This window comes from Botrytis fragariae (assembly GCF_013461495.1).
Source record: "Botrytis fragariae strain BVB16 chromosome Unknown tig00000260, whole genome shotgun sequence".
NCBI lineage: Eukaryota > Fungi > Ascomycota > Leotiomycetes > Helotiales > Sclerotiniaceae > Botrytis > Botrytis fragariae.
The window spans coordinates 463390-604029 of NW_023501005.1; the positions used below are offsets into that span (position 1 = coordinate 463390).

A 140640-nucleotide genomic window follows, 5' to 3' on the forward strand; every position below is an offset into this window, starting at 1 on the left:
CTGAGGTGTTCCTGTCTTGAGCGGGAGCGATTCATCACATGGCACAGAGATCGCATATCACCACACAATTGGACACGACAGTGCCGCTGTAGTGAAACATTTATTGCTGTGAAGAAGTAGAATTCTTGAGATGGTTAATATTTGATAGGCATGGATTGATGTTGATACCTCTCGAGTAAATTTGAAGAGAAGCTCGAGACCTCACGATGGGGTTGATGAAACGAAACCTCAACAGACGGCAGTTTATTACACTTCTTCTCGGCCCTACAAATGTAAATCAATCCATGTCATACCTAATAAGTCTAAACCGTTGAGGGAAAACAACAATCCCGGCCCGAACCGACAACTTACTTTCAACGCAAGCAATAATAGAAAACCTTCTCACCCTCAGGGTTCACGGATCGTGCGTCTTTTTCCTCTAGCTTGTTAAATCATCAACGAACCAAGAGCCAATAGCAAGGGGAGTTTCTGAACCTTGTCTTGATTTTGCACTCGAGACAGTCCAGATCGATTACTTTGCAGGCAATCTGGAATCACTCAATAGCATTCCGCTTCGAAGCACCTGAGGTCGTATGCAATAAGATATGTAATTGAGAGAAAAGAATCCTGACTTTCCATTCAAATGGTGGGAAGCAAATGAAGTTGTGTGTTTGGTAAACCTAGGTCTAGGTGCATTTGGCTGAAAGGAGGAAATCTGACTTCTTGGACTCCAAACTACGCATTATCACTGTTCAAAGGGGGCGGAAATGAAACAAAACTCACGTGGTCAGAAGGGAGCTGTGTTCCGGATCCGTGCAGCAAGCATCTTCCTTCATGCAGATTCTCTATGTGCGTGACTGGATATCAGCGCGGCACCTTTCTGTACACAGACTTAGCGGCATGTGAGAAGGCGAATCAATGTTTGATATGTCAATATGCCTGTCCGTAATATTCTATAGAATACGAGATTCCCATTCGTAATTCGCGAGGCCTTGAAAGTTATGGCGGAAAATTAATCCATGAAGCGTAGCGGTGATTCCCTTGGTTGTTCTCGGTCTTCGGCTTGCTATTTTTTTTTTTTTTTGGCTTCTTACCTGCTCACTGATACGCTATGCAACCCAAGTCCCTGCGGGGAAGAGATGGGACCGGCATGGCCCTGTAAGCCATCCAAATGTTATCGAAATGTATCTCCCTAAATATGCTTCCGACTCTCGAAATGAACACTGGAGATATCCAGGGTTTGATAGGAATGAGTGTGTGAGATGTATGTTCAGTGAGTTTGACATCAAAGATGACAACAGACGCCATGGGGATTCTCCGTCAATGGTCTGGAGTGAGACCTTTGCACTATTGTCGAAGAAGGAGTTGTGAAGTCCATGCATGTTGAATGCGGAAGATGATTGCCGGCACATTGCATTTGACATTAGTATTAGGACTTACTGGGCTGTAGCTCGGTCCAGGGCACACGATGTTTACGAGACCGTCAGCATCTACTCTATCAAACAAAGTAATCTCGTCTTCCTACGTGATCCTCACTAAGATGGATCGAGTTAGAAAGAGGTGCGAGCAGATGAATGAAAAGGTTCATCCATATACCGGCGTCATCTTGGATTCCAGCTTAGAAACGTCAAAAATGTCAAACATGGCGCAGTCTAGGGAAGCAGCTGATGTGCCTACTAGGTACCTACGAATGAAAGCCGCAGTTGTCCGTCAGTAGTTAACCATTTGACTCGGTCAGCTCGAAGTGGAGAGGACGATAATAGAAAGAGATGCCTAGATACGTTTTGATACCTAGATAATCTATCGAAATTTATCCACATGTATCTTGATCTCCCTCCCTAAAGCACACTAACGACAAGCCACTACCGTCTGATGAAGGGCTCCTATTGACTAGGGGCCTTTATCTTTCTGATATCAACGATAATTTCAAGGGGCTGAGACATTGAAGTCCGAAAAGCTTCAATAGTACCATGTCACCATGAGAGACGGCCCTTTTTACCTTCTGGGGGAATTTGGGATGAATTAATTTGGTAGAAAAGTAGGCTGATTGGATGGATATTGGATGGATATTGACGTATTGACGTAATTATCGGTAGTCGATTACGCCGTCGCCATACCTTTTTTGAGTCCTGATGAGAGGTTGAGAAGTTGAGAAGGGTGCGAAAAGAAAGTGTGCTGTTGCTTGCTGTTGCTTGCTGTTGCTTGCTGTTGCTTGCTATTGCTTGCTGTACTTTACTTTGGAACCTTGAACCTTGCACCTTGCACCTTGCACCTTGCAGCTCTAACCTTGGGGTAAATCCGCAAAATACTTACTTCGGTCTAGAAAACTAGTGGACTTCCCCTCGTACGCTAATTGATTAAAAATTGCCGTAGTCAAAAAATAAATCGCGCAAGATTTTTTCTAAATTTGGTAGCAGGCAACGACAAACCTAGACATTGACTTTACCGGAACTTCAACTTACTCTTCCAACCCAGGTAGCTACAGCAAGTCTGATTGTGCATTTTCTATTCAAAGGGTCCAAAATGCTTCCCTGCAGCCTCCAAAATAACTTTGACGCTGAACCTGCTAATGTTGTAGTGTCACAACAGGTTGAAAACCCCCCACTTACAGTCTTCTCGGAAACGCTTGCAAAAACAAGAACAAGAACAAGAACAAGAACAAGAACAAGAACAAGAACAAGAACAAGAACAAGAACAAGAACAAGAACAAGAACAAGAACAAGAACAAGAACAAAAACAAAAACAAATACAAAAACAAAAACAAAAAAATATCTCAGGGACTTCAATTGGTTGTATGATGCACCTTTCCTCCCTTGAATGGCCAATAGAGGTATTTCGATCCTTTATGATGGCACATTTCGAGGATCATAGCTCGTAACAGGCTCTGCCAAAATTGTATCTCCTATTGTCCAATCATGATTCTCGCTTCAGCATGCACATCAGACCTCAGCCATCTTAGCTAACTTGGTCAATACCTTGCTTGTTGATTTTCATTCAACTTTCGGCTTGGGATGGACGAACTAAATCTTTCCCCGCCCGCCACTGATGATTTGCAGAAGAAGGAAATCGTGTGAGGCTCTCAGAGACGCTTCGGGCACCCTAAGCCGGCGGTACCTGATGGATGTGATAGCTCAGATTTGGTAAATCATCCACAGACTTGCTCCACCAAATCTAGATAGACTTCCAGCAACTAGATATTTGTGTTCCTGCATCGAAGGACCCCAAGTTCAAGTGTTAGTTTGTCAACGCGAAAGAAGGTCGTTACGGCTGGTTGCTTGACCACGAACTTTAGTTATTTTTTTCATTGGCTCTATTCTAGCTTCCTACACTTCGCCCTAAACTCTCGACAATGATCTTGAGCTAGATCCTACATCTTGTGCTGCTTGTCAGTAAAGCTTAAAGGAAGCTAATACACTCGACTTCTTCCTATCAAAGTCTTAGTTGATCCCCTCTCCCCCCCCCAAAAAACACTATCACTTGGCCTTTGATCTTGCGCAACGTTCTGTTCACCCGGAAGCTTTATTGATTCAAACTTTGTACGAGTATCTTTCGGTACCTCCGGCTTTTGGTAACGTTAAATCCAGTTCCAGGAGATTGGAACTTGTTATAGCCAAAAAAAAATCACGTCAACCTGCTCGAAAGAGAAAGAACTGATATGTACTAGAAGAGATAGACGTATTGACTACTCCACGTGCTAATGGTCAGCAAACATTTTGAGACTTTCCAACCAAACTCGACGGCGTTAGTATCAACATTCGGGTATCATATATCTCAACATCTCTCCTCCTTGAAAATAACCTGCCGCCTGCAATATACCTATCATACCTATCATACCCATCATACATATCAATATCATTAATCTGGAAGATCCTGCTCCTTCAACATCATCTTGCATCAATATAAAATTACGTTACCACAGAACGTTTCAAGTCAACATCAGGGATACAGATTATCATCCATCTATTCATACATCCATTCTCCGCATATCAAATTTGTTCAGGCGGAAAGTCCAAGGGGCCATCAGTTGCCAATCAAGCTTGCACTACTGAGTTCAGCACACTGGCACTCTTCATACAAACATCCAAACTTCAACGAATTGAAATTTCGCTCATCCCGTCAGTACATGAATCTTTCCTCGTTTTTGTTCTCATTGCTTTATCACCATCATTCCATCGACCATTAACCGGCGCATTGGATCAGCCGTGCATTTAAGACCCTAGTCACGCTTTACCCTTTTGGTGGAGGAGCATAATATCTCTTCTTCACCCACAAATTATATTCACCATCCCGAAACCGTCCTTCTTGCATCGTGTCGAGCTTGTTATCCTTGTTCATTCGATCGGAAGTCTGTCTGAGAAATGCTTTGTAGGCTAACTGCATCGTAGCCAACAGTTTTCGTACGTTAGTTCTCAAGAAATTTCTGCAATTTTCCGCAATCTCATTGTTTCAATTGAACTCGATCGCATTAATCCCCGAAGCAAACATTGAATCAAAATAAGAGGATATCCAGAGGGAAGAGTGAAATATTTTCATCTCACATTACAACGTTCTCAATTTGCTCTTTGATCTTCTATAAAGGTACACACAATACCATACTTCGTTGAGACATTCGAAACCACCATACACGCGCACACATACCCACTATCCCAGACTTATCCTCGCCTGCATACTTTCCAGTACACCCACTACAACCCACCGTACTGTGCTTATCTCAGTCAAGCAGCGACAATCTGGAACGCTTTCATAATCGGCATACTCTTGCCTACACACGGGTAGTTCTCACTACACGCACGGCCTGCTCAACGACCGCTATTACTCTATTTTTCCATCCTTGGCCCCCAAAATAAGAGGATCAGCAGGCATGAGATTTTAAGGGATCTCTATTCTATTTTCATACCCATACAGCCAGCCTATCAAGGACGCATTAAATCATCACTATCATTGTCGGAAGCTGGTTCCAGTTCCCACGAGACGCCAACTACCACCCCCGAAAACTCAGATTGCGACCATAACAGTCAAGCTCGGAGCTACTCTACCGTTGCGCTTCCGCGACCAAGTCGAACCCCTAAAACGGCAAAATAAACAGCCTTGCCGAAGACAGCAAGCAATTCAGCAAACAAACCAGCGATAAGGAGTAGTGCAGTACATTTCAGCACAGCAACGAGCAACGACTGGGCTAAAAGAGAGATTTCTCAAAACACATTGGAAGGAGCCCATCAATAGAGAGAGAGAAAAAAAAGAATTCGATTAAGAGCAGCTCTCTCGATTGTGAGACTGCCGAATTCTTTAAGTCTTCTTCACACCACCTTTTTATTTTCTGGAATTCACTCCATCATTGCACGCCGCTTTCAAACGTCCCCCCTGTGCGTAAGGATTCGAAACAATAAGCCGGGTACGGGTAAGATTTAAGCAAGAAAATCAACATCTCCCTACCGAACGTTGAGAAGTACGGACGGTACTGCGAGGATATTCCTGGCAATTTCGTGCATATTACCGCTCCATTACAGCCGTCGCATTAATCATACCCTCGATACTCTATTTAGCAGATTCGACCCTGTTCAATTGCGATTCTTGAATATCTCCTACAGCCCTTTCAGCGTAACTCTCGCCGAGTGCTTTACTCTTGGTGGGTATCTGACGCCTTTTCAGGAGACAACCTAGGATATTCTTGGAACTCAAAGGGAGAAGATTAGCGGCGCAAAAAAGCCACTCTCACCAATTTTGGATCCTCTATCATAGGTCTTTTTATCTTTTAATTCTGGTTTCGACAAGGCTACTTGGGACCCCATTAAAATCGACCCATAACCAATCCCAACCCCAGGACTCATCTTCCAATCTACAGGGACTTTTCAGGCCTGTTCGAACAGTGCGTTTGCATCAGTACCTATACAGAAATCAGGCGACTAATAAGGAAAGGCAATTCTGCGTTCACATTCTTGGATTGTAATTTCGCGAAAGCACGCACGATAGCTTCTATCAGCGAGTAGCAAGCAAGAAGCAGCAAGCAGCAAGCAGTAAAGAACGGCGGCCTTTCAGAAACCAGGAAAAAGACCAAGACAAGGGAAGGAAAGGCAGAGAAGTAAGAAAAAGAAAGAATAGGAGGCAGAAGAAAAAAAGATTTGTTCCTTGAATTATTGTGCATTTCTCCTTGGGAGGCTTTTTTTTTTTTTCATTTTCCATTTTTCATTTTTTTTCTTCATTTGGCTCAAGATTGTGTTTTATCGCCTTTACCCTCTATCGCCTACCGTACCACCCTTTTCCCTCTGGCCTGACTTAGCACAATTCCGTGCACACACACTTACATCAAATTACTACCTATATCATCCATCTTCCGCTAAAATAAAAGCCTCCTTCAACAACTCCTTCGTTCAACCCAACTTCCGGGACGGACGACGGTGACCAATCCGTTGTTGCTGGTGTTTGTCTTTTCGTGTCTTACATTAGACGACTCATCGTCATAAGAAAATTATACCATCACCATCACCATCACCATCACCATCACCCTCACATCCACAATCACAGCTCTCTTCCGTCGAGTATTCTTGATTCGTTTTCATCACCATCAACGATTGGTACCGCTTCTACGTCTTATTCTCTTCTATCCGGCTTGACGTCGAATTTTCAGTTCAAGGGTCCATCAAGATAACATTATCGTGGAAAGCCGGTAGATTTGGACGGGGCGAGGCTGCAAATGAACGATAGTAAGTAAGCCAGCCATCAATCTTTTTTATCTGTGATCGACGCCTCTCCTCTCTCTTTCATTTCTTCAACCAAATTGTGCTTCTCTTCAGCTTTCAGCTTCGCCTTTTTTGCGGAATATTCTCTATCCACAGAAAACAATTGATTTTTGGTTGCATTCAGAAACATTTCCCACGTCTCTTTTTTTTATATCTTCACGGAAAAATTGATTGAAAAGAAAAAAAGTGTCGAAGTCAAAGAGAATAATTTTCGATACTTTCTCGTTCTATGCTGGAGTTGTCGTGGATGATTCTCGCGAAATGGTTGGTGTAGTAATTCTCCATTCCTCCAATGCGGTCTTCATATCAAATATCAATCATATCATGCCTATCATATCACCACCACACTTCAACATCTACACTGCACACCTTACACCTTACACTCTAAGACTCACATTTTACATTTTACATCTTACATCTTACATCTCACACCTCACACCTGATAAAGCACAAACCACAGAGCAATACAGTGTAATGCCGGGCCCTTACAGTGAACTGGTCAAACGGAACGTTTCATGGAAGAAGTTCCCGAGTGCGACGTTCAAAATCAAATCATCAACACAACCCTCCATCCTACAATATTCTACCATTCATCCTCTCAATCAAAAAATTGAGATTCAAAAAGAGGCGCACAAAGTAGCCTAACCCCAAAAACGTTATACATCCCACTCCCTATCATATCATTCAATCTGCATTTTGCCAGAATCCCCCTCCCTCTTCCACTCCCCCCCCATTCCAAAAGCTTCATTAATCACGCCTTTACAACATAATTCACTCTCTATCCAATTGGCACAGTCTTTGCAATCTTCCTTTTCGTTCTTATTTCTGGTTCGCCTCGTTTATGTTTTCTTATCCATAAAGATTTCAATAACCTATCTCAATCTTATTACCTTGAATATTTCGGGAATTTTATATCATCCCGATACTAACCATCTTACCCAATAGTCCTTACACCTCAAAAATTAACACTCGATCACTTCATGTGCTCTCAATCTGGTAATATCCAAGACCTAACTGCCTATTCAGGGCATTCGTCTTCGTGTATTGTCGGATCCGAACCAGAGCCTGACAGCTCTTCAAGACAGGAATTTGTTCACCCTCCGTCGTTACCCTCTGATATGGGGATGCGATACATGACAATTCCAGCGACAGATGATGTACGGTAAGTTTACCCCCAAATTTCGTTGGTCATTTCTTTTCTCCCGATGTACCCCCTCGTCAACCTTGCATTTAGGCACATACACCATTCCTTGGGTTGTCTCTCATTATCGTTAATTTCAAATTTATGCATGTATCTACCGCTTGTGCGATCTGCACTAAGGCTGGTAATGTAATGAACATGCCACGACTCACACTCCATCATTGTTCTTATCCAGTTGTCACACAACTTAAGCCTCAGATCAAGCCAAACCGCCTGCACTTCCGCAATGGCTCGCATCACGCGAGTAGTCCCCGCTATTCTGTACCACTGACGGCTGTGCTGGCTGTCATACATATGCAGTCCAACTGGGCATCATTACCGCCATGAAGTAATTTTAATCCATAGGCCGTGTCTCCTCAGAACCTTATCTTCTTTTGTCTTACACTTGTTTAGACCCGTGGCTGATATGATAGCTCAGTTACACTTCCGATTCCGGTACCTCTCATAGCCCTGTGTTCTCGATAGAACCCACGATACCAAACTCAATTCCGTCCAATATCCCATTCCCCCCATACGCGCATGCCTATCAGTCAACACTGAACGGTCCCACGTACTCAGGTGGGAGCAACTCGTACTTTTCTCCGAGCTCATCTCTATTTTCTATGCCCGATCTTAAACCCCGCTTGAACTCTATGTACGTACCTTCCACCCCCTTTTAAGTACTTCGATACACCACCATTTCTGTGCACAGATAATAATGATCTATCCGCACAGTCACTCCTCCCCTGGAATGGCACCACCCTCACGCTCACCAGCCTTACCACATCCACAATCGCCAATAAGCACACGAGATTTATACGCAAGTGCAACACCACATTTACGAAGAACGGACGGAATTTCAAGATCTCCGTCAACCTCTGGAACTGTAAGAGGCGTACCGTTGTCACCATCTAACAGCGGATTCGCAAGTCCGCCGAATATGGAGGGTTCCCAGCTTGGAGGGCCACTTACCCCTCCTCTAAATCCGACAGAAGTTATCCTCACTTTGCAGGCGGCTGACGGACAGATCATCACTCCAGAAATCTTTGGCAAAATTGATAAAGGATTTTTTATGGCAGAAAACGATTGGACCTGCTATAGAAGAAACTATTTTTCGCTGAGTTGCTCATTTACACTTCAACCTATCGTTCCGGGAGCAAATGTATATCTTTTGTTGGCTGGTGGAATGAGGCCGCAGGTACAGCAGTTTGCGATGTCCATAGCTGCAGTGGTAGATTCGCGCGATGGAAAATCAATAGAGTTGGTCCAGCACACTCCCAAACGAGACAAAGGACCACAAGATAAGCCGCCAAGAATCGCGGTGGCCCCAAGACCGCACACAACACACAACATGTACGGCGGCGACAACGGTATTGGTGGTGGACCGCGCGGAATGTACGATGGATCCTTCGGTCAGTCACCAAGCTCACCACCAAATGAAGCAACTTTCGAGCGCATCCAATTCAAGAATGCGACCGCGAATAACGGAAAACGGAGAGCTGCTCAACAATACTATCACCTACTTGTAGAACTTTTCGCAGATTTGGGTACTAACCACAATCATTCGGAACGCTGGGTAAAAATTGCTGTTCGTATGTCCGCACCGATGGTGGTGCGTGGTCGCTCACCCGGACATTACCAGAGCGAAAGACGCGGTAGTAATGCAAGTTCTGGACCTGGAGGCGCTGGTGGTGCTGGTGGTGGTTCATATACACCATCCGGATCATCTCGCACCCCGGGCGATGTTACCATGTCTGGAACTTCCTCCATGCTACCTGGGTCTAACAATTACGGTTCCTACGATGGTCGGTCCCATCATTATCGCACTGGACCTCTTCAAATTCCTATGGAACCAACACTTTCTGCTGAAGAAGCCAAAAGCATTGAGGATGCTCCTTGCTATATGTACTACCCGACTCCAATTTGGGAGAGCGCAGAGCCACGGAATCAATTGCCTAGTCTTCCAGAATATGTGCCAGGAAAAATCAAGCAAGAATACAATACTGGTGGCTACTCTTTACCGAGTATCAGTGGTGCACAAGATTCTTTGGGTAGACATTGTGGAAGGTGGGAAGGAGTTCCAGAATCAAAGGGATATTTTCCAACAATGGCACTGGCACAGGAACTCAATATCAGCTAGCCATTTCACATGGGGGGCTAATCGCAATTTAACACGCGATATAAAACGTGTGCTACACTAGGATGCAGCACTTGTGAGCCCCGTCTTATCTTTCTCCCTTCTCCGCTCTAGTTCACTTTTAATTGTTTGCGCATCGCATCTCATGGTTGCACATTTCTTCAATTGTCAGCTGGAGTATAATGGATTGGCTCATCGCTTGGTTGCTTGATATATCTGCAGAAAACACCCTGATTATGGAATTGATTGGCGCAAGGAATAAGAAAGGATTGAAGGCTAAAGGGTCACGTTAGCATATTAATTTCACTTGGGGAATATTACAAAATCGAATGGGATCGGGTTCGTATCATCTCGGTATGACACACATACAGTATGGATCAACATGGATCAGATGAATGGATGGAAAAAGCTTGCATCTAGGTTTGGTCTAGGATGGAACGGGAAAAAAATACATTGAATTTCGGTGACGGAGTTGGATTTGGTTTCGGTTATTTCCTTTTGTGCGGATTTCGGGCATGTTAATGATGGATGAATTGAATTGATGGACAAATGGGCAACAAGGGAACTGGATTGGGATGGATGGGTACATGATCTCGCCAATCGCGGATCCTGGTGTTTCTTACATGTGTCGTTGATGGATTTCTCATCGTATTTCTTGTTATTTCCTTTTTTGTTATTGGGTTTCATGTGAAGCTACTTGAGAAGGCTTATTGCCTAATCAAATCTTTCGCATCAGGCTCAGATACAATAGTTCCTCTTTGCTTGCATCTGATTATTTCTTCTACCTTGACTGCGTGTTAGTTGATGTTGTTGCGTGGATGGGCCTGCTGTTGATGAATGAATTTGAGTTGTGGGCTGTTGAGTGAGCGTTTCGTACTTTGAGTTGTGTCTGTTGTTGTTTTTGAGTGTGGAGATTGATATTGTTGAGAAGAGAAACGAGGAATGAGAGGTCGAGGGAGTATGGCAAATGACCAAGGGTACCAACGGCTTGTGGGGATGATGACTGCCAGTGAGCGGATAGAAAAAACCAGGAGAACCATAGCGAGAGATTGGGGGTGGTGAACGGAAAATTGTGTGTGGGAAGCTGAAGAGTTGATATTTTTGTTGAATTCTCGTTTTGCCATGCCAGTCAGTTAGTCGATTAGTCAGTCAATGCAGGAGGCTTTTGTTGATACATACATATATATATTTCATGGTGATGACAATCATGATGGTGAAGTCGTGAAACTGTGAAACAATACGATGCGATTGAGATACCGGTAGCTCTTGCATTTCCATGAATAACAAACCATCGTGTGTATTGCTAGATGGAAAAGCTAGGTAGGATGCAACATGTATACGTTGACTAAGCTAGTTTTCTATTGAAGCCCTCCGACAGCCTCCGTTCCTCACCTCTCCTTTCTTTCCTTCTCATGAAGAACCAAGGGACCAGGAGCTGGGATCTGGCATGGCCGGCAACATCGTCTCAATTACATATTACAGGTCGTAGTATAAGCCATACAAGTAGTCTGAGGTAGCATCTACATCTTAGTCCTGGTATTATTTGCATCATTCCGCGGTCATCTTTGATCTTATGTTTTTTTTTTTTTTTGCTTTTGGGGGTTTCATCGTCGCTCTTTCTGTATAGTTCCTTGACAGTGAGCAAGTAGAAAGGCGACGAGGATAAGTCGTCGAAATGCATAAGAGGATCTAGATTGAGGGAGAGGGGAAATGTAGGAGCTGTCTAACGCAGTCTTGATTTTATCTATTGCAGATATCCATTGATCTTATATGGAAGATTCTATCTTGCTTGCTCAAATGTGGGTCTGTCGTTAGGAGTTTTGTTGACACTATTGTAGGAGAATGAGTCTTGTTATTGATCATATGGTAATCTACAAGCAAGTTATACGAGGACTATCAATGTATGATTGGATTTCATCGATTTTGCTACCTATAGCAACTGCGCCCTATATCGCGACAATAACCGTGCAAATCCCATCCTAATACTCGCAAAGAGAAGCAGTCGCAGCTGGATACCTACGTCCTTGCACTGGAAAGCTAGCAAGAATCTCATTGATCTTATCAAGATCTAAATCCGTCAATTCAACTTCCGTAGTATTCTCCTTAACCCTCGACTCAGATCTAGCTCCAAATACTGGGACGATAGGAGGATAGCCCGGCTTTTTGCTCTGTGACTTGATCCAACACAAAGCTAACTGTGCGGGTGTACAGCCCTTACCCAAAGCCAACTTTCCCAATTCTTCCACCAGTTCTAAGTTCTTGTGAAAGTTCTCTGGCTGAAAACGGGGAAAGTGTCGATGAGGATCACTCTCCGGCAAATCATCCAAACTCTTGAACTGACCGGTCAGCATACCTGCTCCAAGTGGCGTATGAGCAACCATAACTATTCCCAATTCTCCACAGGCTTCTGCCACGCCGTTCTCGAATACATCCGTAGCCCATAAGCTAATCTCTGCTTCGAGCATGCCGATTTTTGCCACTGCACTAGCTCGACGAATGGAATTGGCTGAGACTTCACTCAATTGAATTCCACCAATCAACCCCTTCGCGACGCACTCATCCAAAGCCTTAACAGTATCCTCAATCGGCGTAATCTTATCCTGTCTCGCCATGCCAAACAGATCAATATGCTTGCGACCTCCTAAAATCTTATTCGCATTCTCAACATACTTATAGACCGCCTCCGGCGAACTATCCATCGTAAATGTCTTCCTGTCCGCAAAACCACTCTTGATACAGAGAACAACTTTCTCAGCATCTTCAGGATATGCTGCGAAGTAGCGCGCGAGGAGATGCAGCGAGTTATTTTCGGCAGAGCCGTAAAAATCGGCGCCATTCCAAACATTTACTCCGGCTGCGAGAGCGGCTTTTAGGACGGGGAACGAAACGCTGTCGGGTGTGTGCGCGCCGCGCCAGGTCATACCTGTGGGGAGTAGTGAGCGTTCGATGACTGGAAAAGGTTGGGATGGTGTGCGATGGTGAGGGTGAGACTTACGCATGAGACCTAGGCCGTTTTGGGATATTTCTTTTCCTGCGAGAATAGGCATTTTTGTCTAGGAGGTAGAATTTAGGTTGTTGTTGGTAAGAGAGAGAGAGAGAGAGAGAGAGAGAGAGAGAGAGAGAGAGAGTACACAGAGCTCTGGTACAAGAGAGGAAAAGTTATATATAGGGAAAACGATGTAGTAGTAAAAAAGGCTTTCGAAGAAAAAAGTTCAAAGTTGATACTGAACAAATAGGAACTCTCGGAGTTAATAGTGAACTACCGGACGTGCAGTTGGAAGAGGAAGGTACGAGTGGCATGTGACAATGATGGTGATGGTGACACAGATCGCATATCGCGGTGTCTCTAATGTCTTGAATCGGACTTTGAAACCAAACTTTCGAGAATGACTTGCCGTAGTTCTCGAAGTTTTCATTTTTTTCGTCATTGTGAAATTGTTTTGCGCGTTAGGGGTTGGGTCATGCACGCGAATCAAGGTTCGGATTAGTGATAACTTGCATATAGAATTCACATGTCTTGGATACTATCTAGCTAATATCGATTCATCATTTAATTTCAAGACTCGGACATATTTTGTTACGACTGTGGTAGAAAATGGTATCATATTATGAACATCCATCCAAGGTTTTGACCATTGTGAAATGATTCCACAAGCCAAATATGTCACGAAACTTCCCGTGGTATGATATGTCTGAATTCTAGTGTTCCCCGAGAGGAATGTTGAACTCTTACTGTCTCATTACCCTTCACATTCGCTCACTACATAGGAAAAGATTGTGCTCGGATTTTGTCATCCAGTCAAACACCGATATCTCCGGTCTCATAGGTGAAGAAGCGAAGGTTTGAGTAACGGTCGCTCTCATGATGTGGCTTGGTATGAAAAATTGCTTGATTTGAAGTGGGGTTTCAGACATGTTTAAGTATCGACGAATGAAAAGTCAGTCTCTGGTACAAACATCATCTGGGTGAGTTCAGGAATACGGCCAATCGGAAGAGACATTACGAAAAGGGGGTTTGGTTTCAGTAGGCGAGACTATGTCGTATTGTCATTCAGGAATACTAACTACACGGCTCAAGATTTCTGGCTATCTTTAATGGCAGTGAGTCTCACATTTGAGGAATCTACACGGAATTACTTAACGGATATGATGTAAGAAAATACTTAAACATCAAGCAACAAAAGAGAGCCTGATTAGCTGTAATTAAATTGTTTAGATTGATCACTATCGTCTTAATCTCACCTAATATATACAAAGAATGAAAAGCATTTGACAGTGCTTTAAAAAAACGGCAATAGCAATATCAAAACATACAATGACAGATTGATTACTTCTCACTTCACAACTGTATCTCAAGAAATCAGCTCACTGTTCGTGCTACACTACCGTAGGTACTACTTCCTCCTATGTTCTCAGCTGTAAAACCAGAAAAACACTTCTTCCCTATGAGGCAAAGAGTATGTATTTAATAGAAACAAAGAAGAGGGAGTGCAATTGAGTATATAGAGGAAAAATGGCTGATTTATACTGATTAAATTCACGCCCGAATCGGTACGGACCGGACAAACTTTTTCAATTCGGGATCATTTTCGAATTTGTAGTCTCTTAGGACTCAAGAAAATCAAGCATAACTTGCATCTTTGCATGAGCTCAGTACAAACGATGATGATATTTACTATAAATACGCCTTGATATCCTCTCTAGCCTTCTACTACCAACGCCTTGATGGTTGATAGAATGGCTACGAGGGCTATGAACTCTGGAATATATTCTGCTGGGTAAGGCAGAGAGAATTGGAACTTGTCTTTCTACAAGGCTTCTTGCAACTTTTCACGGCTCCATGATTTCACTCTTAACATCTGTTGCTGTCCAAGACACGAAGGTAGAGACAATAAGCGGGTGAAGATGACGGTGAAAGTGGTGAAGTGATAACAAGGAAAGGGATGAGGGAATAGCAATAAAATTGAAAGATTATACAGCAATAGATACACTGATCCATAATTAAATTTCCATGAAAGATACTCAATATTCGTCCCCTTTCAAACACACCACCAACAACACCGATCATTGCTTTGCCGCAGTAAAATCTACCAACCAAAAAATGGTCTCTTCTGGAAATACTCAAACTCCAGGTCCCATATCCCACATTTGTTTCAAACTTGGGAGTGGCGAGTGGAGAACGTTAGGGGTGGTTGAACGAAGTATATATAGGAAAATGGGCTTTTCCGTGCTAGCCCAATCAAAGTGTGCAAACAGGAAAAAGTTGTCCAAAATTGGCTCTAATTCTAGGATCTGACTGGAAAAGTCACCATCCATCCTTCCTTTCTTCCTCTGTACACATCAATTCCGTTTTCATCAAAGACTTAGGGGTGATTGGAGCAAGCCTCGCTCGTTCTTACGTAGATGCCAACGTGACTTTGGTGGTTGTATTGTTTTGTTACAACTGGAACTTTGAGATCAAGTATACTTTACTCGGTGAATGCAATTTGAAGAGGAGCACATGAATTTCTAAGTATTGATGATAAAAGGCTGTTTGTGGGTGACGCAAATTCGTGGTGACAGTGAAATCTTACAATTGTAGTTTCAAGAATTGTGCCAACGACAACACATGAAACGTGATTTCGACAGTGAGAGAGTGAAAAAATCACTAGACGATCATACTTGTCTGCGTGAGTTTGGCCCTTCGGTTAACTCCACGGCATTTGGTAGAGTCTGCGAAGTGAGAGGAGCAAAAGATGTTTATACTATCCCTCGAGCTTGGGAAAGCACCGAGCCGTCTCTCGTACTCCTTTTCCTACTTTACTTTATCCGAAGTGGCAGATAGCAGTCAATTATACCACCAAGCGGTCTTTGGGGCTATCATCGCTTAATAGAAGCAGTAGCCTCAGAACCGAAATTAGCATCCTTCCATTCTTTCGTCATCGTTTCAACTCAATACTGTCAATTGTATCGTTGTTATAATCTTTAATTCATCATTGCCATTAATTCCATAGTATCATAGTACGCAAAACGATTCGACGACGGCGGGCATCACTTCAACAGGTATCTCAAGAGCACACACAGTCTGTTTGTCTTGCAGAAATTTGTAAAGATAATCCCGCATATGTACCTAACCCCCAACCAAATGCAACACACCATCCCGATCTAAACAATACCGCAATAGCTTATGAGAGAATTAATGAGAGTATTAAAGGAGAAAAAGAAGGTTTAAATAGTAAAAAGGCCTGGTACGTACGAGCCCGATCTACAGCTCGAAGTCAGGCAAACAAGACAAACTCATCCAGATCAGATCTAGCGCATTTCATATTGCTCATCGCACCCATGGCTGAGCAAATAGGTCAAACTTGTTTGAACCTAGTTTAATGTAGTATGTCTCCGTTCAGAGAAACGAACATACTCTATCTCTGTGAATGAGAGCCACAAGAAGAATTAGAAAGTCTATGTTCAACCCCACTGAGAATATCATGAAAGCGTAAAAATCACATTGATATCTTTTCAACAGCCTATACAATTACTACCCGAGTGGATCACGGCCTCAAAACTGCACCATACTCGATTAGGACGAGCTTGTCCTGTTTGTGTAGAATTCAAACCCTCGATTGAGCTCACACGGACAACACCATTTTTCTATTTAAATGTTCCTCTGTCTTATCGACTTCTCCTCTTTCTTTTCCTTCAAACCGCACAAGCCGTGTTCTCGCCGCTCTGTACAGGCAGTTTCTTTCTTGGCTGTTTTCTCTGTGCATTTTTTACCTCGTGAGAAGGGTGTCGTGTGTTTGAGCCGTAAGCCTGTAGACTGACGACTCCTCGATAGATTAGATGCGACAGTCAGCAACGTTTTTTCTAGTGAAAGTAAAATGCTCGTTGCCATTAAGTCTGTTTTTTTTGTCATTGATTCGGTTATGCAAATAGCTTTGAGCAACATTGCCTCGGCAAAACTAGAATAATCACTTTCGTTTAAGCTACATTTTTGTTTTAGTGGTTCAACTAAACTTTCTTTCCGTGTTTCTGCTAGAATCTACTCTCATTCCAGAGCACCATGACGCCGCGCAACAAGTAGTTCCGTATGAGAAGCCAATCGTTCAACTTTCCACACCTCCTGAAAGAGAAGACCTGAGTGCTTATTTCTGAAAGGATAGGAGAGAAAGAGTTGGAGAAGGAGAAGGGTTTCAAATAGGAAAGCCGGCTGGTCTGTGCTAGCCCAATACGTTTGAGCAAACAGGACAAATAGGACAACCAGAACAAACAAGTTCCAATTAGGTAGTAGCTTTTCCCTCGAGCCTTGATCCACTTTACTGCCGATTTAATGGGAACATTGACGTCTCCAAGATGTTCCAGATAGGAGCAGACATTCAAACTCGCCTGGAACTATTTCTACCAAATACATTCTACATTTAAGTCTAATCGAATGACTATTTCCAGATTTGATATCAAGAACCCAGATCAGCAATAGAAACTAGACCTCGAACCTATACAAACTTATACATCACCACCCCACTCCACTATCCCCTTCTCTCTCTCCAGCCCTCTCCCCACCATATCAACATTCCCACTGGTATATAGCTCAATCCCAAAAGACTAGCGAATATGAGCCACGCCCAGAAGTAGCCGATACTTTCCGCTAGAGGTAAAGCAAAATAACCCACTACGAATGACAGTCCTCTCGAAAGATTGAAAAGTATCCCCGTCTCCGGAGTCTGCGGCTTATAACAATCGGAGATGTAAGAGTAGAGCGTTGTGGAGCATATTTGAAGACCGAAAGAACCTATACGCAGCAGAGATGATTTGTCAGTTTCCAGAATTGTGATGATGCAGAATAAAGTAGGAATGCTGTTAGAGACCTACCTATCCCAAGCCCAACCAAAGGTCCCACAAACCCCGTTTTCCCCAAAAGTCCCCCGAATATCAAAAGTCCAGCGGGCATGAAAATTGCAGATAGAGGCGAGAGATATAAACGATACTCCGGTTTTCTCACACCGTCATATCTTTGGGCCATATGGTACATGATGGCATCTGAAGCACGACCAGCACAGAGCTCGCCTATCATGCTTCCGATCGTGAGGGAGATACCTAGAGAGACACCTATAGGTCCGCTTTTGAGATGGTAAAATTTGGTATAGATGGTGGCTAGAGAAATGGCAGGGAGAACATTGATAAATGTCCAGGCTAATGTGTAGTACCAGAATGTAAACAATACTGATGGGTAACTCAGCATGCGGAATGCGTACGAAAAGTCCCGCATGTGTAGTGTTCTCGTGGTGTTTTTGTTCCCCTTGAAATTGAATAACATCTCGAAGTACGTTCGCTCGTGTTTTTTCGTGGTAAGAGCCACGGTATCGCGACAAAATAGAGTTTCTGGGAAGAAGAAAATAGCAAAAAGAAGAGCTGAACCGGTGATAATGACACCAACCCAATAATCCCATTGCCAACCACCTGCTTGGCCTATGTAGCCACCAATAACTGCGGCTATATGAGCACCATTTGTCACAAAAACGGAATATATACCCGTTTTCTCTCCCCGCTCGTGGAGGAAAAACACATCGTTGACAACGGCTGTACCTACGGACATCATTCCACCCATTCCGACGCCACATATTGCACGTGTTCCGACTAGTGTAGCGAAGTTTGGCGAACAGGCAGAGCCAATCCCGCCGATAACAGTCGTTGACATTGAAAGGAGAGCAATTGGTCGACGGCCATAAACATTAGTACAAGGGTTCCAGATGAAAGGCTGTGGAATGTTGGTCAGATATTTGTTCGTATGAAGAATATATGACCTGCTTACAGAGAGGCCACCAATGATTATACATGTGGTTGTGCTATACGCAGCGGTGTTGGAGCTAACACCCATAGCTTTGCTTAAAAGAACTAAGCTAGGATTAATCGCTGCGGCGTTGAATGGACCTAAGAATGCCATGAAGCTAACTTGAATTAACACTGTCCATTTCAGCCAGACAGGCCAATTCTGGAAAGTGTTAGCCGCGGGTTATTCCCGACCAGAATCTAATGTTCCGGACTGCAGTTTGATACTCGTAAACTTTCAAGACCTTAATAAAACTAGAAACGCAGTGTCTGAGAGCTGAATATATGGCGAACATGATACTATCCCGATGAGAAATTGAAAGCTCCTGATTATCAAACTGCACTACAGACTATTGGAAATACCATTGGTGACAGAAAGATTGTAAAAACTAACCAAAGGATCATCTTTGAAACGACTAGGCTGAGGGACAAGTGGTAGACCATGATGATCTAATATGGTAGCTGAAGCTTGCGAAATGGTGCTATCAATCTCAAGATTCGCTGATGTTGTCTTTTCGCTACTCCCTTTAGGACTCATTGTGTGATTTTTGCTATCACCATGAAACCCTTGATCATCTGACATCGTGATTAATGGCATTTAACGTTTCTACTATTGAAACAATATTTAAGAATGAAGCGAGGATTGGTGGTACATAAATACTTCAAGTCGACGGCTTTCGGAGCTCGAAGTGCCGCATGGTCCCGTCAATACGGTTCGCTCGCCCGAACCCCTCCCTATCGGATGTCCGGATTGTTTGCCAACCAACATTGGCAATGACTTGTAGCCCAATTGAAAAGAAATTGCATTCTGTGATTTACTTCTATATTCAATATATCGATGAAAGGTATCAAAAGTTCATGAGCCGTGAAAAGTATCGGAATCACTTGATACTATGATTTTACAACCAATCGACCCATTTCCACAAATTTATAAGCGCTTGAATATCGCAAAACTGCAAATCCAGACGGCAGCCGGCACTCAGGTCTATTGAATTTCACAGCGCCAAGAGTTGATCAGCGTCAATTTACCATCTTTTTCCAAAATCAGGATCAACTTTGGTGACATTCGCATTTTACCATTTAAATTGAACTTGTATGACAATTTGACAAGCGAGGTCCACCAAGCTGGCTATTGAAGAATTTTCTCTGGGCGGAATATGCAATCAACCACGACGTGCAGATTAAGTTATGGAGCTTATATCATTATTGGCATGGTGTAACTGTTTGTTGCTGTATGCTAGTGATTCGATGACAGAGATATAATTTGATTGGTATGACTTGTGACGAAGCGTCTTATGCTAGTAATTATCCGGATAAACGAGGTCTAAGCTCTACCAATAATGTTATCACATTGACCTCCAGCCGCAATACTGTCAAAGTACTGCAGAAATATGGTCCAAGGTCTTGTAGGCATCATAACCAAATAGTTCATCCAAGAATTCCTGCCGGGACCGTATATTCATATGTCCTTGCCAAATACCAGGATGGGTCAATAGATATTCATCCCTAAGTTTTTGCGTATCTCCATCAGGCATTTGTGTAAAGTATCGTGATTCGATTGAGGCTTTAGCAACCTTCGCAGTCCGCTTTCGTCGAAGATTACAGTACATCGATAATACTTCTGGAAGAGAATCCTTAGTAGGAAACTTCTCCAGAAGCGCGCCAAGTATAGCTGCATCCTCGATACCCATGGCTGCTCCTTGTGCGAGATAAGGCGTCATAGCATGGGCTGCGTCTCCAATCAGACAAAGTTTTCCTGAGTTATGGACCCAGTTATCTAGTTCTTCATGAGTATACAGCTGTCGCGCGTATGCGTTAGCAAGTCTTTCATAAATAAGGACAGTAATCCTACCCTCCATTCTAAGGCGGTATCCACATGATCAAGGATCATTCCAATTCTGTTAATGCGTCAGCCGTTGTTATATCCCCCTGTAACGTCGCAATTACCTTGTATCCCAATCTTTGAATCTGTCTCGAAGCTCTGCGCTGCTTTGGATCCGCTGGTTTGTTCCATCCGGCATATTTGCGTCACATCTGAAATTGTCACCAAAATTGTCAAGCTAAGCACCAAAAGGGATATACTGACGTGAAGACAAGATTCAATAGTTTTTCCTCCTTTCCCTCCAGCAGATATGATAAAATGGTCGCATTGGGACCAAGCCAGTGGTTGTTTCGAGGAACGGAGATAATTTCCTCCAACTCGGGAATGCCTTCAAGCTTTTTGGCTGGCAGTACTACACGATACGCCATTTGACCAGTTGGAATGGGTGCTCCAGCTCTGCCTAGAATGACTTCGCGGGCCATTGAATGTAGACCTGCATTTTGACTGTCAGACTTGAAATATTATTAGAGCCAGTGGTTAACTTAGTCACCATCAGATGCGACGATCAAGTCTGCAGAGTAAATTTTGCCATCTTGTGTCGAAAGCGCGGGCAAGGAAGGATCAATATTGACCACACGACTGTTCAATCGAATTTTGCAACCAAGATTCGTCGCAGCGTCAAGTAATCCACGATGGAGATCCGCACGATGAACATGCCTATTTTCTATCAGTCTATTTGTACAATCAAGTGAGTTTAACTAACCAGTATGGAGACATATAATCATTTTCCGCAGGCTCTTTCAACGGACATTCAACAAGAATCTGACCATCTTTCCAGCGCATCATCCTCAAATCCACTGGATTTGTACAATACTTCTCAATGTATGAATCGATTCCCAACTTACGAAGGATCTTTGAAGAATTTGGTGTGACCTGAATACCTACAAATCGTGAACAGATGCACATCAAATCGATGTGCTGAATTGCAATGAGTGCACCCGCGTCACTTACCAGCTCCAACGTAAGAGATCCGCTCAGAACTTTCTAGTATCTCCACAGTATGACCTCCTTTTGCAAGTGCTATAGATATGGTGAGGCCAGCAAGCCCACAGCCAATAATTAAGATGTGCTATCCCTGTCAGATTCTAGTTCCTAAAATGATACGCGGAAGATCAAATACCATGTTGAAGCCAAGTTACTTTGTACTTGATTGTTCAATAGCCATCAAACAGATGGAAATAATGACGAGAGTTGAGATGACAGTGAAGATTTCAATTGAGAATGATGTCTCTACCTTTTTATTTCTTCATGAAAAACAAGTGGCGGACACGTAGATTGTAGGGTGGTCAAGACGGATGGATACTTCCGTTTCCCTTCCCGGAAGGTAAAGTTTTGTCATGATCGCAACTACCTAACGGCTTTGTGACTAGTCTAATAATTACACACAATAGCATTGAATATAGATAATATATTGCTGCATGATTAGAACATCGAAAAAGTATACACTGGTCAGGCCTAGCCGGATGTAATGAAATTCGAGGCTGAAAGCGCCAAGCCAATTGCAATCGACTCAAACATAAAAGTGCAACAACGGCGAGTATAACATGATACAAAGAAGCTCGATATATTGAAACAAGATGACACAACTGAGAAGGTATAGGATAACTTTTGCTAATGTAGTAATGTCCATTTCTCAAAGTCCTGGTTCTCATGCAAAGCATGCAAGTAATACCACCAACCTTTAACCATCCAATTCCTTTCTAGCAGTTCCCAAATGCTTCACATGCATATATGCATGCATAGCCGCCCTTCAACATAAAAAGCGTTTAACAGCCCAGGTTTCCAATAAATCCTTTACAAGGAGCCGTGTAATGAGTCTACGATAGACCCGGTCTATTTACAGCACACATCACAGCATACAGCTCACCGTTTAATCGTGTCATCATCAAAACAATATCTTGGCATAATGCTCAATCTTGTCTCTTTTCCTTTGCTTCCTCCAATTTCTTTTTCCCTTCTGCATGCTTCGCCATCTTTTCACTCATATACCGCCAAGTTCGACGGAATCCAGCTGTGAAGGGTCCCTTCAAACTCTGACTCGTACTAGGCCACCCAATCGTGTTCTTGATCACACTTCGGACTTCAGACCTTAAATCTTCTGGAGGTTCTCGAGCAATCCTTCTTTCAAATCCACCTCCTTCTCTCCTATTAATCCTGGTCCCATCTTCATCACGCGAAGCCTCAATCATTTGATCAAATTCCAGTCGAGGTATTTGGTATTTCTTCTGATATTGGAAGTAGAGCTTCGATCGGAATGATTTTGGCAGACGTCTCACCATGTTTCCCCGTCGAATTGGATCCATATCTTGAGTTAACCGTATATTTGTTGATGGATCAGATGCCCATTCTGGATCAGAGCACTTAGAATCGTCAAAGCCGACATTAGGAAGGTTGTCAATGAGGGGCGCATAGAGACGGCGGAAGTGAGGAAGGTTATTCCCAACAATATTGGCGACTTTTGACGGATCCTCTGTCGGTAAAACCATCCTTGGATCGCCCAAGTAACTGATGTTTGCAATGGTGCCATACAGTTCCTGTTCGGTAAATTCAGGAGGTAAAAGTAACAATGCTGTTCGCAATGCAGAGATTAAATTAACCTGATTCGCAAGACGGACTCTTGCGTCGTCCCGGAGAATTTTAACAGGCTTCTGTAACCTCCCTGCAAGATACAGTGTTGACCACTCGGAAAGATCTGTACACAATGTATCCAGATTAACGACACCATATTTAATAAGAGTGCCATTGACCGTAACGTATGGATTGAAATAGACACCAGCTCCCCATTTTTCTTGCACAGCAGTAACAGCCCCAGATCCGAGGGAGCCGAGCGCCGAGTAATGATCTCGATGTTGATTTAAGTTCAGGGAATGCCAATGTTGACTGTAGGATACACCAAATATAAAGTCAATCATCTTAGGGGTGCCTCCTTGTTGTTCAATAATTGCTGGGGGTGGTTTTGAATGGATGGATGTAATGCTTGAAGGTTTCGCTTTCGTATGTTTCGATTGAGGGAAGACGCCGGATCCATACGCAAATGCATACCTAATGGGGGCTTTGAATTGCCATAAAATCTGCCTCAAAGCTTCTTTGAACTCATCATTAATAACCATGTGCTGATTGACCCCAAAATTAGAATGAGGTAGTTCTGAGAACTTCTCGATATTGTAGTTCGGATTCTCTTCCCAATCTGCCGGGGCTGGAATATCGCTGGCCAAACTTGACGATGGAGAAGAGGAAGGCGAGGAAGATCTGGCAGATTCTGGACCAGTGGAGTCCTCATGTGCGGATTTTGTTTGCGAGTCTGTAGTTTCTTTGGAAGCAATGGCAGGGCTGTGCGTCGTAGAGAAAGTATGATGAATCAATTGATATGGACATCTTGCCTGAGCGTATGATACTGAGGAGCCTACTCTGGTTGGTCTGAGAGCTGATCTCAGAGCCTGCCAAAGAGCTGTTAGCTACAGAGCATAGAACAATAGGAAGGGATTTGTGCCAGTACAGGGAGCTTTCGGGTTGCCATGGTGTTAGGTTTTTAAGGAGATGTGCTCCCATGTGAAGTACTTTTGTTTGTTGTTGGAAGAATTATTCTGAAGCAGCAAGTCGCTGCGAAAGTGTCACCGGCTGTATTTCGCCATGTGAATACGTTGTTGAATCTCCATCTCCATGGGAAAGTATGGAGCTATCAAGGGCAAGGAAACCCACCTTTTCTTTCTCGAAGTTAATCTTAGTCAGCAAGCAGTTGGTGCCCCGTGTTGAGTCTTTTGTTGGCGTTGATGTTTCTTCTTAGTAGCGGGAGGGGCCAGACCGAGCCAAGCCAGAGCCAGCCAGGTACAGATCAATTGGACAAGTCTTGGTCCAAGAAAGTTAAAAAACAGACTTGTGAGAGTTTTGAGAAGAGAGTGCTCCGTATGTACCTAGTACCTGGTAATATATATGCACGCACATGCACCGTACAAAGGATTCAAGTAGAGCTTCGGAGGCTGTGACATGAATACATACCTAGGTAGGTATATATCTAGATGACTTATTATTGCCGGTCAAGAGTCCTATCCAGCATCGCATCTAGATGCTACATAGGAAGAAGGGAGAAGGTCACATGATTCAACTGACGACCTAGGGACGGAATAGATTGGAGTAAGTAATCAATGTTCATGTTCCTATTCCAGCCAATTTTATCATTGAAAGAGCATCCTTTGAGACAACATACAATGAATGGTAAATCGTCAAATACCTACCTACCTACCTACCTAGTACATGTACATACACACACCTATCTACTCGTGGTGCTAGCTTATGTTCTAACCATCTCTCAAAATTCACTTACAACACTCCTCACCCCGCCAACCATTTCCCCATATTTTCTGTTTTCTCCGGTACCTTGATTATGTAATACATATTATCTCCTCTCCATTCTCAGCCTTGCATCACAGATTCATGTTTGCGACAACTATCGACGTAACGCCAAAACATAAACCCGCAGGTAGCGGTACGTATCAGAGATGAGGGCGCATACTCCTCAAGGTTTGGGAGATTCTCAAAGGAGGAGATCCTCGACTAGCGGCGGTAATAGAATGAGTATGGGTAGTGCTATTCCTCGTGCGCAATCTAGGGTAAGGAAATGATCTTTTTGTCTTGCAATGTTACTTGTACACAATTGCATTATCTCACGGGAATACAATTCATTAGATGTCTATCGCACGACCATCGAATACTCAACCCAGTTTCGACTTTTTGACAGGCGCGGAGTCTACCCATAGACCGCCATCGCGAACAGATCGATTTCGCCAATCAACCAGAACCATTCTCGATGAATCTAGAAGAGAGCCAACTCACTCCGAGACGGATCAAGAGGTGGAGAAAAGAAGAAAAGAATTGGATGAATTAAAGGCCGAGGTGAAGACGCTGAAATACACAATTGATAATCACAAGCAAGAAGAAGAGCTTGCGAAGTTGAGGCATGAAAATGAACTCCGGGATGCGACACGTAAAGCTGAAGAGGATTTCAAGCACAAGCAAATTGCAGAAGGAGAAAGGAACCAGGCAGTGAGGCAATATGAAGCTTTGGTTAAAGAGATGAGTGAACTTCGCGACAATTCAAGTAACGAGAAGATAGCACTGGAGAAAAGAGTGCGTGAGATGGAGGAAAGCAAGCGTCTCCTGGAAGAAGAAATTGAGGATGTGAAAACTGAGAGCGAGGAGGGGAGTCGTATATTGGAAAGGAGAATCTCGGAGCTTGAAACGAGAAATCAGACCTTACAACGCAGCGTCCAAGATTTACAGGAGGATTCCGATCGAAGGGAAGCCTTGTTACAGGATGTTCAGCAACAATTGGCCGAAAAGGATACATCATATGGAGCACTTGAGGCTGAAGTCCTACGACTTAAGGCACAGACGGGAGATACCGATACACTGGAGGTGATCAAGAGAGAATTGAGCGAGCAAGTTACACACATTCGAAACCTGGAAGCAATGAATCGAGAACAATCGGCCGAACTAAAGCATTACAAGAGACTACATAAGAGTGTGGAGGTTGTTGAAGAAGAGAAACGAACTTTACAGAGAAAAGTTGAGGCTATGGATGATCTACAGAATGAGCTTGGAGAAGCAAGACTTCAAAGACAAAGACTTGAGGATGAGCGTTTAGCATGGACCGCATACCTTCAGAACCAAAGCAATGTTGAAGGTCATATTGAGTTTAATTCCCCGGAAGATCTAGCAAGAGCACTTGTTGAAGAAAGAATGCAAACTGCTACTTTAGTGGAGCGACTTGGTGCTATGGAGTCGGAGGTTCTTGACCGGGACAACATTATTGACGGGTTACAAAATGATAAGAGGTCTATGAGCGAAGAGATGGAGAAAGTCAAGGCGGCTGCAGGAAGCAGTACCAGCGGTGGAGATGCTAAGGTTCGTTTACGATTAGAGAGACAACGCGCTTTGGCCATCAAGGAAGTTGAATATTTGCGAGCGCAGCTTAAGACTTTCGATGCTGAAGATGAAGCTTTCGGAGCTGGCGATAATGTCGATGATGCTAAAATTAAACGCATTGAAGAGCTCGAGAGTATTGTAGATGAATATCGTCAAGAGGTGCAATCTCTCCAAAATGACCTTACGACCGCCGAATCAGCTCAACCCAACACAGCAACAACTCTTGCGGGTACCAAACATCCACGAGAAGAAAACGACGAAAATGAACGCATTGGAGTTCTCACTAGGAAGAACCGTAAACTTCAGGATACTATCACAAGCCTTCAAACATCACAAAAACTCCTCCAGAAAGAACTCTCTGTCACACAAGAACGTCTTACAGTCGCAACCACTCACTCACAGACTCGTATTCTATCCCTCCGTTCCAATCCTACCTCTGACTTTGAGGCAATCAAACTTTCCACCATCACCGCCCTCCGTGCCGAAAATGCAGATCTCCTCGCTCAACTGACCACCAATCTTCCTCCTGATGCCTCAGTTCCTCTATCTACACTTCAAACTCAACAAGACCTAGTTGCAGAATCTCAAGCCGCACTCAAGGATGAACGAACTCGAAATGATCGTCTTAAGAAAGTCTGGGGTCTGAAATCTCAAGAATTTCGCGACGGTGTATCTTCTCTCTTGGGCTGGGACGCTGTATTCATGCCCAATGGTAAAATGCGCGTAACATCTTTCTATTACCCTTCTGTTGGTGAAGAAGAGAACAGTATCGTGTTTGATGGCGAAAGAGGAACAATGAAGGTTAGCGGCGGACCGGAAAGCAAATTTGCTGGAAGGATAATGGAAAACATCAAATTCTGGGTCAACGAAAGAGGTAGCATTCCATGTTTCTTGGCGGCGTTAACCTTGGAGTTTTATGAGGAGAAAAAGGGAGATGGAACTGTAATGGTTGGCTGAGGATATTTGCTTTGTTATGTGTGTAAATTATGGAATGGACATGCATCTAAGGGAATAGGAGTTTATGGGATACATACGACATGTATGAGGTAGAAAGTATACCAAATGACACATTAATCTTGCCTAATCATTTTTCTCAAATCAATCGTGACGTTGGATTTTCTCAACCGCATCTAGATGTGGGGCTAAGCAATGGGCAAGGTATCAATACAGTTGAGGAATTGTCTTTGATATATTCGCTATGACATTTCCAATCGTTCGAAACTTACTTCCGCTGCTTCTGTGCCATCTTAATTACTCGCAGCTTACACCATCCCCTCTCAAGTCCATTCTTGGCTTCAAAAACTCAAAGCAAAGATATCAAAATATCAAGTATATATACAATAGAACTAGAATGTCGCCTCTTTTCCACCAAATTCCCTTCCATCATCCTTTCTTTCTTTCCCTCCTTTTGAATCCCTCCTCCATGTGTCATCCCAACCTAAGAATGCCCATCAATAATCAAACATTATCCTTCCCTTGACAAGTAGATGGATGAGATAGTCACCCATCAATCTCACTAATCTACTCGCCACATTCTCTCTCCTTTCCTTTCCTTTCAAAACCCAAACATAACGCCATTAAATGAGTGTATTGGGTATCTTCCTCCGTCCATTTCTTCCCTTCCATGCATACATGCATACATCATTCATACCGAATTAAAAGACCGTGATTTCGCATTTCCATACCATGCATGTATGCGCATTTTCGTAAAGATCGTAATGTATCATTTTCTCCCTCGTCAAGATTATGATTAAAAATAAGGATCGTGTGTATCATGTGTTTTTGTCGAGCATGTCTTATTGAGACATGAAAAAAAAAAAAAAAAAAAAAAAAAAAATATAAGGTATAAAACTGATCATGATACGTAAATATGACTGTCGCTCGCTTCTTTTCGTTTCATTTCGTTTCGCCCATTCGTGTCGCCCAGTCGTGGGAATATATAAAATACCAAAGCTGAATATCGAAGAATAAAATACAGAGTAAAAGGAATCATATTACTGCTAGCCCATGAGTCCCACAAGTAACATTGCCATCAATGAGAAGAACACTGAAGGCTTCAGTTTGGCTCCAGCACCTTCAGCAGGCCCAGTACCTGAAGGGCTTGCAGATCCAGAGCTGGTGGGTGAAGAGCTAGTTTGCGATTTCGTTGTAGGAGTTGGACTTGAGGTTTGAGATTGGAGGGATGATTCAGAGCTAGATGTCGAGCTAGATCCCGAATTTGACGTGGTACTGGAGCCTGAGCCTGATCCTGAGCCTGTGGTGCTTATACTGAGGACAGTCGAGGCTGTTGTGGATGGTAATATGCTTCCAGTTCCGGTTTCGGTTCCAGTTCCGGTCCCAGTTCCTGTCCCACTTTCGCCCCCACTTCTACTTCCACTTCCAGAAGCTGTCGGGACGCTAACGACCGCTGAAGAAGATCCAGATGAATTGACGTCGGTGGAAATCAGTGTTGAAGCAGAAGACGTATCAACCGGAGCAATTTGGCTCGTAATACTAACACTCGGGGTAGCGCTTGCAGTCGGGCTTGCACTAGCACTGGAGCTTAATGCAGCACTCGAACTACTGGTAGTAGCAGCTGGTTTGACCGTGCTACTGCTCGCCTCAACCGGTAAAACGGTTGCGGTTTTTGTCACAACCTGGGTTTCCGTACTACCCGCGACCTCACTCTGTGGTGCCTGCGCACTGCAGAAATCCAAGAACTGTTCAAATTGTGGCTCTATGTATGTTTGCAGTGTTTCTTTCACAGTGTTGCTATTCGCATCAATACACGCTGTACAGGCGCCATAATCAGATTCGAAAGCGGAGTTGGGATCGCAGAGAGCGGGAGATTTGCCCACTTTGAGCGCTTCAACGTAGCCATTGTTACACGTGGAGTAGCAAACTGCGGGAACAACAGTAGCATCCCTTTTGGTGAGGAGATTGAGATGTGCGGTGTCTGATTTGCGCTTTCCTGCAAAGAGTCGGGGAAGAAGCCCGCGACGGGCTGGAGCGGAAGGTGTGGCGAGTGCGGAGGTAGAAAGTCCGGTTCGGGTTCCAGCTGGGTAGTGAGAAATATCTGTTTGGGATGTCCAGTCGCCGGTAGTGTAAGTCTTGACAAGTTCTGTTCCTTCATTACCAATGATGATTTCGGTGACGACTTTCTCAATGAAAATTCCAAAGCTGAGACCAAACGCATTGGGATTGAGATTGAAATATCCGGCTGATGGTGGGTAGTACCCAGTTTGGTTCTGTGCCCAGTATACTTCAGTTGTATTAGGAGATGGAATACAGTATTTTGCTTCACATAGATAGTCTGCAGCAGGAGGATCGGCCCATAAAGCACAATGATCTGGCTTGGGTGGGTTACAAACGTATCCTGGTGAGCATCCGAAAACCGCTGATGAGCTGGAGTCTTGAGGAATTACTGAACCAGAGTTTGTAGGCGATGGACAAGTTATCAATTCGGTCACGGTTACAGTGGATCCGGGCCCAGTCACATATGCTGTTGATCCTGTCAAGGTTGCGCCGAGACTTATGGTCGTTGGATAGATACTGACGGAACCTGGAAGAGTTGATATCACGGTTGATCCTGCCTGAGTGAGGGTCACTGTTGGGCCTGCAATGGATTGAGTCACAGTTGAGATTGAGACTGAACCAGGAAGGGTTGTTACCGATCCAGGGAGAATAGTTATTGATCCTGGTAAGGTGATTGTCTGTCCTGGGGCTGTGAAAGTCGATCCTTGAATGGTAGTAGTCTGTCCCGGGAGTGTGGTAACCGATCCTGGTAGAGTGACTGTTGAGGCTGGTAACGTGATGGTTTGGCCAGGGGTTTTCGATGCAGGCAAAGTTATGGTTGAACCGGGAAGAGTTGTTACAGATCCAGGGAGAGTAGTTATCGACCCAGGCAAAGTAATTGTCTGCCCTGGAGCCGTAAAGGTTGACCCTTGAATGGTAGTAGTCAGTCCCGGGAGAGTAGTAACCGATCCTGGTAGAGTAACTGTTGAGGCTGGTAGAGTTATAGTCTGACCAGGAATTGTTGATCCAGGTAAGGTTATAGTTGATCCCGAAAGGATTATAGTTGATGTACTACCTGGCTGGGTTATAGTTGTCAGGGATCCTGATATCGATGTTGTAACTGTAGGACCAGGGATTGTTTGAATTGATGTTACTGCAGGGAGAGTAACAGTCGTCAAAGATCCGGATAATGAGACTGTTGGGCCAGAAACTGTCAAGACTGAGGTGCTACCAGGTAAGGTGATGGTAGTTAACGATCCAGACAAAGAAGCCGTGATGGTTTGAGCAGGAACTTTACCAAGTCAGTATGAACTCTATTTAGCATTGTTCATTAACTTACGTGAGGTGGTAGCGTAAACATTGGATGTTACCGTTGGGCCCGAAACTGTCAAAACGGAGGTACTACCAGGCAATGTGATAGTGGTCAAAGATCCTGATATTGAAGTGGTGATGGTTTGGGCAGGAACTTCACCAATTAGCCTAAATTCTATCTAACAATATTCATTCACTTACGTGAGGTGGTAATGTAAACATTGGATGTTATGGTTGGCCCTGAAACCGTCAAGACGGAGGTGGAGCCAGGTAAGGTGATCGTAGTCAAAGATCCTGATATCGACGTCGTAATTGTTGGACCGGGAACTAGAAATTATCAGCACAGAATTTAGAAAACCAATGGCACCAGGCTCACCTGAAGTAGTAATATAAACATCCGATGTAACAGTACTTGCGGGAAGGGTAATCAGTGACGTGATATATAGTTCAGAGGTGATCGTCTTGATAACAGATACAGTTGATGCAGGCTCTGTTATCGTGATTGGGGTCCCAGAAATTGAAGTGGTAAGGGTAACGGGAGGAAGTGTAATGATATCGATCGAGGTGAGAGTTGCGACTACAGGATTAGTATAAATCAGAAGGCCTCATGTTGCTTTAAACTTACTAGATATTGCGGTTGTGGTAGTAGCTAAATCGGATCAGCATTGTACACGTCAGAAGCATATGATATGTTTACTCACTCTGGAAATCAGTGGTTGTGTAGCTAGCGGTTGTTGCTGTATTCCAATCAGTTCTTATATCCAACTGTCACACTTCGAAAGGTACTCACTCTCACTATCTGTTACAGTTGCTGTGGCCGTGCTTGCTATTTTTTGGTAAGTCAACAGCCTAGATAATTTGAAAATGGCTACTTACTTTCAGATCTCGTGACCAAAGATGTATAAGTTGTTGGGACATACTGCGTCGTGGATATAACCTGCGTATATGTTGTTGGGACATATTGAGTTGAGGTGGTCGTATGATCGCTAACAACTGTGGTATATACCGTATATGGATATGAAGTGGAAACAGTGATCGTTGAAAGATGGATTTCTGTCAAAGTGGCGCTGATCGTGGTCAATTCTGTCAAGGTAGTACTATACGTTGAGTAGATATCTGAGATTGAGATACTTGTATATACACTAGTTTCCGTTGTCGTAGTAGGGACCTGGATCTTCATTAGCTAAAGCTGGAAAATTTGCGTGATAGGGGCACTTACCGAAGTTGTACTAGTTATCACACTAGTCTCGGTTGTTGTCGTGGGCACCTAGAGGAAAATCAGTACTTGATCACATGTTTCTTTGAAGAGGAAGACAGACTGAAGTAGTGAGTGTTGATACCGAAGTTAGTTCCTGGGTTGTCGTGTAAGTTGTACTTATATAGGAGGTAGAATAGTAAGTTGTTGAACTAATGATAGTTTGATAGACGGTATAAGGATAAGATGTGGAAACTGTCAGAACCGAGGTGGAGAAATACGAAGAGACGATTGTAGTTGGAACAAGGGAAATTTTGGTAGTAGTAGTTGGTACCAAAATTTCCTTCGTTGTGGTGTATGGAATAGAAGTAGTCTTTGTACTCGTCATTGTATACGTTGAAACCAGTGTATAAGTGCTATAGCTGTATTCGGTTGTTGAGGATATCACGGTAAATGGATATGAAGTCGTCTTTGTAACTGTAGCCGTGGAAAAATATGAATCCGTAATGGTTGTTGGGACCAAGGAAACTTGTGTAGTAGTGGTTGGCACGATGACACTCGTGGTGAGAGTAGAAAGACTGACGTAAGTTGATAGATCTATTATTGTCGTAGTAATATAATCCGTGAAGCTGTGGGTTATATCACTTATGACTGTCTCACTTACAGTATATGGATAAGAAGTGGTTATATAGGAAGTGTCCGTCGTGCTGTAGGTTTCAATTATAGTCGTATAGACGTAAATATCAGAAATTGATACGGAAGTTGAGATTGAAGTCGAAATATCCGTGACAGTGGTAGGTACAGAGGTTGTGAGAGTCAACAAAGAGGTCTCAGTGCTGTAAATATATAGCGTTGTTGAGGAAACGACGGTATAAGGTATACTTGTAGTAATCAAGGAGGTAGAGATGGTTGTGGTAGGTACATATGAGGTCGTGGTCACATAATCAGTTGATATTGAAGTCGAAACATCTGTGATTGTGATGGGTACGGAAGTCGTAAAGGTAATCAGGGAAATTTGAGTGCTGTAAATGTACAAAGTTGTTGAAGATATAACAGTGTATGGTATACTGGTAGTTACAAACGATGTGGAGACAGTCGTAGTAGGTACATATGAGGTGGTGGTCACATAATCCGTTTCAGTATCCGTTTCCGTCGTAGAAAATGTAGTTGTTTCCCGACTAGTGTAATACTCGGTGGTATATTGAGTGTAAGTAGTAGAGTGGTCGGAAATAACAGTTACCGGATAGCTTGTATTCAAGGTATATGTGGAGACAGATGTGAAGAGATGATCCACGGTAGTGGTGATATAAACATCAATCGTTGTGGGTAAAGGTATTGAAGTCGTTGAAGTGACCGTGCTGGTGGTCTCATAAGTTGATACCTCGACTCTCGTAGTAGTTTGCCATAGTGTGTAATTGTTAATAACAGTCACAGGATATGATGAGATAATAGTCACATCTTGCGTGGTAGTATACGTCGAAGGCTGATATATTGTTGTTGGTACGTAATCAGTTGTTTTTGATGTAACCGTGGCAGTTTCATAATCTGTCGTGCCGGTCGTGATGAGTGAAGTGAAAGTCGTTGCGGAATACGATGTGATCGTCGTGAGAGACCCACTTATCGTTTTGGTTATGAATACAGGAACAAACTCGGTGCATATTGTTGTTACCGTCTTAAGTTTTGTAGTTGTATGATCCTGGGTGGTCGTGGTAGTAAAACTAGAAGTATATCTCTCAGTGGTGGTCAGGGTACTATACTTAGTTATTGTAATTGGATATCCATAACTATTAATCAAAGTGGTCGTATATGGGATTGAAGTCGTGATCACATCTGTCAATATGGTGGTCTGCCAAACGAAAGTCGTTGTGGTCTCCTCATCGGTGATGGTGTCAGTTTGAGTTGTGCGATCTAGCTGAGTAGCAGTGAAATTGTAATTTTTAGTCTAGCATGAGAATTAGTACGGGTAAATTAGGAAATCTCAGAGCTAATTACTGTTGTGACAAGATCAGTTTCGGTAAAGCTAGCTGTAGATATGTTGGTCTATTTATTTTCAATATCAGCTCATGACTTTGAACTAAGTCCTAGAATACATACCACTGTGATAACATCCGTCAAAGTCGTAATCGCTGAAATGATACTGGGAGCACTGGAGCCAAATATTAGCGAAGTTTCTAATATTGAGCCTTTGTGCAACGAGTTATAGATATCTCATAATTGTGATTCTTCGGTAGGATGTCCGATAGTCCAGACTGCAGTCCAGCAATCAAATTTTTTAGGGCATCCAGCCCCTTCCAGATATTGGAATTGTTTCAGACATTGAAATAGAATCTTCGATTGAACTACAATCCAAGAATCAAAAACTCTGGAATATTCTACCTCTGCTGAATTTTGAGAGTGATCCAGACATTGAAATTGATTGATCAATAAGATAATTTGAGATACTCACGTTGTCGTGAAAGATTCTGTCTCGGTAGTTTTCTCCGTAATCTATTGTATATCAGCCCGTATCCTGTTGGTGATGATGCTGGAGGATCATACAGTTTGGTTCGCAGTTTGATAACCACCGACGGTTTTAGTTATCTAACTTGTGTAAGCAGCCGAGCTTTATCGTTGATTAGAAGTCAACCTAAGACTTACAGTCTGATTCTGAGTGACTGTCTCCGTGATCTAGAATCCATCAATAAATCGTTTGCTTGACTTCTCGAATCAGATCCACTCACAGTACTTCCTCCATATGGATATCCACCACTTGGGGTGGAGCTCGCGGTCAGAGTAACAGTCTCTGTAACCTTTTTCTAGTCAACTGAACGTCCTTCTATGTGCTCCACTATGCGCCCAACTCACTGTAGTTCCAGGCCCATAACCACCTCCAATTTCTGAGGTTATTGTTTTTGTAGTCTACCTCCCAGTCAATGATTATCCCAATGTCCAAATAGAAGATCGCTCACGGTTTGATTCTGATATGCTGTAGATGTAGATATTGAGACAATTGTGGTTGGTTTGCTAGACCGCGTTTAGAATATCTTCACTCTGCTTCTGCCGGCTGGAACTCACTCAATTGTAGTTGTCTCCCAACATGTAGTTGTCGATACAGATACTTGGGTTGATGTAACAGTTTGTGTGGAACATGACCCATATCCACCTCCAGGAGACGTGATAGTGACAGTCTTTGGTTCGCACGTTGAATAATGTTCTTGTCCCTCTGGTGTTATTGGAGTTACAATCGCCGCGGTTGTATTCAGATACTGTCCTTGTACAACCCCAATCAATCCCGCTATTAGTACACCGATCCCAGAATTGGATACCATTGTGAAATACCGTCCTGTCGATGTATAATGACAATAGTGTAGACAACAGCAATAATGCTGAGATCTTTTTCAACGAGCGGAGATAAAGAGACGACGGTTACGTGGTTCAGGAACGATTGACTGCAGGTAGGTGTATTTAGTTGATGTGCCTGACTATAATATACAACCAAGGTGCGTCAGCTCTAAGGCTGAAGGTTCGGAAAAGTCCAATTGAGGCGATTTGCGACCAATCAAAAAGTCAATTAACAAACTTCACAGCCATATAATTGCCAAGGTAACCTTAAAAGAATTCCGAAGCGGTGCAGGAAGCCCACGAGGACTAGTTGAACAACAAGAGAGACAAGTAAAACGAGCGAAAAGTCCAGACGATATTGTTCTGACAGAAAGATCTCAAAATGGAAAAGAGCTAGGGGACCCTAGACATTACGAACCTACAAATACACCACGTTACCTTGACAAATCCACTTTGAATATCAACTTCGTGAAATGGCAAAGATACAGGGCCAAGGGATGAGATAATAAAATCGAAGGGTAGTACATGGATTAGCACAGGGGCTATGTTGTGATTTGAGAAAGAAATGGAAGATCTATCTTTCGTCTTACTGACACTAGAGCAGGCGAGGCAGGGCAATTTTCTAGAAGAGCAACGCGGGAAAAGAAAAAGAAAAACCGTGAGCCTCAATAATAGAACAACACATTTTACTGTGCATGTTGTACCTATCCTTGACTAAACATCTTAGCATGCGATATACGATCCTTGCATACTATCGTCTAACAGAAAATGATATGCATCTTGGCAAGCGGATCTATAAACCCAATGCAATCCTTTGGATGACGAGAATAACGAGGATGGATTTCGCATATCACTACATGATATCGGAGCAAGAAGACCATGCCGTTCATGTCTTTTTCCTTCGGGAAATTCTTCCGTACAACGGATTGCCACCTTCTTTGCAGGACCGATCTTTTTTTTTCCAGAATGGCATGTTAATAAAATGTTTGTTTACTCTTGGAAAGTAAGATCCCGGAATTTTAACCTTGCCAGATCATTGCAGCCATGTCTATTTTGGGGGCTATTCCGTGTAGCTGGGTAGTTTGGCTGAATCAAATGAACCATGGAGATTTTTTGTGGCCTACCAACTGTTGTCAAAAGAATCTGCAAAGCGGTTGAATAAGAAATTGACAGGTGACAGAGTGGGATAAGAGGCTGAGTGGCAGTGGAGAACATGTTGGACTTTCAGTGGAATTCTGCTTACTTGGTAGAGGGGAGTGGTGAGTGTTGGGTATTGGGTATTGGATGAATGGATAGGAAGAGGGTCTTGAGGCTGTTAGGTAAAATCTCACTGCAGCACTTTTTACTTGTTCATTCTTCCACTTTTCACTCTCGCAGTCGTCATCATGGTGCCTCGATTGCATACGACCGAATATGCAGGTGATCGCTTCTAGCCTTTCGTTGCCTCAATTTTACGATGTTTACATACGTTAGAGACAGCAAATGGATAATGGATGGGAGCCGAGCCGAGAGTAGGTCGTATGGAGGTCGAGTGGGAGGTCAAGAAACGGAAAGAAAATAAGAGGTGGTTGGTGCGAGGTACAGTAAGTGGAGTCAAATGGTGGCTTGGTGGATCACACGTTGGAGCAATGATTGGTCGAACATGCATTACCTATCGTTATCATTCGAGGATGAAGGGATGAAATGTGGAATACTCGCTTAAGCACCCTTCTAGGGAAAATCGTCAGACCCATCCTCAATTGTATTGAAAGCTCATTATTCGTTCATTATGGCAAAGAACATCTCATTCATCAATATCCTCGTATCCATTTTACCATCCTTCCACCACGCTCCATGGACATTCACCACACTTTCACATCAACACGCTACACATGTTCATATATTTTCTCATTCACTTCCACCAGTGATCTATTCCCATCATGATATACGTAGAACATACCTTGCTAAGTGCTTACTCATACAAACAAAACATATATCAACTGCTTTATCATCTTACCGCATCGCATCCTCCCAGACTCATCTAGAGCCTCATGAATCATGATATACTAAGAGAATTTTGTCGTGGTTGCCCAAAAGTAATTTGCCTTCATCTGAGTCTCTGAAATCCTCATTACCCCACTTCGCGGATAAACAACCGAACAAAGTTAAGCCCCGCCATTTCATTCGATTTTGCGGAGTAACATCACGAGCAACCAAAAGTGGAAGGTCGAAATAGGAAAAAAACTTGGAAGGAACCACATAGGTAAGATTACTACCTAGTAGGTATTTATTTATTTTGAATTTTTTCATTGGAAAGAAAATCGAAAACTTCTTTTTGCAACTTCGAATCTGTACATATTTTGGCGTTACCTTGAAATCCCAAAAGAAATATGCCAGAAAAGATCCTAGACGACATCTCGCACAGGAGATTTAACCCATTGCGGGGTACTTGGCTTCTTGTCTCCCCTCATCGTACCAAGAGACCATGGCAGTAAGTTTTGGAATCTTTCTGAAAACATGAGAATTCGCCCCGGATAAAAACTAACATATATGGAAGAGGACAGCAAGAAGCGGCTTCGAAGATTACACTTCCAGAATATGATGCTGCGGTATGCCGAAGATATTCCCGAGTTAGATACCGCAGACTAATGTATCTTATAGTGTTACTTATGTCCAGGAAATAAACGCGCGCAGGGAGATTCTAACCCACAGTATAAAGACACTTTCGTTTTTGTGAATGACTACAGTGCAGTCAAGGAGGTTCAGGCTGAGTATGCGCAGGATGGGGAATCAAAAGGTCCGTTTGTCGTCTTGCCCTCCTACTGTTCAGTCCTCCCATCTCCTAATTTGGATACTACACCCTTCTTTCCATATACCAAGACGGCATCTAACAAATGATGTAAACATTCAGATCTCTCGAACACTCTCCTACGCGCGGAGCCCGTTACAGGAAAATGCTATGTTCTAACATTCTCTCCTTCGCACAACCTCACGCTCGCAGACCTCACTCCTGCTCAGATTCTCCCCGTCATACAAACATGGACAGAGATCTACGCCGCACATTTGTCTCCTTCCTCACCCCTGGCAAGTGTCGCTCAACCTACTACCCTTGCACCCTCAGGCCATAATATTGGAGCTCCAAATCAACAGTACAAATGGATGCAAATCTTCGAGAATAAAGGTGCCGCAATGGGTTGTTCGAATCCCCATCCTCATGGACAAATATGGACTACAACCGGATTACCCGAAGAGCCCGCTTCTGAACTCGTTAATCTCCTCAAATATCGCCAGGAAAATTCTGGTCGACATTTATTGGAAGATTATGTCAAGCTTGAGATGGAAAAGGAAGAAAGAATCGTATTCCAGAACGAGACCTTCTTGGTAGTTTGTCCATGGTGGGCAACCTGGCCATTTGAGGTTATGATCATTAGCAAGACACATAAAAGAGGTCTGGTTGATTTGAACGATGCAGAAAAATTGGGATTTGCGGAGGCTGTTGCGGAAGTCACGAGAAGATATGATAATTTGTTCGAGACTAGCTTTCCTTACAGTGAGTACCCTCAACTCTCATTGTGCATTCATTTTCTTTTGAGTATTTGCATATACCCCTCCCACTATTTCTTCTTTTGTGGAGCTGAAATTTTTGGCTAACCGACGTAGGCTCTGGCATTCACCAGGCTCCCTTGGAAGGTACTGAGGAGGAGATCAATGCTTCTTATTTGCATATGCATTTCTATCCTCCTCTTCTTAGAAGCGCAACCGTGAGAAAGTTCTTGGTCGGATATGAATTAATGGCCGAACCACAAAGAGATATCACCCCAGAGCAAGCGGCTGCTAAGCTTAGAGCATGCGGCGGAGAATTATATAGGAAGAAGTTGTAGAGGCTTACATGGAATGGCCAATTGGCCAGAAGAGGGCTTGAGCATGAATGTCAAAAGATAAATCTACAGCTTGGTAGGATTCAAAAAATGTATTCTAGACGTATATGTCGCTCAATCAACCCACGTACCCTCTGATATGAATGCTAGCTCGGCTATCACGACGCGTATTGTAGCAATTAGAACTCAGGGCTAGCGTTATTAAGAGGGCTTTTGGTCTAGTGGGTGGAAACTAGAGATGTGTATTGAATTCAGATGGAGATTTTCATCAGATCAAAATCGAAGTGTAAATTTACCTGGTGTTAATTGAGTAGATGAAATGTTCCGAAATCAGAGTGGATTGCCGTCCTACAAGCTAATTTCCTGATTGGGGTTAGCGCATTGTCTTATCAGACTAAATTTCTCATCGAGCTAGCCCACATCAGAGAAAGATCCCCTCAACCCCGTAAGCAACGACCAACACCAACACCAACATTGACCCATTTACTTCCTTCCTGCTTTCGCATTCCTAACTTTAGAAGGAATCTTCTGCCGAACCATGTGATTGTCGCCATCGTGCTTCCTACAGAGTACGTCGCGTCGCTGCACATGTGCAGAATGCCGATGTATACTCGCGGCTTTTCTTGAACTCTATGATCCAGCAACTACCCGTGAGACACCGAAAATATAGTCTCTTATGAAACTCACTCAGAAAGCCATCAATCTGCTGGTTTCTGATATTTATCTGCCACTATCAACGCCCGTTCGTGTTGGAAGTGAAGACATGCAATATATACTTAAATCTTCTTGAACCTACTTTTCGTTGGATACGATGGAGATCGGATGAGATTGCGTTGGCATCAGCTGAATTATTTTCCACCCACACAAGGCTGATAGATTGCAGGGAATGTTGAAGGCTAAGTCCTAATCCGTATCAATATTTCATACCTTGTCAAATCGTCCGTTGATTTACCCTGCTGTTGCAGCATGCAAGTTCAAGCATTCTCCCCACCAATCCTCAGTCGATCTCCATTAATCCACCCAGAGCGGGCACATTCATGAGAGGTCATTGAACCGATGGTAGGGTCGCATTTTTTCCTTTCCGTGCGTGTGCATTGATTGATACAGTCAGAAGAATTGTCAACTTTGAATACCGAATTCTTGCTCGGTCTCGATGAACATCAGGCATTAAAGTCAAGGCATCGCTGGTTTTGGTGGCGGAAGTGGCAACAATCTTTATTGATCTTTACTGGTGAAGGGAAGAAAAAAGTTTAGTGCAGGTACATCCACGATACAAGTTGTTTTGCGATGCGCCGGGCCTCTTCAATCTTCAATCCAAAAGGCACCACGCAAAAAAAGGTTTCCAACCTTCATAATTGTTAATCATAATGATTCGGTCGAGTTTCATCTATTGGATTGGCGCTTTCGTCCCGTTATGTTTGGGACAAGAAGCCGGATGGCTTGAAGGTCAGGTAAATACGACAATGTGTTACTGGACATCGCCCCGAGGTACGTTTTTGCGAATATGACATCTGCACGTTTGATTTTCCTTCACTGCAACAGCAACAGCAATTAACGATACTAGCTGCGGTGGTGCGAGACACCTTCTATATTGATGGAGGAGAATTGTACTGGGAGCCTGGTATGAGCGATGGAACATATGATCCTCCCGTCGTCGATGGTAGGTTCAAATGCTGAAATATTGAGACAGTACTTACTTTCTTAAAGGGAATCCACTAGGACTCGTATATCTTCTCAACTTTAGCACTCCTTTTCACACATCAGACAATATCTCTTCTATCTTTACAACCATTTCCAAGGCTCCGAATGGGGGATCCGCCAGTAATCTCGGACCAAACTATGTTGATGGGGCAATGTTTGCAAACGACGACGAATGGTACACTTATGGCGGGCTTTTGTCTCTCACAAATGCCTTTTCAGCGCCAGACGCAGACTCTGCCATATCATACGAAGTCTACTCAGATGGTACACCTGGTAAACAATTTAACCCAGGTTTTGCACAAGTCGACCTACCAACAGGCTTGACAAGATATGTGACGTACGGAGGAGCCGTTAGCATTCCATCCGAAAATCTAGGATTTTACTTTTCGGGATACAGAGCCGCAAACTTTGGACCTATTTATAAACAGCCAAGCCCGAGAAATGCGTCTTATTTAGCAAATGTGACATCTCAAACTTTGATTAGCATTGATATGGCGAGTCAAAACGCACCCAAGTGGTCCAATGACTCTTTCCCTTCGACTGTTCCAGGCCGCGCTAATCCTGAAATTGCCTGGATTCCCGTTTCGAATCAAGGCATATTGGTCGCAGTTGGTGGAGTTATCGATCCATCTTATTCTAGCATTGTCCAGGCCAACAATGCATCTATCAATGAACAAAGCGTGAGTTGTCGCTTTCCCATTCTATAACATGTTTATTGATTATCAATAGAGTCAAATAAGTCCCGGCTTTATGACGACTGTTTCCATTTACGACATCGCTGAAAAAGTTTGGTACGAACAAGAAACATCAGGAAACTCTCCAGGAGCGTTGACCCAAGGATGCACTGTAGTTGCATCAGCTGAAGATAGTTCAAGCCACAATATATATTGGTATGGAGGTTATGATGGCATTGATCCTACGCAACCTTTCTCGGATGATGTTTATGTTCTTTCGATCCCTTCATTCATCTGGACGAAAGTTTACAATGGAAGTGCTACTCACGGTCGGGCTGGACATAAGTGTGTCAAACCATATCCTGATCAAATGATCATTTTAGGTGGATACGCCGCTCTTACTACTGCAATTCCACATTGCCTTGAAGATGGTATAATCCAAATATTCAATCTCAGTGACGCGAAATGGCTGGACTCTTACGACCCTTTGGTTTGGAGCAACTACACTGTACCCAGTCAAGTTGTATCTGCGATCGGAGGTTCTGGGACTGGTAGCGCTTCACAGACTAAACCGTCTGGAGGGTTCACAAATTCAAGTATGACAGAGCTCTTAGCAACTGCCTACAACACAACAAAAATCACAAACTGGTATCCGTATACGCCAGTTTCATCAATCCCTCCAAATAACCGAACAATCCTTCCTACACCCGTCGCTACTAAATCAGGATCCCCTTCATACCTCGGACCTGTTTTAGGTGTTGTTTTGGGTCTCTTCTTCATCACTCTTCTCATTTTAGGCTTTATCATCTATCGTCGTCGCAAGGTTTTTGGCCTCTCGCGAGCGGATCGACAAAGTGAAGCTGGAACTCTGTATGAAAATCGCCGACGTACTCTCCGATGGCTTTATTCTACTCCTAGAGATGTAAAGGCTCCTACAGTTACAACTGATGAAACAGAACTCAATGCGGTATCTTCGGAAGCTGATACTGATCACACACGCGTATTTGCCGCCGAAATGCCAGGTGATACACAATTCCACGAAATGATGGGTATGTGACCCTTCAGCCCTTTATTTTTAGATTAAAAATTAACTAGCCTTACCTTGTAGATACATCTCAGCCCTCCGAACTCCACAACACAGGCTTTGTGCCTCTTTCCCCTAAGTCTAATGTTTGGAACAACGTTTCCCGTAACCAAACTCCCATCACGCATTCTCCATCCGCAGGTTCCAATCACTCGCATGCTAGTACCGTTTCTAGAAGCTCGGGTCCAAGATCCTCTCCCATTTCTCCTGCTCGCGCAGATAGTGTGACGCTCAACGAACAGGCAGGAGGTGCCACGAAGGAGAGAATTCATAGTGATTTGAGTAGTGTTACTGAAAATGAAAGAACTCACCTAAGACAGATTAGTGACGCGAGTGTAAGTGTAGATGGAGATTATGGGAATCTACCAACGCCTGAGATACAGATTGAGAGGCCGCATGAGGAGCGTGGAATTGAAGAAGAGGTTGAGAGACCTGGAGTGGTCAGTCCATTGACGCCACCGCAGGGGGTGGGACAAGGGAGACAGCATTACTTTGGTCCAGATAGTGTTGGAGGCAGTGTTGCACAGAATGTTCCGGCGCCTGAAACAAGGAGGAGAAGTAATTTTGAAGAGAAATTGGATGAGTAGAATTAAAGGGGCAATTACAAGTACATAGTTTCCATGGAAGGAAAGACGAAAAATTTACGAATCATGATGGCACTCGAGTGGGGATTTGGCTGGATGAACAGGATAGTAAAGGCATTGGGGGTCGTTACGGATAATCTTTACGGATGTATATTCTATGACATCATATCTACAGCTTTGCATTTAGTTTCTAGTCTTTAGTTTTTAATCTTATACCTTTCTCTTTCATCTAATGAGTCTTGTTGATTTCATTCGAAGCGTAGGTTAAAATTTAATACTTGGAGATTTGAAATTGGTAATTTTCTTCATAGACACATACACATGCACACTCGAATGTTGGGGCAACTTCATGTATATCCAATCATATTGAATAGTGCGGATAAATGTCAAAAGGCTTTTATCCGGTCGGGTACCTGTTTTCTTCGTGAATTCCGACTGAAGGGTAACATCGGCACCCAAACTTGCATGAAATCTTGATATTCGTGGCTAGTAATAAAAAGGATGACTGGTCCGATGTTTAGGATTTGCATTCATGGTCTTCCCACATATGGCTACGAAGTGAAGAAACACAAAATCTAGATCTCTAACGCTCTTGCATAATTTAGTAATGGACCACATCGAAATTTTCCCTGCCGCACACCATCTCGGGAGCTTGGTTCGTGAATTGAAATCTTGGGAGAAAGGCAAAATGTATGGATGGCGGATACTCCGTGCAGCGTACCGAGCTACAAAAAAGTCTACACACATCAGATGAATAGAAAAAATGTGTCGCGGATCATATATTTCCTTCCATTTATTGCGGATGACACCTTCGTTTGCTCCGGATGCAGCACCAGTGCTCAGTATTGATTTTTCGTATCCGTTGAAGATCTTGTCTTCATTTAATATATGTGGTGTGCGAGAAGTTTGGTAAGGAAAAACTGATGTGCAGCTCAATTGAATTCGATAAGAAAGGGGATTATTATGCGAGCGCGGCTTGCGGTACGGCCTGCCCGAGGAGGAGTAAAGAATTGGTCTTGATCTAAATATCGAAGATCCGAAGATGGTGTGGGCGAGAAGAGGGGAATTAGACAGGGGGTTTTCGGTTGACTGATTTGGGATGGGGGATGCGGTTTATGTGAGATGGAAATGTGACATGTGATATTGTGCTCTATCCTGGTATGTATGATCGGGACCGAAGTACAGGTGGTTGGTCTTGGCGTATAGATACAAACGAGAGGAGCAAGTGCGTTTGGGTTTGGAGTCATGTGTTTCTTCATAATGGGATGAGATTGGATTTTCTTCGTGCATCTACTTGTGTAGTTTTTAACTCTTGCTTGATTTTTAGCTCTTCCAGACTCCCCTTTGCATTCTACTCAATGCTGTTATAAGCTCCCTAATGATGTTTCCCCGTATTTCATGCTACTAGGTATCATGGAGGTATTTTGGAGTTTTTGCCAGAGAAAAGGATGGAGGAAACGAAACATGGACAAATTGGGGGGTTGTTATGTTCGTAACAGTCGATATATAGACTGTTGTTTTGTATTATACCTCTACCTCATGTTATAACGGTTCATCATTCATTAGCAGCCGTTCTGTTTGGGAGTAAGCACTAATCACATATTAGAAAAAGACTTCATGCTTTTTTATTTAACCAGTACAAGCTCTTCTCATTTCCTCGAATACAAAAATGAATAAGCGAGCTTTTCGGAAATCCAGGCCTGGTGGGCTTACTCTCTTGCTTCATAGGCTGTAGTTGTAGATCCTAACAATACCTAAGCCCTCATCATTCCTTGTCCAGACAACTCCGAAGTTCGGATTGAATTTATGAAAAGAATGAAAGAATATGTCTGAATTTACCAAGCGTTCTTGAATTTGGTGCAGAGTCGACGGCTTGTGCTTTGATTCACATAGATTGTAACGATGCAATGAAAGTGTTCTCAACGCATCCACTTTCACATTATCGAAAAACTACATTCCGACTGAATATCTAAATGGCTCATGCAGAGAAATGTTTAGTTGAGCAATTGCTTGACACACAGAGCAAGATCAAGACACCACAGTAATCTCGGAACTATGTCCCTTTGTTGTTATCGTCGGACTCATATACTGTACGCGAGTCTCTCTTGAAGAGCATCAGGTCTCACATGAAATACGGAATCTATATGAAATGTTAAATTGACACTCGGTGTATTAGATCCAGCTTAAAAGTTCAAACCACTTGGGTATTCCAGACAACTGGGAAATGAGTTCTTTTTGAGTTTCCGGCAAACGCTACTTGAAAAATGCTTCATGTATCTATAAGCAAGATGAGAATTCCCATTTTGTGATGGGAAGATCGTGTATTGATATTTTACAGATTTGACCTGCAATGATATGGAAGTTCTAGGTCTTTTGATGAGTATAGAATATATTACTATAACGCACAACAGGAAGATCTACGAGTAGAGGGACCGTAGCTTTCTGGTCGCCTCAATACCTCTTTACTTTCCACATAACCTATCAACTACAATCAGCCGCTCACCACAACAGACATTCAATTCTCGTTATTCTAGATTATTCGATCCTCATCCCCTCCTTCCGCCAGACATACACAATAGCAGAGCGCGCCCACGTATCCCAATATTAACAACAGCATACCAGACGCCCAGTAATCCCTCGTAGCAAAGAACATATATGGTGCTAGCCTAAGAGCCGTGATACATCTAGAAATGAGAATTTTGATAGACTGGCCCGACGTGGAAATAGCGATATCTATAGTGAGACCGAACTGAAGGGTTGCATATTACGGGTTAAAGGAAAGGTTATCCGAAGTCAAATCTATAGCTGAGACGATCGATAGAAGGCGTCGGAACCCAGGAAAATTAGATACCATCCGGATACTGGATATCATTGCCATTTGTTGCTTAAAAGGATACAGCGCGGCTTGCGATGCTCCGAGCTGCATTTCAGAATTCAAGAAGCTTCAACTCTTGATTCAAATTACAGCACACAACTCACCCAAAAGACTGAATACATGTTGAATTTCGAATTCTCCGTCATAGACTGAAAGCCGTTGAATGACTGACTGCGGGCCGGATATTTGGAAAATTTAGAGTGGTGCAGTCTAGGCGATGGGGAGACACCTGGCTAAGGTTTAGATTCAAGAATTTAAGGGAAAGAGTAGTATATCTGGAAACCGGACTTAGCCACACATTTGAGGAAGGGCTGATTGAGACGAAAACAATATTATGGTGGTACTGTCGATGAACTCGAGTCAACAATTTTGGTCTTCAGCATTTAGCCACAAAATCCCAAATAAATCGGAATTTATGTATAGATTCATGCAATTCTCACACCAAACTTCTTTTGCGGAGCTTCCTAAGTATCTTTAGAAAAGTAATCGTTGAATAGTTCAAATCATGTACCGATACGCATTGTTCCATGAATAAATCAGATATCGGCATCGCTTGACCTCCTGGACTAAATCCGATCTACCAATGTCTTAACTCAGTATTGTTTGCAAATAGCAGATGCCTAGGTGTAAGAATGCAATACTATTTGACATTCATGCAATTTCTCTGCGTGATTTCATAGGACTGAGTGTAGAAAATCTCATGGCTACACGACTCCGAGTAGCTTGCTTGCCTTGTCGCTCATTAGTTGGATCGGCTGTGTTTAGACTTCACTTCCAGCTGCATATCAGACTTCGATGTTCAAAACTATTACATATCACCTCAAGAAGCCAACCAGTTGACACTAGACTAACATGACGGGCTCTGCTGCTCTTGTTGCACTCATTGTTCCCTTGCAACGGAAGAGCTCAGCATGTCTGGAACTTTAGTTGCCTTAACATGTTAAAAACACCCAGCTCTTGGAGGGCTTGTGCATTATACACCGACCTTCAAGTATCGGCATCAAACTCGAGTGAATATAGAGCAGCACATGCCGCTGCGGTAGGGCAGGAAACGGGCGTGTGGGCCACCGCTGTCTTCGGCAAATTTAATCATAGGGGTCTTGGCAGGGGCTGCATGCATTTTGAAGTCTCAAGAAACGAAAGACTGCCTGACTTGAGGTCATGTGGCTGGCCAATTACCAGTCACATCGATACAATTGGAAGAGCTGCAGGATTCATAGCTTTAGTTGATGTGGATGTGTACAGATCAATTCTACCAACATGGATGAGAAGAAAGTCAGCACACTTTGCTGAAATTATTCTCAAGATTCATCTTGAACAGGTGAAAGCAGACGCAGATCTCATACGTATCCGCCCAAGAGATCTAGAGCAGAAACGGCATTCATTTCTGGAGAAAAATGGTTGCTCATCACGCTTTCTGCCTTGTTTTGAAGCAGGTGACCTTTATCCCCGGAAAATGGAGGATTCTATCAACGCCCCAATACCAGCACGTAAAACTATGTTTCCACTCCTGTGCCTTTCGTCAAAATCCATCATTGAAGCTGCGAACGGCAGGACCTTTGAAGATGACCCGAGACATCTCTTTCCGTCAGTGTGACTTACGGTATCATTAGTTATTGTGACAAAACGATGCAATCATACAGCAAACAGTTTAATATAGATCAGGAACCATTCAGATAGAGCCCGAATGAATCAATAGCCAAAGCCATATCCTCTTTGTTGGAAGCGGCATCACCATCTTGGTGCCAACCTGGAAACTTTGTTGAGGAACAGCCAAAGGAACTAGCAAAGGCACTTTCGGGAGCTGGAACTCCTGTGAGATTGTATGCTCAGTACTATATATTGAGATCGGCTTATGTGACTGTGATGATGACAATGCCTGGTGAATTGTGGCCGGGTTTAGAGGATACTAAACATGTTACTGCTCTTGCTTACTTGGCATGAAACTTTCCTGAAGGCTGAACAATACAACTCTTCTTATAATATGGAGGATTTCATAGATCGATAATATCCAATCCATGAAAATAGTTTATAGTACAGTGTGATAGTTCAAGTGTTTAGGCTATGATATATGCCCCTGCGGACTTGTGGCAAGCTTGCCGAGGTTTCGGCATCTTCTCCACAAAATATGGAGACACCATCATTGACAACGCATTTTCAGCTACAGCAGATCTAAGCACTAGGTATGTAAATTAAATTTGTATGATAATCATTGCACAATTTTCCCTTTTGCTCTCTTGATCTTATCGCCATTTTCTACTCTGCACATCCCTCAACTATACCCCGCCATCGCAAATCCCACAATATGTCCACCGGTACGCCCCTCAAAAACACATTGCTATCCTTTCCAACAGCTTCGACTCTCCTCATAACCATCAACCGACCTTCATCGCTCAACTGCCTCGATACCTTTACCCACAACGAACTCGATCGTGTTTTCAGATGGTTTGACGCTGAGCCCGGTCTTCGATGTGCCATCTTAACGGGTGTCGGGAGGAGTTTCTGTGCAGGCGCAGATCTCAAAGAGTGGGATTCCAATAATTCGTTATCTACTTCTGCCTCAAGTCAAGCTCGTTCATTACCAGCATCTGGTTTCGGAGGCTTAAGTCGGAGAGGCGGAAAGAAACCTATCATATGTGCTGTGAACGGGATATGTTTTGGGGTGGCTGTGAGATGATCATAAATGCGGATATGGTGATTGCAGAATCTCATGCTGTGTTTGCGTTGCCGGAGGTGAAGATTGGAGTTGTGGCCCTTGCTGGAGCATTGACTCGGTTAGTTCGGACGGTAGGAAAACAAAGAGCTATGGAAATGGCGTTAACGGGAAGAACGCTTGGGGCTGAAGAGGCGATGGAATGGGGGTTGGTCAATAGAGTCGTAGGAACTGGAAAGAGTGTTGAGGAAGCTATCAAACTGGCGGAGCTGATAGCAGCAAATAGTCCCGACAGTGTTATTGTGAGTAGAGAAGGTATTAAGATGGGATGGGAAGGTGTTGGTGCGGAAGAGGGCACTAGATTGATTGAACAAAATTGGTATAGTAGGATGGACAAGGGGCCAAATATGAAGGAAGGAGTGAGGAGTTTCGTGGAGAAGAGGAAACCGAATTGGGTACCTAGTAAATTGTGATTTTGCGTTTTCTTTTTGTATTTAGCTAGATTATATCCCCTCTGTTGAGCAGTCGTAAATTGTATATCATGAAACATCGCACATGTGCAATTTCACAGTGAACCTATCTCACCTCGTCTTCCCTACAATGGATGGAATATACCTCGTATCGTATCTCATAGTTACCATTAGCTCAATACATTCCGCCCCTCCATGGCCTACCCAGCCTATTTTCCTCCTTCAGATCCAACATATCAAGGTAACTAATCCATCCCTTCTCATGCCATTCCCTCAGATCACATCCCTCCTGGCCCGCTTCCAACGCGATGGCATTCACAGACAAATACCCCGTCTTCCCTTCTATCCACTCAGTTGGCTTCCCATCCACCGCTCCTTCCTTCGGGCACATCCAAACCTCTCTTTCACCCTCTTCAACTTCCTCTCCGTTAACCTCGGTAACCCCGAGTTCCTTCAAATTTACCTTCCGCGTTTCTCCATTTTGAAAATTCAATCCAGTTGCGAAAGGTCTTACACCACAAATACCACAAAACCACCAATCAAGCTCTTTGTCAAAACATTGGTAATTTCTCATTCCCTGATCCTGCCATCCACCTTGTTCATGCGGCATTCCTGTGGGACTTAGAAGCATGAAATCATTTGGAGAATCCGGAAGTCGGATATGGAAAAGACCCATTTTATGACAGGTGGTACAGTTGCATTTGCGGAGGCGCACGGTAGTTTTTGCAGAAGGTGTTGCTTCGATCACGGGGGGTGGAAGGCTCACGAATATCACGAAGCGAATTAATCCGCAGTGGCAGGAACCATGGTAAGGTTTGCGGGTGGCTGTAGAAGTCGTCGTGTAAGTTGATGACATCTTGATAATTTAATGGAGCCACGTGAGTAGCCTTTTTCCTACAAACAAGTTATCTTATAATAGATACTTGTACGTCTTTGAATTTGGAAAATGTTAAGATTCCGAATATATCAGAGAGGTGAATGCTACTTATACCCCGCAGTGGTTGGATAAGGGTGTAATATCCTTATCTTGCAGCATTGCTCCTCACGTCACCAGTTGTCAAATGAAAGGCGTATATCATGTACTTAATTAATTGCAAACGAATAACACTTCTAGTTACAATTACAATCCACGAAGTCAGCTGGATTCGCGATACGGGGGTTTTGGTTAACTCTGATGATGGATGCGTAATTGCGATAACAGCATTGCTCTTGATCTACCTACCTGCTTCTGCCCCCACTGTTGTGTAGCCAGGAACATGGAACATATTATATGTTTCATTATGGAGAAGATTAGTCTGGCCCATGCTTGCATTCGAACCAGAGGAAGTGGATCGGGGAAGAAGCAACGCAAAGAAGAGAAGTAGCTAATAAGTACAAAGTAAAATCGCGTTCTTTGGATCATCTGCATCATTTTGAAGAATAAAAGAGAGAGAAAGAGAAGTGCTTGCAGCATGAAAGCCCTCATCAGAGCAGGTGTCATAATTCTTTCTCCCTTTCCATTGATTTCTCAATTCTGTAGCAAACTGTTTTGTATTGCACCCACAGGCAGATAAATACGAAATATCTTACCTACTCCTTTCGAAAGCCGCTCATAAACTTCTCTATCGCATAAATAATAACATTAACCAATCAGATTAAGATGCCATGTTCCATTGAGCTAAAGACGCCACTTCAGCACTTGTACGGAATGACCTATGCCAAATGTCTTGCCCACGAATGTCCGTACGAACTGCGAGAGTCAGCCCTAAAAACCTCATGTCCCTCGCAGGGCTTTGACATGTAGTACACGAGACTATCCGTGTATGCTGATCTGCACGAGTTTAACGCCAAGTAATTTGCGACGCGATCCTGTCACTGGGCTGATGTCCTGCTTAGTACAGTTCTATATTTTGTGTCTCAAGAAACAATTGTAGTTATGATTATCTGGAGTATGAGCCACTGTAATAATATCTGGAGCAATAATGCTGAAGAGTGCAGACCAGATCACTAGATTGGTCATAAGCCTCTGTGGGATTTCATTCCGTTGCTCGGTTGCCCATGAAGGCGCCCTACTGTACTGCAGGTCTCAACTCATGCTATGCATACTGTACCTCATAGTGAGACCTACATAGAGGATTGTCAGCATAAAAAACCGTGACCTGGTCTTCAATACACAGAGGAGTTTACCTTGGGCGTTCTGTGTAACTTATTTCGTCCATCACTTATGTATCTGCGTAGAGTCCTTTTTTAAGTATTGAGGAAAAAACATGATGCGGCTGAGACGGGCTTATTGAATGCTGGTATAGGAAAATGAAATGTTGTAGCTAAAGAAGCATCATCCATCCTATCATTGCAATAATATGCTGTTGCATGTTACCATTTCGCATTAGCTCATAAATTCAATGCTCACCAGGCGCGGGGTAATTTAGCGCCTTGGCAATTCTCTTGTTTACATCGCGTATGTCTTCGCCTGTCAAGAGTTATGTTAGATCATAGCAAACCATTTGTTTGGCAAACCCATCACACCACTCATCAAAAGAGGACTCACTCATAGGTTAAGTAGGTAGTAGGTAAGCCCAGTCAAATTTCGTCTCACCGACGTCTAAAATGTGGCATTTCTCGTATGACCCAGAGCGACTCTCAGCTCATACATTAAATCATCATAAGAGTCGAAGCCTCTCTTCATCTATCGCTATACTTTGAAAGGTGCTTTGCTAAATCCAGTTTCAATGGAACTCAAACCAGACACCTCAATGGAGGGTACACCAGAATCATCTCAAGTCTCTGTGCTTTTCCTCGCATTTGACACTTTCAACACACTTGATATTCATGGACCTCTTGACGTGCTAGGAAATGTCGCACTCAGCGCAGATCCTTTCAAACTTACAATCGCAGCTCAAAATGATATCATCACTTCAGCCGAAGGAGCAAAGATCCAACGTCACATCTCCTTCCTCACAGCCTTTGAAACCCTCGAGAATTATGATATTCTCATCCAACCCGGGGGTCTTCCCGACGATATCTTTCCTCATCTATATCCACATACAGATAGTACATTCTCAGACATGCTCAACATTATCAGAGAATTTTCACGACTTGGTCCATCACCTCGTTTACAGAACCCGCGGGTAATAATGTCGATATGTACCGGAGCACTCTTTCTTGGCTCTGCGGGTATATTCTCGGGTCTGAACGCTACGACGCATTTTCTCACTCTTCCGAAACTCAAAATTATCTGCGACGCATATACCGCGAAGAAGCCATCTTATAACCCAACAACTGTCGTACCGAATCCTGCTTCCTTAAATTTCAGATATGTGAAGGAACAATTGAGTTTAGACAAGAAAGTTAGGGTTATCAGTAGTGGAGGTATTAGCTGTGGGATTGATGCTACACTTTATCTGTTGGCCTTAGTGAAGGGAATATCGCCTGCTCTAGCTGTAGCACAAATGATGCAATATGCTTGGAGAGAGATGCCATGATGATTTATGAGTTGATTGTTCCCAGTAGTCTGGTCCGCAGTGCGACAAAGATCGTTATTCCTCGATATTGCTTAGTGCATGGGTGCATTTAGCAAATCAATCTCCTCGGATTATTAAGTTATAATCAAAGCTCAACTGCTTTTTAACTTATTGAAAGTGGTTGATTCATGACTACCATTCGAACAGATGAAGACTATGTGCATTATCGGAACGTGTTTGAAGAGTAAGTTGAATATTATCATTATTCTCTAGAATAAGGGCATAATCTACATCATTCAAGACACTTGGTGCATAGTACTCGCCTGTCACTACCTCTATAATGGCCTTGCGTATATTCCAACACTCTTATCCATCCCATTGCTCTAGATTGTTGTCTCCCGTCTATTCCAACGGCACTGGCGGGTTTCCATTGCCGCAAAATACATCAAACCTGTCAAACTCCAAATTTCAAATGCTAAAATCCCAAATCCCCAGCTTAATGCCTATAATCTCCTCTGATATAAGCTGGAGGTAAAGTAGAAGGAGTATTTACACGGTTTTCCTCATCAACCGAATCATCTCCCTCATTTTCTGGCGCCTCCTCGTCTGAGTCATACCCCCTATATGATGGTGCGTGCGAGTACGCTGGCGGTGGGGTCACAACCCCTGGGGTTACCGGATCTGGTCTTCTTGTCGGCATCGAGCGGTAACCAGCTGTGTTTTGGAACACAGGAAGTGCCGCAACTTCCCTTCTCAATTCCTCGTTATATATTCCTGTATTTGCGCTTGCTGTTGTGATCGTCGTAGATTCTCGGTATTGTTCCTCATTACTTCCGGTAGCCATAGCATGCTGAGCACCAGAGTTTTGCTGGAAGATAGGAAATGAGGCTACTTGTCGACTCACTTCCTCATCTATTGTAATTGGACCTGTGGATCGACTGGGTCGACGAACATGAGCTGGTGGGGGACTAGGCAGATTATTCGCGAAGATAGGATATCTAGAGACCGCTCGATGTACCTCACTATCTACTCTTTGCATCATGTCTGCAACACTTTCGCCGGGCCGTAATGTGTATATAGAATCTAGCTGTTCAACAGGACGTGAGACGACCCGAATGCCAATATCAGTGGGAACATAGCTTTGCTGAAATCGGAGGGGTCTGTCGTTATTTGTTCTTGCTTGTCCAACTTCTGGCTCAACTCTCGCACCGAGTGCCGCTCTTGCTGCCCCAATCTGACCGGTTGGTCGGTAGTAGCTTTGATTTCTTAGACTGCCTGCTGTATAATCTTCTTCGACTGGTGAATTGCTGGGAACCGGAGAAATCGTAGCACCCAATGCAGCTCTTGCAGCGCCCATTTCTCCCGTCGGCTTCGGTCTATGGGAATAAACAGGGTATAAAGTGCGACTATCATTTCGTGATTTTCGTGATCGTGTTGTCGGTGTTCGTGATAGGGGTCGTTGAGTATAGTGATCTCTTGTCTGTTCTAGCCTTTTCTTAATAGCGATTACACATGAGAGAAGAAGGAAGATAACAATCATCACGCCGACCGGTATGGCTAATATCCATGTTTTAGCGCTATCCTGAGACTTTCTATCGGAAGTAATTTTTTCAGAACGGGTATGAATATTAGTGTCTGGGTATAGATTTGGCGTTTGTCCAATTATAGTGGTCATCATTCTAAAGGCTGACTGTGCCATTTCTTGAATTATGACCACCTCTGAACGTTCGGGCTCCTCTGGAATGTACATTCTGGTCGAAAGGGCAATCTCGATACTATTCACAATCTGAATTGTGCTCCAAAGATCTATTGAAAAGATTCAATCAGAACTTGGACCTCGAATACCCTTTACAACTTTTCAATTTGTTCATAGGATTTCTTATAGAATTAAAAAAAATCGCGCAAGCAAGGGACCAAAGACCTTATTATACTTCATTCTGCTGGTTCGCCATATCGATCAGAGTTTATAGCGTTTATTCTGACGGTCTCTCTCAAGTGTCAGCCACTTCCTCAGTCGTATCAAAAAGTACAGTCTGACTTGGCGCTACCCCATGATGATCGCCTAATCCAAACCAAAAGTGGCAAGACACGAAGCTTATTTCGAGTTCGGTTACGTTAAAGTTAAATCTAGCACCTTATCTTTGGGTTTAGTACACTTCAATCACACGCCGTTGATTGGTGATCTCTTATAGGTTTTAGATGACTTCAATTTTGGACATGTGGCAATTGATTGAACTTTTTATAAGGTTCCCAGTGCCCATATATATGTCATCTTGGGGAAAATATGATGTCGTCATGAAGAATACTTTCAACTGCTCTATGGGTCATAAAGAGGAATCAGAGCCTCGATAAAAGAAAGCTCAATTCCCAATCAATGATGTCAGTTCCAAGCAAGTGAGGCTTAGTATACCTAGTTGTTAGTTAGTTGATTCCAAAGTGGATCATCTAGAGTCTAGACTTGCACATGACTTGCATAACCGAAAATTCCGATTGCGAAAGATTTGGCTTGGCTTGCACTCATACCATAAAATGATTCCGACATTTGGAAGATCAAATAGATAAAGTTGATGATGAGATGAAGTGCACGGTCATTATAAATATATAGATCATGATTTTCTTTCCTTTCTCGCATTTTCAAGAAAAGATGAGAATGTCCCAGTGCATCAATATTCATATCATTCTTCAATGATGACGTACTGACATACTTGATTCCACCCGGCGCTTAGGTTAGTTAAGACTGCTTCAAACTATAGCGTGAACTACCCAGAAAGTGCGGGGATGCAAAGACGTGTAGTTGGCCGTTGAGGACTATTGGTATTGCCAATGCTTGGTTGTTGCTAATATATCCATAAAATATGTGTTCTTTTATTCCTAGCGAGAATTTTGGGATATTGTACAGACAATTAGTATTAAACAATAAAAGACGTCTTCATCTGGAAGTCTAAATTATGGTACTCTGAGATATATATTTAAATGTTAGTACTCGAGGATACATATTCGACGAACTGTCAAGTTTCAAGTTGTCTTCTCATCTGGCTCCCTTGAACCTTGCGTTCTTTGAGAAACTCTCAGCACTCCGGTAATCTTGGACCATGAAAACACCAGGCTCAAGTTTCCACCCATGATCATCTAAGATCACCTTTGTTCTGAGTAACATCACATCGTAGTCTTCAGTAAGCATTTTTGTTTTCCAGCATACAAGGTACATCCTAAAACTCGTGTAGGAGGCTCCAGTACTAAATATAGCGATGCAGTAGTTTTTAACCACTACTAAGATGATCACCACTCCGCTCCGCAAATACCAGACTTTCGACTCAGTTTCATAGAGTAAAGATAGGGAAATGCAACCAAGGACACCGTGATCGTCCTCACTCGCGTCAAGTTGCTGAATTGGCAGTAGGGTTTTGACACTTTTTACCATGTGTATAACAAGAATAAAGTGTGCAAAATTCCTATGAGAATGATAAATGAAATCCTCCTTGCTTTATCACCTCGTCTGATACTCAGTTAACTTTACATTTGGTGATATGTTGGAAGTAAAGAGTTCCCTAAGTCTTGTATTTGTCGGAATCTCCCTTGAAACCCCGGCATGTAGACGTGTAGCATCACCCACATTTGATCCTCATTGCATACCCTCATATACCTGATCGACTCGTCTGGATATTACTATGCCGTTATAACCTTATAGTTCCATGGCGTCCCCGTACACAGAGGCTTGTTCCAAATTTAACCTTTAGGTTCCCCGGTGACACTTTACAGTAAGTATTCAAGGTAGGTTTTCAATAGTCTTCGGGATACTCTGTTATGGTGATAATTGCCGAGCGATGGAAAGAACTAGCGATAGATATTTCTTCAATCTGAAGGCTTCTTGGGGCCACCCTTGTAATTTTATGTTGTAGATGTGCAACATTCACAATATTTGCAGCTTCGTCGAATAAGATATCGATATAGCTTCGAATTTCTAGATATTCATCATACTAAAGCCCTCTAAATTCTTGTGCTTATTAGGATCTCCTTGCAAAAACGAAGATCCAGACGTGCAACATAAATCTCTAAGTAGCATGATTGGAGATTATCCAGGAAGACCGAGTGCAAGCTAGTAGATCAGTGCCAGTTCTCCTATTATCGGGGAAATAGGAGGAGGCTATCTCAAAGTCTTCTCAGGATATCCCTTGTCGAAAAGAATATCTAGATATGAAACATAAATCTCGAGGTAGTATAGTTGGAGATTTTCCAGTAAGATTGGAGTTTAAGCTAGTAGATCAATGCTAACTTTTTCATAACCAAAGAATTAGGAGGTGCTATTTGGAAGTCTTGGAGGGATATACCTCGTAATCTCAATTTAAAGATGTGCAACAGAAATATCCAAGCATCATGATTGGACAGTATCCAGGAGTGTCAGAGTACAAGCCAGTAGATCAACGCTGGCTTTTTCATAACCAAAGAAGGAGACTATCTCAAAGTCTCCGAGGGGTACGCCTCGTAATTTCGGTTCATAGACGTGCAACAAAAGCCTACATTTCATCGCCTTATTCATCAACGAACGAGGTGCCATGAACTTCTAATCATGATATGCTTAGTACTTACTGAGCTTCTCTCGCATCTCTCCACCTTCCTCTTGGTAAAAGAGACAATCCCTAGTCTCTTAAGATCACTATACATATCTCCCGAATGAAAGACTGGGCTGGAGACACTATGTTCAAAACCTGCGTCTCCTTTCTTCTGAGCCGGTATCGTTTCTACTTTACTGAACACTATCACGAAGTTTACATACCAATATAAAAACCTGGTCCGAAAACTGTACGCGCCATTCACCTCTCTTTTCCGAGAATGAGCAAAATACTTAATCAACACACCAAATCCTCATCCTACCTGCTTCAAACTTCATACTTCTTACCACCACTGGCGAAGAACCGAGTGAAAATAACAGAATTCATACACATCATCACTTAGAACCGGAAACCTTGACGATCAAAACCGAAGATTATTGACAAATAAAAGACGATTCATTAAAATGCGAGGCTTGAGACTTGGACGAGAGAAAGTACCACAGTACATGTAACCATCTCCCTTTCAATATTCACTTGTCTCTTCTCGGCCCGTTTCATAAATTTGAACTTTCTACCATCTAATCATGAAACTGCCTTTTCTCCACCTCACATTACCATAACAAAAATAAGCATAAATAACAGAAGCACACTCATCCAGTCATATGGTGATCACATCTTCGATCTTGTCCAATATTGCAACCATAATTTAAAACCATAATCCAGAAAACTCTCAGCCTCATTCCGAACAAAAAGACCACTGGACCGCCACACATTGCCATGCATCCATAAGATATCACTTCCATATTCACATCCAGGTTTGCAGTAAGTTACAAACTAACTCAGCCTACCAAATGAGAATCCTGCCCCTCTAAGATGTATTTCACAGCATACAATTTCCCTATGTCTCCATTCTACGACGTGCCACAAAATATAATATCAATGTCAGTAATTGAATTGATGCCTACCTAGGTATCAATCTATTCATCTTCCACGCCCATCTATCTCAACCCCCAACCATCCTCAACACCTCTACAAAAGAAGGAAGAAAACAAGCTACCTGCGCCCTTACAAAGCCACGCCAACAATACAATTCGTACAAGACAGGTGTCCAGCTACCAAGTACTATCACCACCCACGCACTCTTTCGCAAACCCCCCCCCCAAATGTAAAAGAACCATCTCCAGTTTCACTCATGTCATCCCAACCGATGTTCGCTGCCTACATACCCCCAAAGAAGATTATCTCTTTACCACCCAACCTCACTCCCGGTCCTAGTCGAAGCGAACGAATCCTGAGTTTCCTACAATCGCCAGAAGAAAAAAAGCAGTCAGAAAAAAGATTTCTTAACGCATCGCGTCGCATCACATCTCAAATTTCCCATTTTCTTATCAATTCATTCTTTGATCTCGAATTGAGTATCGTTTTGGTATCAATATTTTTTTAGATGGTGATTAAGCACTTCCACCATCACGACTCTTTCGATAGCTGGCCTGCGTAGAAGACACTTCATCAGCTAACTGAACTGTGATATTCTAACAATATAACTGCTACATGCCTCAAGGATTCTAGGAGTGAAAAAAAAAGAAAGAAAGAAAAGGATTAGGCGGAAAATGCCTCGGAACGTCTCACTTCTTGTTCAACTTGAAGACCGTCAACAACGGGGGCAAGTTCACTAAGAATTTCATATGCCTTCTTGTGATATTCGAGTTGAGCGGCGATAAGATCAGCAAGGTTTCGGAGTGGTTCAGGGGTATCGAGGACCTAGATTTACGCATTAGTTTGGTCCCTTTAAAATGTACCACAAAAAGCAACACGCACATTCTTCATAACACCAACAGCTTCTTCAGTTTGTCCAACAAATTCATCCTCTGCTTGTTCAATTTCAACTCTGGCTTCCTCACTCTGAATCTCATCTTCATGACCATCATGTTGAGGAGCGGCTTGACCAGGTAAATGCCATCCTGGGTTCTTAGCCTTCGCCTTTGCGGCATCAAGCAATAATCTCGAATTCTCCACACTTTTTCTAGCACGAGTCGCAAACATCAAATTAGTATTCAATGTTGTAGACCAACCTGCGAGGAAACGACTTTGAATTTGGCTATCTTGTGCAAGTCTTGCTTCTCCAACACGTTCTTCTGCAAGAGCATATTTCTCGAGGGCAGTAGCTAAAGGATCTTCATTTCCAGAGGAATTTTGTTGTTGAAGAATTTGGCTAGATGCTAAGGCGGCGCGAGCAATAGCATGATTGAAGGTTTTGGGTTGTGGTTTTGCGGATGGAGGGGCTGTAAGAGCAGCTTGAGCTTCGGCTGGGGAGGTAGCAGAGGAGAGGAGTTGGACTTTTTCGGAAACAGTGCGGCCGAGGTCATTGAACTATTCGAAAATAATAGATTAGCAAATGAATCATAATCATAATTTGAGAAATGATTGATGATGTTATCATCATGCGGACAAGCCCCCCATTCTCCGTAACTTGCTGCGCTCGAACATTGTCCCCAAATAGTAAGCCCCCGCGGCAGCGGACCCCGGAGAGCCAGCGGAGCGTCATTTGCTATTCTTGAATTTGTATATTGAACGCATGGATAGAAAAGAACATACCGATTCCGACAAATTTTGCGGGTAATCATAGCCCTCATGAGAGAAATTCGAAGTAACAGACAGCATCTTCTGATGCACCTTCTTCAACGCATCGACCCTTTTCTCCAACTCAATATAATCGGGAGGGAGTTGTGTCTATCATAACATAACATTTAGTATTGATTCACGATTTTCTTTCTTTCCCTTCACAGCGCATGATTAAATCGAATCACCTTATCATCAGATTGACCCAATCTTTCTTTAACATATTGTTGGGTTCGAGCTGCGAAGGGCGTGAATGAAGCTCTATTGATCGAGGTATTAGATTAGCTTCGGTGTAAGTAGACCACAATAACATATATCTGGAAGAAAGGGAGTCAAGAACTTAATACTTACGAGACATTCTTGCCAAAGGCTTGGAACTTGGAGAAATCCATGCTCATTTACTGTATTGTATGTATGTTTATTGTGATTGAATATGCGCTCTTGTTGTTTCGATTATTGAATACCTGGTAGGTTCTGTTTAATTATGAGGCAGCAAAGGTTGATGTTGCGACTGCACATGGAAGTGACAGCTTGATTTCCAAAGGTTTCGCCTAAATTAATCTTCACGTGAGAACTGATAACAACGGAATGGGAAATGGGTATGGGCATAATCTGAAATGTTTTGTTTCAGATTGAAACGAACTCTTGACAGGGCAGATCTGGAATAATCATTCACTGCCTATGACCAGTTCTATTCATATTGCACCCGAAGTTCTGGTTACTGGGTGCTATATCACATTGTTCATTCGTGTTCAAAAGAAACCTTTGTTTACTGTGAAAACCATCATGGCGAGATTCAATCTTATCAGTCAAGTGTATGTTACCGGTAGTTAATGTTCGAGAGTGTCTTCAAGTGTAGCTACATGGATCCACAAGGACTTTTCGGATAGCGTACTCCGAATCAGCTACCTGTGTATATATCACTTCCCGCTCTGATAACATCCGCTAACATCCAATTCACCCCTCAGCGAGCTCCCATCTCGCTTCACCAGTCTAAAGTGGTCCAAAATTATTTGGGGCACCCAACGTCCAAGAGTAATTGAATTATGTGTTTGATAGGTGTGGGGCCGATCAAATAGCGACCTTCACTTTCATATTCAAAATTACTCTTACCATCTAGATCCAGATGATGTAGTGTATCAAGCATTTTGCCGAAACTAATGTCCGCTTCCAAAGGATTCGTCGTGTCTTGGTCTGGTCTGTGGGCACCTCATGAGTATGTCAAGCTCCGCAGTATCCATTTCCTCCAACACTTATGTACAAAGCTCAATCCTGAACTCCCTGTTTATCCGCCCAAGAAGGTTCAATGACCTTGCAAACGGCTTCGTAGTCTTGGAATGTTTGCTGATCCATGTTTTCTTCCGGCGTCGTGAAAAACATCGTCCAATTCGTATCAGCCAGTTTTAACGTAGCTCTGCTGCGTTCAAAATACCATTTGTTTACTGGATTATCCTATCGTCTTATCAATACCAAGCACCAAATCAAGACCACGGATTCAAGATATTTCTTACCTTACGACTTCTCCAACAAACACCACCAGGAAAACAATCTCTCACCATAGATTTAAAAACCACATCTGCAACACCGCCCGATCCCTGACTTCTCTTCAAGACGGCAAATTTGTCAAGATAGGGCACCATTCGCCTACGACTTTCTTCACTTCCATCGTCTGGTACACCGGGTGGTAGTTCCCACGTCAGTAATGCTCCCCCTTCGTATTCGCCTGCAATGATGACTCCAGCTATACGATCATTGACACGTCTTAAGTAATCCTGAACATCTAGTTTCTTATTGAAGGAGTCCTCGATCAAATGTACTAGGCGAGGTAGATCAATTTGAGGATCGGTTAAGCTTATTTGTGGAACGCCAGCGATAGGTGGTTCCCAAGGGGTGGTCTTTGGATCTGGAAAAATGGTCACTGGCATTCCATGTTTTGCAAAAGTGGCTGGGGCCAATTTAGTTGATGGTGTAACTGGTTCGTTCTTATCCATTGGACCCAACCTTCCAACGGGAAGGGATGAAGAGAACGCTGGCTTGTCGGTAAGTAGGTTGTGAATTAATGGATTTCGTTGTCGTCGTGTACCAACCCCAGCAGCCTTAAATTCGTGTTGTTTTCCGGAATTCGCGGCCTCATCAGGTGTAGTTATCAAAGCAGAAGAACTAGGAGGTAATATAGCCAAAGCACTTCGAACTAGTTCCAAATTATCCAAATGAAATTTCATTCTTTGATCTTGCAGTGTAGGTGAACCGCTTTGCTGCGGGGGTGAATTTTTAAGCTCGTCAGAATTTTGTTCGGCAAAGCTGGATAGGGGGTATCATCTCCGATATTAGAATTCGAGCCCGCTTCTGCACATGTTGGTTGCTTGGATGTTTCGCTATACAAACCTCCTGTTTTGATGAGATCTTGCTTCGCTAACTCATATTCTTGTTCCATATTCAGAAAAACGTGGTAACCGTTTCTGCGGTCCGAAGCTGGAATACCCCCAAGGGGATCGATCAAAATTAGACGATCAAGCGATACCTCATTTTGTAAGGCCTGGAAGTGCTCTTTGACAACATTAGGGTGTTCATCCAGTGATTGCGGAAGCAAGATTCCAGCAAATTCTCGGATCAACGCCAGGACAACATCACTAGCGGTGGTTGACTCTGCGGTTTGAGTAGCATCCGTATGCCCTATTGAAGGTAACACAGGGAGTACCCCTCGTCTCAATGGCGTCATCAGTAGCTCCCTAAATGTGACATGCACCCTGCCTTTCAGATATGGTTGTTGCTCGACATCAAATCCATTTTCTGCAATTCCTATCACATTGTCCACTAGCCGTGCTTCTGTCCCACTGGCATCAATGGCAGTCACAACACGAGCGGCTTGCTCTTTAACCCGATTTCTCCATTCGCTTTTAGATACCTTCAGGTGGGTATCGGTTCCATCCTCACAATCCAACACGACAGTACTGACCAGTCCAAGTCTACATAGTTTCGACAAGGTTTTCCCAATCCCATTCAATGTTTCATCATCTAGCAGTTGTGGAGCTCTGACTTTCACTAAAGCAACATGTAATATGGAGCCGCCCAATGTGGTTTGTGAGACTGCTGGTTGTTGTACAAACTTTGGACTTTCTGCCACAGCCCTTGTTGCTGTATATATGCTTCCCAAGTTTACGCCATTCTCATTTGTGTTTTGTTGGACGGGTCCTTGGGATTTCGGCTTTGCGGGAGAGGTATCTAGAGGTTTGAAGTTTTGAATGTAAGAGCGAGCTTCGCGTTTAGTTGCGGAAGAACCAAGGACCGATAGAAAGAAGTCCTGAAGTTTGTAAGTATTTCAATCGAATGGTTCGATGGAATATATCCCACTCTATCAATAGCTTTAGCCTTCTTCTTGGCTTGATGTTGATTCGAAAGCTTTTCGCAAGTTTCTTTTGCCAATTCTTCCCTCACTTTACTAGCTGCAGATTGATTGGAAATATATGTACGTCTTATATCACTACTTTGAACAAAATAGTTCCCATGTTTTGTCAATGATTGAATCTATGTAGAATGTTAGTAAATGTCTCACCATGGAAATAACCATTTGACTCACGTTATGACCAGCCGCTTCTTTGCCCTTTTTCAAGGCTAAATTTTGCAATAACATATTGCATATTGATTTGAATTATTCAGAAGAAATCATTTGAAAGCCATCTGGAAGGGAAAATATCAAGATCATAGTTTTCCAAAGTGAAGATAAATTGTTGAGAATAATAACAAAGAAAGAGAGGCATTTTCATTATATGAAGTAATAGATAATATGTGCTTGTGCGAAAGTCGATTCATATCTCCACACCATTCATCCGATAACGCTTTTCGATAAACGCGAACGGGGATAGGAAGCTCACACGTGAAAGTGTGAAAATGGAAAAAAAACATTATGATAAAGAGATCTTATCTGATGAAATCAAATCATAAGGCTGTACAGACGAGACATTGTGTACAGGGTGTGCAAAGAATACTTGGAGTCAGATATTTAGTCTTGTATGATGGTTCCTCTTTGAAGAGATAATAGATATACATATAGAACAAATTTTAAGATCTTGCCTAGGTAAAAAGTAATGATCGGCTCTCTACCAGTATGCGACGCTGCGCTGGGCCACTGTCGTGGAGGCTCTTTCGCTTCGCTCCAGGGGGAAAAGTATATTCAAACTGCATCCTAGGTAATGCTGCAGTAGATCGAACGCGACATGCTAATATGCCTTTGCATAGGTACCTGGGTACTGGTAGCCGGTAGTCTGAAATGGTCTGCCTCTACGGCAGTGGCCTCGGAGAGCCAGCAGAGCGTCCTAATGTACCGATACTGCAAATATCTTGGTTTTTACTTACGGAAAGTACACATTCTTCTCGGAATTACGTTATATATATTGAACTTGGTTGTTCCTTTACGATACCTTACCAACACTCACATTGCAAAGGGTAAAAGGACACGCTTCTCTTCTGACAGAACAAGGACGAAGGACTGAAGGACTGGTATCCGGTTACAATGAGCGAGTGAAATCGGTGTTTATCCCAAAGTCTTCCTTTGCTTTGTCAACAGTGGGACCAAACGGCTTCATTCCGACCTAGGTGATAATTGTAACTCCGATATACCATCACCATCTACATAGTATGTAATCATACATCCAATATCGGGACCGAATGGTTTGGTATGTATCTTCATAAATGCTCTTGAAAGACGTCTCAAATCCCAATTGAGAGAACAATTTCATACTTTATCATTTACACGTTATAGTAGTTTACTTCGTACATTCTCGTATCTTTCGAACCACACAAAACTCATCCAAAATGGGTCTTCAATTGGCATGGATCGGTCTTGGAAACATGGGTAGAGTTAGTTTCCCAAAACTACATACCCCGCAACTTCATTCAACAAGATAGACGATAGTTAACACAGATATCACAGGGCATGTGCAAGAACCTCGTCGAGAAAGGAAACCTCGATAATCCCCTCATAATCTTCAACCGCACAACCAAACGTGCAGAAGATCTTAGCTCTTCCCTCCCATCCGGCAAATCCACCGTCTCTTCTTCCATTACCGACCTCGTCTCAAAATCCGATATCATTTTCACATGTGTAGGAGACGATGCTGCTATCAACGAGACAATCGATGCCGGAATCAAGAATGGCGCTGCTGGAAAACTTTTCGTAGATTGTTCGACTGTTCATCCAGATACCACTGAAGATTTGGCCAAGAGGATTGGTGCTGCTGGAGGTGATTTTGTTGCATGCCCTGTTTTCGGTGCTCCTGCTATGGCGGAAAGTGGCCAACTTATCTGCGTGCTTGCTGGTTCAAAGGAGTCGGTAGAGAAGATTAAGCCATATACTAAGGGAGTTATTGGTAAAGCCGCTATTGATTTTGGTGGACAACCAGTTGGAAAAGCTTCGCTTTTGAAGGTTATTGGAAATACCTTTGTTTTCAATATGGTTGAGACTCTTTCCGAAGGACATGTTCTTGCAGAGAAATCTGGATTGGGTGTCGAGAATCTTCATCAATTCATCGAGGCTTTATTCCCAGGTCCATATGCCGCATACTCTGGTAGAATGTTGTCGGGCGATTATCACAGGAGGGAGGAACCGTTATTTGCTGTCGATTTGGCTAGAAAAGATGCAAGGCATGCTATGGCATTGGCTAAGAGCGCCGGTACTCAGATGAAGGCTCTCGAGGTCGCAGATGCTCATTTGGAGGGAGTCAAGAACCACAAGGGAGAAGCTGGTGACATTGCTGCTATTTATGGAGCTGTTAGACAAGAGGCTGGCTTGAAATTTGAGAATTAGAATGCGAGATTTGAATTGATATTGTATCGATTAAATGAACGTCGAAATTCAAATATGAAAAAATATGTCTATATGTAACAATCGACTGAAAATCATGAGACCAACAATACCTAATTAGTGAAGAAATGATAAGTAGATTTGATCGCATAAATTATTTATGTATAACGAAAAAGAAAGAGCTGACGCGCCAAGCCAAACCATTAGCGCGAGTAGTACCTGGAAACCTTGAACCAAGCTCCATCATTTAATCACCAACCTCGAATAAGACAACCGCCTTAAGCAACTCCAAACCCTCCGAATCCAGACCTCACGACTTCATTATCACAAATTCATCATGGCAAACGGGTATGGCTCATTGTCCACTCGTGCAATCGTATTCTGAAACTGCGAGATTAGATTCATAGCTAACAAGATGGATTGAATAGTTGGAGTATCGTCATTGGCCTCATTATTGTTGTGCTTGCTTCTGCGGCAGCATGGTTCCTTTCTCCTAAAGGCGAAAATCAAACGTATGTATCTATCGCGCCCCGGTACAGTGTATTTACAGTGCATTGAACTGGTTATGGATGAATGGATGAATGGATATGGGCAATTTTTTGAAATATCGATGGCTAATTTGTTGGTATACAGAATCTGGCGCAGTTCTCTCATCCTCTCTTTCGCAAGTTGTTATCTTATGTGGGGTACGTATTCCCATCGCATCGATCCAGATTACACGGAGAAGAAAAGAGAAGGGATGAGCATAAGGACAATACTGACATTGACAACAGCGATTACGTTCTTAGCGCAATGGCATCCACTCATCGTACCCAGAAGAGGAGACTTAAGACCGGACTATGCAAGACATATGAGTTGAGTGGCTATTACATTTGGACACGCATGATGGTGAAAGAGAATGAAGAAGGATGAGATGTATTATTTGGCGTTCTTGGGATGGGATCGACTCTAATGGAGGAATGAAATGCGACTCGTGTATACTTATAGGAATTGATTGTGGAAATGGAAGCTTTGGTTTGTCACGCACTGAATTGAGATTCCCCTTAGTCCGCCTCCACGGGCAATGGCCTCCGGAGGTCCAACTCAGCGATACTTGTTTCTGTTGATTGTTTCTGATGCGGTCAAGCTCCAAGACCCCGGTTTCCTCGCTGCGCTCGAATGTCGGTTTGCAATATGGTCCTGGGAGTATAGGCATACCTTGTGGGGATCTATACCTTTGCAGTAAAGTTGAAATTGCAGATGCTTAGTTTACTTTGGTAAATGGAGATCTATGAGCATATTATCGTGCTGCGCAGTAGTGCACCATCCCCCCTGCATGTTCTACTATCAGCCCCGTACATATCAATCATCTATGATGTTTGGGATATGTAGCATTCATATTCTTTTTCTCATGAACCTCCCTTCACTCTTCACTCTTCTCAATCACCCTAAGCCCAACCTTCCACCCCATTCTCTACCCAATTCCACTACCGCCCAAAGCGCCTTTCCATCGGCCGCTACCCCTGAATCCCCAACCGTGTCAACCCCATCCAAACCCACCGCCCAAAGTATCCCCCTCCCAATCATCCACCTGCTAATCGCTCCAACTGTCGCCAATATCGCTGCAGTCCCATATCCACAATCCAGTAATATTTTCAAAGCCTCCACATTATTCGCAACAACAGCCCATCCTAAACTTCTTGCCGCAGCCGGTACGTCATACTCCCATATTACCATCAAAATAGGGAATAATTTCGTAGAAGACGAGACTAGTAGCGCTGTAGATACGGAATTCGGACGTGTGTATTTTGGGAGGAGACCGAAGAATACTAGAGGCGAAAGTGGCGACGATGTGAGAAAGCGGATAGAGAGGTGAAAGCTAAGTGTTGAAAGGGCGCAGAGGATGAGAAAGAATATGTACTGGAATACAATGGGTTGAGCAGCTAGGCGGAGGAAATTCGTATTATCTGTTTCGATCGGAGCGGAGATGGGCGCGGAAGTTTGCTTTTCGATACGTGCCCATGTTAGGTAGACATCGAAGAGGAGGAGAAGGACACCAAGACGGATTATTGAAGGCTTGGAAGATAGATGTCAATATAAGATGTGTATCAGGGAAGGGAAACATCATACGTCAAATTGATCATGTTCTCTCATTAAAGTATTATGCAACAAATGTCTATAAACCTTTCCATCACCAAAACCATTAGCCTTCCCCTCCCTCAATTACATATATATATGTATGTTTGTGTGTAAACATCATAAGATTGAGAGAAGAGAAACAAACCTGTGGCTTAATCAAAACCAAATCAATAAACAAAACCACAAAATCATGCTCAACATATTTATCGCAAAATCGCCCACAATTCTTACAAACGGTTAATCGTACTCCATGACCAGTCGATCCTCCGGAATACTCGGTATAGAGCTGGGTAGTCGGGTAGCGACACTCGATACAGATGGGCATTTCATGTATTAGTGAGGAGAGAGGTGAATGGGAGAAGAATGCATTTTGAGGATATATTGAATTGAGATTGTGAGTGAGATGGGGAGGATTGGGGAACGCGAACGCGATGTGGAGGTGGTCTGTGCTGGAGCTTTTAAAACCCCGCCGATGGGAATGGATGTTTATTTTGTTAACTATTGAACTTTACGCTACCTCAACGTGACTGGTAGTATACTACTACATGCCCATCATAGAATGCTTCTTGAATATTTACATACTTTGCTCACAAACTAACTTGGTCAACTAACTCCAATTCCATTCCATGTTTTGGCGCTTAAACTCAACTTTGATACTTACACACTCTCCAGAGCAAACGACAAGATGTCTGAAATCACCTCGAACGGTACCAAAAAGCGCAAACTCACTACTAAGTCTTGTGAGAGAGATACTGCCATTATTGGTTTGCCAAATGAGACTCCTCCACCGAAAGCTCCTGGAAGAAGTGCTACAAGTGTTGCTCAAGCGGCTCAATCTATCGAAAATGCTCAGCCGGGTATGGAGTTTGTTCTTGCTGAATTGTCTAGATTACGAGAGCAAGTAGCAAAGTTGGAAAACGGAAATACTACAGACATAAAACCTGAACCAGGCTCGCCAGTTATCGACTTGACTGATGACGATGACGATGCAGCATCTCCCGTGAAACTAGAGCATGGATTAAATGCCGTTGATGATCTCTATAATGCGTAAGTCCGTCCGATCGTAAACGCACATTTTCCGTGCCTTCTTTCTCTCGATGCTTTGCGTATATTATGAATGGATTAAATACATAGCATATTGGCTTACTAACAATGTTAGCACGCCTCTGCGAGAATTGACAGAAGGCGACAGGAGTAGTACTTTGAGTGACGGCGAACAATTGGAATCTCCATCATTTCCACGGTTATCTGCTAAATGCACGGTTGAGTTTTTGAAGAGTATACATACGGAGGTATCTCAAGTACCCGTCATCGCTCAATGGGGAATGACAATGCCTGCCATCGTCAGAAGGTTTCCCTTGATGGATTTATAACTTCCCCCTCAACCAAATACAGCATTTTCTTATCGCTTTGTGAAGAATTGCTTAGGTGGAAAGTTCCATCGCAAATGGCTGGTAAGAGTCGAAGGGAATAGGACCAACTTTCCAGGTGCATTTATACGCATTGCTCAATCGCGAATTTGACCCCCTCGTTCCTCGTGTTCCTAGTGCACACGGTGCTCAGATAACACCAGAGCTACAGTTTTCAACTATCAAGCGGTTTCCTCTTTTCATTCGTGATAGCGATCACTCGGGATTTCGGTATTACGGGACATATAAAGTTATGCGATCTGTTTATCTTGGACATAACGAAATGCTGGAAGTTCCTGAACATGTCAAAAACTACTGAGCATGTAAGCTTGGGAACCTTCCTGTCAGTGGTCGTTTGAAGTCTGGTCCGAACGTCGAAATTCTGAAAGATATGTGACCTAAAGTTCCAACCGGATTGTGGGACACGACAAGAAAGGAGATATCAAGCTATACAAATGAACATAGTAACTTGGAGGATGGTCTTGAAGTATTAAAGAGATCTATCACAGACGAAGAGGCTCAAAATACCTCAAAGGATGAGATCTTGGCAGCTTTCGAACGAGTGTGTATATCCCCACTCCAGCGAACGGTGAGCTAATCAGCTTGTGTGGAATGATCTTGATGATGAGCCGGGTGTTTCAATGTATTACGAGTACCTCGAATGCGTTGGTTATGATGTTGATCTATACCAAACATTAGTGATCAAGATGAATGAGCTCTGCAAAGGGGGCTGAGGTTTCAATCTTACATCTGATCGACTTTACGATAGGGTCAAGTTTGAAGTGGAGCCTTTGGTGTCAAAGGCATAAGTCCCCGAGTCAGTAGCCATATGAATTCAATCCTAGCTTATAAAGGACTGGGATAATTGCGGAGAGCGTATAGAAGGAGAGATAATGCCTGTGATGGTGCTAGACACAATTTCTTACAATAGACGGGACAAGACACTCTGTCCATAATATTACTCACTACTCAATATTCAAAATCAGCTCGTTACCAATGCTTCTTTTTCTGTGAAAATCTCGTAAGCCAGAATAACATAGTAATAAATTGTCCAGCATGGGACAAAATTTTAGTTCCACGACGCTCACCAAGCCTGTCATATGGACGAGCCGACTTTATTTTTACATAAAATAGTGGGAATAAGAGTTGATTACCATCAAGCCATTTCGCTGCTTGAAAGATTCGTATTATATGAGTGGTTCATTTAGGTGGGCCTACGTATTCCCAATTGCGTTTGTGAGATTTAGGAGGCTATGCCTCACACATTAAAACTTGATGAAGTAGACTTTCTTGTGAGAAATCTCCCCGTCAGTATTTACACCAACCCCGCACATATGCGAACCAGCTTTAAGCCGTATGTTATACTTCAGTTCTGTACATGATTTTCTTGAGAACATAGCGAAGAGTACAGTGTGAGAGTGATCTTAAGATTCTAGGATTTTGATAGATTCTGTCGGCACTCAGATTTTCAGCAGGGTGTAGAAGTAAGCTATTATTTGACTCAATTTTCTTGATGAACTTGCCCACTTAGAGAGCTGTGTTTGGTAACAGGCGCGTGTGGCCAATATTGAAACCTGCTATTCAAACGAATTTGGCATCAAAAATGAGATGATTCATTAACAGCCTATTAGAAGTTCAATATATCCATATATGCACTAAAGCTCTCTCCGTTTATTCTTTCACATATCGAAATAAAAGGATCCAATACGCTGCCTAGGAACATTTTACCAGTCTGAGTATCGTGAACTGCAACCGTGGTAGCTGGTAATGTGTTCCCGTCATCTTCCATCATTTTAACCACATTCCAACCCCATCCTTCTCCCTCACCCATCTCGCCTAATTTAATGATCCTAAACACTGCGCTTGGAATATTGGCCTCTATATTCTGTGAGTTTTTGATTGCTTTATGCAAGGCAGGTACGGTGGCGGCGTAAATATCTCCATTCTTGTCGACACTTATATCATTGATCGGATATGGGAGGTTGATAGTATCAACTTTTCGGAGACGTTGTTCTGGTTCCAAGGAAAATACTTGGATTTGACCAGAGATAGATGAAGGAACATAAAGCAAGTTGTCATGGCCGAGCGCTATCCCATTAGGCACTTTGAGGTTTCCAGGAGATTTCGTCGCACCGCACTCTGTGGAAGGAGGCATACAATAACCGATGCTTCCACCTCCAAGAACGAGGTTTGAATATCCTCGCTGAAGACCAAAGATTAGCGTGAGTTTCGTGTTCAACTTTGAGATGACCTACCGAACTACCCTTTGAACTATGAGCATTCGTAAACATGAATAAATGCTCATCGACCCAAGCCACGTGCCTAGGTGTTTCAATATCGATATTCGTGAAGGTTTGCTTATGGGTCATGGTTTTGCTTCCCAATGTGGTAATAAAGTACTCAATCGTACTATTTGAATCCGTCTGGGTTTGGTTGAAAGGATCTGCTTTTCCAGTGTCTTCGAAAGGGCGATCATTGACGAGAACGATGTGCAACTTCTGATCATTTTTCGAATCCACTCGGATATCAAATCCATGAAGATTAAGTCTCCCATCGTTATTTATCCCTTCAAAATTTTGTGCTTGGAGCCATGTCAATCGGCTCTTGATCGGGCCAGCTCCACGTGTGTCCAGGACGGCAATTCGATCAGACAAACTGCGGCCTGATGCATTTAGATGGTTCAAACTAAAGGACTTAGTTTGTAAGAATTAAAAGTATATGTTGCTGGAGGCATACCTCGGAAACCACTCAGTTCGACCCCTTGTATCCGAACATGCCATATAAAGCATTCCACTTTCTTGGTGCAACCACAAATCTGCACAACCAGCCAAACCTACATCATTAATCTTCTCACATTCGACATCGAAGTTGAGGAAAGGTTCTAAAGCGCGATTGTATCCCAAGGTGCCAAGAATCAATGATTTGTAAATAAATTGATAGAAGATGGTACCGACGACTACACCTACCAGCGCGAGCCGGACACCTATTCTTGCCATGAATCTCAAGTTTAAAAACATAAAGAACAAAAGTAACGGATGATGATGGGATGAATCTCCTCATAATATGTGGCCATTTCGCTCAGACACAGGTTTGAAACCTGAAAAATTACTACGCTATGATCATGTTCGACTTCGACATCAACCCTCAAATTGACAGGTCCAATATGTCTGAGCAGAAACTACGAGGCTCCTTCATCTGATCAAGTAAAGTTATCATTGTTCGCGAATGTCAGAAGAAACAACCGAGTGCTCCGAAGTCACGAGTCACTCATGTGATGTGCTTTGTTGATTGGGGCCCCCAGCTGCGAATTATCAGTTGATATGATATGAAATATCGTAGAATGAGAAGTCGATCTGATAGAATTTAAGCTTGAATAACTTGAGTCCGCTTTGAAAGTACAGCTGGTAAGGTTACATGATACAAACAGAACTTGGGGTTCGGGAGTTTAGGTCATGTTTATCGAATCTACATTAGTCCGTCCAATGTCGTTTGTCCTAGCCCATGGCGTAATTTGAGTTGCTACAAGACAAATGTTTCAGTAGCTGGAAGAAATTGAGGTATATGGAAGACGCTTGAAAGTATCGGTTTGGCATGTCAAGGTGGGAGATAGCCAGATCATTCATCACGTGATGACCTGTGTAAGCCCGGCCTCTTCTTTTTCTACCAGGAACAGATATAAAAATCTACTCTTGACCATATCCCCCTTCATGAACTCGTATGGTCTGCATCTTCCCAATGCTTTTCAAAATCGCTAGATTTTTGAAGAAAAAGTCCCCGCAACTTCTAGTTGTACGTGAAACCAAAATTGATGCAGAAACTCCTTCCTCGAATGATAAGCCACTTTCAAAGCTTGAACCGTCTTCAAATGACGAACCGCCGTCAAAGAATGAGCTTCCCAGTCTCTTACGCCTACCACTTGAGATTCGTCAAATGATCTATATGCAATTGCTCACATGCAGACCTATGAAAATACAGTATCCGTATCGTCCAACGAGGAATTCCCGTCCTCTTCGCATTCACATATCTCCGGAGTGTGAGGTATACACGGGTTTCTCAACCCATATTTTGCTGCCCGAATGTCACATCGAAAAGCTCACCGTTGGCCTCCTCAGCGTGTCTCAACAGATCAGTGATGAAGCTCTCAACGTTCTGTACGGGCACAATGAATTCACTTTACTTTTCTACAGTCCCTCATGGTTTAACCACAGCACTCCATGTACATTAAATGCCGGTAATATGAAGCGTATTCGTGATATACACATGATATGCGAGCGGCGAATCCTACTGAAAGAATATTCAATAGTGAATCTCGAATTATGGCTTCCACTATTGGTGAACGTACGTCGATTCGAAATTTTCGTGCAAAATCCTCTTGCTAGAAGTAAATTTGATGCAGAGCAGGGAATTGACTGGATTGAACCACTTTTAATGACTGTGGCTGAAATCTCAGGAACAAGACCTCGTGTTACAGTTGATGATGAAGGGAGTGCTCCGACGATCAATCTTGTAACGAAGTGTTTTGGCACTGGATTTGGAAATTTGGTCCTTTCTATGGAAGAGAGTTAGAGGACTGCCCACGTTGTTCGAATGGGATTAGGAGGTGAAGTCGGGCATGGCTGGAGGATAGTCAAGCTGGACGTCCTGGTTACTGGTCTCGGTACCAGTCCGGGTGTCAAGAGATAATATCAGTGTTAAGGTCAGGATATAGTATGATAGTATAATGCTGGAGCTACTGAAAGAGGCTGGCACTTTTGATATAATGCAAGATTATCTGACCCAGGAAACTGAATTTACCTAGCCATAGCTAGCTCTACCCCTGAGACCATTTCGCGTAACTTGAACAAAACTTCAACCATGCTTCTACAACTTCGTAAGCTACACACTCGACGCGTCAAAAGATTTGAATCGGAAAGCAAATTCGGCAAATTCATCAATCATATTTGGCCATTGGCAGAAGATATAAGCCAGTATGCAATCCCAACACCAAAGAGAAGCCAGCGCTGCTTTTGCATCTGCACCTGCGGGGAATCCCTGAGCCTCTTATCCACCTAGTCCGACCCGCAAATTTACCCCAGCTTTCACAATTCGGTTTTCATGTGAAGAAGAAAATAACGAGTGTGTCATTGAATTCTTTCGCTGCTTTTAAACAAATTTGACTTCCCCCCACGCTTCATGACTACATATCCCTGGAGAAGACTGATACCATAAATTAATATGCATAGCGTGGAACCTGTAGATCATGATATGAAATTGCGAGCACATGAAAGGAAATCTACAAAGTCCAAAGCTTGACCAACATGATGCCCGCCAATAGGCGTAATCTTTCAGGGGCGGTTAAGTAAGTCTAAGCCCTAAACACGTCTGGTACCTCGGCCGATGTTGCTCTAATCTTCAAGCTTCCAAGCTTACAGCTACAGTATTTAGTTCAGTGACACCATCATGCATATGATGGGATGCAAATACCCCGGATGGATAAAATAGATAAGGTATGGAATCAATTGCGATCGCAATATTCTTCAAGAAATTGTTTTGCTTCTCTGAATATATCCACATGAAAGGTGTTGGTAAAGCTTCATTCGGTTCCTCTTGGAATTTCGCAAAACTCAACAACAATATATACAATTCATGAACATCTATCTATCATGCGACGCAGCCGTTTAAACTTTGCTTGTTTATTCATTGTCATAGCCGGAATACTTTGGCTATCACATTCGACAATAAAAGAAACATATGATCGTGCGAAATTGAATTGGACGGCACGGAAGGGAGATAATGGATTATTTCATAAGCCGGACGATGGAGTCATATCGAGTCCAAACGCAATCATTCCACCAGTTGAAATACCAATTGCAGCAGAGGTTCCCCTAAATCTCAATTTCCCACCTCAAGCTCCCCCTTCTCCTCTCGATGCCTCAACTTCAACTATAGAAAGTAGCTCCGCATTCGACGACACCAAATATCCCTTCCAAGACGATCTATCCCTTCCTCTTCCAACTGTCGATCTCAAAACTCTCGCAAATAAATGGCCTCACAACTATGACCCCGCTATGCCAGTGGGTTCAAGATTTGCCTATGCAACTTTCATGAATACACATAATCCTTCAATTCGCGACCCCTATTTCATGGCTGTCCAATCTCTCATTTATCGTGTTCTTTGGCGATCGTCTTCTAAAACTCATTCTTATCCATTTATCACCTTCGTTGCTTCCCATGTTACTCAAGAACAAAGACAATTACTCGCAGGCGCGGGAGCTATCGTCAGAGAACTGGGCCCATTGGATTGGAACCCTAGTAAAAAGGATTTGACAGATGGAGAAGACAAACCGATCTATTCGCGATGGAAAGATACCTTTTCCAAATTACACATGTGGGCACAGACGGATTTCGATCGGATATTATTTTTGGACGCGGATGCTTTTCCGTTAGAAAATATTGATGAGATGTTTGGGTTGGTTGCTCCTAGAGCCTGCAATGTACTCAAGCAAGAACCAAGTGATCTTTTCCCTGACGGATCAGCCAGTTGTAATGGTGAAGATTTCATCTTCTCGGGAGTACCTCAACTTCCCGGCATTCCGGTGGAGATCAATGTGGGAGCGATGGTGTTTACACCGAGTCAATTAATTTATAATAGGTTTTTACAGAATTATCAGAAATACAATATGTATAATACGAATATGGCAGATCAAGCATTCTTTGCATGGCAGTTCAAACAAGATGGCGCGTTTCCGGTAACGCCATTGGAGAGGAAATGGGGAGGATTCTTTCCCCATGAAGAAGACAAGGGGGAATTGAAGGTGGTTCATGAGAAATTGTGGGCTGCGCAAGGGTGGCTACTGGAAGAGTGGATGGAGGGTTGGAGGGAAATGCTGGAATGGTATGATGGGAGTGGCTTTGAGGGGGAAAGAAATAAAGATGAATTTTTCAAACCAAAGTTGGGAAAACATTCGGGGAATGAGGAGATGTTGTAGGGCCCGTTGAGGTTATTGCATGTGAAATTATGTGGCGACCCGGTAAGATGAGTTGGATGTACATATCCTAGCGGTTACGATCTTATACCTTCTTGATATGCCAGAGTATTTGGAGTGGCTTGTCTTGATATATTCAACTAGACTGATACTTTATAGACTCATTATCCTGTTCTTATCTCTATGCGATAAATGCATGAATTGTAGGAGTAGTAGATATAGGGGGAGACACTTGACCAGCTTGGTTATTTGACATGTAGCCGTGCCAGTGACTGATTTATGTAGGGCAGAGATCAATTAATGATAGACATATGACCTATTGGGTGATGCATCCTCCCAAAACTCAATCACCGCTCATGCACATGCATTATTTGCAGGCAATAAATGCCATTGTAAATTACAACTGGGGCTTGATTTCCATCAAGACATTCTTATATACCCCATTACCAGCTCCGATTGTTGATGAACCTACGCGATTCCAAGCTGCTCGCTGGATGAGCAATATGACTTGAAATACTCTTACCAATCAAAGTGAAAAATAAAAACGACTTCCATCTTTATTACACCAACCAAGTCGATCTTTGTGTACCCATTCGACTCTATTCAACCTTCGTTTAACCACCAGACATCGTTCTCACCACTTTTTTGTACCCCATTTCCAGTTCCTTCATATCCGTCCACAGCCTCATCTTCCTCAGGCTCTAGAGATACCACGTCAGCCCACTCTGCGTTTCCACTATTCCACTCCCCGTACACACCACCAGAATTCATTTGCACATCATTTTCGCCTGGTATTTTTGCCTCAACCCCAGCGTAAGGATCAGCATCAATATCATTCGACATGTCATTCCAGTCAATTTCGGCAGAGGCATCAACGCCATTACTGTCCCCTCCGCCCTCCACATATCCCTCATCGTATTCTGGTCCTGTATCCATATTTGTATCCGAAACTGGAAGCGCCGCCGTTTCATCATATCCTGAATCAGATGAATGGCGAGAATCGGATTCGGAGGAAACAGACGATTCTACGCATTCTTTATCCTTATCTCTGGTTGAAGGTTCTTCATTATCTTCCTCATCGCTCTCCCATGTGATTTCGTCTTTATCATGATTGATATCCACGTCAATATCAAAACCCACTTCTTCCGGTGTCAAATTACTCCCTCCATTGCCCTGAGAAGCGAGACCCTCGATTCTAAGCCCTTGTGTCAGCCCTGGATTTTTCTCCACTTCTTCCATCAATGCCTCTTCCAAATCATTTGCCAAATTTGGTGGGGCACCTAATCCCGCGGCGTCTTCAATCTCGGTTGGTGTGTCTTGATCGGAGAATGGTTGACTCTGTGAGAGAGGGACAGTGGGGGATGTGAAAGGTGGAATTACACCTTCGCCTAAAGTTAAGCTTGGGAGAGCAGAGCTTGTATTTGTAGGGGAAAATAAAGTGGAATCTTGGGGTGGATGAATGAATCCATGATGTGGATGATGTTCGTGATGATGACGATGATGAACATGTTTGTTGTCGGTGGAAATGGATTGCGGCAAATTTCTGGAGCGGGAATGGTTTGGTTGAGAGGGATCAGTGGGGGTATTGCCTGGTACTTTGAGCTTAGGTATCTTAGAGAGGCGATCAGAAGAGCTTTGAGCTATTTTGCGTTTAGGTGAACTGGAGCTGGGATTTGCGTTGGTGTGAGACGTCATTGTATGTCTGTGTTTATGATGTGACTTGAAGCTTCGAACGGATGATTTGTGCGAGTCAAGCTTTTGAGATTGTGTATGTGATTTTGTTGAATGCATGTGTTTGAACGGAAGATTGATTACACACTACGCGGATTAAAAATGCTGCTTGTAGATTGTCTTGTGGCGGGAAACGTGGACGTAGATGTTGAATGTAGATAGAGATTTGAAAGCTGCCATCGAATGATAATCGAAATGAAGTCAAGGTGGAGAGCTACGAGTGAAGGTAGAACAACAAAATAAATGACAAAGAGAATGATTGGTAAAGCTGAGTTCAGTACCCCTCATAACACGTGTGAAAGAGTTTGTAATTTTTAAGACAGATTACTTGCCTCGACTACCAGAACGAATGGAACATTCGATGGTAACGGTTACTGGTATCTGGCTACTTATAACAAAGAAATTTTCGACAATAACGATGAGCGGAAATAGATTCATGGAATGAAGGTAGACAAAGGGGAGATTCACGAGTTCTGGATCGAACTTATTCTTGGGATATCCAATGATCCTTTGTTTGATTTAGACTTGGCATTAAATGTTATTGTTTGATAATAGCCTAAGTCAATGATAGGCATAAATGTATGATATCAATAAATATCATTCAAAAGCTAATAAGCTATGTCTTGGTGCCAAAAGAGAAAGTTCCAGATACCCAGGAAATCCAAAACGCCATCGTATGTAAAACCATGCCAACAGTGTGTTCCTAACACCTAATTCCGAATATTCAATGCCGTAAAAGTATGTAGTAGAAATAAATAAGAGGAACTCAACGAAAATTGGCAATCCCCATAAAAAGTTTATTGCGCGATGCTCGCACCAATACTAGACAGGTACTGACACCTCGCCATCTGTACATCTGGTATGGTTTCCATTGTAACATTTGCAGTGGCTGTCCCTGTAACGTTCTCGGCTTGAAAAAGTATCCTCTGATAATTACTAGTCTTTAATTGTTCCCATCTGGGTGCACTTTTGAGCTTATATGTATTAGGGTCTTTGCTCCTAATAAAGCTGGTCCAGTATGCTTGAATGGATGGTATGAGAGCAGAATCTGGTGGTCCACTGCTACCCCAAATAGAACCTGATTCGGAAGTATGCGTAACACCATACCCACTGGCAGCATTTGCAGATGATAGAACGTCCCAATGGTAATTCCAATTTCCAATTGATGGGGCGTAGAAGTCATGAGAGCCGGATAGGTAGATTCCGGGACAATTGTAGCGCATCTCGCCATAAGCAAGAGCTGCTGCACTCCAGTATGTGCCAGCGTTTGGATATTGAGGCCCCTGAGGGTAGTACTCATGGATGTTACTTAGTTGATCATCAGTAAGTTTGACGAAATTATCCTTTAAAAAGTTGGACATTTCGGCGCTGGAATTAATGGACTGAGGAGTAAATATTGTGCCTTCGTTTGTGTCGTCACTAGAATGAAGAGAACATCGTGTTAGTCTTTTTGGCATAGGTGAGCAGCAGTAAAGAAGGCATACCCATATATCGCAGGAAGTTGAACATATTGCCCAGTGGCAAATAACTTGTAGGTATAATCAGGAGTGAAAACGCCGTCAATGACATTAGACCACATAAACGCCGGATCATCTCCTGCGCCACCTGGTGTTGGAACATTGATATTGCTTTTGGCAAGGATGCTGATATCCAATCCCCTCAAACAAGCTAGTGTGTCACTTTGCCCAGCACAACCAGTTCGTTGAACTAAACCATCGTACTGATATTGTGACTCGTCTACCGTGAGCTGAGCACCGAAAGACTGACTTTCGGCCGCACTAGCATGGAAGAGTCCATCATCGCGACCTCCATATGCAGAAAGCTGAAGATCTACAGAAGCCGCACCCGCGCTTGCTCCTCCAATTGTTACATGTGATTTATTACCTCCAAACTGCTACATATTAATTTCATATGCTATAGTAGACGTATTAAGCCCAAACACTGGCAAAAACTTACTTGTTCAATGTTCTTCTGAACCCATTCAAGCAGGAATCGTTGATCTTTCAGTCCAACGTTTGTATCACCATTCGCCACAACTTCCTTACTGGTCAAGAAACCCCAAGGACCAACACGATAATTGAACGCGACTACGACGATGTCGTGGTGACCCGCTGCAATCAGACTAGTCGCATTCAAGTTTGGGCTGGCAAGGGTATTAAAGCCACCACCCTGAAAGTAAACAAAGACAGGGTGGAGTTTGCTTGCATCAGTGGGTGCATAGATGTCCACGAAGAGACAATCCTCGGTTGTTTTGGATGAAAGCGAGGTCGAAGGTGACGAGTGACAGACTCCACCATGCTGTAATCCTTGAGTCAGTAATGACGAATAAATGAAGTGGGCAAAGTGCACACCTTGTTTGCTATCTGTAAAGTATTATTTACAGCGGGACTTTGAGGGGCTCGAAAACGCAGATCTCCTAAAGGAGCAGCGGCATATCGTAGTCCAAGCCACTGAGTGACGCCGTTACCATTATTAGTTCCCAAATATTTTGAGTATCCTAGATCAACAGTTGTGTTGATCGATGGTGTCGGTGCTGGAGCTGCAGATGAGCAGGCAGCAAGCGTCAGGAATATCAAAGTATTAAACATTTTCCAACTTTGCAAACAGTTTCTTTGCTTAGATTGGAATGAAATCTAGGACTGGACGGAAGAGGGGAATATTTTTGGCAAAGGATTCGATGTTTATATGCATGTTGCAGATACCTTCTGAATCACTGCATGAATATTAGCCCGATGAAAGGTATTGACATGATCCACAACAGTTTGTCGCTGAAGTGTTTCTGCGAAGGGGCTTTGAAAAGGGCACACAAGATCCATCTTTTCCTTTTTTGCTATGCATCCTGGAGGAAGGTGAGCACACTAATACCCCTGCTACCGAGATTCAGAATGAAAAACGAGAGATCTGACAAGGTTTTGTGATGTGCGGAAGAAAACTCAAGAAGATATAAATGTATGTTATACCTCGAATTCGTCACGTAAAGGCAATTTAATTGATCATCTGCTCTTCTATTGCAGATATCGTGATGCTTGAGACCGTCCAGACACAATAAAGATGGGGTACAAGAACTTACATTGCAGCCAATCGTTACATGTATTGCCGAGAATGCGGGGAATGGGGTGGAAATCAAAATGGTGTTATTGTCAAGTGATTTCGGGAAGTTGAATATACACAAGGTAAAGACCACAAAGACATCATCTTGCATGTCTCAGAGGGTGTCATTTTTTAAGTTCACTCGCGACCTTTGAGTATGAGGTGAGATAAATTAAGATTACCCACACAGATGAGATGAGATTCAACGTGATTGATGAGAAGCGAGGGGAATGCTATGCTGGTTGGTATTGAGGTACGAAGTACTATAAATAGCAGTGAATGGATGGATCTCGACTCTCAGAGCACAGCCTGCAATTGCGAGATTTTTTTTGAATTCACGCTTGAGGAGGGGGATGGGATTGGAAGAGGGAAGCGCACGGACCTTCGCCAACTACTTATCTAATCTAATAAGCTTTACCGAGTACCTACGAACTCTTGTTGCTCTACTTTGAAAAGCTTCAGACTCTGTGGGGGCAGCTTACACTCTGTTAACCACCAATGTCACCCTAAAACGAAAAGGTGGCTTGGTAAGATTACATTCGTCTGATTGTATATCCCTCGAATTAAAGGTGTGCTGTTGGATTTGGAAGGGGCTGAGGACATAACTTTTTGTACCCTAGTCACAGCCGTGAATCTTTCAATAACTCTAAAGACGACCAACAACAACTAACAATGACAAACAGCAAAACGATGAAAAGGCTATGTCCATCTAATTTAAAAGAATTCCTACGAAGAGCTTACTGAACTCATCTAAACCTATCAGTTCTGAGAAAGTCCCTCCAGGCTATCCCGCTTATCAATAGTTGGATTACCCGCGTTCATCAATATATTCACACTCTAACAAACTGAAATCTGATAAACGCCCTCGTAAGTACATGTGAATCATGAAACTAGGTAAAACGTAGTAAGTATTCAAATCAAGAACTCAAATGATAAGTACTTGCAGTTCAAGCTGTTCACGCTGTTTGTTGATACCCGGCACGTTTGGGTGTGATCCAAGGTGAAGTATGGATTAATAATCCCATGAACCTATTACAATTGCTTTACTTGAGTGTCCTACTTCTCTTGTCAATGATTCTTCGACATGAAGGAGAAGCTGCGTTGTTCTTAGGACCAATTCTGAGCGGATATCATCAGTACTTTCCCCTCAAATCTCTTGCAAACCCGGCTTACCTTCATATTGAAGCTTATAGAAAACAGGAGCTTCCTCATCACGATGTAGCAAAATTGGAGCAGGTGCTTCTTCCCACCTAGATACTTTGAATTTCAATCCAACATGTTTCTCGGTATCGGTCCACAATAGCCGTTTTTCGCATTCTTCTGGGCTGTCAATGTGCCTCTCGTTCGCATCAACGCGATCCGACAGCCAGTCTCTAAAAACTCTTATGACTCCCTCGCCAATATTAACGCAACTTAGAAACAATCCTCGTTTTGGACCAACTTTAACGATATTGGTGATGGTGCAAAGTTGCGAGAAAAGTTCATGTGACTCAAGATCGACGATTTGAGATACAAGTCCATCGTCTGATTCTGGTAGAAGGGTTGGTCTAGCACTACCTGCCAGATGTCGTATTCTTTCTTCAGACTGAAGCGGCCTAAAGCGCGAATATAAACCGGCCATTTTACCTAATCTCCCTGTATTGTTGACATCTTTGTATATATCTCCCTCTCCAACAACGTCGTCACTTAGTCCATCTGTGCCAAGATAATTGCACAAAGCGTATGGGGTGATGAGTTTCGTAGAGGGATGAAAACACTCAAGGATCAATTTGTGATTCTTCAAAGACGCTGCTGCAATGAGGCGATGATGTATGATTCGGATTATGAGATCATGGAAACGATGGCAGGTACACGCGAGAGGAAGAAGTCGACGGGTAGAAAAGAGTGAAAGGACATTGATGAGGAGCTTTGATATTGTTAGCCAGCTAGTTCATAGGGCTAGACAAAATGGAACACTGACCTCATTAGGTATTGAAGCAATTCCAGTGAAACTATCCACCATTTTGCCGACCTTTGAGTGTCAAATAGTGTGATGAAAAAATGTATGATTTTGGCCAAAGTGAAGCAAATTTATATACAACAAGCTCAACCCTTATTATATTCATCAGATATTTCGAATAGTTCTCGGTGATAAGCCTCTGTGAAATTTGAGGACACGAAAGCACCAGATAAATACGAGAATCGTGGGTATGTCGGATGATATTGAATCAGGAGTAAATCTGATAGATGACCTTGGAGGGTGGTAGCCGTAAAAACAATCTAGACTGTCTAATCAAACCTATGCATTTTTGGGTGGCGACAGATGCAATGAACTTGAATGAGAGTGGGTAGTTCTTTTCTTTGTCCCATGAGATGAGACTGCGAGTAGGGTGAGATATCAAACGCGAGATGCTAGGTAATAGTGACAGTTGTGAACAGTTGTAAACAGTGGCACAGTGTCGTTTTGGGTGTAGAAATGTAGAAGTGTACCTATGCAATGTAACTTCTTTTAATTAATGGAGAAGATATCGATGAGGATGTATGATGGACGGCAATTGTCATTAGAGAAAGCGTTGAACATCATGCCGTGTCATGCCATGCCACGCCATGTCATGTCATCATTCGTTGATTCATGTCGATTCCCCCTTGGAATAATGACGGAAGTGGTAGGTATTTTTCAAATCGATCGATAAGAGATCCCTGTGTTTCAATCTAAAAACGCGTTTGTTAATGCATGCCGGAATATATCCACAAATCACGTGAAGAAAATCGGTAAAGTATGTTCGATCTCGGAACAATATCTATTTTATACAATCGTATGTCATTTGATTGACTGAATCTCAGAATAGAAATTGTGACTTGATAAAACGATGATTCCCGCCCTGAGAAACTCTGGCTGCTCTCCGTTTACCACATATTCCATCGAACAAAGATTTCTATGTAATGTGAGAAGTCTACTCCACTGGAACTTAACCACCGCCAAGTTGCAATTTTAAGGGGGTCGGATCGGGCAAGAGGAACACTGTTGATCTCGAACCTACCCAAGGACACTCCGGGCGAAAGATTCATGATTCCTGCCTCAAGCTTCGAGCTTTTAAACGATCTCACGAAAGGGGTCTTGCTTATCAAGCCGTCCCTTATTCGCCTCGATGGACTACACCACCATGACATTATAGAAGATTCTCGCTACCCATCACTTTATGAAGTTTACAGTCTTCTTGATTTCAAGCCAGTCGGCTCTGTTAAGATTCACTCAGGAAACTCAACTGAATCTACTGCAAAATAATCCTACAGCGCGTGTTATTGTAACTAAGCCGTGATCTTTTCCATCTTTGTCTTTTTATTCGTTTCTTGCCGTTATTTCCCGTTCACAGAAGAAATAGACGCTTTGTTCATCATGTCCGAAGTGTACTATTTCTCTTTTACCATGGACGATTCAAAATTTACTATACATCTTCACCACAGCATGGTGGGTCTTTGTGTGGTTGAGGATGAGTTTGACCACGATGTCGAGGATGGTTCAGACGGTTCGAACGATGCAGATGATGAGTTTAACGAAGATCCCAAAAACGATTCAGACGATCCTCAGAACGATCTCGAGCACAATTCTGAGGATTAAGGCAATGAACCTGTAGGGAGCGTTTCAAAAACATAAAGCATGGCCTTTTTATATGTGAAATCTCATAGGAAACCCCTCCAATAAAAACAAGAAAAAACAAAAACAAACAATAACCAAAACCCATGATTAAGCTGGTCTCTACTCAGATCCATCAATAAGTCGGCCTAAACGAAAATAATAAATCTACGTGAAAATTCGGGGCCTTTTGCCAGTTGAATGTAATATAAATCTGATATCATAATATAAAATGAGAAGAAAAATGCCTATTCCATAATAACATACATTTGTATATATAACTTCACGTGAAATGAATTTGTATAACTTGGAGAAAATTCGATACTTGTCCTATTGTACAAATTAACCATTGTTTGTAATAAGTCTTGGCTGATAATATCGACTCCTCTTGTAGGATCTCAATATTTGTTAACATATACTATACTCACAACCCCTCGAAATGCCTTGAATGCAGTCTCAACTACTGCATCCAAATCCAATCCACTTATTATGTATGTCCTCTTCATCTTCCCCCTCCCGTCCGGCTAGTCCCTCATCCCATTCTCTTATTTGACATAAAATCCCCATTGCAACCACATCCAGATCAGAGTCCCCGTTGACACCGCGGCTGGTCCTGCTAATCCCCTGCCCATCTTCGTAGTGCCAAACACCAACCACTCTCCCATGAAATGTAACCACGCAACAATAAATGTCGCGTATCCCAATTGATATATCTGTGGGTTGCTAATATGATATGCGGTTTGAAGACGAACGATCGCAGTGATAAGAGTCCATGTTCCGAATGTGCGCGAAGAGAGAGGAGTGGCAGATGTGGTTAAAGGATAGGATTGGGAGGTACCTTTACTAAGTGGGATACTGGATATGGGGATGGCGTTATAGATTTGGGAGTTAAAGTGGAGAGTAAAATAGCATTGGACGGTATTGAAAAGAGAAGTGACGGAGATCTAGTGTTAGATTAGTACTGAGACCATATATGAGGCAAGGACGGTGACACTCACGAAAAGAAGCCATTGGGGAAGTACACCTTCATGTTGAGGCAAGTATGCGGTGAGGCTAGTGAGGAAACTCATGTTGAGAAACTGTATTGGAATCTCCGCTCGAGTATGAGATTGAGAAGCGTTTGTGCCGTGATAGTGGGATCACGCCAATGTAAATCAAAACCCGAGAAGCGTTCAGTCAGTCAGCACAACGAAGTAAACAAAAATTAGAGTTTGAAGATCAGCCTTGTACAGGGGTTGGGAACTAAGCTCGCGTGGTCCCGCACTATTGGCAAATCATGTTAGACATTGTTAGTGCCTCGAGTATCTCCAATAGTGAGATGCTACGAGGCTACTCGGTGTTATCATGAACGAATACCGGGCTGAGATTTAGTGGATTTCCTCACCAAAACTTAGTCCAAAGTCATCACCTATTTCTAAGTCCTGGTGGTCTCAACATTTCTCTGAATTGTCTTCCTCTTCTTTCAATTCATTGACAATTGACAAAATGGTTCTCGATACTATTCTGCCAAAGGCTGTCCTTACTGGACTTGCTGGTATTGGAGCTTTCATCGTCGCTGGCAAAGTTATTAGCTACATCCAGCTTTTATTGAGTCTTTTCGTCCTATCAGGGAAGAATGTAAGGATCCTTGATACTTGATGTACCAACAGTTGTAATTGGGTAGAGTTGACTAACATACTCGAAATAGCTTCGAACCTACGGAAAGAAAGGAACTTGGGCAGTAGTGACTGGTGCTTCTGATGGTCTCGGCAAAGAATATGCAATTCAACTTGCCCAGAAAGGATTCAATATTGTCCTTGTCTCCCGTACTGAATCGAAACTTCAAACTCTCGCCTCCGAAATTCAAACCAAATATGCCGGCTCGAACATCCAGACAAAGATTCTTGCCATGGATTTCGCTGCCAATAGGGATGAGGATTATGCAAAGTTGAAGGCTCTTGTTGATGGACTTGATGTAGGAATCTTGGTCAACAATGTCGGACAAAGTCACAGCATTCCAGTGCCATTTATTCAGACACCAAAGGAGGAAATGAGAGACATCATTACCATCAACTGCACAGGTACACTTCGAGTTACCCAAATTGTAGCCCCTGGAATGGTTCAACGCAAACGCGGTTTGATCTTAACTATGGGTTCGTTTGGTGGATGGTTACCGACTCCTTTACTGGCTACATACTCTGGAAGCAAGGCATTCTTACAACAATGGTCAACATCCCTTGGAGGCGAACTTAAGGGTACAGGCGTCGACGTCGAGCTAGTATTGAGCTACCTTGTTACGACCGCAATGAGCAAGATTCGACGTACCAGCATGTTTATTCCAAACCCAAGAACATTTGTCAAGACTACTCTGGCCAAGATTGGTAGAAGTGGAGGAGCTCAGAAGATGGCTTATACAAGTACACCATTTTGGGGTCATGCGTTAATGCAATGGTGGTTAGAGAATACCTTAGGAGTCGGAGGGTCGTTTGTGGTAGATCAAAATAAAGGCATGCATCAGAGCATCAGAACCAGAGCTTTGAAGAAAGCCGAAAGGGATGCTAAGAAGGCATGATTCAATGAACCAATAGAGCTTGACCAGGCTGAGGAGCGAAACGAAGAGTGGAAGGCGAGCGGTGGATGAACGAAATGCACAAATTGCTAGACGTCTTATGCTAGGAATTGGGTGATTGGCTTCATGATGACAGTGAGGAACTCATGAGAAGCAACTATAGATTAAATCTTCTCTGGTTTTTTCGAGATAGATGAGAAGAGTATACAATCAATATCATCGTGACACTATACTCAGCGTTATATATTCCGGGATAGACCTCGTATAGCTTGAGTATTAGAAAAGTTGGTTAGAGATGATACTTATTCACTGTTACCTTTCCGGCTAATTGTAATGGTAATGACTTCCTCAAAAAGTGAATTGTGAAAAAGAAAGTCCTTCTTCTGTTGAAACAAAACTTTCACAAATACGGCGTACAGGTATTCCATCCTACGTACCTATACATCTAGTTACCAGAGTATTTCTTATTTATTGATCATCTTTCAATTTGTTACCTAGATTTGTAAAACCCAATCTACCCAATCGACCAAATCTCTATTGTTTTTTTTACAACCCGTCACGTGCCTCGAATAAATATTTATCCTGGAAGCTTCGACCGCGTCGCGAGGCTCATCTAGAGAGAGAGTTGTAGCTCTAAAACAGAAAAAATATACAGCTGCAGGTATACAAATAGAAACCTTGCCCTCGGTCCATCTTCGAATTCTTACAATCATTTGCCTCCATCGCACAACTTCGAAGATTATCATATCATCACGACTCAATCGCTTTTTTCTTCATGAAGTTTTTCTAATCTCTAATTCCATCTTCTGCAAGATTCCTTCTCGCGACAGTATTTATTTAAAGATTGGTTGATTACCAGCCAGAGAGGGAGAAAAAAAGAGAATGGCGCTTCCAGGAACACCACAGAGACCTTTACCAGGTACATATTTCATGACACCTGCTCCTCCGAGATTCAATCAACCTCCTCCACCACAACCTCCTCTTTTTCGACCACCGCAACCACATGCTGGACGTGAGCCAACTCCACCTCGAGACGGCCCAATACCTCCTCCAATTCAGCCTCAAATCTTACCGCAACCTTTATTACCTATTTCACGAGCTGCGAAAACTATCAACGAAGTTCTGCAAAGAGAATCAAGCTTTCCTGATCTTGATAGCTATGTCAAGCGTGAGTTTATATTAGAGTTTGTATAGGAGACACAGCTAACAGTCCCGCAGAGGGCATCTCGTCTGACTATGAACTTCCATCTCCTGTCTCCGATCCCGCCTGGGTTCCTTTCCAAAAGATGAGGATGTACGATATTCCAGATACGATTTACGACCAATACAATAATGCTTCTTTCGGGACATCGATGGGGCTCTTTGCGGAGTTAAATCATGCATGGGCAGCTATCGACAACGCATTATACTTATGGGACTATACCAGTCCAAATCCAACACTGCGAGGATTTGAGGATCAACCAAATGGTATCAGAGCTGTGAAACTGGTGATACCGCGCAAAGGAGTTTTCATTGAAGCCATCACGCACATTGTGGTGGTCGCAACCACTCAAGATATTATTTTGTTGGGTGTCGCAGACGGAGTTGATGAGCATGGGAATAGAAATTTGGAGCTTTACAGAACCGGCATGACGCTTTCCATCAGAGGACTCGACGTCACAGTAATTGAAGGATCGACAGACACGGGGCGCATATTTTTCGCGGGAGGAGCCAACCAGGTCTACGAGCTTACATATCAAAATGAAGACAAATGGTTTTCAAATAAAACAGGAAAGCTCAATCACACGAGTCCTGGATACACATCTTTGGTACCCATACCTTGGGGCCGCGCGACGACTGAGGTTGTGGTGGATATGGTTGTAGATGACACCCGTCGCTTGCTATACACTCTTTCCTCCGAATCCACCATTCGAACATTTCACATGGATAGCGCTACCACCTTGACACAAGTCATTGACAAGAAGCGACAAGATATCCTGAGAGATATCTCTCACATGATTTCGGCCTCGCCTCTCTTATCGTCTCACATGCGGATCGTTTCGATTAGTCCTATATCTGCAAAAGAAGGACTAAAGCTTCATCTTATGGCTACTACCACATCTGGATGCCGCTTGTTTCTGAGTGCCACTCGGGGTTATGCTTACGGTTTCCAAACTGGCCAGGGAGCTCCACAAAGTATGCAGGTTCAACATATCAGATTTCCACCCAGGATTGATCGGCCGGGAACTAGACCTTATCCTGGACTCGAGCCAGCGATCGAGACAAGTTCTGATGCACTAGCACATACACGCAGAGGTCTTCGATACCCTCCAGGTTTCTTCTTCTGTTTCGTTTCCAAGGAGACCCGTGATGGGAGTGATGCTCTTTTCCTGTCGGCTCCAGATACAGGTCGTATAGCAGCGCAGGCACGAGACATGGCCGCCCAACAAGGTTTGCGATATTGTGAATCGGCATTTTGGCTGGAGATGGGCAGTCGTGCTGAGGCTATCGGTCTTGTGACAAAACCTTTCGCTGCTTCAGATCAACCCCTGGGCTTTGGTAATGAACTCGCAACTCAGTACGATCTTCCAACCCCGGAAATAGCAATTATGACAAATTCCGGGATTCATATCGTTCGACGCCGACGACTTGTAGACATATTTGCCTCTGCAATTCGAAGTGGATTTGATGATGGAGAAACCGAGATTAAGAAATTTATTCGACAATATGGTAGAGGGGAAACGACCGCGACTGCTTTAGCCGTAGCTTGTGGACAAGGTGGTGATGCTTCGGTAGTTGGAGAGAGGAGGATAGCAGATCCAGACACAATTGAAGCTGCTAGGAGAGCATTCGTTGAGCATGGTGGACGTGCATCTATGGACCAAAATATGGTTGTCGAGGGACCAGCCCAAGCTATTGAAAACGTGCGGCCTTCTTCGAGACACGACGGGCTTGCTCTCTATATGGCTAGATTGGTCCGCGGTCTTTGGAAATCGCCGGTCATAAAAATGGAAATTACCAAGGAGGTTGTTGCTATAAAACCAACAATTGATAAAAAGAAGCTAGGCGCTGTTCAAGATGAACTTATGAAATTGTCCAAGTTTTTGGAGGACAACAAGACGTTCATTGAGGGGCTGTCTGGGCCCGAGGGTCTTAATCGTGTCACAAGTCAACAGGAGGATCTTGCTCTGCAGGGCGAACACCAAGCATTGCATTCACTGCAAATCCTTAACACGAGCATCGTAGAAGGAATATCTTTTGTTCAAATGTTTTTCGAGGAACGAGTCGATGACATTTGGGCTGCGCTAGATGATACAACGAAGCAACAACTCCGAGAACTAACATTCGAACTATTATTTTCTACTGACAATGGCAAAAACTTGGCGAAATTGTTGGTAAAGGAGATTGTGAATCGTAACATTGCTCAGGGCTCAAATGTTGATACAGTCGCTGAGGCTCTCAGAAGACGCTGTGGTACTTTCTGTAGTCCTGACGATGTCATTATTTTTAGGGCCCAAGAACAGTTGCAACGAGCGACCAGCGTCGGGCCTTCATCTGATCACGGAAGGGCACTTCTCAATGAGAGTGTTCGATTATTTCAGGAAGTCGCCGGTGTTTTATCTCACGACAATTTGTACAGCGCTTGTGCTCAATTTGCCGCGAATCAATTCTATGCTGGCGCAATCAGCCTGGCACTACTTGTTGCTCACGAATCCGATCGTGGCAACAAAGCTCTGTCGTGGCTTAATGATGGCAGGCCTGCCGACGACCATCGAGCAAGTTTCTTCGAGTTCCGCAAGGACTGTTATAACATCGTAAAGGAGATTTTAACTGCTGTCGACAACGACACTGGGAATGCACCGGAAATGGTTGATGGTAGACAAACCACCCAAGCTAGAATGCGCGAAGAAGCACATCAAGTGGTTGATGAGTCTGACGACGAGGTCTTTCAATACGACCTTTTTGATTGGTACCTTGAACAAGGCTGGACGGAAAGAATTATTGCCACAGACTCGCCATTCATTGTCAAATATCTTGAGCGGACTGCCAGCGAAAGCACGGAGAATTCCGACCTGCTTTGGAAATACTACGTTCACCGAGAAGATTACTCTTCCGCTGCTGGTGTACAGCTTACTTTGGCCAAGAGTGAACTTCCCATCTCCTTGCAAAGGAGAATCGAATACTTGAGTAGAGCCAAGGCAAATGCTCAAACACAAGGCGGTGCCATCCACAGACAGGCGCGACAAATCATGCTGCATGAGGCTGGTGAATTGCTGGACGTTGCTAGTATTCAACATGAATTGTTGCAACGCTTGAGAGCCGATCCTAGAATTCCTCAAGCACGTAAAGATTCCGTGGTTCAGGATCTTGACGGTGCCATTCAACCACTCTCTGTCGTAAGTTACCACCCCGTCCTCGCTTGCTTGCATATTGCTAACATCTTCTAGCTTTTCAATGAGTATGCTGACCAAGGCCAATACTATGATATCTGCCTCCAAATATTTGCAGCTGCCAATCATCACAACCAGGCTGATATCCGGACTATGTGGGAACAACTTCTACAGTCAATACAGGCCCGTGTAGAAGAAGACCCGCAAGCGCAAACTGAACGTCCTTATGAAGCTATCGTAAACATTATCCGTGAAATGTCGCAAAAGCTTTCTGGATATGAAATCGTCTTCTCTCCTAGCATTCTCATCCCCCTCGTCGAAACTTACGCGGCTGAACACGCCCATCCAGGTCCTACAAATTGGGTCCCAGATTTGTTTATCAGTGTGTCCTTCGACTTTGACACAATAATCAACATCTTAGAAGGAATGTTTTACAATGAGGTCAACCCATTCGTTGGGGCAAATAGGATAGTTCTTGCAAATCACATTGTGTATGCAGCGGAGCAATGGTACGAGGACTGTATTAGACACAATAAGAGAGTTTTTGGAGGCGAGGTGCAGCAAGATCAAATCGGACAGATTTTGGCCGAGTTGGGTGCGGCTGCCTATAGAGATGATCCAGTTGGGAGACAAAGAATTATGGAGTTGAGAAGGAGGATTGGGTTGGGGGGATTACGATGAGAGAAGAATGGGAATGATCATGTGATCGGGACGAAGGCAAGGAGAAGAAACTTGTAATTGGAAAATGGAAGCAAGTGCAGAGCAATTGTTTACAAGAGCCCGTTGCCGCAAAGGGCATTTGTAGGCATAAATTGGGCATTAAGCTAGGAGTTGGGGAAACTTGTTTGTTTTGATACTAAGTGGAGGAAGCAGGGGTCGATTTTGCTGAATTTATCGACTGGTATGGAGAGGGAAACTTACGCCATCGACAGTGGCCTGATGTACTGGAAACAGAGTTTCATGGGGGAAAGCGATGATGATAGACGGATGCTGTGCTTGTAATTCATAGATGGTTGATGCGTATTGGTTGGTAATGTTATTGTGATGATCAATGGTGCAAAGTAACAAGGGAGTGAAAAGCTAGTTTCAGTTAGGTAGTTGTCGATGGAGGAGAGAATGAAAACGAATGGATACCATGATATATGAATGCGTTGACTCGGACTGAAGTGCTTGGTATTGTTCAGTTGTGATTGAGGTATGGGCTGGAGAGACTTGGACATGGCAAATATAAAAATATGTGGAAGGAAAAATTACGCCGCGATACAGGGAATGCTTATAAGTGAACAGACCGAGTTTCTAAAAGGGTGAGGGGTTTGGTGAAATATATCTGGAGTAGAATACTAATGTAATTCTAGAGACCAAGTTCCGAAATATAGTGATAGGCGATCTTGGTGATGGGAATGCAGGTGGCATGAAGTGTTCCATTTCATTAATGAGATCCAAAGTGGTGCTAACTAGAGTCATTAAGATATTGAAATTAGGTGGCTGATGAGTCTTTTGTCAAAAAGGTACTTCATAATACTTCCCTGTTCTTGTTTGGCACAAGAGAGATCTGTATTAAGATGGTATGGTTCTTGCTCAGGCTCCTAAAGTTTGGCTCATAACCGAAAATGAAGGGGTCAATTTTGGGCGGGTAGGGAGGATTTAGTGGCAATGATTTTGCCAATACTCGTGTTCATACAATGCTTGTCTTGAATCATCATTCTCAAATAGGGTTCGAGAAATGCCTGTGAATAGAGGAGTGTTGTATCGTGTTTAATGTTCATGGCCCCAAACACTGTGAAAACGCACAAAACATAGTGCGGGAGTTGATGCAGCGCTGGAAATGTAGTTTTTTCCCGTTCTTTCTATTTCTCCTTCCTTCCATCACATAGCTGCCCTCTCTTAAACCATAAACAACCCTCATCCAACTCGTCTTCTGCCCGTTAAACGCCTCCCTCTCCTATAGCCGATTTTTAACTTCCCTGCTGGCCTTTATGGAGTTAATTGCATGTATCGTAATGCTTGTAATCAGCAGGCTGGAATAATCAAGCGATAAAAATAGATATAAAACTATCAGTAGCGATGAAAACAGGAGTTCCATCTTTGTTGAGAGTCGAATCCAATGGAGGTCACAGTTTGGCAGAGATTGATTGAGAAAACTACCAATATATCTCTGCTGGAGGCTTGCTTGGAAGAACAAAGATGATAGAATCTTTCCCGCCTTTGGATAATTAATGGCTTTCGATATTGGAACCGCTACGTGGACAATTGAGGACACTGACTTCGATAATGCACTTTGACACTTGATTTGTTCTATCGGTTTGCAGTTTCGAAGGGCTGATATGAGGAGTGACACGTTCTCCAATGTCCAGATCACATGTCTCGTAACAAAATTGATACTGAATTGCTAGATTGTAGCAAATATTCCTATAAAGCATGGGGTATATGACGAATAAAATGACAAATGAAGAAGCAAATCCCACATGAAACAACTATAACCCATCAATCATTCATACAAGACTTTCGGTACTGCTACCGCTTTTTCTGACTGGCTTTCCATTATTCACAGACATACTGTCATGCCACTTCACTTCGGTTTCTGTTCTCACTGCGATCCCCATCTGACCTTTGTGCAATCCATCCCCCTTTCCGTGACCACTCTCCACATCAGTGACATCACTCATTTTATCATAGTCTCCGTCTATATCGCCGGCCCCAATCTCTGTAGTATGATGCGCCGTTCTCCTACTCATTTCATAGCCTTCTGGGCGGCGGGCTGTTCTTCCCTGTCCATATCCTTCGGTAGATTTCTTTTGACTCCGCGAACGATCACTTTCTCCAAAAATTTTGGGGATGATGCGCACAAAAATGGGTTTAAGTGCGGGCGCACACGCGCAAACAAATGATAAGCCGACTTCGATTGTTGTAATACAGAAAAGAAGAGAATATGTGATATCTGCTGGAGGTTTGCGATCGAACGAATCGAGAAGGATGATCCGAATAATACCAATAATAACGGTTCTACGGTAGGATGTTAGAGAAAGGCGTCATGCCAAGAGTTATGGCGAGAAATGGACGGTTACTCACATAAGACCAAATGACAATATAGCAACAAGCATCAATTTTTGCCTCCGTGAGATCTGTAGATTGTAGACAATCCATGTTGGCATTAACAAAGCCAGCATGTCGGTCAAAACACTGACACTTGCTGTCCCGGTAACAAAGTTTGCAAAGTTCATGCAGACGGCATCAGGGTACTGGGCAGGGTACCAGTTTGCGGCAATGGGAACACAGTGGAAAGCAGTGAGAAGGAATGTGACAACCATCATGACGCCATTGAAAATCAGAAGACCAATAATCGTTAGTCTGACATTAGATTTTTGGCCGGTAAGGCGAAGTAGGAAGAGAAGGATAGATGTTTTCACAAGAGCCAAGATGGGGTTGTAAATGAGTTCGGTCTGGAGTAATCAGTAATAAGCAATGAGAGATATTTGCATCAAAAACTAACCGCATAGCCATATTTTGCACCAGGCACGGAATCCCAATCGGCTGGAAGATCCCATATGTGTATACCGACATAATTGTATTTTATCACTAGTAGCTGTTAGAAGAGTTCGGGTGATGAGGTCGGTAAAGGAAGAGCTTTGCCTTTGTATGAAGTATATGTCTCCGCCCAGTAAACGATCTAGAAAGGAGAAGTTTAGTGGAAGATCTTGCTGTCAATCGCCCCCCCCCCCCCCCCCCCCAGCATCAGAGCCTGCCCAGATCGCAAGGTCAATCAAGAGCCCAACTGTCATATCCATGGATTTTCATGAAAGTTTTGGGAGAATGGCACTCGTATGGCCTACAAACTGTGAATAAAACTTACCATGGCAAAGCAAATTACCCAATCATCTGCAACAGGTTAGCGACGGTTGTATTAAAGTGTTAATTCTCAGAAAAACGAGCATAACTAATAGCAATCACATACCTGCAGCAAAAGATCTAGTCAAGGATCTACTGTACAACCGTAAAAAGAGGGCGGCTGTCGCAATGGCCGGAAAAACAAAAGTAATCGCGAATGCCTGAGCTTGACGGTTATCGTGAGGAAGATCCGCAACAGCAGCAGCACTGGTAGCCATGTTTTGGTCGGTGAACCAGTCACAATTCCACCTTGGGGCTCATGTACAAGAAAGTGGAATGCAAACGATAATGGACCACCCTCACTGATACGATTGAGAAGATGAACGAAAAGTGAATATCAAAAAATGGGGACCATATACGACGCGCGACGAACAGGCCGTTATATTATGATAAAGTCAATTAGCAGATGTAAATCAATGTAACCGAGGGTCCATCACCACATGGCAATCCAAGGATTGAGAAGTTCAATGCAAAAAACAAACCCGGTCAAGGGGATTCGGAAGGAAAGGTCGAAAAAAGCAAGAAAGTTAAAACGAGGTATTGAGTTTTCAACTCCACCGGGGTTTTGACAAACAACGAGTCAAATTTTATAGGGAATGAAACGGATCGGTATGTTGTCTATGCTCTGGAAGGGCTGATTGGCCTGATTTATCTGTATGAATACTGCTTTCCCTGATGGGGCAACGATACTGTATGTGCAACAGCAGTAGTATGGATCTTTTTGAGCTTCGTCGTACCCGAGCATTGTGACTAGGCCAAATTTGTGTTCTTTACATCCGTACCCAGAAACTCGGGTAACGAAAGGCAATTCCCGCTCCGGGCAAAGCCAGGGGTATGGAACACGGAAGAAATTCTTGCGGAGTGCTGTACTTTTGATTGCATCGCGGATTTAAACTTGAAGTTTGTGATTGTGTGACAAAGGGCAAAGATGGGGTGGGGGTGAGGGAGGTTAGAGACGGGACCGAGGAAGCAGCCAGTGGCAATTGGTGCAAGTCCGAAATATACAAGGTGTTCCACACGGTGATTAAATTCAGAATCTGCAACCCCCTTTCCTCCTGCATTCTTATATTTCCGTTCAACATCTGCCGACTGTAACACTGCACATACACACGCAGTGTGAAATACAGATTCTGTTCGTATGGGAAGGTATCATCTTAATTGCCGGTAGCAACTAAGGGGGATTAAAAAGCCACAATATGTGTAGCGTAACGGCGTCGATGAAAGGCGGGGGTTTACGTCTCTTTTGTTTTTATATGCTGATGCCGTGTGTTTCTGAAGTTTGTAGGGGGTAACGTTACGGTACCGAGTTCTGTGCCACAAAATTGCTATTGGTGTCAATGCAGCGAGTCCGGTCAATGTATTATACTTATGTAGCTAATTCTGGTCCTAGTTCTACTCTAAAATTGATCGAAAGGGCTTAGCTATACAGACTTGGAGATTAAATTTTGATCAATTCCAGGATCTACGTAACGTCTTGGCAAGTACTAGGAGCTAATTCAATCTGATAAACGCAAAGTAGTCTACCCAAGTCTAGATATCTATCAGTAAGGACTTGAAACCAATCATGCAGAGGTATGTGTATGGTACTTCGCACTTTGTATATTCATTATTGACAAAAATTTACCTTCATCTGATGGTCAGCTGGGGTTCAACTTCGCAAATGGGGCTTCCCGCTATATAGCCTCGAAATAGCAAAATAATACGTCGTACTAGTCGTCGTAGGGAAGAATTCGGATCGCAACCTTTTCCACCTCAATCTTCGAGAACAAAATTACTTTTCAAAGTTTTAACCTTAACCCTCATTGATTTTCTCTAGGCTGAAAATTCTCTGAGTATCTAGGGGTAATTCTACTGGGAATTTCCATGAAACGCACCGAAAACCCTGGTATTTAACGCCCGTACACCATAAAATATCGGCCGATAAAGTTCAGAGTAGGTAACCCGAGATACTTATCACTATCAACTGTGCCTAGGTACTCCCTCGAGAATTCATACAGATAACTTACACAGGATTAAGTACATTCTTTTCACAACTTATTAGGAAACGCGGCCGCTGATATACGAAGTCCAATAATCTCAGTAATTTACAAGCTTGACTCAAGCGATAGATGGGCATTGATCATCGAAAGATCTGATGCCCTAACGGAATGGAGTGCTGCATGTGAAAACCCTTACAGAGTACAGTCTTCCATGGTAAATGGTATCATAAATGCTTAGATATCATCTAGGTAGGTTTGTTATCGTAAGATCTTACCTTGTACAAGAGCAGAATCTTTAAGGTTCGAGAATCGAGACTGCAAGCGATGGACATGGTTACACAAACGAAAAAAGAAGAAAACGTGGCGATTTCGGGCCCACGAACGATTCAAGCGGAAGCCTCGTTTCGATTTTTTGATTCGTGAACTATCGATGCTCCGCTATAGTTCTGCAGCTTCACGGAGTACGGTTCTCTAAAGTTTGATCCGTTTCTGCTGATTTTTACGGCTTACTCTCTGCAGGTGGGGAATGAATCTAATAGATCTTGACCACAACACTGGAATCATAAGCTCATAGGCGAGCCGTTAGATGAAATAGACCACACATGCATGTACACTCGTACAGTCGTATAGTCTCTTCCGTCTGAGTACGTATTCTAGGTCCATCCCAAAGTATCACTCAATTGTCAAATCTCAGCAAGTCTAGAGAAAATTTTCAGTTTAGAATACCTCATTTGAGTCGAAGAACCATTTTGTTGCCATTTGTTTGTCAATTTTAAGACTTCGACTTTACTATACAATTTACATCGTTCATTGGTCGTCCCTGGAGGAATCAATCAGTATCCAATGATATGATAGTTCCCATATTAATAATTATTAGATTTTGTTATCGAATATCCACAGGACCCATATCTTTGATCTCAATTAGCCTCTAGTTCTCTTATGCAACGACCGGGTAGATCAGGGCTCAAAGTGGGCGCCGTTTCTTTTCAGGTGTTTACGCCGAATGTACTATTGGCCATCCCCCGGCAAATCCACATTCTGTCAAAATATTCTAAGGATGTTTTTGATGCCGAGTTGTCCGAAAATCAAACATGGCGAGATTTCAATCTAACATGAATCAATTATAGATCCTGATATGTTAATTCTTGTGCTGAAGCTTTGTCATATCTAGTCCTGACATAGGCTCGCAACCAGAATGGGAAAGCTTTCTCCATGAGATCTCCACCATGTCTTCCCTTTTGGGAAAACATTCTTCTCAGCCACGCCGAGATCCAGATACCCAGACTTCTCTCAAGAGACAATTTCTGTTAAATAGTTGGCCCCCAAGCCCATCCATTTCAGTCCACGCCTCTTTTGACCTTCCAAGTCCTGTCAAGTTCATACATCTAGAGAAGGAAATTACTTTTGCAAATCAGGTAGTTCTCTCTTAAATCCTTGATACCTTCCCGCTATGCTTCGCGACTGTTACTGATAAATTACAGTCATGAAGACCTCACCGTCTTTAGCGGCAGCCGCTGCTTTCTTGGGTGCCGTTTCAGCACAAAGCATTGTAACCTCAACCTTGAGCCCTGCCACAACCACTGTTATTTCAACCGCCACACCAGCTCTTTTTAGTAATGAAGTGGTGCAATTGACTGATGGCGTTCTTGACAACGTTGCTGCTGCCATCAACAATGAATCTATCTCATCTCTCTTCGCTTTCGACTCTGATTCCACTGCTTCGAAGAGATCAACTAGAGCATGCAAACTCCTCCCTGGTGATGCGTTGTGGCCCATTACCTTAATTTGGGATATTTTTGACATCCTCCTTGGCGGTGCCTTGATCAAGTCCACTCCTTTGGCCGCTGTTTGTTACCCAGAATGGCCTGAATATGATGCAGTCAAATGTGCATCTGTCACAGCTGACTGGTACTTTTCAGAATTGCAGTAAGACTCACCCAATCGGATACATTATTGGATACTAACTTTGACACAGTGAGGCTGATCCAACTTCAATTCAATTGCCTCTCTTCCAGGGCCGTACTTGTATGCCTCCCGGATTTAACTATACAGACACCTGTGAGCAGGGTGGTTACCCCAGTTATGTTGTCAACGTCACAAACGTGGCACAAATCCAACTCGCTGTCAATTTCGCAAGAAATCTTGACCTTTCCATTGTGATCAAGAACACTGGTCACGATTTCAACGGTAAAGCATCTGGCAAGGGTGCTCTCACCGTCTGGACTCATTATCTCAAAGATAAGGCATATTTACCAAACTTTGTAGCTGCTAATGGTTATTCCGGACCTGCTATCAAGGTTGGTTCCGGTATCTTGGTACACGAAGCCTACGAATATGCCAAGAGCTTAGGAGGTACTGTAATTGGTGGTGAAGCTGTCACTGTAGGAATGGGTGGTGGTTATATTGCCGGTGGTGGTCACTCGCCTTTGAGCAGTATGTATGGTATGGGATCTGATCAAGTCTTGGCCATGGAAGTTGTCCTTGCCACCGGTAAATTCATCACTTGTGATTCCAAAACCAACTCCGATATCTTCTGGATGCTTCGCGGTGGTGGCGGTAGCACTATTGGTGTTGTAACATCTCTCACCGTCAAACTTCTCCCCAAACTCGAAACCACCACAGTCACCTTCAACTTCACTGTCGCAGATACTCCCGGTAACGACTTCTTCTGGGCAGGTGTTCAAGCTTATATTGACAATGCTGAAACCTTCGTCGATGCCGGTACCTACGGATATTACTACCTTGGAGCTAGCGCCTTCGAAATTGGAACCGATGTTGGTGGTAGTGATGCTTATTATTTCCGTATGGAATCTTTCGTCGCACCAAACATGACAGTTGCTGAGACTCAAGCACTTCTCAAGCCTTGGTTCGATGTTCTTGACAGCAACAACATCACATATACTCCTTGGTACAACCACGCTGACAACTTGTAAGTTATTCCTAGCTTTTTTGTCTTGTTCACAATCATAATTCAAGCATGCTGACAATTATCCCTAGCTATGATGCCTGGGTTGTTTCTTTCCCGGAAGAATATGTCGGAACTGACGTTGTCAAAACCGCTTCTCGCCTCATGCCTCGCTCTGTATTCGAGGACGATGACCTCCGCAATCAAACCTTTGCCGCTCACAAATCTGCCATCGAGCAAGGTTTCTTCATCGCCGGCTTCCATATCTCCGGTACCGGTATTGCTGTCGACCCACCCACTGATTCCGCTGTTCTTCCTGCGTGGCGGGAAACCATCATGCACACTATCGTCGGTGGTGAATGGGATGCTACTAGCTCCTGGGCCGAGATCGAGGTCGTTGTAAACGCCGTTACAGCCTTCATGGATACTTTCCGTGCCATTGCTCCTGATTCCGGCTCCTATATGTCAGAGGGTGACCTCATCGAGCCCAATCAAACACAAGCATTCTACGGTATCAACTATGATAGACTTTATGCGATGAAGCAAACATATGACCCTAACGGCGTATTCTTTGCTCTCACTGCTGTCGGATCCGTTGATTGGGAAATCCAGACCACTGATCCTATTCCATATAACTGGAACACCAACGGTAGACGTTGCCCAGTTTAAGGGAGATGTCTGGAGAGATTGTATATAGAACCAAAATCGTCCGTAAATAATTGACGAATAGATTGATAATATTAATGATAATGAATACTTTTCTTAAATGCCCAGCAAAATGCGTGCGTGAATGTTAATCTTTCATCTTCTTGGTAAACCAAATGACACAATCCCGTGAGATGTTACCCCGCCTAATTTGACCAGACGTACATCTAGGTAGATATGGAGGTTTGATGAAGTAATATATGGCGTCTGGTTGGTCCTACATTAAACTGGTGTTGGCTTGAGCTGCGTTAATTTTCATCATCCCGTTGAGGTCCATTTACAATTTCAACAGTTTGCTTCTAGGAAATATTTTGCCATTCCGGATCAGAATTAGATCAATCAAACCTCGAGCTAGAAAATGATTGATGAGATATTGAGTGTTAATTGATACTATCTATCTGAGTTGACTGTTAGTATATAGAAAGAATGGCTGAAATGATAAGCTGAACATCTGGGATTGGTCTTCGGGGAGATGAAAATGGACATCTAGTATGGAATGTCTGTTCATCATTTTCCTCCTTCCAGTTGTTGGTAGCAAACTGACTGACGAAGCTAAAGCTCGCCGAAATCTGGAACCTGAAGAGAAAGACCTGTCAAAGGGCCATTGAAACTTTGTGGGTAGAACAGGGTCGTTCTGCTACATTGGGTGGCAGTGAAATGAGTTACTAGGCAAGTGATAGGTAGCTCAGATATGCAAACGAAACGAGCGTGTTGCAACTGAGAAAATCCTGCAGAAATCTAAAGTATTCCAGCCATTAACTTTTGTTGTTAGATCGGATGACAACACCCCTTCTCCAAAGATAAAAGTTGAAGACGAATGGGTTGACGCCAACAGACATTATTGAGATTCTGGGGTCTGTTCCGAACGTTCTAAATGCATTTGTTGTACTCGAGTATTGTTCATCAAACTCATAGATATATCCGAAATCGACTCGTTCCTGAACGTCGAACCGGACATGGAGAAATGATAAGTGCACTATCAAGCCCCGCACTATTATCGCATTCGAGACCTGGTTTGCCCTCGGAACAAATGTGATAGGTAGAGAAATAGAGTATACCAGGTGACACAATGCGTTCTTTAAAAATGCCTCTGCCCTAGGTTACTTTTGTTGACTTGCCCATGAAGCCGATAACCAGGATGGAGTTCATGAATACCTTGACAGCCCTCATCATTGCAAGGTCTCAGCACCAGTCTCAATATCAGTCTTGAGAGTTGTCTTGAGAGATGCGCACATCGAATCAATCCAGAGATTTCGGTACCTGAAACTCCCAAGATCTCTGGTCGCATCTCAAAATAAGCTTGACAATGTTCTTAAGCTCCTGCTTCTCCAATATTCAACATGCCCTGAGAAGGTTTCAAGGTCGAACAAGCTGGTTGAGGTGATTGTCTGATGCTCCCTCCCTTCGCGAGACAATTGACAGAGATGGTAGGTAAGTGTTGCTCCTAGATGTAGAAAAAATACCCCGTAGCCATGATCCAAGTAGTTTCGTTCTATCAAAATAGTTTAGCATCATCTGTTTAGCTATCAGCTTTGAAGCAAACGAGATCCCGATCGAGATGTGTAGAATCCTCTCCTGGATAGAATCAGCAATCTTTGACTGATATTGCCAGATCAAATTCAACCATGAAATTCTGCCTTGGGGTTGGAAAGTGAATTAAATGTTCTACCACAGTGTATTGAAATTGCCCGGAGCTGACAGCAATGACTCTAATCTCCATGTTGCAGAACAGTGATGATTTGACAGCATTTGCAACTTTGCGAGCTTTGCTGGAAATCATCATAATATTCGAATGATCCCGATTCTCTCAATAGAAAAGAGGTGATCGTAATCAAGAGATAGAGGTTAAAACGAGACCCATCCCTTCATATAAGCTTTGAAGTTCTCTCGAGTAGTCGTTGAAGTGTTTGTAAATCATTGATAGGCAATGGGAACCAAATGAAAAGTGGTGGGCAGATTTTGGTATTATACTGCCAAAGGATACCCTAAACTTTCACATCGCAACTACATTCATTCAACAATATTTTGACACTTTTAAGAATGAAATGATTGACACTTGAGCGACGTGAACAACAATACGTATAATGCGAAATAAAATATAATGAGGTTGATTTATATATACCATTCTGATGTAATGCGTTCAGTTCTGGCATCACATTCTTTATCTACGACACCGCCAAACTGCGTTCCCTCAACTTCACCCTTACCCCTCATTCCCTTTGACAATTAATTATTGAACTACCAGATCAACCAACCCCCAAGTTTTATTTGACTTGATACCCAACTGCTTTGATTCCAAATTCATACTGTTATAACTGTACCTCTACCTTTATTCAACCAATCTCGCAGACAATATTCAGGGTAATCTCCTATGCGCAGAATGTCTACCATCACAATTGGAAACCTACCCCGTTTGTCCTCAAAAGCTCTCTCTGATATCCTTCTTTCTCACGCCTCGTCGAACCTGGATGCCCCTTCCAAGCCGCAGAATTTAGCTATTATTGACGTCCGTGATGATGGTACGTCTGTCTTGGGCACTATTGCCTGGGGAAAATACTTCTATTCTTTTCAGTCATTTCATATTACTGACTTCAATCAACTCTCGCAGATCACATAGGCGGTCATATCAAACATTCCACCCACGTCCCATCCTCCACTCTCGACTACAAGATCCCCGAATTAGTCCGAAAATTGAAAGATAAAGATACGGTTGTATTTCATTGTGCTTTGAGTCAGCAAAGAGGTCCCAGTGCTGCATTGAGATATATACGCGAAAGGGAGAGGATTATGGGCGCGGGTGCCGGCATGAGCGCTGGATCTGTTGGAGAAGCAATGAAGAAGAATAAAGAGGCAGTCGAGAACAAAGCTGATGACGGGGAATGGGAGGATGTTGAAGAGGAATCTGAGAAGAAAGGGCAAAAAGTCTACGTTCTGGATCAAGGGTTCGTTGGATGGCAGGAGATATATGGCGAAGATTCACGCTTGACAGAAGGATATCGGAAAGAGATCTGGGAAAATGGTTATTGAGATGAGACTAGGAATTTCACCAACCAACTCCCTGCAATAAACCAATTTTAAGCACACATACACGAGTCTTCATGGTATAATACACCTACTCTTTATACATCGGAATGGAAATTCTTTTCCTAAGGGGAGGGGGTTGTTTGCTATTGTGTAGCTCGCGGCATTCACCCTAACTATATTCCACTCGAATTCGACACCAGAGGTTGCAATGTAGAAGCCTATCTCTAACTCATTTAATGGCTTTGTCCCCTCTACATCTTTTACCAAGTCTATTAGCTTCTGAGTTGTTTCCTCTTCTAGGACGGAAAGCTCCCGCTTCGGAAATGCTAATCCGTACCGGCTGGAGATCATTTACTACGTCTACATCTGGCTCATCCAGTTGGCGGAGGTACATGGCTTGTAGTTGAGCGATTGGGATTGCTGACAATCCTTTGGCAACACCTTGATTCATACAGAAGATTGGTCATCCGATTATCTTGTGGACTGCGCATGACTATGGCCTTAAGCAAGTCGTCAATTGAATCAATGAGATGGGTGCACTTTATATCATCCGCAAGCTATGTAGCTGATTCTATTGGTGGTATGCCATGACGCTCGAAGGCTTAGTTCGTGAGTTGAGACAACCAACTCTTTTCTCGAGTTTTTGACTACTTTTCTTTTAAAAACATCCAAGAACACGAGGAATCTATTAGACGTCTTACCAGCTTCAAAAGTCTTCTCAAGGTGATACTGTAAATCCTTGGAAGGTTTCAAATAGCGTAGCCCAGGCTGTGTAACAAGCACCCATAAAACTTGTTAAGTAAATGCTCTCTTGAAAAACATCTCCTCAGCCTAGTATGAAAATGTAACATCATTGATCAGAGATGCTACTTTCGGATGACCTAGATCTAGCCATAATGAAAAGGTGGTATTGCAATTCGTCAATTTGTGAAACATATCAACCGCAGACTTTACCATTGGGGCAGGGGCGTTGACGGCAGGGCAGATGAGGAAAGGCAATAGGTGGAGTTAGGATTGAATCGATATTCCCATAGCGTGCATCAATGTGATTTTGGTTTTCTCTTCGTTTGGAAAATACGAAGGTTTGTGGGTGGTTTCTGGAGTATCTTCATTCAGCTTTATCACCACATCATTCATGAGATGATAGATTACCCCTAAAGATGGGATATCGCCAAGGTGCGTTACCCCCTTGATCAATCTTAAATTCTGTTTGGCTAAACCGTGTACCTTCCTCCAATGTTCTTCAGAAATCGGTCGAGGGCTCTTGAGAACAACCGTCACAATTCTCGTGTGAAAATCAGGTCTTATTACTGCCAGGCAACGATGTTGTTTTTTGGTGGTCTTGCAGTGGCTAAGATGGAGCAATAGCAGAGTCAAGCTCAAGGAAGTGGATAATCCGCATGATTTCAGAGCTCGTGTAGCGAGGCCCACAAACTTTCAAAGCCAAGATGAGACAAAGGTAATGGAGATTCTCGTCGTGAATTTTTAGAGATACGTTGTATACGGATTCGCTTGTAGTATTGCGATATTAAGAAAGGGGCAACGAGGTAGTGTCCTAGTCATGACAAGATAGACACAATAGTCTGTAGTTGAGGACCTTCAAAGAGATGAAATACCAGAATGTTTTTCAAAGTCTATTGGTACAGCCACATACAATGAACTCCGTGTAAATATTTCAATTGCCAACCATTGCCAGTATGAATTGATAGAGCATGTTGGCTTTGGTAGAAGATAAGCCTTGAAAATTCAGGGCTACCCTATTCATTCGGGTTAAGGTGAGACTTTCCAATACATCAATGGCTGAGTGAATAAGAATCGAAGAACCCCCTGCAAATGAACACGAAGATACATAAATAGTGGGACGGTATCTTCAATGTTCTAGTAATATAAACGTGTGGTTGAACTCTAATCTACATCTATGTTCAAAATCATCTCAAGCCGTCTGCCCACAACCGTGTTTGATGCTTGGAGTCCTGCGACTCACAATTTACGAGTCTCGTTTTGGTAAGTCGTATCCATTAGCTCTATTCTCTTCGTTCACCGGTGCTTATTGTTGAATGCCTCCGACTAATTCACATATTATCCCTCACTGATTTGAACCTTGGTGCCGATGATGAGATTATCAAGGCTGTTGTTACTTGGAGGTGTGCATTACGTCGGCTTGAAGAAAAAATTGAAGGTTCCTCTGCAAATTAAGCTACTTTCCTTGTACCAAGTCTGAGTAGTGGAGTTGAGAGTTTGTTGAAGACCGTAATTGATGCAGTGAGTTCCAGATGTTGTGGGATTCTTTAATCGGGCATGCAAATAGTCATGCCGCTTTCAGGGGCAGATCTTACCTTCCATCTAACAACGTGGCTTCTTTTGGTGTGCCTTTATTTCTGTGGGAGAAAAGCATGATCCGTCGAAGTCCATAGAGTTCCTTGGAAAACCATGAGCATTTTATCTCCCCCCTTCATTTAGCGAGTTTCATCACCAATACGCGGCCGCAAATTGATCTGCGTCAAGGGACAAAAGAACGGGAGTCTAAGAAAGTCTCAAGGTCAAGAGTATAAAACGTTTGAGAGGTTAATGAAGCCCAAGCAGTGATATTCAATCGAAGTTGATGATCGAGGGAGACGACCAAAGACGTTCTTTATAAAATAAGAACATTCAAAGATTTGATACCCAACATAATCGATTGTTAAACAGTTAGGTGGATCTTTGTATGAATATGAAAGGAGGTATGTTTCTTGATTTGTTCACACTTAAATATTTAACACCCAGAATAATTCAGAATGCACTAGGATAATGACTTGTTATGTTTTTGATATGCTTTGTATTTATTATCTAGAACAGTAAAATAAGAGAAGGGAGAATCGCCCAAGCTCCTCAGCTTTGGTGTTGATTGCAGATATATAAAAGCATGTGGCATGTGTAACATGTGATTGAAGTTTGGGGTCTGGAAATGAAGGGGTCTCTGATAGTCGGAATTGTAGTTTGACTATCAAAAGTTCGCAATTTATGAGTGCAGTTATATAATCTCAACAATCGAAACACTGCATTGACACTGGGTGTTGTGTTGCTTTCCATCCATATAGAATTTGAGAACTCTGAGCTAAGAGCTGATATTTAGTCTAGCAGTCCGAAAGATAGTATGTAAACAAGACACCCTTTACCTTAAATAATGTAGATGTGAAATGAAGAATGAATGAATGGATAGATAAATACTGGAATTAAATCAATTGCCCTAGAGGATACGTGTTATGAATCGAAATACATGATTCCACTGTCAGAAACACTCCCGGGGTTTCGTTGTCAATCATGTGTTTGCAGGTGATAATCACAATGTGTGATCCAGTCCTGTCATGTCGGTGGTCAAAAACCTTGTGGATCCACTATCGTGGGAATTCAAAATTTCCGCATTGGACCATAAAATAGGAAGGAGAGAAATTGACACGTGTTAGACATCACAATACCGAGTAGATTAGGATCCATCGGAGAAACTCGGATTGCATGATCGAAGTAATCAACGACCATTCAAAAACGCAGACCTCTCCACATTGACTGTCAACCCCATGGGCAAGAATGGGGCGGTCCGCCTTATCTCTTGGTGTAAGAACTAAGGTACGGAAGAGAGAATTAGGTATCGCGAGATTTCCCTCATGTACGCTGCCTCGTAAGTAACCTTGGGGAGAAATCTCACTTGAGAATTGTGATTCAAAATTTCATGAGGCATATCTTGATACAACAGCGACGGGCCGTTAATTCCTAACCCATGCACAGGTGTGTGATAAAAATTGGAGGGTATGAGAGAATCAGGATAGATGCATTAGCCGTGAGGTGAGGCAAAAAAAAAGAGTTGAGGCAAGAACGGCAAAATGGAGATTTGGAAGACGCAACACCTCTAGGCTCTAGCACTCTAACACTATCACGACCGAAGGAGGGATTAATACTTTAGCGCGTGGTCAGCAAAAGCTGGTCGCTGGGAGATGGCGCGAGACGCTGAAGAGGGAGGCCATGTTGAAAGGTCCGAATGCAATGCTGTACGAAGGAGAAAGGCTATACGCCGTAGTAGGGAGTTAGTAATTGCCATGTTACATTCAACGTTTCTGTTGTATTACACATGAGGATGAGTATGGGCATGTGCATACATGTGAGCCAAGGCACAAAAATGTGATAATTGACACAATTGGCATATGAAGAAGGCGGCTATTGCGTTTACATGTGTGTGAAAATGTTGAGGATATTTTACTTTTTGGGAGTTACTCAATGGCAGTGATCGTTGTGAATGGCATTACCGGTAGCATTCGGCAAATTGATTTGCAGGTTCCCATTCGGGTCCGGGAGAATGTGAAGACAGGATAGTGATTTCCTCACCATGAGTTGATTTTAAATCCTTCCCTTGCCGCCATCATCTATATCTTTTTCAACCGTTGACCATGTACGACGTCTTCTTTCGTCAACTGTAGGTTCAACGTTGTGTATAAGTGGACCTAGGAGGTGAATAATGAAAAAGGACCGAAAAGGGGAGAACGGCTTCCTGGATAAGTTCATTCGGGTAAAGGGCCATGGTTGGAGAATGGCATGATTTTTCCGGATAACATCATACATCCATCACACACGATTGGAATCGAGATGATGGTGAGTGATTGATTGATTACCTTAGCATGTGGGAAAATGAAGACATCGTGAGATTTTTGGTGGGGCTGATTATCGTCACAATCGCATCGCCTGCTGAGTACGAAAAGGTGGATCAAATTAGTAGGTAGGGAGGGAGGGACGGAGGGACGGAGGGAGACGAGGATAGGATAATCTATCGTTGCCGTGCCCGGTTATCTCTCCAGCTACCTGTACGAGGAGCGAGAGTCGAGAAATTTACAATCGATCAAGGACCACGGTTGTTACAACTGCAGACTGCAGTACTAGGCACAGTACTAGGTAGTTTGTCAGTAGCCAAGCTTCGGAGAAGAATTATTCCATTCAACCCACCATGGACATGCTATGGACCATGATGAAATCTTTTTACTCCGTCCGTACCGCACGATTCCGATGCCGTTTCATCCATCCATCCATCCATCCATCAAGTGCCTCATTAGCATTCATTCCCAAAACAAAACGACGAACATTACTCGGACGTTGGAAACTCCCACTATGAAATTGACCTCATGATTTGTACTTCTTTGGTATGAGTGATCATATACATACATAGATCCAAGACAGTCACACTCACACTCACACTCACACTAGAACCTCATGATTACCGTAAGATGTGCTGGTGGGTTTTGTTTCTCACGCTGGTATGGGGAGGGAGCACATACAGTGTGTATCAGACATTAAAGTTGAGAGATGCATCGATGGCGGAGCAAGTATGCAGTGAAAACAAAGAAAGTTTAAATGATTTGAATTGAATCCTGATTATTGCATGATAGTATAATACACACTCCGTACAATGTACATATTAATTTACATATTAATTTACCAGAGTTCTCTTTCCCACTGCTGGGTAGATAGTAGGGATTCGTGATCGCTCCCTCCTGAACATTGCAGATGGAGGTTTCATGTGTTCTTTTGGAGAATCACCTATGGGCAGCTGGGCAGTCAGTCAGTGGCAGATACATACTTTGTCCATTTATCCGATTTGTCCCGGTCTGGACTCTGGACTCTGGACATGGACCATGGACCAAATAATGCAATTAATGCACGTTCCTAAACTTTGGCTTGATCATTGCCCATTGCCCGTTGCACTTGGCCCTTTATCCCAAATCGAGTAATTATATTGCGAACGCACCTTAGTCAATACTATCGTTCCCCCTCAGCCATAATCCATAATTCGTTGGTGCCAGCCCAATCCAAGTTATTCAACCCCTCCACGCCCTCGATCCCCTCGATCCCACCCTCACCCTTACCGTCCTCTCCATTTCTTCCCCACTACTCAATGTACCCAATAAAAATATCCCCAGCTTTGATGTTGAAACCGCAAAACTGCGTCATACTCGCTCTCTCTGTCATGACATTCTTCGTATCAAATCGAAAATACGTTGCTTCGTGCCGGTACGTCGTCGTAACTGGATCGAATCCACTTTCATCATTTTGGCACCTTACCGCATCCATCTCAAAGCTGGAGTCAAGGCATATCTGCATGTTGCCTGCAATGATTTAATGATTAATGGATCATCTACGGGATCTATGGCATCTATGGCATCTATGGCATCTCTAGACTCTCTAGCCTCTCTCGTATCTCTCGCATCTCTCGCATTTTAATGATTGGTCGCTACTAAGTAACCTCACCAGGAGGTCATCAGCAACGGCCCTCTCCCTCCTCTTAGCCTCATCCATCTTGTTGGTGTACCTACAGAGCCCTGCAAGCCTGCGTATAGAGTAGAGCACAGCTTTGGAAATCCCTCGTTTCTTTTTAATTCCTCTAAAGCACCCAAAGATCTTCTAGATGTCTTATTGGCCGATCTTTTTCAGGTACATCTCGATACATCCAATGAAATTACTTCCCCGCAATTAGTCTATACATGAGTGCAGGTATTCTCTCCTCCTCCAATCCGAGAGACCTCCTACGTAGTATAAGCCAAGATAGTGGTTACAAAACTGGTGACCTTGCTTTTTGGGTTGACGGTGCAATGCTATCGACCCCCCCTGCGCCCATTTTTGCCAATATACACCTAGGTATCCAAATATATAAACACCAACTGCTTCCTCGATTTCTCCTTCCCTTGATTATAATCTTTCATCCATTTTAATCACCTTTCGTGTGTTACTACTACATTCTATCTTTACAACACCTTTCGATACAGTCATCAACTTGACTCACAATCCACACTACACACTACACACTACACACTACACACTACACACCTCCATCATACCCCGCCATACACCTACTCAAACCCACGCTTCACCTTTACAAACAACATCGCATCCATATCACCTAAATTTCCTATAAAATAAAATACTTGGATATTTTGAGGATTCATCATTCATCATCTATCATCATGGGTTTAAAAGCAGTTCATTTCGGTGCCGGCAACATCGGTAGAGGTTTCGTCGCTGAATTTGTGAGTTCATATTCTTTTTCATCTCTGAATTCCCAATATTTGAAATCTACGCCGCACCCCAGTCTTTCGAAACTTTTCAAGCCCAATGAATGATCTAGCATGACACACATAACACTGAAATATTTACTAACATTACTCTTAGCTTCACAAATCCGGTTATGAAGTCGTCTTCTGCGATGTCATGGACAGCATCATCACAAAATTACAAACCACCCCTTCATATAAAGTTATTCAAGTTGGAGCCGAGGGTACAAGCGAAGATACCATCACCAATTACCGGGCGATAAATTCGAAGACACACGAAGCCGACGTTATCGAGGAGATTCGTACAGCCGATGTAGTAACATGCTCAGTTGGCCCAAATATTCTCAAGTTCATTGCACCAGTCATTGCTAAGGGTATTGATGGCCGAGCCAATGATGCAACCCCCATCGCAGTCATTGCTTGCGAAAATGCCATTGGTGCCACTGATACCCTCGCCAATCACATTATGGGCGACCATACTCCAGACGATCGTCTAGAGGATCACCACGAGCGCGCACGATATGCAAACTCTGCTATCGATCGTATTGTTCCCGCTCAAGACCCAGATGCAGGCCTTGATGTTAAGCTCGAGAAATTTTATGAGTGGGTTGTTGATCGCTCACCTTTCCATGATCACGAACCTCCGGCGATCAAGGGAATCAAATGGGTGGATGATTTAATACCATACATTGAGCGTAAACTCTTCACCGTCAACACTGGACACGCAGCTGCTGCATACCACGGGTATTACCATCAGAAGACTACAGTCTACGATGCTCTACAAGACCCTAAGATCCTTAAGGAGGTCCACATGGCATTGGAGGAGACGAGTAGACTGATTGTTGGCAAGCATGGTATCGAAGCACAAGAGCAAAAGGATTATGTCGACAAGATCATTACCAGAATAGGAAACCCACATCTAGAAGATGCAGTAGAACGAGTTGGTCGTGCACCTCTACGAAAACTGAGCAGGAAAGAAAGATTTATTGCCCCTGCAGCCGAACTTGCGGAGGAAGGAAAGGAATTCGGTGCATTATTAGACGCTGCTGAGATGGCTTTCCGTTTCCAGAATGTTGAGGGTGATGATGAATCCAAGGAGTTGGCTGAGATCATGTCGGAGAATTCACCAGAACAAGTCGTGGAAAAGGTCTGTGGGTTGCAATCGGATCATCCATTATTCCCTCATGTGGTAGCCGTCGTTAAGAGGGTTCAAGCCGATGAGTAGAATGTTGATATTAATGTTTTCTTTTTTTTTCTTTTCTTGAGGGATTTTAGGATGGCGAATGGATGGTTATGATAGGGATGGATTGGGCAGTGAGCGATACTTCTGGCGTGTTATGGATACGCAGTACGCTTTTGATGGCCTGGAATGATATAGTTACCCACAGATGATAGTATGACTGAAACAAAAGGAATACCAAATTTGAGATATTTACCACTTGGTCGATGACTTGAAGAAATGAATATGGTGTAAATGCAAAGAAATGTTAGAGAGGTGTAGAATACCCTCTCCATGTAACCAAAGAGTGTAAAATATGAGAATTCGTAAAGACTTCTCGACACTCAACAGCATTGAGAGAGCTGTATTAGTGCATTGATTCTTTGTTCTGATCTTGATCGATGAACCATATACTTCGTTTAGAAGTACAATCAGATGTAATTCCAAACAGATGATGGTGTTGCAGATCGAGGGTAGGGGATAACAAGACAGTAAGGACAAGACTTTATGCAGTGATAGGATCAATTAGATTTGGAGGACTAGCCAGAAATAAATAGTGATTGATGTGAATTTGAAGACCGAAATTTCCATACTCTGTTGAAATCAATATTGATATACAAACACTTTTTCTCCAGTTATTGAAATCTTCACTACCATTTTATTTTCTTTGTATTCTGGGGATGTGAAATAAGGTTGTTACACTAAACCTAATCAGCGCTAGTCAGTATCATTCAAGCTGCCACATCTCGAACTCCAAAGGAACATTGAAATATATCGAGGGACAACTTTGAATTCCTGTCATTTCATCCCTCAACCAATTCTTCTTCTAATACAACTCCGAGAGGTTCATACGCAAGCTTGTAAGTCGCCTGACTTCTGCGATTGAATTTATACCAGAAAACCTCGCAGAGGAACCATTTGCGAACCCATCCAATACGTGCGCTGAAAGCCACAGTATTGCTTTCTCTACCCCCCCTTACTTTTCAAACATAATTCAAAATGAGGTTGGACGTAAAGGTAAGATGAATTCCCTCTTTTGCCAGTAATCTGCGATATATGTACAGCTGTCGAAAGCTATGATTGCTTTAGCTGTGCCCGCGAACCTGGATAGCATCAACAATCTCAAACTAAGGGAGACGATTGTAGTTGGGAATATGGCAACAGTCACTAATTCGATTTACAAAACTCAGAGGCAGTTATTTGCTCGATCAGAAAGAGTCAAGGGAATTGATTTCCATCCAGTCGAGCCATGGATTTTAACAACCCTTTACAGCGGTATGTTCGCTGGCGCATGAATTGATTTGAGGATAGAGCATTGATTGTTGGCAGGTCATGTTTACATTTGGTCCTACGAAACTCAGGTTAGTAACATCAAAATCTGAATACCGTCTCGTGCTGACAATCTTCAGGCTATTGTCAAGACATTTGAGTTGACAGATGTCCCTGTCCGAGCTGGTAGATTCATTGCTCGAAAGAATTGGATTGTTTGCGGTTCCGATGATTTTCAATTACGAGTTTACAATTATAATACTTCGGAAAAGATCACCACTTTCGAAGCCCATCCCGATTACATTCGCGCCATCGTCGTTCATCCTACGCAACCTTTCGTTTTGACCGCCTCTGATGATATGACAATTAAGTTATGGGATTGGGATAAGGGTTGGAAATGCGTGCAGGTGTTTGAAGGACATAGTCATTATGTTATGGGACTAGCCATCAATCCAAAGGATACGAATACTTTTGCATCGGCATGTTTGGATAGGACCGTAAAGATCTGGAGTTTGGGATCATCCACAGCAAACTTCACGCTGGAAGCCCACGAAACGAAAGGTGTCAACCATGTGGATTACTACCCCCAATCCGACAAACCATATCTTCTCACTACTTCAGACGACAGGACAGTCAAGATTTGGGATTACACTACAAAGTCTTTGATCGCAACTTTAGAAGGACATACAAGCAATGTTTCGTTCGCATGCTACCACCCCGAACTACCCGTCATTATCTCTGGTTCCGAGGACGGCACAGTCAAAATATGGCATGCAAATACATACAGATTAGAGCAATCTCTGAATTACGGATTGGAGAGAGCTTGGTGTGTTAGTTACCAAAAGGGGAAACAGGGAGTTGCTGTGGGTTTTGATGAAGGTGCGGTGGTTGTAAAGATGGGCCGAGAAGAGCCTGCAGTATCTATGGATAATTCTGGAAAATTGATCTGGGCTCGGCATAGTGAAGTTGTCTCGTCTATTATCAAGGGTGGAGGTCAGTATTTCCAAGTGATTGTAGAGTCATTACTAATTTGTTCGTAGATGCTTCAGTAAAGGACAATGAACCAATCTCCTTACCCACGAAAGATCTCGGTACCTGCGAAGTATATCCACAAACTCTGCTTCACTCTCCAAACGGCCGCTTTGTATCCGTATGCGGTGATGGTGAATTCATCATTTATACAGCTCTTGCATGGAGAAACAAGGCTTTTGGCTCGGCTCTGGATTTTGTTTGGGGTTCGAAAGATAACAGTAATGATTACGCGATTCGGGAATCGGGAACCAGTGTAAAGATCTTCAAAAACTTTGTGGAGAAAAGCGGTGGTCTTGATGTTGGCTTCCAAGCTGAAGGTCTGACAGGCGGAGTCCTTCTCGGTGTTAAGGGCCAAGGTGGTATTGGTTTCTATGACTGGCAAAGTGGTGGACTTGTTAGGAGAATTGAGGTTGAGCCAACAGAAGTACGTATATCTGATGTGAAAATGTAACAAAAGCTGATTATTAATAGGTATACTGGTCTGAAAATGGAGAATTGGTCGCTATTGCATGTGAAGATACCTTCTACGTCCTCAGATTCTCGCGAGAGAATTACATTGCGGCTTTGAATGCCGGAGAAGTTGACGACGATGGAGTTGAGGCTGCGTTTGAAGTGGTGACAGATATCAATGAAACGTATGTCAAGTCAAAGTCAATGCAAATCGAATGCTAACATGAATTAGTGTACGAACTGGTGAATGGGTAGGTGATTGCTTCATCTACACAAACAGCACCAACAGACTCAATTACCTCGTTGGTGATCAAACCTATACCATCTCTCATTTTGATCAACCCATGTATTTGCTCGGATACATCCAGCGCGACTCTCGCATTTACCTCGCTGACAAAGATGTCAACGTCACTTCTTTCGCCCTTTCTCTTGCAGTCGTCGAATACCAAACTTTAGTCTTAAGAGATGATATGGACACAGCTGCAGAAGTACTCACCACGATACCAGGAGACCAACTTAACAAAATTGCTCGTTTCCTTGAGGGCCAAGGACACAAAGAATTGGCATTGGAAGTTGCAACTGACAGCGAACATAAATTTGAGCTGGCTCTCGCATTAGGCCATCTTCCAATAGCTCTTGAACTTGCCCGTGAAGCAGATGTTGAACATAAATGGAAAACAGTAGGTGATGCAGCACTTGCTGGTTGGGACATTGCACTTGCAGCTGAATGTTTCAAGAATGCAAGGGATCTTGGTTCGTTATTGTTGCTTCACTCAAGTACGGGTGATAGAGAGGGACTCAAAGCATTGAGTGCACAGGCAAGCGATGCTGGTGCACACAATGTTGCATTTACTTGTCTTTGGCAATTGGGAGATGTTGATGGATGTATTGAGCTGTTGATCAAAACTGGCAGAGCAGCAGAAGCGGTGCTATTCTCACAAACATATAAGCCAAGCATTACCGTCAGGACTGTGCACGCATGGAAGGCTCACTTAGAAAATGACAAAAAGGGCAGAGTCGCCAAGACCGTTGGTGTACCCGGTGAAGATGAAGAGCTTTTCCCTGAATGGGAAGAATACTTAAGGTTGGAGCAGGAAGGTAATGAGAACCTCATTGATGTTAATGGGGACGGACACGATAAGATTAATGGCGATGGACCTGACCCGGATGCTGAAGCTGTGGAGGAGGGTTCACTGGAGACGAAAGAAGAAGATGATGAGGAAGAATCAGAGGAGGAGTAGTTGAGTGGTCCACAAATAAATTGGGGACGAATTGATTTTTGGGAAATTTCTGGAAGGTGGCTATAAAAGCAGCTGTGGAGTAAATGACGCATTTGATAGAGAATTAAAGATTGATTATTTCTAGGGCTAGTAGTTATAGTGGAAGGGTGATTGATTTTGTTGTCTGATGATGAATGATAAGTGGAGAGCTAGAACAGGAGGAACGGGAATGGAAAGGACGAGTAAAATGAAGGGGCAATCTTGTGAGAAAAATTCTCTTCATCGCGTCCTTTCTGCAGTGTTGATTGGCTCTTATGCGATGAGTTTTGTGCCCAGTGGTAAAAATCCTGCTTGAGGAAACCCCCAAAATACTTCGTACTCAGTGCAATGAAGCTTTCACTCTCGTCAAAATGCAGATCCATTTTCCAATGGCCACTCTTAAACGTGATTATCTACTGTCTCGATTCTTGGCAGTACTCTTTGACTCCGTCGCAATTACATCTGTCCGAGGGGCTCAACTCGTGTTTAGGTTGCACACGTTGGCTAAAACTCTGTGTACCTTACAGCTCAGGATGGAAATGCTGGAAGTGCTAAGATGACCTCATGACGGTCTGGGAACCTTAGAATGATCAAGTGCAGAATTCCTAGATTCTATATTTGCTGCCAGGCACGTTGAAATGTGACCAAGTGGAAAGTTTGGAGCGAGCCGGAAGATCCATGACTTCGTTGACGGGCACAAAGTTAAAAGCAAAACCAAAACATTAGGTCGGAGCAACATTTCATGTATTCATGGAAGTATTCGCAGATCTACAATGATTCAGATTCACAGTACCCAGCGATTTCAAACTCCCATCCTATACCATCCTATTCCATCCTTACTTACAGAATAAACATAATAGTTTCAATTTGAAGAATAAACAGGATAAGCTAAATGAAATCTTTTGAAGAATATAATAGAATTTATAGATATCAGAATAGGATATAAAGAATAAGGATAATAAATTTCAATTAATTATTTTCACTTGAAATCTGAAGTTGTTTTAATTATAAAAAACAATCTTAATTCATTTCAAAAAACATACTAAAAATAGAAATCCTTTTTTATATAATTTCTATTATATTCTTTCTTTTCAAGAATAAAGATATAACAAGATTTTTCAAAGAACAAATAGAATAGAAAATTTAGAAAATTTATAGGATATAAGGCCTCTATTTTAATGGTTAGAATAGAATAGGAGAGGACGAGGATGGGAGTTTGAATATGTTGATAGTACTATGAAAGAGTTGAATGTGATTGAGAAGCCAAACTAATGAATGCAGCCCGTGATTAGGGCTACTAGGGGCTGAACCCCGAAGCGTTAGGGTGATAAGTTGATTGTGCAATTGGCGAGTTATCCTAATGATTCTTGAAATGGATCAATGACTGCAATCTAGATCTGGTTGAATCAAGATGTTAGTTCTACTCGTGGGAGTTAAAGAGTTGTTCTTCCCAATGATTCTGCTGATCGCATTTTGTAAAGTAGACCAGCGAAGAAGCTTTCATACGAATTCAGCTCAATTTATAAACCAAATTTGCAGATCAGTGATTCAATGGCTTGAAATGCAGTCAGTGAGATTGGGTTCTTATCTGTCAAAACTTGTCATTGCTATAAATACAGTACATGACCATTGCCGCCTGTCGGTACTCTGTAAAGTTCTTGATGATCGACTCAGCTTTTCCCTTGCAATCTGATCTCGGAATAGAAACTCAATGACTCAGAAAAGTTCAGACTACGATTTGCTTTTCCTGCCACATCAGTAGTGATGATGGGATCTGTGCGGCAGCAAATGCAACCAAAATTCGAAATTGTAGATTATAACCTTCAGCGAAGACTTCGCGAATTTGCATTTGGACCTTTGGATTGAACGTCTTAATCATTGAGGTTGATTCCAGAATGAGTGATCTTTGCTCTTTGGTCAATATCTTGTCAAGATTTGATATAATGTTGCTCTTATATGCTGCAGTGGCAATTGCAATACCAAGAACACCACCCAGTATTCGAAACTGTGTTATGGAACTAACAGCAACGGCTGTGAGACACGACCTCAAAGTCAGTCAAATATTTCTGACGGGGGATAGAAATATATAATACCTTTATCAGCAGGCTCAGATATAGAATACGGTGTGATCAAGAGCAAAGTCGAGAGATTAATGCCCACACCAAAACCTGCGATTATTTGAAACCCATATTGCGATACTGGTGTTACCTCTGAAACGGTTAGAGTGGAAAGTAGCGCAAAGCCGACTATCTGTAAACCGGAACCTATCATGATCAAAAAGATAGGTGGAACTTTAGCTTTCCCAGCTACCACAGTGGATACTATTGACCCAACAGGGCATAATAGCGTGAATGGAATGAGCCGGAACGCTGCATTGAGAGCCGTGGTGTTGTCAACCACTTGAAATCGTTGAGGAAGCTGGAAGATAGTAACAAAGTATGGAATACCCAAGAAAACTGCATTACTAGGAAAAGAAGGGTCGCATGTCAGTTTCAATTGTCGATCCAATAATGATGATTAGGCTTACAGTATCATTCCAATCCAAATTCGGCTAGTCATGAGCCTCCAGGGGAACACTGGCTCAGCTGTTTGTGATTCTAAGCTCACCAGTCGCTCCCAAAAAACAAAACCAACCCAAGAAATACAGGATACTGTTAGAAGAGCAATTACAAATGCCGACTTCCAATCGTATAACTGTCCAGCTTCTTCGAGCGCTGTGACTAAGAGAGCGATAGCAACCAGTAGTATTACAGCACCGAGGAGATCAACTCGTTTGAAAACGTTTGTTGAGAACATCGATCTGAATCCAAAACCTTTAGACGCTTCGTCGCGTTCGTGATTTGGGAATTTAGCAGGGAGATAGAGAACAATCACAAGAGCGGAAAGAGCTCCAGCGGGCACACTACAAATCTTTTAGTCTTCGAGAAAGGAATTTTATGAAGAATCAGACTTACTTCAATAAAAATACCCATCTCCAAGTTTTGGAATGGTTGAGTGCCCCGCCTAATACAGGTCCAAGTGAAAATGAAATCGAGTAGACGATCGATATAAAGCTTGTATATCTCGTGTATAACTTCTTGGGCACCAGCTCAAAAAGTATTACGTTACCAAGTGCAAAGTTACCTCCCGAACCAATCCCTTGAAATGCTCGAAAAATTATGCTTTACTTTCAATCAGTCCACGATTTCTTTATCATCTACTGGATTAGATATTGCTAACTCACAGCTGTGTCATAGATTGAGAACTTCCGCATGCTCCTGCAAATATAGTAAATAAACCGATAGAAGTAACTGTGCATAGCTTTCTGCCGAATATGTCACTGAGCTTGCCCCAAATCATAAGCATGCCTATGCAAAGTTATCAGTATGTACTGTTAGCGCTTCTTTTCGAAATGTATGTCTTACTAACTTCGCCCAGCATGTAGGCGGATGCAATCCAATTGACTTGATTGAAAGAGTTCAAGTCGTCTGTAATTGAAACTAAAGAGGTTGTAACGATCGGGATTTCGAGATTGGTGATAAAAAGAGATAGAAAAATTCTGAGACTAATCAGCACTTTTTGCTTGTCTTTTTAAAGAATAAATGAACAGAGTTTCGAACGCAGCTGTTATCATGTGAAGTCTTGCACCCTTTAGGTAAATTGTAGGGGATTGACTTGATATTACTTCGTGTGGAATGTCATCGGCTTGCGACGTATCGCTCATCGATGGATCAGATTGAGACGCGCTTGACACCTGCGCCTGTAAACTATGGGCTTTCTTTCCTCCATACAAAGCAGGTGTTTCAATGTGTTCGCTCATGTTCAGAACTTGATATATTATTGCAAAAAGTAAAGTCTGCTTCGAAAATTAAAAGAGACTATTATTTCAGGATCTGAGCAAAGCCTTGATGATTTGAAGATTGTAACAAAACGAGAAATTGTAGCTTGAAGATGACACAAATAAGTAAGGAAATTGGAATGCTGAAGAAGGATTCCATCAAGACTACTTGAAGGTAACCTACATATGTTGATGTTGGTGGCTGTATCTGACCAATCCAACCCTCAAAATTATCCCATAAGTATATTCAGCAGACCTATAGTAACAGCACCGCCAAAAAACTTTCATCACCAACAGTTCTCGTTGTTGGTGTGATCTACGTTCTTCAAATGATGATATATTTTCTGAGTAAGACTGTAGTACGAACCAGACCAATGGTGCCCAATTATCTTGTGTAGATGTAAGACCCCACGTAATCCTCGCTTATGTTCTTATGGTGTAAGACGAATACACGCATGAGCAGATGTTGCCTACAGCGACTATTGCTCCAATAATAGCTTGTCGTATAAAATTGACTACAATTAAAACATAACGAACTAAAGCTCCAATAGTTATAATAATGGGGTTTCTAGCATATAAAGCTTCAGATACTGAAAATTGCCTGGATTTCACATTTTAAAGCTAAGTATTACGACTACTCTAATATGTAATTATAAAAAATCTAATCTATTCATAATTTCCCTAAATCAATTCATATATAACGCCTCTTTTTTATGAATCAAATTTAATCTTCTCTTTCTAAATTAGTATTCCAGACAGATACCAAAATTCTTTTTCATAATAATAAAAATTAGATATAATATAATTTCTATAAGCTTTACGAAAATAACTATATCAACTGACTATAGTAATTAGAAAATAGATAGTAATAGATTGAGAATTAAAGCTTAATCCTAGTATTCTTATCTTTAATATGTATCTGTATTAGATCATATAGTTTCTCGAAGTAGTATGATATTGGTAAATATATTATATAGAGCATCATATAACAGATCGAGCAATTCTTATCTAATCGTAGGGTGAATCACTATAATATAAGCGTTTGTTAGAAATATTGCGTGATATATACTTAATGAGATGTAGAAAGCAAAAGAGTTTCCATTAACTACTTTTTAATATCAACAATGACGAAGTGTGTAGTATCACTTACTTGATATAAAACCATCTTTTCTAAAATCCTCATTGGATATCGATCTGCTGCTCATAGCTTATGTCGATAGCAAAATTGATAACTATGAAGGATATATCCATGGTGACTGGAAAAGTTGCTCATACTCAAGTATGTACGAATGGCAGACCATACCGCTATATTATCGATATTAACTACTTTAAGACACCATAGTCAAATCTTCACTATTCTCTGGGGCCAGAGATATCAACTCGCCATTGTTACAAAATACACAGACTCAGCTAACTCCACACATTCGCAATCTCAAAGTTTAAATATATCAGGAAAATCAATTCTATTGTATAAATTAGTAAGCCACAAGGTGAGTTCAGCAGCAATTGGTATTTGACTCTTTAGCCATGTTTCTCACTAAGGATTATGCTTAAGAAATCCCAATTGCTGGTCCATGACTTCTTTGATGAACTTCTCTGGCTTGGCCCATCGAAGACCAAGTTCTTTCTCTGCCTTCGAAGTGTCGATTTTTGCCACCTTAGGATTTGTGCTCGGTTCGAGCTTGTGAGGCACTGTAGGATAATCCTTTTGTAGAACATCAACAACATCTTTCCAAGTCATTGGCTGTCCAGAGACTAAATAACTTGAGCTAGACTCGAGAGCCGGACTCAGAGCTTTCACATGCGCTTCTGCCACATCTCCAACATACACAGACAGAAGGGGGAAATCCGACTGTGCACCATTCATAATGCTGTCAAAGAAGAGACCATTGGTACTTCCCTGGATCTCCTCAGCCGACTTTTGGATCAAATTATGCCCATACACTACCGAGGGGTGAATAGTGATGAGTACGAAGCTGGGGCTTTCTTTCCGAAGAAACTCCCAGCTTGCTTGATTGGCCAGAAGTTTTGAAGCGTGATATATCTTGGAAGAAGTCAAGAGATCATTGCCCTCGTCGTAGTCTCGATTTGGATCTACTGACAAGTCCAGGGATGACTCCTCTGTAGGTACGTATTAGGTCAGCTGTGTACTTCCATGTGAAGTGTCGACGATCTAACCTTTCAATACAAGCCCATCCGTAGGGCCTTCGAGCGGCATAAAAGCAGCGATCGAGGATGTGATGACGACTTTTTTGATACTTGGGATCTTTGCTGCGTCTCTCAAGATGTTCAGAGTTCCTTCTATTGCTGGTCGATGTACCTTATCCTTGTCCACGGATACAGCTAGCGGAGAAGCCACGTGCAAGATGTACTCGACATTGTCCAAAACCTTAGAGAATGCACCAGGTACCGTGATGTCTGGAACGACGACAAACTCTAAATTATTTGCATGATCGGAGAAGACATTCTTGAGGCTTTCGATTTGCGACTCCTTGCGAACAGAGATGCGGAGACGGTAGCCGGCGTTGAGTGCAGCTAAAGCAGTTGAAGCTCCAATAAAGCCAGTTGCTCCAGTGATAAAAATTAGACCAGAAGACATGGCGGTAAGTTTTAGGTAAAGGGGGGCAGCTTAATATTCGAGAGCGAGCGAACACGTGTGGTTTATGAATGTGAGTGATGTAAATGATCATTTGAAAGCGGCTGCTTGCTTAAATACATATGAAATCATTGAAATGCCCGAAAAAGTGGCTACCACAACGGACAATGTACGAAGTAGCGTTTTCCCGTTCCCACTTATTTTTGCAGCGAAATCATTACCAAGCAATCTCAGATATGAGCCTAGGGTAGACTTTCATTTGTAAGGAGTTTTCGTTAAGCTCCGCTTAACATACTTTCCGGATGAAATCTTAGGCCACGTCCGGGAGCGATTGAAATGGCAACACGCTAAGAAAACTAAACCGAATTGAGTATTATTCAATCATTCCTTGAAAGAAAAATCGACTTCAATGTTTTTTATTCTTTCTATAATATAATACTTCACTATAGACTTCCTAACCCTAATCTTAAGGGTTTTTAGAGCTTTTAAAGCTTATAACTTCAAAATCAATTATTAATATAATATAAAAAAGAAAGTAATTATTATATTTTATTTATTATATATTATATTGAATATAAATTGTACAATTTTATTAAGCTTGGTAATGTGTTTTTATATTAATATTTAGATTTTTTGTAGTTCCTTATTTGGCTTATATCGTAATTAGCGTATTGCTATTTCAATTGATCCTCTACGTTCGAATCCTGCTTCTTAGTTACACTTCGCTTAATCGTTCAAGTGTGGCTTGTATCCTGGCTACCTGGTTCTTGAAAACGTGTCTGGAAAACAAGCTCAGACGAGAAACTAAAAATATTTTGGGCATTTAAATTTGATTTACTTACTAAATCTTATGCACGGATCACATGATCTGGATGACCTTCCTCTCATTTCAAATAGTGAACGTTGATGCCTCATATCAATTCTTGAAAAGCTCTTTTGTACATATCGAGCCGTAGGATTTTTAATTCGCCAACATGAAGATCACTTATCAAAGAAGTAATGAAACCTTTCCGCCAGGTGTCCTTCAAATCGCGTGGTCTCCTCAGGGCCACTGCCTCTAAGCTTATCATAAATCCTGTCCTTACCGCCCTGATACTTTCGATCAGATTATGCCCGAGAACCACTTTATATGATGTTTTTAGTGACAACCGCCGGACATTTTTTCATTCCGAAAATTGATTGCTAATCGGCAACGATCATGGAGGCTGGCCACGCTAAGATAATCAACTCCTTGATTAGTGAACATCAAAGTACCTAGGCACTTTTAAGTGCCAGCAGTCCTGCCCTCTAAAATCACTTTCTCGGCAACCGAAATACATATTTTCGACTTACCTTCATCTTTGCGACTTAAACTCCGCTTCCTTGCCGCTATCCTCTTGCATCAACATTCTCCCTCAAGGTCGTTTTAAAACAAACAAAATTACACAACACAAAATGCTGTCACCTGATAACTCCAGACATGTTCTGTATGTTTGCGTAGGTCTCAGTACATTCGCAGCCTACAAGCACACATCTCTAGGTTTCAGCGAACTGTTCCCCAGAATTGATCGCGGACTTGGCTCTTCAGAGCTTCTGACAGCCTTCTCCGCAAAAAGCAATTTCCTGCAGGTTGGCACTTCTTGGGCTCTCATTGGTATGTTGATATTTCCCCACCCCAATTCAATTCAAGATTTGCTTCAAAATGCTGCCCAAAATTCTACACAAGGGTTTGATCATAGAACATCGGCATATAGCTGAAACTTGAAATAGAATCCTCCAGCTCAAATGGGCCAAGTATGGTCTAAATACTGGCTACGATAAGGCAATTCTTGGATGGTATGGAGCCTATTCTTTCGCGTCTGGATTGGGGTACTTCTTGAAGGGCGTGTATGTACCTCTGGTTCCTGTTTGGCTTATCCCTGCACTCACTGTGCTAAGCCAATTCTGAAATGGGCGATGATGTTGGAAGTAAAGTTTTCCAGGAAGTAGTTGGGATTTGAAACTGATGAAAGCTACTCGTGTTATAATACGGTTTATGGATCTGAAATTTTTCTACTATTATGAAACTCTATAATAAGAATACTGAATTACTATAATAATTAGTACATAGAATATATGAATAAAACGAATGATATTTTTGATATTATTTACTCTTTTACTTTAATATACAATTATTCAACAACTATTAGTAGAAAATCATTCAAAAGAAATGTAAATAGTCCTAATTCTCAAGATTATATAATCATTTAGAAAAGTTGATAATCTGAATGACATGGAATCATTCTAGTATAATTTGATTTACATTATTTATTAAGATTAAAGATTATAGTAATATAACTGAAAATCAGTTAAAAAGTTATAAGATAATTAAATCAGAAGAGGTGCTTATTTAGTGTGTTCCTAATATGAACAATAAAGAGGTTTATATAAACGTAGATAAATGACTTTAAGTTATTAGACTACTATAATTTACTAAGCGGAAGGACTAGTCTTTTTGAAACATGAATCACATCTCCCTATACATAGCCAGCTCTTTAGATAGAACATAATTTCAAAATTAGAATTCATATATTGTCGTTTTCTGAATAAGATAATGAGCAGTAAAAAGAAAACTATGATGAACCATTCATAAAAAGCTCAGGCATGGTGATTATCACCTTCAAGGCGCCATGTTTGGAAGATAACTCAAACGCTTCGTAGGCGTCATGGATATCATCAAATGCGAAATCTGGGCAATAGTTAGTGGGATCCAGACAAGAAAACAAAAGAGGATGACACGAACTGTGCGAGACCAGAAAATGAGGATCAATGCTACCCAACTCCACCATCTTAAGTAAATCGGGTGTACTAACAGCATCTATGAGTCGGGTCCTTAAACCTAGTAAGAAAGTCAGCAACAATCAGGGTAGGAGAGATAGATAAGAATACAGATATTGCGATTCCAAAGCTTTTCCAGATGAAGCTCGCACGATTCGCCGAAGACACCCAGGCTGGCGATGGTCCCACCAGCGCCTATCAGAGCTTGCGCAATCTCGAAAGATTCAACGGTACCTACGGCTTCGACAACCACATCGAACCCTCGGTCCTTGGTCACCGCTAGAGCAGAAGCAATCACGGCATCCTGTCCGTCGAGAACAGTGAATGTATGATCCGCACCCATGGACTTGGCCATCTCGAGCCTCGGATTACCCCTTCCCACCATCACCGTCATCGATGGACCGAACAGGTTCTTCGTCATTTGGAGGATCATCAATCCAATTGGACCAGTTCCTATGATCACGATAGTCGACCCAGGTCGAATATCACCATTCAGAACACCACATTCATAAGAAGTCGGGACCGTATCTGACAGGGTAACAGCAACTTTCAGGTCGATGCTCTCTGACAGCTCATGTAGCGAGAACAAGGCGTGAGGAATGCGGACATACTCAGCCTGTGTGCCATCAATTGTATTTCCAAGAATCCAACCGCCGGATTCACATTGAGACGGCATCTTCCTACGACAGTAATGACAGGTCCCGCAAGACGTAATACAGGAAATGAGAACCTTCTGGCCAACGGTGAAGTTCCTAACAGCGACACCGAGAGATTCAATGACGCCGACTCCTTCATGACCGAGAATGCGGCCTGGAGTGCATGACGGGACGTGACCTTGGAGAATGTGGAGGTCTGTCCCACATATTGTGGTATGTAAGACCTTCACGATAGCGTCGGTGGATTCCAAAATGACTGGTTTGGGGCGGTCTTCGACTGTAACCTTTCTGTCGCCTGTGTAAACAGCAGCTTTCATATTTATGGTCCGTTGAAGCACAGGTTCAATGTACACCGCCGAGATAATCTTTGGTGAATGGATGTAGATATTGAGTAGTATTTAGTAGGATGAGATATGGATGGGCACGTATTTATAGATGCTTCGCCATCTAGAAAAATAGGTATACAGATCCGGCCCATCAACCCCCGCGTGGCGCAAGTAAGCAGCAATGACTATTCATTTGGCTAAGTTAATGTTGCAACTGTCAGGCAAGCAGGTAAAGTCAAACAGAAGGGGTAATAACTACCAGTAGTAGAGGTTTGAGCACTATGCGTGGGTATTTTGAGGATCCAACACTCGTCAGCCCCTCAAGCAGGAGTGGTTTTAAGTGGAGATTCAGCTTGCCATTTTCTCGTATAGAACCTGAAGCGGAAAATTCGTCTCCGACGTGGAGTGGTTCTTTTCGGGGGCAGCTCTCGACCAATCAGACTAAACTTCTCGCTGAGGCCAAGTTCAAGTAATTGTAAGTCGGTAGAATGCTCGCTCTCCACATTTGTTGGGTAGTATTTAGCAATCTGGTTACAAATATTTAGTGTTCAATTTTGATTCTTGGGTAATCGAAGTTGCATTAAAGTCGAGAGAATGAATAATAGTAAACTTAGAGGTGCGTTTGAGTTTGCAGTTTTAAATGGTGGTTGATTATCGTATAGTCAATGGAATTCTATTCTGAATGACTTATCAAAGAAACCAGTGAAATACCTTAGCAACCGGATTCAGTAATAATCTATCGACAACATACCTTAGCATACAACATTCGCTGGATTAACCACTAAAATATGACATTTACAGGCCATCTATACGAATGAAACATTCATGTTACTCTACAAAGCCTACTACGGCTCAATGGAATATGCCTTTAACTTTAGTAGAGAATCTTGGCACATGTAAATAATTATTTCTAGACTTGCTCATAGGGTCTGGCCCTCTCGCCACATATCACAATAGAGCTGAAAGGTTGTATCATTAACAACACCGGAGATAAGATAAGCTGAATTTCGCTTATACATATATTCTAATGATCGGGGAAACAGTTCTAGACTCAATGATACCGACCTTAGACGTTGCTTTCTCAAGTAATCGATATCCCTACATCGTGTACGACCCTATATCTTGAACGCTTTCAATTAATTTCTTATTTTAAATATAAAATAAACTTACTATTGAAAAATTGAATTTTAATATAAATCTTAAAAATATATTTCAAATATTTTATAACTTTTAATTTGAATTAAGAGAATAAAAAAAAAGATATAAAATATTTTTTATTAATAATATCAGATTATTTTAAATTGAATTTCTTTTCTTTAGATTCTTTTAATTTAAAATTAATATTAACGGTAAAAACCCCGAATATCATTATTTCATATATTGATATCTCAAATATCAGATTTATAATTAAAGTAACCTCAACTAGCATTTTGTAATATTTATCAATCTTTCAATCTGATATAAAACCTTTCAGAAATTAAACAAATAAAAGAAAAAAAGATACAATTATTAATTAAAACTTAAAGAATTCAACAAAATAATTTATTTTGAATTATCTCAAAAACTAAAATTAAATTTCAATTTAGTAATTGTCTAATCAGTTTTATTACAATAATCAAGTTTTAATACTAACCCCCCTATCACTAAAATATTATTATATTAAATTTTAATTTTGATTTTAAAGATAATTCTAAAAAAATTATATAATTGAATTCCTTAAACTCTAATTGATAATTTTTGTGTGAATAAGAGTATTCACTTCAAAGGAATGACTTCAATACAATAACTACTATATCAAAGGGATTAAGCGAATACGAAAGAGATTAATTCTTTTAGTAGTGCCTATATAAGGCCTACTACTTTCCTATATAGCTAGCTTTTTAGATAGAATACAATTAGATATATAGGACCTACAATACATGGTTACTACGTCTTTCGTATCCTTCTCGAACCAACAATTTTATCTCTTTTTATTTTATTTTATTAATTTCTGAAAGATTATATACTAGATTCGAAACTTAGTCTATAAATTTAGTAATAATATAATAAAATAATAATATTTTGTTTTATTATATACTAGTTAAAGTATTAATATATGAAATAATGACATTCGGGGTTTTTATTATAATATTAATATATTATTACGGGGCAGGCAGGCAATAATAGGGTTCTAGTAACTTTACCCTAATTCAGCAAAGTTGTATTAATTTAGATAATAGGTTTGAATTAAAAATTAAAATGTAGCTCGAAGAGTTATAATATAGGATCTTTCTAATTGAAGATATATAGAATTTTTATAAGTAAGCTAGTTTAATTAGACCCTAGCTCATTTACACTCCAACAAAAATGTTTGTTTTGATTTTATTTAATAGAATTAATATATTATGTGATTTTATATTATAATATTATTTCTTTTTTAAGAGTCAAACTTTGTTGAGATAAAAGTAGTATAATTTAGTTATTTATAAGTGAGCGATATTTGGTTAAATAGATTTTGATTTATTAGGGTATCTTTAATAGAAATTATAAATCAGTTTTTATATATTCTCTAAATAACTTATAGATTCTTTGGTTAATATTTTATAATTAATTTAGTGAATAATGTATTTTAAACAAGGTTCTTTATAACCTTTTTTTTTCTAATAAAAATTCAGAATCTTGATAACTTCAAATTATTCTAAATTATCGATTTTGATAGGTAGTGGTGGTGAATTGTATTATTCAAAGATAGAATTGTTATATATAGAATATAATAAATTGATATAAAAAATAAAATGAATTTTTATTAAAATAGGGAGTTCTAATTTATAGGTATAAAGATTTATTAAATTCAGGATCTTGAAAAACCCGAAGTTTTTTTAATTGAATTTCTTCTGTGAATACAGAATTTTGATATTTTTAATATTTAATTAGATTAAGTTATTAAACAAATATTTATAAATAAAGGAATAGTAAATATCAATATTCTTTGAATATCAGATTTGACTAATAATCAATTTAATTTACAAATATAATAAAATTACTTTCATTTTAGTAATAAACTCTTTAGTATTTCATATAGCAAAACAAATATTCTGAAATAATATAAATTTGAAGTTTAGATAGGGGTAGAATTTATAATTAAAGAAAAATAATATCATTTGAATACTTTTGGATTAAATATTATTAATAAAAAATTCGGTAAATAGGAGTTATTTTGTTTAATCGTCTTATAGGTAGATTATATATAATTGGAGATATTGTTTTAATATTATATTAATTCTTTTAATTTATTTATTAGTTTTGAAGTAATAAGTAGTTAATAGCTTAATAATGATGTTTAAGTATTTATAAATATACTTCTAGAATTCGAATATAAATTAAGTATTATAATTAAATATAATTATTAATAATAGGCTATAAAACTTTCAAATATTCTTTTGGAATAGATGAGTAATCTTTTTAGAGTTATAGATATTATAATAGGGTAAGAAATGTTTTATTTTTGTTTATCAATCAATTATTATTATAATAATATTGAAACCAATATTTTCGGATAGATATATAATGAAATCTATCAAGATATTTTGTTAGACTTTTTATAAAATCAAAAACAAGCGAAGAATTCCTTTTTAACCTCTATAATTCGAAATAATATAATAACAACTATAATAATTGTAAATCTATTATATAATATAATTATAATATCTGGGTTAGTAATAATTTTAGAATAATAATTCAAAGGTTTGGGTATGGTCCCTGTAATGGCAAAGTTAATATTCCGGATAAAGATAAATTTAATATAAATCCCTATACAAATTTCTATTTCATATATTATAATATTGATATATATATTTGTTAATAACGAATAGAACTTTTTGTTATTGATGAATCAAATTGATTCTTTTTGTAATCCATTTATTATTGAATTTTGATTAAAAAAAAGAAAATGAGGATTTTGAAAAGTCTTAAAGTTTTTAAGATTTTCAAATATTAGAGTTGAGGGGAAGGTGGATCGAAAGATATGTGTGTAGGAGGTTAAAGAGGTAAATAAAAGGTAAATAAGAGTTAGGGGGAAGAAAGGAATTAAATATAGAAGTTAAGGAGTAGATAGGAGGTATTAATTAAAAGTTTAAAGGGGAGTAGAGTTCTTTTTATAAGCTATATTATATAAGGGAAATCTATAAGAGAGTTTTCAAGTGAAATTATAAGCTATATTATTATGCTATGTAATACAGAATGTATTATATAAATAAGAATATAATCTGATTTCAATTTATATATGAATAAATTTGAATTCAATAAATAGAAGTATAATAGAAAGATTAATAATCCTTAATAAATTCTAATTGAAATATTTAAAAGAACTTTTTTATTTTTTTATTGAAATCTAATAGGAAATCAATTTAGAAGGAAAAGAAGAGGAAAAGAGAAGAGGGGGTTGAAAAACAAATAAAATCTAGAAGCTTTTTATTTGATAGATAATTGTTGTTTTAAACTGAAACTTTCAATTAACCTTTTAGAATTCAAGAAATTTATTAAGAACTTATTAATTAAAATAAGCTTTATAAGATATAAAGACTTAGATTGATTATATTAATACTTTAAAAATGATTTATTTAATATATAATAAAGGTATTATAGAATTTATAGTAATTACGAAAGGATTATTTCATTAATCACGGATTCTGCCATTACAGGGGGTGTGAGTAATTAGTAGTGGGTGATTTATAATATAAATGAAGTAGATAGATTTTTAGGGGGTTGTAATTAGAGATATATAGTTTTCCTTGGTAGTATAGTAGATTATTATTCTTGATATATTTAATAAAAGTGATTTTTGAGTATTTCGGAAATCCTTTTCATAGGAATTTCAGAATAGATTCAAATACAGAGTTAGTTTAATAATCTTTGTAGAATAGAATAAGCAAATCAATAAAAAGATTTAAAAAAGTTTCTAAATCCTCTAACAATATTATAGGATTGGATATAAATACAACAAATGGAATTGTAGATTCTATAATTTTGTTATTTTCTGATAAAATTATAATAGTATCAGAATCTGAATAATCAATAATATCAATAAAATTAAAGTTTCTTTAATTATAAATAATTATAATAAATTATACCTTCTTAATAATCTTAGATTTAATCGAAATAATAGTAATAAAAAACAAATTGGAGTTTAGGTTTTTTTATTTCAAAATAATATAATTTTAATATAAAAAGTATTCATTCTTTTCCTTAAAAAGATCTTCTAATCTCTTGATTAATATATCAGATTTAATATCTAGCTTTTTAGGGTAATAAATAATTCGGAAATTAAATTGGGATAGGAATTTGGATCAATAAGCTTAACAACGATCCAATAACTTTATTATAATAAAATACTCTAAATTCCTATAGTTAATAATTATTTAAATTGGTGATAAAGTATCTTCCAATTTAGAATATTATTCTTTAAAATAATGAATAATTGTTAATAGTTCTTTATTATAAATCTTATAATTACATTCAATTATCAAATATTTTTTTGAAAAAAATATAATAGATTATAGAATTCTCTTATTATTATATTAAAAGAGTACTTCAATAAATATATAATCGAAAATATCAATCTTTAGAATCACTTTCTTTTTCTAATTAAAGGTAATTAGAATAAAGATTTCAATAAATGCTCTTTTTAATTGATTGAATACATTTTGATAGGTGAACTTTATAGAAATAGAATATTCTTTTTAGTCAAATTCATTAACGTAGTTTATCAGTGGGTCAGCCATATCAATGGATCAGCCACTTTTACCTCGAATTATTATCCTAAAGCTATATTATTCAACAACGATTAAATCAATTAATTGAAACTATAAAGATTCTAATAATCTAGAATCTATTATATTATTTTGATAAGTTCTTATATTATACCTAGTCTTTCCATACTTACTATAATATTAACTAGAAAATACTTCCCTATTAGAATTCTCCTCTTTTTAACACTCATCATATTGAATCTAAACATCAATCTCTTACTAAAATAATATATCTTTAGCCTTTTATCCAATAAGTACTTCTTCATTATATAATTGAATCTTTTTAGCACATCAATATTTGCTTAATACTTCATTTGCTTTTCGAAATATACAATTCTCTACACTTAAAAGTATATTCTCATAAGCTAATCTCTTTATACCTTTAGCTAAAATTAATATAATCTCAAATATAGGTATAGAAGAGTTTGATTGATAATAAGCTATTTGAGATTTCATTAGAATTGATTATAAAAGAGCTTCAATTGAATTATAAAGTATTTGAGAGATCCAAATGTTTAAATCAATGAATAAAGAAATAGGTGTACAAATCCGAATATCCAATTTCGAGAATATAGCTTAAGAATCGAATAATATTAAACCTATTTCTCGAAAATTAGCTTTTATATTTTGAACTATAATTAATTATTGATATATAACTTTAAAAGCTATAAGGAATTTAATTTTAATAATATAATTGATATAAGCTTTAATAAATCCATTAATTTGATAATTATATATTTATTTTAATATATTAAAACAATTAACATCAAACAATTGAATTAAATGACTTGAATATAGTGATAGCTTGATTACTATAATATTATTTGACTTACAATATAATTAAAAAGGTATTGATTTATGATTTTTGTATCCATCTAATACTAATATTCAATATTTGCTCTTTATTCGATAAACTATATACTTATTAAAATACTTTAATTATTCTAGTCCTATTTCATTATTCGTTTATCCATTAGAAATAGTTTTAATAATTCAATCTATAGAAAAACCGCTTTCTATATATTAATTAGAAAAGTGATATTGTTTTTATACAATTAAAAATGATAATATAGTTTCCCCCTCTCTATTACTATATATAATCACTATAGTTTATTCTTTATTATCTAATTATATTATCTTATTTTTACTATTTCGTTTAGTATTAATTATTATTATTCTAGAATATATTATATCTATTATAAAGCCAGTTTCATCAAAATTATAGAAATCATAATCGAGAATATTATATTTTGCTTGCATATTCGAAACTAAATAAAACCAATCTTCAATAAACTTGGGATCTTTATAAAAAACTTTTTAAAAGTTATAAATATAATTAAAATGTATCTCTAATTCTGTATAACGCTTTATAAATTAATAAGCTTAGAGCTTTTCAATCTTTTTTGTTCTTTATATTTCGAATATATAATTTGTTATATTTTCAATAATACTTAATTTAGATAAAAATCCTTTGTTATTTATATCAATTATATATTGAATAAGTATTTCCTTTTCTAATTCAATTAAATTATGATTTTTTGATTGATTCTTAGCTATATTAGGTTTACTTCGAATTCTATTATTTAATATAGATCGAAGTATATTATAAAGTTGAGCTGCTTTTCGAATTATCAATTTTTTATTTGATTCGATAGCTTGAATAACTAAGATTATATATACTTCTTTAAAATGACTTTCTATATTTAGTTATAAAGAAAACACATATCGAAAATAGAATAATAATTCAAGATAAAAGTGGCCGATCCACTGATATAGCTGACCCATTGATAAACCATGTTATCAGATTGATTATCTTTAAATTTTTTTTGATAAATTATTAATAAAAGTTTGTAAATTCAATAAATACTTATACATCAATTATAGTAATAAAAGGTTTTCAATTTATAATTATTTGGATTTTCTCTAGGTTTATTTGAATATTATCTTTTCTTATAATAAAACCTAAGAATTTGATTTCAGATTTCAGGAATTCATATTTCTCGAATTTAGTAAACAAATTAACTTCTCTTAGTACTTGTAGGATCTTCTGGATATAATAAATATATTCCTTTTAGATTCGATTATATATTAGGATATTATTTAAATAAGTAATATAAAATATATCTAAATATTCTTACAGAGAATTATTAATATATTTTTGAAAGATTATAGATACCCTTATTAATTCAAATAATATAACTAGGAATTCAAATAAATCAAATCAGATATAAAATATAATTAGATATTTTTGTTCTTTTTTTATTTTTATATTATTAAAAATGGAGATAATATTAATCTTATTAAAATATTTTATTTCTTTTAAATTATTCAGGAATTCTTTTATTAACAATAAGAGATATTAATTTTTAATAAACAAATTACTTAGTATTCAGTAATCTATATAAAACCGAAAACTTTTATTAGCTTTTTTAATAAATAGAATAAGTGACGTAGTAAGAGAAGAATTTAATTAAACAAACTCTTTCTTAAGATTTTTCTTTAGTCATTATTTCAGAGCTTTCAGTTTGATATAGGATATAAAATATAGAGCATCAAATAACAAAACAACCCTACCCCTTATACAAGGCGTGTTTTACCTAGTAAAATATAAGCTCGAACATTTTTTATATAGAAAAATAATCCTAATACCCCATATTCGCCTTCCTTTCTTTATAAAAACGTTTTTGTAAAAATATGTTTTTATTTTAGTTTCTATTTAGTTTATTGCAATATTTATATAATTATATTTGATTATATTTGCTTTCAATATATCGAGTATTCTTATATATAATACTGATTACTAAGTATTAATTTGTATATAATATTAGATGTATATTATACTAAATGTTTGTAGTATTATATAATACTTTTGAAAAGAATTCTATTATTTGATAGGTAATATATTGAAAACTGAATTAGTTTATATTTATATCTTTATTTTAAAAACAATATAGAAATTGTATAAACAAAAGTCTATGGATAGAATAATTTTATTAGAGTATTTCAAAATCTTTTTTAGGTTTTGATATTTGTTATACAATATTAATTCCTTTTTGATAATTCATTTTCTATAAATATATTAATATATAACTATTTATAATTGAAAAGTAAGTGAGTATAAAATGACCTTTACATAAGGCGGGGGCCGATTCAACTTGAATCGGTGCCGAAATAGGACTAGGGTAAGCGAAAGGGGTTAGGCGGTACAGTTGAATCGGGAGTTGAATCGGCGGTGTAGAATACAATATAACTTTAAATTGACTATTACTCTTGCTTTAAAACTAACATATAGCATTAATATCTAATAAAAATTGATGCTAAACAACTGAAATCTATATTATAAATAAGTTTGAAAAAGTTTAGGGTTGTTTAGAGTAAATCAGCTGACTTAGGGTTGCTTAATAAGCGACTATTCAATAGGTTGAGCAGAACGAGCATTACAATAACAAAGATGATAATACATTTGAATATATTACTGAATACGAGATTTTAGTTTGTACTTTGTATCGAATAGTAGTTCGAGGACTTGAGACTCATTTTCGGGATAGATATAGTCTAGAAAAGAAAAGGTGTGCCTTATTACTTGAGAAGTATGGCTCACTCTCTCTCCAGTACCCCAAAAATATCAGAGTACCCGAGCTAGGTGGTCTTTCATTTCCAGCTCTTGGTTAGCCTGTAGATGCGCTACTTTGTGATGATTGTACTTATATTACATCATTAAAGGATGGAATGCAAAAACATTGCAAAGATCATGGCTGGCGGTTTTCGAAGACTGATCTAAAGCATTGGATAGAAGTCAAGGTATAAACATTTTTTAGTTATATATATCAGAGATATTTCATTGTAGTTATCGAGGCAAATCTTGAAGAACTAGAACCGCTAGCAGAAAACGAAAATAAAGCAATTCGAGATCAATTGTTATACGAATTCAAAGATCTTAATAATTAAGATCAAAAAAGATATGAGATTGTTAATAACAAGACAAAAAAGAGCGATAATATTGGTTGGTGGAGCTTTATCTAATGGCGATTACACTTTGAAAGCCACAATATTAGATGCATTATTTATGTAAATAGGTTACCGGACTGAAAAGATAAGCAGCTATAATGTGTCAGCGAGATTGTGAGTATTATGATTGAGAGGGTAGTAGATGGGCTGAGCAGCTTTCACAACGATATTCTATACTGGCTGCGAACAGCCAATTCGACCGAAAAAGTGGAGAACCGTTCTATGGTGTGTTTATAGAATGAAAATAGTTTAGATTGGTATATTACTTATCTTTAGTGATTTGCGTGCTATTTATTATATGTGTATATAGTGCAGAAAGAGAGGGCAATAGAGGAAAGCTTGGGAAGGGAGGAAACTGGAAGCGGGGAAGAGGTATCAGTAAGTAATCAAAACAATTCTGCAAATGAAAGTGAAGATGAAATGGGGAAGGAAAACCAATAGATAATCGATTCTAATAAGGTTGCTATTGATGTGATAAAGGATTGCTGTGAACTGACCAAATTCAACCCGGAACAAAAAGAGCTGCTTAAAGAGATACTCGAGTCATTGGAAATTGGAGAAAACGAAGATAATCAGATCTACAAGATAAAAGCACTTTTTATATTCATGATTTTATAAAGCTTGAAAGGGTGTGATTGATTTGATAGTCTCATAGTACATTTTGTTGTAGTGTTAGGGATTGTAGAGAATGAAAACCAATTAAGATATAGAGATAAGTATTTATATATACTTGCGGGATTTATGTATTATATCCGGGTTTTATTTCTGGAATATATTTTGCTATTTGTTACTAAAGGAGAATAGATAGCTGAAGATATTAATCAGTTTTTGGAATTGTGAAAGAAATATCTGGTGGTAGGCAGTTATAGTCCATACAGTTTCTTGATCAAGATATTGGGGTATGGTAAAACTATAAGTATGCAGAAGATTAACCAGCCTAGTATTACTTGAACTCAATCCGAGATAAATTGTTCAGATAGTGATCTATTGGAATTTTATGGAAAGCCAGTATCTATTAAGTAATTCAAGGATTCTATCTACAATATAATTTAGGAGGCCAAGGATATCTTATAGAAGGATTTGATATGAGTGAGATAGAAAAAAGATTGCTTTGAGATTGATTTAGAGAATATTCAAAATGATTTGTTATTAGTAAAACAGGGAGCTTTATAGATTACTAATAAAGCTAATGGAATAAAAGATAAGCTGAATTAGATAATGGAGTAAATATTGAAAGCTCCCAAAGAGCAATAATTATAAAACTAGAAAAACAATATATGGCGAATGATAAGAGTTCGCGAGTATCAATAGTTGCAGAAATGATTGAAAGAGTTTATATTTGTTCTGGGATATCAGAATAGTAATCCCCTAATTTGTGGAAAGGAAATTACTCCCATTTGATTCTGTAATGGTTTGCTCCAGGAACGGAACATTTATATTATTAATAACCGAATGGGATATGTAATGTGATATCACAAATCCCAGGCACTTTTTGGTGAGGCTAAAGTGATTCCCTGATTTCTCCTATGGTGTGTAGTATAGATCTGATTAATTTATTTGGCTTGTATTCAGCCATTCTCGGAGACTCTCAATCAGAAAACGAATGGATTTCCCTAGAGTGATTATTTCTGGTATAATAAAAATGGATCGTGGATATACGAGCATCTAATCAAGGTTTTAACTTAGGAAACTGTAATTCGATTAGGAGTCCGTTTGATTATACAAGACTATCGAAATGTAGTTATCGAGATGGGCTATGAGTATATTGGTGCCGAGTTTATGAGAGATCTGCTTACAACTGAAGATATATTATATGAGGATATTAATATGATTGTGAGTGCTGTTAATCTTGTAGTCGCCTATGGAAAGGATATTGCTGAACGGTATGGAGTTTGGGGTAATATTATTCGAAATCTCAATGATAAAAGTATTCAAATCTTCGGAGCTATTAATTTGTAGTGGTACTAGCTTTTAGGGCTGAATAGCAAGCAATCAAGACCATTTATGAAACACCAGCGAAAATCATCTTATAGAATACCACCACTTAGTTTTACTCTTAAAAGATTGAGATCACTGTTGGACCGGCCATAGCCCGCGATTTTCACCCTATTGGTATTCAAGGTTTCTCAAATAGAACTGTTTATACCATTTTGTTCGAACGCAGTTGTGTTTGCATTATTAGAACTAGAGAGTATAGGATTTCTAAGTCAATTGTGAATTGATATAATCATGATTACAGGAGTGCTATTACTTAATACGGTTCTAATTTACTCTAGCAGCAAGATTTATAAAGACTTGAAGAAAGTACTGAATTAAGAAGAATCTATATTCTAATTGGAGAAACAAAAAGAAGCTGTATTTGCTGTACTCAAACTATAAATATCATTAATTGTAATATTGCCGACTGGCGGGGGAAAAACACTGATATTTATTATTCCAGCAGTATTTCGGAATTCAGGAGTTAGTATTATTATTACACTATTTAATGTACTTAAAAAGGACTATGTTCGACGATTACGGCTTGCCTGCATCGAGTATATCATATGGTACCATAGAGAAGTAGGTTATACTCTAGTTATTATAATCAATACTAACCGAACTGCATCCACTGATTTTATTATGTATGGGTCGATGCTCCGAAAACGAAAGCTATTATATCGTATTGTGTTTAATAAATATTATCTTTCATTTACTACTAGTGATTATCGATTGAAGCTTTGACAGTTTGGTTATCTTCAAGTATTGCGATGCCTTATAATCTTACTAATGACTATACTACCCCTGAGTTGACTCGATAAGTTATAAGAGATTATGCATATCTCTGACTTTTGTCTTATTCGAATAAGTATAGTTTATGCTAACATTCAATATATTGTATAACAATATCCAAATCAGAGTACCATGAAGATTGTCCGGGAAATGGTCCGATTGCGGGGTTTAGGGAAAGGAGAGTGGGGTATCTTTTATTATAATAGTTGAAATAGGATTGAAGAAGTAGGCCAAATCTTGAATTGCCTATTATATCATTCTATAATTGAGAAAAAAGATGTGACTATGGAAAAATGGTTGTAAGCCGAAGGATTTATTACTGCGACTGGAGCACTCGGGACTGGCAGGAATTACCCGGGGATTGTTTATATTGTGTATATTAGGATCCTATATAGGATGATTGACTTTGCATAAAAGACCAAATATGGTGGTCAAGTTGAAGAAGATATTGATTCGATTATTTTGTTAGAGGATTTGGAATATCAATAACTCAATAAATAGAACGCTACTAAGCTTATAATAGATGAGCTTGCTATACAACGATTTATTCAAATCTGGGATTATTAATGATTTACTATAAATAGATATTTAGATAAGGAAGAACAGATTTACAATAAAGCAAAAGAAAGGCTCTGCGATTATTGTGGTGGAGGGGTATCTAATTGAATTACTAATCAGGTTTAAACTACTCAGGAGGTGTAACGATTTGAGAATAAGATGAATGAAGTACAGTGGCACTGCGTATTTTACTGGGTACACTATAAACTAGAATGAGTATATCATTCATCTACTCATTGCACTTTTACTTCGGGGCTTAGTATTGAATAGAGCAAGTTACTTCGAACCGGAGTACAGTTCGACCAAAAATGTTGAGATTACTGAAAGTATAGAATTAGTTAGCAGATTTGTAAGAATATTGAGAATAAATAAGTATACCAATGGAACGGAGTAGCGGCTTACTTATAGCTTGGATGGATTACATTTCCGGGGGCTTGAGAGGTCTTTATTCAAAAAGGATATTCTGGATAGAATATTGCAGCATATCAGAAATAGCTTGAACTTCAAGCTCGATAGAAAGTTCAAGAAGGGATTGTTAATAATGGGATGTGGCTTCTTTGGACCATGCTGTAAGCAGAGTGATCAAGCAAATCTAGGCCCGATTATATCAGTGTAGAAGAAGGCAGTACTATTAACAAAATGGCCATTTCCATTATAATCGCAATCCCCAACCCTATGGTTCCTATAATCGTATCTAGTATTATGGCAGGTTTCAATCGAAGAGAGCGAATTATTAAATAATTTAGTCAATATTGTATCTATTGTGAGGTGATGGAGGCTCCATAAAGCTACAGTATACACTAGTATAAGACATGCCATTAATCGAAAGGTATCGCTGACAACTTGGGATATGAAAAGTTGATGGAATGGCAAATAGGTATGGATTAATTCCGGGAAGGGATTTGCTAGTGGTGTAGCGATTC

The 140640-nt window shown here is 41.2% G+C and overlaps 37 protein-coding genes across 37 annotated transcripts; 18 read left to right on the forward strand and 19 right to left on the reverse strand.

Annotated features, from left to right (window-relative positions):
- Window positions 1-7661: 7661 nt before the first annotated feature.
- On the forward strand, window positions 7662-10036 carry Bfra_012132 (putative ndt80 like dna-binding family protein; the record flags this gene model as incomplete). Its single annotated transcript, XM_037342452.1, has 3 exons — window positions 7662-7878; window positions 8336-8551; window positions 8632-10036. The coding sequence occupies exons 1-3, from the start codon at window positions 7697-7699 to the stop codon at window positions 10034-10036; spliced, it is 1803 nt and encodes a 600-aa protein (XP_037187749.1). The 5' UTR covers window positions 7662-7696.
- Window positions 10037-12012: 1976 nt separating this feature from the next.
- On the reverse strand, window positions 12013-13080 carry Bfra_012133 (putative aldo keto reductase protein; the record flags this gene model as incomplete). The annotated part of the gene is made up of 2 exons (XM_037342453.1): window positions 12013-12956; window positions 13029-13080. The coding sequence occupies 2 exons, from the start codon at window positions 13078-13080 to the stop codon at window positions 12013-12015; spliced, it is 996 nt and encodes a 331-aa protein (XP_037187750.1).
- Window positions 13081-17535: 4455 nt separating this feature from the next.
- On the reverse strand, window positions 17536-19418 carry Bfra_012134 (putative mfs general substrate transporter protein; the record flags this gene model as incomplete). The annotated part of the gene is made up of 4 exons (XM_037342454.1): window positions 17536-17798; window positions 17879-18764; window positions 18819-18998; window positions 19230-19418. The coding sequence occupies 4 exons, from the start codon at window positions 19416-19418 to the stop codon at window positions 17536-17538; spliced, it is 1518 nt and encodes a 505-aa protein (XP_037187751.1).
- A 790-nt stretch (window positions 19419-20208) lies between these two features.
- Bfra_012135 (putative fad binding domain-containing protein) lies at window positions 20209-21840 on the reverse strand (the record flags this gene model as incomplete). Its single annotated transcript, XM_037342455.1, has 8 exons — window positions 20209-20634; window positions 20688-20733; window positions 20783-20869; window positions 20922-21150; window positions 21208-21374; window positions 21421-21598; window positions 21669-21786; window positions 21838-21840. The coding sequence occupies 8 exons, from the start codon at window positions 21838-21840 to the stop codon at window positions 20209-20211; spliced, it is 1254 nt and encodes a 417-aa protein (XP_037187752.1).
- Window positions 21841-22627: 787 nt separating this feature from the next.
- Window positions 22628-24234, reverse strand: Bfra_012136 (putative mmp37-like protein; the record flags this gene model as incomplete). Its single annotated transcript, XM_037342456.1, has 2 exons — window positions 22628-24154; window positions 24214-24234. 2 exons carry the CDS (start codon window positions 24232-24234, stop codon window positions 22628-22630), a joined length of 1548 nt encoding a protein of 515 aa, XP_037187753.1.
- A 979-nt stretch (window positions 24235-25213) lies between these two features.
- On the forward strand, window positions 25214-27596 carry Bfra_012137 (putative spindle assembly checkpoint component mad1 protein; the record flags this gene model as incomplete). Its single annotated transcript, XM_037342457.1, has 2 exons — window positions 25214-25324; window positions 25401-27596. 2 exons carry the CDS (start codon window positions 25214-25216, stop codon window positions 27594-27596), a joined length of 2307 nt encoding a protein of 768 aa, XP_037187754.1.
- Window positions 27597-28639: 1043 nt separating this feature from the next.
- On the reverse strand, window positions 28640-35447 carry Bfra_012138 (putative glycoprotein x protein; the record flags this gene model as incomplete). Its single annotated transcript, XM_037342458.1, has 19 exons — window positions 28640-30924; window positions 30973-31098; window positions 31146-31271; window positions 31321-31521; window positions 31570-31593; window positions 31646-31681; window positions 31735-31770; window positions 31821-32112; window positions 32164-32211; window positions 32264-34081; window positions 34132-34179; window positions 34234-34285; window positions 34586-34626; window positions 34678-34719; window positions 34777-34806; window positions 34860-34928; window positions 34984-35037; window positions 35088-35142; window positions 35194-35447. The coding sequence occupies 19 exons, from the start codon at window positions 35445-35447 to the stop codon at window positions 28640-28642; spliced, it is 5637 nt and encodes a 1878-aa protein (XP_037187755.1).
- Window positions 35448-36953: 1506 nt separating this feature from the next.
- On the forward strand, window positions 36954-39320 carry Bfra_012139 (putative galactose-1-phosphate uridylyltransferase protein; the record flags this gene model as incomplete). The annotated part of the gene is made up of 6 exons (XM_037342459.1): window positions 36954-37043; window positions 37842-37930; window positions 37997-38048; window positions 38101-38236; window positions 38351-38989; window positions 39100-39320. The coding sequence occupies 6 exons, from the start codon at window positions 36954-36956 to the stop codon at window positions 39318-39320; spliced, it is 1227 nt and encodes a 408-aa protein (XP_037187756.1).
- Window positions 39321-40684: 1364 nt separating this feature from the next.
- Bfra_012140 (putative kelch repeat protein) lies at window positions 40685-43363 on the forward strand (the record flags this gene model as incomplete). Its single annotated transcript, XM_037342460.1, has 5 exons — window positions 40685-40805; window positions 40882-40977; window positions 41025-41698; window positions 41748-42741; window positions 42801-43363. 5 exons carry the CDS (start codon window positions 40685-40687, stop codon window positions 43361-43363), a joined length of 2448 nt encoding a protein of 815 aa, XP_037187757.1.
- Window positions 43364-47172: 3809 nt separating this feature from the next.
- On the forward strand, window positions 47173-48179 carry Bfra_012141 (uncharacterized protein; the record flags this gene model as incomplete). The annotated part of the gene is made up of 2 exons (XM_037342461.1): window positions 47173-47826; window positions 47916-48179. The coding sequence occupies 2 exons, from the start codon at window positions 47173-47175 to the stop codon at window positions 48177-48179; spliced, it is 918 nt and encodes a 305-aa protein (XP_037187758.1).
- Window positions 48180-48540: 361 nt separating this feature from the next.
- Bfra_012142 (putative enoyl- hydratase protein) lies at window positions 48541-49361 on the forward strand (the record flags this gene model as incomplete). Its single annotated transcript, XM_037342462.1, has 2 exons — window positions 48541-48841; window positions 48940-49361. The coding sequence occupies 2 exons, from the start codon at window positions 48541-48543 to the stop codon at window positions 49359-49361; spliced, it is 723 nt and encodes a 240-aa protein (XP_037187759.1).
- A 172-nt stretch (window positions 49362-49533) lies between these two features.
- Bfra_012143 (putative duf636 domain-containing protein) lies at window positions 49534-50214 on the reverse strand (the record flags this gene model as incomplete). The annotated part of the gene is made up of 1 exon (XM_037342463.1): window positions 49534-50214. The coding sequence occupies one exon, from the start codon at window positions 50212-50214 to the stop codon at window positions 49534-49536; it is 681 nt and encodes a 226-aa protein (XP_037187760.1).
- A 1852-nt stretch (window positions 50215-52066) lies between these two features.
- On the forward strand, window positions 52067-52819 carry Bfra_012144 (uncharacterized protein; the record flags this gene model as incomplete). The annotated part of the gene is made up of 1 exon (XM_037342464.1): window positions 52067-52819. One exon carries the CDS (start codon window positions 52067-52069, stop codon window positions 52817-52819), a length of 753 nt encoding a protein of 250 aa, XP_037187761.1.
- Window positions 52820-53294: 475 nt separating this feature from the next.
- Window positions 53295-54548, reverse strand: Bfra_012145 (uncharacterized protein; the record flags this gene model as incomplete). Its single annotated transcript, XM_037342465.1, has 1 exon — window positions 53295-54548. One exon carries the CDS (start codon window positions 54546-54548, stop codon window positions 53295-53297), a length of 1254 nt encoding a protein of 417 aa, XP_037187762.1.
- A 4399-nt stretch (window positions 54549-58947) lies between these two features.
- On the reverse strand, window positions 58948-60359 carry Bfra_012146 (putative bar domain-containing protein; the record flags this gene model as incomplete). The annotated part of the gene is made up of 5 exons (XM_037342466.1): window positions 58948-59109; window positions 59167-59718; window positions 59944-60078; window positions 60156-60228; window positions 60319-60359. The coding sequence occupies 5 exons, from the start codon at window positions 60357-60359 to the stop codon at window positions 58948-58950; spliced, it is 963 nt and encodes a 320-aa protein (XP_037187763.1).
- Window positions 60360-61233: 874 nt separating this feature from the next.
- Bfra_012147 (putative acetylglutamate synthase protein) lies at window positions 61234-63598 on the reverse strand (the record flags this gene model as incomplete). Its single annotated transcript, XM_037342467.1, has 5 exons — window positions 61234-61419; window positions 61479-62268; window positions 62349-63268; window positions 63319-63492; window positions 63545-63598. 5 exons carry the CDS (start codon window positions 63596-63598, stop codon window positions 61234-61236), a joined length of 2124 nt encoding a protein of 707 aa, XP_037187764.1.
- A 1078-nt stretch (window positions 63599-64676) lies between these two features.
- Bfra_012148 (putative 6-phosphogluconate dehydrogenase protein) lies at window positions 64677-65770 on the forward strand (the record flags this gene model as incomplete). Its single annotated transcript, XM_037342468.1, has 2 exons — window positions 64677-64824; window positions 64898-65770. The coding sequence occupies exons 1-2, from the start codon at window positions 64780-64782 to the stop codon at window positions 65768-65770; spliced, it is 918 nt and encodes a 305-aa protein (XP_037187765.1). The 5' UTR covers window positions 64677-64779.
- Window positions 65771-66104: 334 nt separating this feature from the next.
- On the forward strand, window positions 66105-66679 carry Bfra_012149oa (putative vacuolar atp synthase subunit protein; the record flags this gene model as incomplete). Its single annotated transcript, XM_037342469.1, has 3 exons — window positions 66105-66115; window positions 66196-66279; window positions 66541-66679. 3 exons carry the CDS (start codon window positions 66105-66107, stop codon window positions 66677-66679), a joined length of 234 nt encoding a protein of 77 aa, XP_037187766.1.
- Window positions 66680-67189: 510 nt separating this feature from the next.
- Bfra_012150 (putative arv1-like family protein) lies at window positions 67190-68210 on the reverse strand (the record flags this gene model as incomplete). Its single annotated transcript, XM_037342470.1, has 2 exons — window positions 67190-67822; window positions 68031-68210. 2 exons carry the CDS (start codon window positions 68208-68210, stop codon window positions 67190-67192), a joined length of 813 nt encoding a protein of 270 aa, XP_037187767.1.
- A 360-nt stretch (window positions 68211-68570) lies between these two features.
- Window positions 68571-69258, forward strand: Bfra_012151 (uncharacterized protein; the record flags this gene model as incomplete). The annotated part of the gene is made up of 2 exons (XM_037342471.1): window positions 68571-68932; window positions 69045-69258. 2 exons carry the CDS (start codon window positions 68571-68573, stop codon window positions 69256-69258), a joined length of 576 nt encoding a protein of 191 aa, XP_037187768.1.
- A 1663-nt stretch (window positions 69259-70921) lies between these two features.
- Bfra_012153 (putative serum paraoxonase arylesterase protein) lies at window positions 70922-72311 on the reverse strand (the record flags this gene model as incomplete). The annotated part of the gene is made up of 3 exons (XM_037342472.1): window positions 70922-71497; window positions 71550-71979; window positions 72031-72311. 3 exons carry the CDS (start codon window positions 72309-72311, stop codon window positions 70922-70924), a joined length of 1287 nt encoding a protein of 428 aa, XP_037187769.1.
- Window positions 72312-73029: 718 nt separating this feature from the next.
- Bfra_012154 (uncharacterized protein) lies at window positions 73030-73860 on the forward strand (the record flags this gene model as incomplete). Its single annotated transcript, XM_037342473.1, has 1 exon — window positions 73030-73860. One exon carries the CDS (start codon window positions 73030-73032, stop codon window positions 73858-73860), a length of 831 nt encoding a protein of 276 aa, XP_037187770.1.
- Window positions 73861-74936: 1076 nt separating this feature from the next.
- Bfra_012155 (putative glycosyl transferase family 8 protein) lies at window positions 74937-76262 on the forward strand (the record flags this gene model as incomplete). Its single annotated transcript, XM_037342474.1, has 1 exon — window positions 74937-76262. One exon carries the CDS (start codon window positions 74937-74939, stop codon window positions 76260-76262), a length of 1326 nt encoding a protein of 441 aa, XP_037187771.1.
- Window positions 76263-76862: 600 nt separating this feature from the next.
- On the reverse strand, window positions 76863-77954 carry Bfra_012156 (uncharacterized protein; the record flags this gene model as incomplete). The annotated part of the gene is made up of 1 exon (XM_037342475.1): window positions 76863-77954. One exon carries the CDS (start codon window positions 77952-77954, stop codon window positions 76863-76865), a length of 1092 nt encoding a protein of 363 aa, XP_037187772.1.
- Window positions 77955-78787: 833 nt separating this feature from the next.
- On the reverse strand, window positions 78788-80578 carry Bfra_012157 (putative triacylglycerol lipase protein; the record flags this gene model as incomplete). The annotated part of the gene is made up of 4 exons (XM_037342476.1): window positions 78788-79409; window positions 79475-79884; window positions 79947-80288; window positions 80342-80578. 4 exons carry the CDS (start codon window positions 80576-80578, stop codon window positions 78788-78790), a joined length of 1611 nt encoding a protein of 536 aa, XP_037187773.1.
- A 1514-nt stretch (window positions 80579-82092) lies between these two features.
- Bfra_012158 (putative f-box domain protein) lies at window positions 82093-83082 on the reverse strand (the record flags this gene model as incomplete). The annotated part of the gene is made up of 3 exons (XM_037342477.1): window positions 82093-82199; window positions 82254-82986; window positions 83041-83082. The coding sequence occupies 3 exons, from the start codon at window positions 83080-83082 to the stop codon at window positions 82093-82095; spliced, it is 882 nt and encodes a 293-aa protein (XP_037187774.1).
- Window positions 83083-85238: 2156 nt separating this feature from the next.
- Window positions 85239-85763, reverse strand: Bfra_012159 (putative ergosterol biosynthesis protein; the record flags this gene model as incomplete). The annotated part of the gene is made up of 2 exons (XM_037342478.1): window positions 85239-85637; window positions 85692-85763. The coding sequence occupies 2 exons, from the start codon at window positions 85761-85763 to the stop codon at window positions 85239-85241; spliced, it is 471 nt and encodes a 156-aa protein (XP_037187775.1).
- Window positions 85764-86096: 333 nt separating this feature from the next.
- On the forward strand, window positions 86097-87244 carry Bfra_012160 (putative 3-ketoacyl- reductase protein; the record flags this gene model as incomplete). The annotated part of the gene is made up of 2 exons (XM_037342479.1): window positions 86097-86310; window positions 86381-87244. Exons 1-2 carry the CDS (start codon window positions 86179-86181, stop codon window positions 87242-87244), a joined length of 996 nt encoding a protein of 331 aa, XP_037187776.1. The 5' UTR covers window positions 86097-86178.
- Window positions 87245-88123: 879 nt separating this feature from the next.
- Bfra_012161 (putative non-repetitive protein) lies at window positions 88124-92292 on the forward strand (the record flags this gene model as incomplete). Its single annotated transcript, XM_037342480.1, has 3 exons — window positions 88124-88409; window positions 88460-91617; window positions 91669-92292. 3 exons carry the CDS (start codon window positions 88124-88126, stop codon window positions 92290-92292), a joined length of 4068 nt encoding a protein of 1355 aa, XP_037187777.1.
- A 1811-nt stretch (window positions 92293-94103) lies between these two features.
- Bfra_012162 (putative cfem domain-containing protein) lies at window positions 94104-95714 on the reverse strand (the record flags this gene model as incomplete). Its single annotated transcript, XM_037342481.1, has 4 exons — window positions 94104-94614; window positions 94681-95051; window positions 95102-95187; window positions 95564-95714. 4 exons carry the CDS (start codon window positions 95712-95714, stop codon window positions 94104-94106), a joined length of 1119 nt encoding a protein of 372 aa, XP_037187778.1.
- A 3244-nt stretch (window positions 95715-98958) lies between these two features.
- Window positions 98959-101049, forward strand: Bfra_012163 (putative fad binding domain protein; the record flags this gene model as incomplete). Its single annotated transcript, XM_037342482.1, has 3 exons — window positions 98959-99401; window positions 99451-100404; window positions 100473-101049. The coding sequence occupies 3 exons, from the start codon at window positions 98959-98961 to the stop codon at window positions 101047-101049; spliced, it is 1974 nt and encodes a 657-aa protein (XP_037187779.1).
- Window positions 101050-103456: 2407 nt separating this feature from the next.
- Window positions 103457-104112, forward strand: Bfra_012164 (putative cdc25 family phosphatase ibp1 protein; the record flags this gene model as incomplete). Its single annotated transcript, XM_037342483.1, has 2 exons — window positions 103457-103604; window positions 103694-104112. 2 exons carry the CDS (start codon window positions 103457-103459, stop codon window positions 104110-104112), a joined length of 567 nt encoding a protein of 188 aa, XP_037187780.1.
- Window positions 104113-111060: 6948 nt separating this feature from the next.
- Bfra_012165 (putative mannitol-1-phosphate 5-dehydrogenase protein) lies at window positions 111061-112401 on the forward strand (the record flags this gene model as incomplete). The annotated part of the gene is made up of 2 exons (XM_037342484.1): window positions 111061-111152; window positions 111295-112401. Exons 1-2 carry the CDS (start codon window positions 111090-111092, stop codon window positions 112399-112401), a joined length of 1170 nt encoding a protein of 389 aa, XP_037187781.1. The 5' UTR covers window positions 111061-111089.
- Window positions 112402-113394: 993 nt separating this feature from the next.
- On the forward strand, window positions 113395-116387 carry Bfra_012166 (putative coatomer beta subunit protein; the record flags this gene model as incomplete). Its single annotated transcript, XM_037342485.1, has 7 exons — window positions 113395-113412; window positions 113460-113670; window positions 113725-113756; window positions 113805-114657; window positions 114705-115120; window positions 115168-115331; window positions 115379-116387. The coding sequence occupies 7 exons, from the start codon at window positions 113395-113397 to the stop codon at window positions 116385-116387; spliced, it is 2703 nt and encodes a 900-aa protein (XP_037187782.1).
- A 1744-nt stretch (window positions 116388-118131) lies between these two features.
- Bfra_012167 (putative efflux pump antibiotic resistance protein) lies at window positions 118132-120204 on the reverse strand (the record flags this gene model as incomplete). Its single annotated transcript, XM_037342486.1, has 7 exons — window positions 118132-118436; window positions 118499-118869; window positions 118933-119307; window positions 119360-119566; window positions 119629-119752; window positions 119810-119943; window positions 119993-120204. 7 exons carry the CDS (start codon window positions 120202-120204, stop codon window positions 118132-118134), a joined length of 1728 nt encoding a protein of 575 aa, XP_037187783.1.
- Window positions 120205-121759: 1555 nt separating this feature from the next.
- Window positions 121760-122821, reverse strand: Bfra_012168 (putative nad dependent epimerase dehydratase family protein; the record flags this gene model as incomplete). Its single annotated transcript, XM_037342487.1, has 2 exons — window positions 121760-122343; window positions 122401-122821. 2 exons carry the CDS (start codon window positions 122819-122821, stop codon window positions 121760-121762), a joined length of 1005 nt encoding a protein of 334 aa, XP_037187784.1.
- A 2588-nt stretch (window positions 122822-125409) lies between these two features.
- Window positions 125410-126587, reverse strand: Bfra_012169 (putative alcohol dehydrogenase protein; the record flags this gene model as incomplete). Its single annotated transcript, XM_037342488.1, has 3 exons — window positions 125410-125525; window positions 125580-125675; window positions 125726-126587. 3 exons carry the CDS (start codon window positions 126585-126587, stop codon window positions 125410-125412), a joined length of 1074 nt encoding a protein of 357 aa, XP_037187785.1.
- Window positions 126588-140640: the final 14053 nt, after the last annotated feature.